Genomic DNA, 114,933 nt, shown 5'->3' on the forward strand with positions numbered 1-114,933 from the left:
TTGAGCCGTGAGATCACAGGATGCGAGTTAAGTGAGATCTGTCAATAAAAATAGCCGAGCAGATGAAAATCCTCAGAGTACCCTGCCGGGAGATGAGAGCTCTGAAAATGACAGCCAGATTAGAGATGGGAAAACTCCTACTGCTGTATCAGATTAGGAAAACATGGCTGCTTTCTTCCAGAAACAGCGCCACTTCTGCCTACAGGCTGGGTGTGGTAGTGCAGCTTGGTTTTTGTTGCAGATTTCACCCACGCCCGAGCAATTCACTCAAGTTTTCTAAAATCTCTTACACGACGCTGTAAGAGGCGGTGGAATCTCTGGATGGAAAATACTGATGGAAAATTAGCTCCTCGTAGGAACCTCAGTACATACCCCTGAGGCGAGAGTCTGTACCGAAAAGCTCGCTCTGCAGCCTTCAGAGACCGAGCGTGTGCGACTGTGCGCCGGCTCCGATCTCCGGGGATTAGACGTGTGTTATGGGGTCACCCCGGCCATTATAGACAGTGGGGGCACTCAGGTTATCGTTACGGGGGCGCTCAGATTCCTGTTATGGGGGCTCTCCTATCACTGTGGGCACACAGGTTCCTGTTATGGGGGCTCATCACTGTGGGGGCAGTTGGGTCCTGTTATTGGGGCTCTCCTTCCACTGAGGTGGGCACACAGGTTCCTGTTATGGAGGCTCTCCTATTACTGTGGGGGCACACAGGTTCCTGTTATGGGGGCTGTCTTATCACTGTGGAGGCAGTAGGGTTCCTGTTATTGGGGCTCTCCTTCCACTGTGGGGGCACACAGGTTCCTGTTATGGGGGGTCTCCTACCACAGTGGGGGCACACAGGTTCCTGTTATGGGGGGTCTCCTACCACAGTGGGGGCACACAGGCTCCTGGTATGGGGGCTCTCCTATCATTGTAGGGGCACACAGGTTCCTGTTATGGGGGCTCTTATCACTGAGGTGGGCACACAGGTTCCTGTTATGGGGGCTCTCTTATCACTGTGGGGGCACACAGGTTCCTGTTATGGGGGGTCTCCTACCACAGTGGGGGGCACACAGGCTCCTGTTATGGGGGCTCTCCTATCATTGTGGGGGCACACAGGTTCCTGTTACGGGGGCTCTCCTTCCACTGTGGGGGGCACACAGGTTCCTATTCTGAGGGCGCTCATTCCACTGTGGGGGGCACACAGGTTCCTGTTATGGGGGCTCTCCTATCACTTTGGAGGGGCACACAGGTTCCTGTTATGGGGGCCCTCTTATCACTGTGGGGCACACAGGTTCCTGTTATGGGGGCTGTCTTATCACTGTGGAGGCAGTAGGGTTCCTGTTATTGGGGCTCTCCTTCCACTGTGGGGGCACACAGGTTCCTGTTATGGGGGGTCTCCTACCACAGTGGGGGCACACAGGTTCCTGTTATGGGGGGTCTCCTACCACAGTGGGGGCACACAGGCTCCTGTTATGGGGGCTCTCCTATCATTGTAGGGGCACACAGGTTCCTGTTATGGGGGCTCTCTTATCACTGAGGTGGGCACACAGGTTCCTGTTATGGGGGCTCTCATCACTGTGGGGGCACACAGGTTCCTGTTATGGGGGCTCTCTTATCACTGTGGGGGCACACAGGTTCCTGTTATGGGGGCTCTCCTATCATTGTGGGGGCACACAGGTTCCTGTTACGGGGGCTCTCCTTCCACTGTGGGGGGCACACAGGTTCCTATTCTGAGGGCGCTCATTCCACTGTGGGGGGCACACAGGTTCCTGTTATGGGGGCTCTCCTATCACTTTGGGGGGGCACACAGGTTCCTGTTATGGGGGCCCTCTTATCACTGTGGGGCACACAGGTTCCTGTTATGGGGGCTCTCCTATCACTGGGGGGGCACACAGGTTCCTATTCTGGGGGCGCTCATTCCACTGTGGGGGGCACACAGGTTCCTGTTATGGGGGCTCTCCTTCCACTGTGGGGGGCACACAGGTTCCTATTCTGGGGGCTCTCCTTCCACTGGTTCCTATTCTGGGGGCGCTCATTCCACTGTGGGGGGCACACAGGTTCCTGTTATGGGGGCTCTCCTTCCACTGAGGTGGGCACACAGGTTCCTTTTCTGGGGGCGCTCATTCCACTGTGGGGGGCACACAGGTTCCTGTTATGGGGGCTCTCCTATCACTGTGGGGGGCACACAGGTTCCTGTTATGGGGGCTCTCCTATCACTGTGGGGGCACACAGGTTCCTGTTATGGGGCTCTCCTATCACTGTGGGGGGCACACAGGTTCCTGTTATGGGGGTTCTATCACTGTGGGGGCACACAGGTTCCTGTTATGGGGGCTCTCCTTCCACTGAGGTGGGCACACAGGTTCCTATTCTGGGGGCGCTCATTCCACTGTGGGGGGCACACAGGTTCCTGTTATGGGGGTTTTCCTATCACTGTGGGGGCACACAGGTTCCTGTTATGGGGGTTCTCCTATCACTGTGGGGGCACACAGGTTCCTGTTATGGGGGCTCTCCTATCACTGTGGGGGCACACAGGTTCCTGTTGTGGGGGCACACAGGTTCCTGTTATGGGGGCTCTCCTATCACTGTGGGGGGTACACAGGTTCCTGTTATGGGGGTTCTATCACTGTGGGGGCACACAGGTTCCTGTTATGGGGGCTCTCCTACCACTGTGGGGGCTCACAGGTTCCTGTTGTGGGGGCACAAAGGTTCCTGTTATGGGGGCTCTCCTACCACTGTGGGGGGCACACAGGTTCCTGTTATGGGGGCTCTCCTATCACTATGGGGGGCACACAGGTTCCTGTTATGGGGGGCTCTCCTATCACTGTGGGGGGCACACGTTCCTGTTATGGGGGCTCTCCTACCACTGTGGGGGCACACAGGTTCCTGTTCTGGGGGCGCTCATTGCCCCCAGGTTCCTGTTATGGGGGCACACAGGTTCCTGTTATGGGGGCTCTCCTATCACTGTGGGGGGCACAGGTTCCTGTTATGGGGGTTCTATCAGTGTGGGGGCACACAGGTTCCTGTTATGGGGGCTCTCCTACCACTGTGGGGGCTCACAGGTTCCTGTTGTGGGGGCACACAGGTTCCTGTTATGGGGGCTCTCCTACCACTGTGGGGGCACTCAGGTCCCTGTTATGAGGGCTCTCCTTCCACATCATGGCGGCCCCTGTCACTGCTCTCTATTCGTCCCTGTAGAGGAGCAGCACTGGCTCACGGCTCAGGATCTTCCATCCTCCTCCCCTAAGTCAGCGGCCCATCGTCACGTGACCGCGTTCCACACCTCACATCAAAACGAGGCTTGGATTCATTTCCTATCTCCGCTAAGGGGCGGGCTGCAGCGTGAGCCAATCGCCTGTCGGCAGTCGTGGTATCTGGGTGTGGCTGGGAAGGCTGCAGATTGCAGAAGCTCCCGCCTGACAGGGAACCGAGAGGGGAGCGGCGGAGCCGGAGGCCGGAGGCAGCGGGAGGTAATGCGGCACTGTTCGCGCGGGGCTTCCGTTACACTGTGTCAGTGCTGCCCCCTGTACGTGTCCCCACGTGTGCGCGCCCCTGTTATTCTCCCTCGCTGGGGGGTTATTCCGCATATAGCTGTCAGGGCATGCTGGGAGTTGTAGTTTTGTTGCAGATGGAAATCAACAGGTTGGATATTGATGGCTTAAAGGGAATGTTTGTGTTGTGGCCGGAACATCCCTGTAATCGGGCACATTCCTTTAATGCAGCATCTACCGGGACTGATTCATTGACCTCTGGAGCTTGTGATCATTATTGATCAGGCTGAGCTGTGTGTGTGCAGGGGGGCGGTGTAGCTGAGCTGTGTGTGTGCAGGGGGGCGGTGTAGCTGAGCTGTGTGTGTGTGTGTGCGCGTGCGTGTGCAGGGGGTGTGTGTAGCTGAGCTGTGTGTGTGCAGGGAGGCGGTGTAGCTGAGCTGTGTGTGTGTGTGTGTGTGTGTGTGCGCGTGTGCAGGGGGTGTGTGTAGCTGAGCTGTGTGTGCAGGGGGAGCGGTGTAGCTGAGCTGTGTGTGTGTGTGCGCGGGGGGGACGGTGTAGCTGAGCTGTGTGTGTGTGCGCGGGGGGGACGGTGTAGCTGAGCTGTGTGTGTGTGCGCGCGGGGGGGACGGTGTAGCTGAGCTGTGTGTGTGTGCGCGGGGGGGACGGTGTAGCTGAGCTGTGTGTGTGTGCGCGGGGGGGACGGTGTAGCTGAGCTGTGTGTGCGCGGGGGGGACGGTGTAGCTGAGCTGTGTGTGTGTGCGCGGGGGGGACGGTGTAGCTGAGCTGTGTGTGTGCGCGGGGGGAACGGTGTAGCTGAGCTGTGTGTGTGCGGGGGGGACGGTGTAGCTGAGCTGTGTGTGTGCGGGGGGGACGGTGTAGCTGAGCTGTGTGTGTGCGGGGGGGACGGTGTAGCTGAGCTGTGTGTGTGCGGGGGGACAGTGTAGCTGAGCTGTGTGTGTGCGGGGGGGACGGTGTAGCTGTGCTGTGTGTGTGCGGGGGGGGGGCGGTGTAGCTGAGCTGTGTGTGTGTGTGTGTGTGTGTGTGTGCAGGGGGCGTGTGTAGCTGAGCTGTGTGTGTGCTGGGGGGCGGTGTAGCTGAGCTGTGTGTGTGCTGGGGGGCGGTGTAGCTGAGCTGTGTGTGTGTGTGTGTGTGCAGGGGGTGTGTGTAGCTGAGCTGTGTGTGTGCTGGGGGGCGGTGTAGCTGAGCTGTGTGTGTGCTGGGGGGCGGTGTAGCTGAGCTGTGTGTGTGTGTGTGTGTGCAGGGGGCGTGTGTAGCTGAGCTGTGTGTGTGCTGGGGGGCGGTGTAGCTGAGCTGTGTGTGTGCTGGGGGGCGGTGTAGCTGAGCTGTGTGTGTGTGTGTGTGTGTGTGCAGGGGGCGTGTGTAGCTGAGCTGTGTGTGTGCTGGGGGGCGGTGTAGCTGAGCTGTGTGTGCGGGGGGGACGGTGTAGCTGAGCTGTGTGTGTGCGGGGGGGACGGTGTAGCTGAGCTGTGTGTGTGCGGGGGGACGGTGTAGCTGAGCTGTGTGTGTGCGGGGGGGACGGTGTAGCTGTGCTGTGTGTGTGCGGGGGGGGGCGGTGTAGCTGAGCTGTGTGTGCGCTGGGGGGCGGTGTAGCTGAGCTGTGTGTGCGCGGGGGGGCGGTGTAGCTGAGCTGTGTGTGCGCGGGGGGGCGGTGTAGCTGAGCTGTGTGTGTGTGTGTGTGTGTGTGTGTGTGTGCAGGGGGCGTGTGTAGCTGAGCTGTGTGTGTGCTGGGGGGCGGTGTAGCTGAGCTGTGTGTGTGCTGGGGGGCGGTGTAGCTGAGCTGTGTGTGTGTGTGTGCAGGGGGTGTGTGTGTGTGTGTGTGCAGGGGGTGTGTGTAGCTGAGCTGTGTGTGTGCGGGGGGGACGGTGTAGCTGAGCTGTGTGTGTGTGCGGGGGGGACGGTGTAGCTGAGCTGTGTGTGTGCGGGGGGACGGTGTAGCTGAGCTGTGTGTGTGTGCGGGGGGGACGGTGTAGCTGTGCTGTGTGTGTGCGGGGGGGGGGGGGCGGTGTAGCTGAGCTGTGTGTGCGCTGGGGGGCGGTGTAGCTGAGCTGTGTGTGCGCGGGGGGGCGGTGTAGCTGAGCTGTGTGTGCGCGGGGGGGCGGTGTAGCTGAGCTGTGTGTGCGCTGGGGGGCGGTGTAGCTGAGCTGTGTGTGCGCGGGGGGGCGGTGTAGCTGAGCTGTGTGTGCGCGGGGGGGCGGTGTAGCTGAGCTGTGTGTGCGCGGGGGGGCGGTGTAGCTGAGCTGTGTGTGTGTGTGTGTGTGCAGGGGGCGTGTGTAGCTGAGCTGTGTGTGTGCTGGGGGGCGGTGTAGCTGAGCTGTGTGTGTGCTGGGGGGCGGTGTAGCTGAGCTGTGTGTGTGTGTGTGTGCAGGGGGTGTGTGTGTGTGTGTGTGTGTGTGCAGGGGGTGTGTGTAGCTGAGCTGTGTGTGTGCGGGGGGGACGGTGTAGCTGAGCTGTGTGTGTGTGCGGGGGGGACGGTGTAGCTGAGCTGTGTGTGTGCGGGGGGACGGTGTAGCTGAGCTGTGTGTGTGTGCGGGGGGGACGGTGTAGCTGTGCTGTGTGTGTGCGGGGGGGGGCGGTGTAGCTGAGCTGTGTGTGCGCTGGGGGGCGGTGTAGCTGAGCTGTGTGCGCGGGGGGGCGGTGTAGCTGAGCTGTGTGTGCGCGGGGGGGCGGTGTAGCTGAGCTGTGTGTGCGCGGGGGGGCGGTGTAGCTGAGCTGTGTGTGTGGGGGGGCGGTGTAGCTGAGCTGTGTGTGTGTGTGTGTGGGGGGGCGGTGTAGCTGAGCTGTGTGTGCGCGGGGGGGCGGTGTAGCTGAGCTGTGTGTGCGCTGGGGGGGCGGTGTAGCTGAGCTGTGTGTGCGCTGGGGGGGCGGTGTAGCTGAGCTGTGTGTGCGCTGGGGGGGCGGTGTAGCTGAGCTGTGTGTGCAGTCTGCACCGTTGTCTGCGGGTTCCTGTCGGTATGAGGACTGCCTGCGGCCCATTCACCGCCTGCTGGGAGGATTCTCCGCACCTTCTGCTTATGATGTGACGGCCAGTGTGACCTTCTGTCAGCGGAGGGCGGCACGTGTGCGAAGCAGCATAGGTGCTGTTACCGGTGTTTTTTCCTCGCTACCTGTAAATGATCATTGCAACCATATAACACAATTTGTATCTTGTATATATATACTCTGTATGTATTAGTGTTTAGAGTAGCATTAACAATTCTTCAGGCTTCAGAGCTGTAATCTCCTAGCACATGTTGTAGGAGCTCATGTCAGTTGTTGGCAAAGCGCTTATCATGTTTGTTCATTGTCCATCGACAGAATAGTGAGTGCAGCTCTGGAGTATAATACAGGATGTAACTCAGGATCAGTAATGTAATGTATGTACACAGTGACTGCACCAGCAGAATAGTGAGTGCAGCTCTGGGGTATAATACAGGATGTAACTCAGGATCAGTAATGTAATGTATGTACACAGTGACTGCACCAGCAGAATAGTGAGTGCAGCTCTGGGGTATAATACAGGATGTAACTCAGGATCAGTAATGTAATGTATGTACACAGTGACTGCACCAGCAGAATAGTGAGTGCAGCTCTGGAGTATACTACAGGTTGTAACTCAGGATCAGTAATGTATGTACACAGTAACTGCACCAGCAGAATAGTGAGTGCAGCTCTGGAGTATAATACAGGAGGTAACTCAGGATCAGTAATGTATGTACACAGTGACTGCACCAGCAGAATAGTGAGTGCAGCTCTGGGGTATAATACAGGAGGTAACTCGGGATCAGTAATGTAATGTATGTACACAGTGACTGCACCAGCAGAATAGTGAGTGCAGCTCTGGAGTATAATGCAGGATGTAACTCGGGATCAGTAATGTAATGTATGTACACAGTGACTGCACCAGCAGAATAGTGAGTGCAGCTCTGGAGTATAATACAGGATGTAACTCAGGATCGGTAATCTATGTGCACAGTGAGTGCAGCTCTGGAGTGTACGTTTTTACCATTTGGGAAGTGACCCTTGTCGTTATAAATGTCGGCACTTGAGTGCAGTGGGAGGTTCCAGCACATGGCTCGGGCTGAGTGACTCCAGTGATTCTTGGCTCGGGCTGTGGTGACGATGTAGACTAGTAACCATCGTCTCCACTCCCAGTAACTCAGTAAATTGTGATTCATGCTGGTTAGTGACTGGTTGTGGGCAGGAGCTGCACGCCCTCCATGTTTCCTTGCTGGGAGTGATGTCATCACCTTGGTATGGGATAGCGGAGTCTTCCTGCTCGGTGGCACATGCTGGCGGCGCTCTCCTGTGCTTATAGTCATCAGGTCCCATAAAGGAGAGTCCTATGGATACAAATCCTCAAAATGGACATTTTTTTTTTTTTTTTTTTCTGGAGCTTGGATATGGTTGTACAATGCGATTGAGCCCTTAAAGGGGTACATCCCCTTTCACGTGGGTATCAGCGAGTAGGATTCCCTAGAGACAATCCCTTTAAAGGGTTTAATCTAACATTAAAAAAAAATCATAGTTGATTAACTTGCGGATTGGCAGGGGTCCGACTTTTGGGGGTCTCCGAAATGCTCTGTACTTGACGTCCTCCGGATTGCTCGCCCCCTGGTTCATAAGGAGTTACCACTGTATGTTTGCGGAGCATAAACCCCGCAGAGATCACCGTGTGATGTCAGACCGTCGGCGGTGTAAATCCAGAGATCAGCCGCGCTTTGCCCTCCGGCCTTTTTTTTTTCTTATTTCTTCCACCCAGGATGGTTATTTGGTTTACTAAGGAAAATGCAATTAACTCGCGGCTACAACACACCGCCTGTGATGAAGCGTGTGATTGTGCGGTCGTCTGGTGTTTGCAGAGCTAATCCCATCCCCCCCATCATCACTACTGTAGATTCTAAATTAATACAAAATTGCCCAAAAATGTTCCTGAGCCTCTCACTTACATCCCAAAATCTTCCTCGCCTTGGTAAGATAATCCGGAGCAGTTGTTGCTGGCCTGCTCTGGCATGGGCTGCAGTTTGTACACTGCCTGTGACATGCACGGTGCTGCGCTGGCACAGCCTGTTGCCTCTCCTGGGTGTACCACCTGTGACATGCACTCTGCTGCGCTGGCACGGCCTGTTGCCTCTCCTGGGTGTACCGCCTGTGACATGCACGCTGCTGCGCTGGCACGGCCTGTTGCCTCTCCTGGGTGTACCGTCTGTGACATGCACGCTGCTGCACTGGGACAGCCTGTTGCCTCTCCTGGGTGTACCGCCTGTGACCTGCACGCTGCTGCGCTGGCATGGCCTGTTGCCTCTCCTGGGTGGACCGCCTGTGACATGCACGCTGCTGCGCTGGCACGGCCTGTTGCCTCTCCTGGGTGGACCGCCTGTGACATGCACGCTGCTGCTCTGGCACGGCCTGTTGCCTCTCGTGGGTGGACCGCCTGTGACATGCACGCTGCTGCGCTGGCACAGCCTGTTGCCTCTCCTGGGTGGACCGCCTGTGACATGCACGCTGCTGCGCTGGCACTGCCTGTTGCCTCTCCTGGGTGGACCGCCTGTGACATGCACGCTGATGCTCTGGCACGGCCTGTTGCCTGTCCTGCGTGTACTGCCTGTGACATGCACGCTGCTGCGCTGGCACGGCCTGTTGCCTCTCCTGGGTGGACCGCCTGTGACATGCACGCTGCTGCACTGGCACGGCCTGTTGTCTCTCCTGGGTGGACCTCCTGTGACATGCACGTTGCTGCGCTGGCACGGCTTGTTGCCTCTCCTGGGCCTTACTCCTTTTGTGTGACTCTTTAGCATATTTCTCAGAATTTAGATGTAGTTTTACACATTTTAGCTTTAGTTATTGCATCTTTTTTTTTTTTTCCTCTAATCTCATTTTCTTTAACGCCGTTTTCTCAGTAGCCTTGAGACCCCCGCTCCTCGTCTCGCACCGCGCACCTGTTTTTTCTTGTTTCTTCCATTCCTATGTCTTTTTTTTTTTTCTTTTCACTTGTTGGTGTCAGGCATCAGAAGCGCCCACATTGTGTGTGTAAAGAGCTCATCTGATAATAGAGGACAATGACTGCGCCGCGGCTGCCATTGTATTCCCTACTTGTGCTATGTAAGCTGAATGTGCTGGTGTGTGCGCCTGGCATTTAAAGCCATTAATCCGCATTGTATTCCTCGTGAAGGGCCATTAAACGTCAAAGGGAAGGAAAAAAAAAAAAAAAAAAAAGGATACAGTTTACAGCAGTGATGCTGTTGTCCTCTGTTATCATCCAGGGCACAGTGCGATTACTAGCCAGTGCTGACCTTGTCCTGTGCAGCTGCCTGCACCAATCTTACCCTCCAGCACAGTGTGTACTGGAACGCAGCCGCAGAATGTCATCCAGAGCAACAGGTTGTGCATTGTCTGGCAGTATTATTTATTATTATTAATTATTTGAGGTGATGTTAGGGGCTGGTGTTCTGCACTGTATACTCATATTATTTTAATGTTGCCCAGCACAAGGTTCAGCTTTGGATTCTTGGCAGTAGTCGCTCCTTCCTTCCACCATCCCTTGAGGCTTTCTGTAATCCTATACAGGTGCAGATGATGATCCATCGTAGGATGCGGCCATGTAAGGGTCACATGTTTATTTCATGAAGATGGTCAGAAGGCTAGTGTTATCTAGATGGATTACTGATCCTGAGTTACATCCTGTATTATACTCCAGAGCTGCACTCACTATTCTGCTGTTGAAGTTGTGTTCACCAGCAGAATAGTGAGTGCAGCTCTGAAGTATAATACAGGATGTAACTCAGGATCAGTAATGTATGTACACAGTGACTGCACCAGCAGAATAGTGAGTGCAGCTCTGGAGTATAATACAGGATGTAACTCAGTATCAGTAATGTATGTACACAGTGACTGCACCAGCAGAATAGTGAGTGCAGCTCTGGGGTATAATACAGGATGTAACTCAGGATCAGTAATGTAATGTATGTACACAGTGACTGCACCAGCAGAATAGTGAGTGCAGCTCTGGGGTATAATACAGGATGTAACTCAGTATCAGTAATGTAATGTATGTACACAGTGACTGCACCAGCAGAATAGTGAGTGCAGCTCTGGGGTATAATACAGGATGTAACTCAGGATCAGTAATGTATGTACACAGTGACTGCACCAGCAGAATAGTGAGTGCAGCTCTGGGGTATAATACAGGATGTAACTCAGGATCAGTAATGTAATGTATGTACACAGTGACTGCACCAGCAGAGTAGTGAGTGCAGCTCTGGAGTATAATACAGGAGATAACTCAGGATCAGTAATGTATGTACACAGTGACACAGTTCTGATTTTGAACAAATTTGGGCATATTGACATCGCAGGGGGGGGGTGTATTCTGCTCAAGTTTTTCTTCTGTGTTTAAAGCTTATCACTATGAAGCGCCTTCTACCTTATGTCAGTGGGTAAATGAAGTACGGTAATCTATAAAGACCCCCATTAGATAAAAGTTGGTCAATGGAACACTTAGCTTTTGGATGGCTGCGGTATAAGTTGGTGTATATAGGCCCAGGGTGTCAGATTTGTCATGATCAGGAGACAAGTATAGTTGTGTTTTTGTTTTGTTTTTTTTCTACGGTGTGTGAACAAGCCTTTATAATAAGGGAAACCTTCTTTGTAGAGGTTGTGAACTACTAAAAGGCATCCATGGTGGTTATAAATACAAAAAAGTTGAATGCTCTTATTTTATCCTTTTATTTTTCACCACCATTCCTGGGCGCTACTGCCGTGTAGCCTGTGACCACTGCAGCCAGTCGGTGCTCCCTGATTGGCTGCAGTGGTCACCTGAATGGAATGTGTGATGGTACTGATGATGGACGTCGTGTTTCCTTCTTCTCTTGGCCTGCGGATGGATCGATGTGTCTCTATAGGGAGGGACGGGGTGAGACTGTCGCTCATTTGCTCCACAATGGGAAATAATAAGGGAAAAAATGAATCTTTTCACAGCTTCCTCCATTATTTCCTCTGCCGGATTTTTATAGTTCTCCCCCCTGCAGTCCTGCTATTATGATTGCTCGGCATTGTACAATCCGGTCTGTTTCTGCAGAAAGATGAAATGCTTTTATCTTCCCCCAACTCCATTCCCCTCTGCTGCACCCTGGGCTAAACCCTGGTCTGCATGGGTAACAACCGAAACAAGCCAGCGCAGCAGAGGCAGGCAGTCTGTTGTATGACCCCATGCTGTCCAGCTTAATGAAAAGTCATTGTTTTTGGCTGCCAAAGTAACCCTAGGCTGGATAGTTTATGGGTGGGAAGGGATGGTGCTATTTTCTTCTTAAAACAGCACCACCCTTGTGTATAGGCTGAGCATGGTATTGCAGCTCCACTGACTAAAATGCAACCTGCAGTCTGTTTTTGGAATCTGTACCATCCCTTTAAGGGAGGGGTGGAAGGAAAATCAGTCTAGTTCCATTAGGACATATTCCTGGCCACAGGTCTTGGAACGCTGTTATAGTATTAACTTTTCACGATATCTTTATTACTTAGCATCGGCAGAGAGTAATGGAGCCCGTGAGGTCATTTAAGGGGACTGTACATTTAATTGGATTAATTAAATGCCAAATCTCCCTTGTCCCAAAGATTTCTATCCTGCATTGTACTCGGACACTCATCTTTATTGCTGGGAGGGCGTCTATTTCATTTTAAAGGCACAGTATAAATATATTTAATATCTTCACCCCCCAACACTGAAGTTTGCAGCACCAAGAAGGAAGTCGTGGAATGATAGAAGTCACAGGAGAAGTGTTAATGTGCGAATGACAATAAAAAAAATGTAAGCAAAATTTTCGAAACCTCTCGATTTATTCAGCTTGGAGTATGAGATAAATCCCGACAATTACATCATTGGCTGCTATCACTGCGGTTATTAATGGTACCTGAGGAAGGATCTGGGCAAATCCTCAAGATCCTCTGCTGGCAGCTTCTGTTTAATCTCCGACCCATGATGTGCTCGATGGGAGACAAGTCTGGAGACGCTGCAAGCTATGGTGGCACATTCAGAAGCACCAGCGACATGTGGCCACATCATTCTAACGCTAAGTTTAGTGTCCCTCAAACGAAGACTAAAGGGGTCCTACTGCTGTGTATAGTATTGGAATAAGACAGGTGTGATGTTCCAACATGAAGACCTCATCATGGCGTGGTCTCCAGACCAATCTTGGGTCTCCTCGCTGAATAGGGTAGATGTCTGTTGCCATCTTGCTCTGTTCTGTGATAGTCTGTGAGAGCGGTGGGGTGAGGTTAGTGAAGAGGTCTTCACGAGGGAATGTCACATCTGTCCTACAATGAGGGTGTGGGGGTGACATAATATATGGTAGCCGGACCCCTCTGCTCTTCATTCTATGTTCCTTAACAGCTCGGTGTTACATTGAACCATTTGTGCCGCCATTTCTTCTAAGGGTCCCAGCAGCCATTTCTTAAAACAAAACTCCAGGCTGTATGGTGCTCGTGCTTCTGTAATGAGACTGTATGGCCTTAACGTGCTTCCATGGCCTGCATAGTCTCCAGACTTGTCCCCATCAATCCCATCTGGTCGGTGATTATATAGGAGCTGCCAGCAGCGGATTTTGGTGATTTACACAAGTGCAATCAGAAGCAGAACCTCCCTCAGACGACCATTAATAACCGCAGTGAAAGCAGCAAAACCCCTCACTGATCCCTGCCGCTCCCGTTCTGCTGGAGAAATCCCTTTAAGGCCACTACCCCACTATTGTTTTTACAGTATTCTTTATTCAGTCAGTACAGCCGCCATTTTAATAGCGCCGCATAAGCCGCACCATTTTGTCCAAATCACAACAATGGAGGGAATTCATGAAAGCGTAGTTGTCCATGGCAACCAATCACAGCCCAGCTTTCATTTCATATTCTGCTCTTGACAAATGAAAGATGTGATCTGATTGGTTGTTATGGGCCACAAAGACAGATTCTTTCTATTTTACCCCTATGGCTGCCATATTACATTTGGGGGTCAGTGAGTGGCGATAAAACGTCCTCATTGTCCCCCTCTTCTAGTTCCCAGATGGGAAACACCTGGTGAAGAGGTCAATACTAGTATTAGGCCGATTAATGATGTGTCCTAAAAGTCAGAGCTGACTGGCCATAGCAACCAATCACAGCCCAGCTTTCATTTCATATTCTGCTCTTGACAAATGAAAGATGTGATCTGATTGGTTGCTATGGGCCACAAAGACAGATTCTTTCTAGTTTACCCCTATGGCTGCCATATTACATTTAGGGGTCAGTGAGTGGCAAGAAGACGTCCTCATTGTCCCCTTCTTCTAGTTCCCAGATGGGAAACACCTGGTGAAGAGGTCAATACTGGTATCAAGGCCCCGTCTCACATAGCGAGATCGCTAGCGAGATCGCTGCTGAGTCACAAGTTTTGTGACGCAACAGCGACCTCCATAGTGATCTCGCTATGTGTGACACGTACCAGCGATCAGGCCCCTGCTGTGAGATCGCTGGTCGTGTCGGAATGGCCTGGACCTTTTTTCGGTCGTTGAGGTCCCGCTAACATCGCTGAATCGGTGTGTGTGACACCGATCCAGCGATGTCTTCACTGGTAACCAGGGTAAACATCGGGTTACTAAGCGCAGGGCCGCGCTTAGTAACCCGATGTTTACCCTGGTTACCAGCGTAAATGTAAAAAAAAACAAACAATACATACTCGCCTTCTGATGTCCGTCAGGTCCCTTGCCGTCTGCTTCCTGCTCTCACTGACTGCCGGCCGTACAGTGAGAAGTGAGAGCAGATCACAGCAGTGACGTCACCGCTGCGCTCTGCTCTCAGTGTACGGCGGCTCAGTCAGAGCAGGAAGCAGACGGCAAGGGACCTGGACACCGAAAGGCGAGTATGTACTGTTTGTTTTTTTTGGTAACCAGGGTAAACATCGGGTTACTAAGCGCGGCCCTGCGCTTAGTAACCCGATGTTTACCCTGGTTACCCGGGTGCTGCAGGGGGACTTCGGCATCGTTGAAGACAGTTTCAACGATGCCGAAGTCGTTCCCCTGATCGTTGGTCGCTGGGGAGAGCGGTCTGTGTGACAGCTCCCCAGCGACCACACAGCGACTTACCAACGATCACGGCCAGGTCATATCGCTGGTCGTGATCGTTGGTAAATCGTTTAGTGAGACGGGGCCTTCAGGCCGATTAATGATGTGTCCTTAAAGACAGAGCTGACTGGCCATTGCAACCAATCACAGCACAGCTTTCATTTTTCAAGAGCAGAATATGGAATGAAATCTGCGCCCTGATTGGTTGCTACAGGCAACAGACCATTTGTGTTTATATTGGTTCCCTAAATCCGGCCTGTGTGCTTTCTGTGGCCCTATGGCTACTAGGGGCCCATGTAGGACTTCTGGTGCCGTAAATTTAGATTTTAATGATGTATAAATAATAAAATATCCTTTTAAATATTGCCTTCCCATATATACATGTTCTATGGCAGCATTCGGCCTCCTCTACAGCCCGGGGTGCCCTCATTGTTCTGCTAAGATTATGTCGGCACTATTTTCAGAAGCTGTAATCTCGTTTGCAGTACTTAGCCCTCTGAACGTCAGCTGTTTGCGGGCGTTTTTATTTATTTCCCCCCTCGTAGCATTGCAGGCCCTTCCTTGCAGCAGTATGGATCCGCCACCGACGCGGGCATCACCTTACATTCCCCGCGGGCACCGTTCCTCACTACAGGAGTACGAAACCGTTCTTTCTAATGTGACATTGTGCCCGGAGGACCTCCAAGGAGCTTTTTTTTGCCCATTCTTGTCTAGCAGAGCAGGGGTTAATGATGGCGCATCGGTCGTCTGCAGCGTGACGCAGTCGCCTACTTTTTTTTTCCCCGTAGGCTTTCAATTTATTTTACGCACCGAGGAATAATCTGTTTTTTACTCTCGCTCGTTTAATAATGTAATTCTATGCAGCGGGTAATAGGAATAATAGGAAGCCGATCAATTATATAAAACCACAGAAGATGCGTGAATTTAATGGAGAGGAATCGGAAGTAGAAGATGCCGTAATGGTACAGTCGCTGGTTGGAAAGGGAACCCTGCTTCTGGACCCTTATTTTACTGGAAGAGGGCATGTTCTCAACTAAAAAGCCTAACTACACCCTCGGGCTATTAAAAAAAAAAATAAGGGGGCAAAAATTATCCAAAACGAGAAGTTATTAACGAATTGCCACTTGCCCACCTATCTAGAAGGTTAATGGATCTATAAATAAGAAGTGATCGCCCAACCAACCATTCCAAACCCTCTAAACCAAAACTCATGAATCGATGGGGAGAAGTGCTCACAAACCACCCGTCCCCAACCCTGCCGAACCAGAAGGGTTAGTGTCCAACTGATTGTCCTTCAAACCGGAAGGGTTAGGGATCAAAGGGGGAGACATGCCCTCAATGCTCCAAACTAAGACGGGTCAGGGATCCAAGAGGATGAAGTGCCCATACAGACAGGTCAGGGATCGTTTGGAAGAAATCCACCTAACTAACCATCCCACCCCTCTCCAAACTAGAAGGGTCATGGATCGAAGGAAGAGACAAGCCACCAACCACCCAAACTAGAAGGGTCAGGGTTCCATGGGGTTGAAATACCTACCATCCAACCGTTCGAATACAGACAGGTCAGGGATCGTTTGGAAGAAATCCTAAGTAACCATCCCAGCGCCTCTCCAAACTAGAAGGGTTTGATATCACGGGAAAAAGCCCTCCCAACCTTACAAACCAGAAGGGTCAGGGATCGAAGGACAAGACATGCCACCAACCACCCAAACTAGAAGGGTCAGGGTTCCATGGGGACGAAGTGCCTACCATCCAACCGTTCCAATACGAACAGGTCGGGGATCGATTTTTGAAGAAATTCTCCCAGCCCCACCCCGGACTAGAAGAGTTTATCACTGGGGAGAGAAGTGTCCCCAACCCTCCAAACTAAAAGGGTAGGGATCCATGGGGATGAAGTGTCCACCATCCAACTGTTCCAATGCAGATGTGAGAATGATCAGGGGTCAATTTGGAAGAAGCCAAACCACCTAACCCCTTCCCGAACCAGAAAGGTTAAACATCAGTGGGGGAGAAGTGCCCCCAACCATCCAAACCACAAACTATGGTGATGAATGTAGTAGAAGTGCCTCCAACCAGCCTTGCCTAACCCTCCATATCGGAAGTGTTGGGGCTTGAGGGGGGTTCTTATCACCAAAACTTATGGAAAACCCCATCTCATGACTGGCTGTCACCTGGGCTGACACCTCACTGTCCATCAGGATCCTCTTTTGAGGTTTGTTTCTTCTGAAGTGTCAACTGGGGTGAGAAATCTAATGGCCACCTATACCTAAAAGAGGGACATCTCATAAGGTAACCTCACCATTCATTGTAAACCAAGCACTGCTTGAATATTATAGAGGATGCTGGGTGCCAATGAGCAGAAGATTGCATCCTCCAAACGACCGTTGAGATATGGGTTGTCTGGTTTTGCAGCTGAAATTAATAGGACTGAGCTGCAAAATCCCACCCAACCTGTGGGCTGCTGCTGTTTTTGGAAGACGGCAGCCATGTTTTCCTAGTCTCTTGGAGTCTGGAGGGCGATCTTTCCTGTGCTACCAAGTGTGTAGGCCAAGATTTGTTCAGAACTTTTTGACTAGGCCGAGATGAGCTGGTTGTTTTCAGAAGACACTAGTTCTATGGACCCTCCAGTTGGGAAATCACATTTTACATTCTGCCTGCGTAGTGAACTGGTAATGTGGCTGGAGAGAAATTTTTGCTTTTTTTTTTTTTTTTTTTTTTGCAAAATGTGCAGCTATGTGTTTTCTAAACAGGATGATCTTGATGTATCAACAGAACTGGTGAACACTAGATGTGCAAATAGTGGCTGAATCACGGCTTGGCTGATGGTAAAGAACCCACTAATGATGATAAGGATTGGCATCGTCAAGTGCGTTATCGTTAAAAATGACCAGACAGATCTGATCGGATTCCAAAATAGATGTTTCCCTATATTACAAACACTTGGCTGCTTTCTTCCATATACAGCACCACTCCTGTCTGCAGGCTCGGTGTGGTATTGCAACTTGGCCCTATTAATTTCAATGGGACTGAGCTACAAAACCAGTAACCAGGTTCCATTTTTGGAAGAAAGCCGCTATGGTGTTTTTTTTTTGTTGTTGTTTTTTTTTAAAGCTCGAATACCACTGTCCTTTGGCTGCAATTTTGATAAACAAACAGCGCTTTACTCACCTTTCCCAGGTCCAGTACTGAGACTCCAGCACTGCAGACGATATTGGACACCGTGAGCAAACTGCACCTTAAGACTGGGGATTTTCGAAACTGGAAAACCCCTTTTGAAAGCTGGTATCATCTTACACTATACAGATGTTTTCTTGATACTTTCTTTTGCATGCCATGGGGTTTAAGGATGATCATTCGCCAGGTCGTTAAATTGTCCAGTTTTCACTCCATTTATACCCGCTGCTCCCCTGAGTATTCCACTTTAAAAAAAAAAAAAAAAAATCCGCCATACGGTTCTAGAGATAAGGGCCTTTTTATTTAGTGCTAAGTTTTATGGGTGGGGCTCACGGGATTCTAAGAGGGCGTGTCTTTAGACTACTCGTAACCTGTGAGCCACGCCCCCCTTGTAAAGACCATAAATCTTGGAACTAAATAAAAAGGCTCGTATCTCTGGGACCGTATGGTGAAGTTGGGGGGTGGGGGGGGAAAGTGGAACACTCGGGAGCAGCAGGAATAAAACTAGAGCAAATACTGGCTACTTTTGACTTGGTGACAGGTTCCCCTTTAAGGCTGGCCATACACATTAAATAGCTGTATCTCCTGACCCCTTTGATCCTACATATGCATGTATTGTTAAAGGAGCGAGGGAAGTGGGCTGGTGGTGACATCTTTAGCAGCTTCTTATTTCCTGTGGAGCAAAAGTGTCATACATGTTGAAGGCTAGCTACCCCATCATATTCGTCCCCCATCTGTGATTGGGGCGTTCATGCAGGTTAGATGGTTGTCTCTTCCTGCCGATATTCGTTGGTTTGGCTGACATTAAATCTTCTCTTTATAGCCAGTTTTAGGCATCCATCAAAGATACAGCGAGGGTGGTTGGGCTTTGCGCAACCTCAAGAGCTGTAATCTCCTACTTCAGTAGAAGGCTTGCCTTTGGTTATGCGTGGAGACTTACGGGCCAGAAGCCTCTGGATGACAGCTGAAAAATGTTGAATGTTCCTCCATGAAGATGTTAGAAGTCAAGAGGGTCCACCCCGGTAATTTGGCTGTATTCGGCCTTGACTGAAGATGTCCCATTATAATGGTGTCCATCCTGGAGAGGAGACGCTAATCTCTGTTGATAGACATGATGTAAAACGTGCTTCTTGCCGGTTTGTACTCCAGATTTGATCGGAGCGTCCTTTCTTTCTTCTCCTCGGTTGGTTTGATGTATGTCTGCGTCTTTTGAAAACTGGAGCAGAGTTTGCCAGAGGCGGCATGTGGATTTATCTTGGATCTTTTTCAAGGCTCGATATGAGAGGAGACCCTTTCATGAAAGTGTTTGGAGACGCAGAAATGTAAATGCAGTTTTTACGCTCCACTATATGATAACGCTGTGCACATTGCCGGCCAGTGTAGAGGAAATGCTCTCCTAAAGTTCCAGTATGTGTATTGGAAAGCCCTCGCGTCATTCACAGGCTGTTCTGCCTGCCCCGCTTTTTTTGCAGCTACCTCTCCTGCCTGTCCTGCATTCTTTTGCAGATGCCTCTCCTGCCTGTCCTGCTTTATTGCAGCTACCTCTCCTGTCTGCCCTGCTTTTTTTTGCAGGTAACTCTCCTGCCTGCCCTGCTTTTTTTTGCAGGTAACTCTCCTGCCTGCCCTGCTTTTTTTGCAGCTAACTCTCCTGCCTGCCGTGCTTTTTTTTTGCAGCTAACTCTCCTGCCTGCCCTGCTTTTTTTTGCAGCTAACTCTCCTGCCTGCCCTGCTTTTTTTTTGCAGCTAACTCTCCTTCCTGCCCTGCTTTTTTTTGCAGCTAACTCTCCTGCCTGCCCTGCTTTTTTTTTTTTTTTTGCAGCTAACTCGCCTGCCTGCCCTGCTTTTTTTTTTTGCAGCTAACTCTCCTGCCTGCCCTGCTTTTTTTTGCAGCTAACTTTCCTGCCTGCCCTGCTTTTTTATTTTTGCAGCTGCCTCTACTGCCTGCCCTTTTTTTTGCAGCTGCCTCTTATTCCTGCCCCGCTTTGTAAGCAGCTGCCTCTTTTGTTGGATGCCCACTTGTTGGTCCAGAATTGGAGTATAGGGAGGCCTAATGGTTTCGGCTCCAAATCTGTTTTTTGCTGATTGCCGTCAGATGACATATTTCCCATGGATCCCATCTACGATGGTAACATCAACCTGTAGAACAGAAAACTAATGGAGACTGTTCAGAAAAAATTTTATATTTAAAATAATACAAATTCCAGCCATAGTAGTTGCATTATTTAAAGTCTAACATTTCCCAAACGTGGCCTAGGACCGTCCCGATGACTTGTTGCGATGCAGATGAAATGGGACTTCTCTCTTTTCTGACCCTTTTTTTTTTTTTTTTTTTTTCAGCTCCTTTACTTCTGAGGAGGGCTCAAGTGCACGCTGGAGAGTTATCCTGCCGCCTTCCTACATTATTCACGCCGTTGGTAAAATATTAAGTGCATGCCTCGGCTTCTTATCCTGGATTCCCTGCTATTGTGAAATCGGCATCAAGGGTCACCAAAGTGTTTCCCTCTCCTGCTGCCTCCGAGTGGTAAGGTTAAATTCTTACCCTGTTCTCCAGGGCAGCTCCGCTCCTCCCATATTTTTTTTTTGGTGTAACTGAGCTTTTGTGGATTCTGGACTTTAAAGGGGTTTTGTAAACCCCCCTCCACCAGCCACCGACTGCAGTTTGTTAGCACTGATGTCAATTCAGCAGCGCTGCAGTCAATCGGTGATCAGTGGTTCTGAGCGGCTTTTGCCATCAACTCGACTATATACAGGGGCAAAGTAGGATGAGCCCACTGATATTGGTCACTTCTATCTTGTGTGTATGTTGGGGTGGTCTCCTGAGTCTCCTCCGAAAGGGAAGGTAATAAGGATTGAGCATATTGAATTTCAACATGCCTAATCCTTTTATAACAGGGAGATATTCCACTGCCTGAAGTGCCTGATGGCTGCGTACTCCAATCTCCCCATTGAGAACAGTTGTTCACTTGCCTGAGCGTCTGTGTATGCTGGGATCGAGAGCAAAAATGCCAGGTGACCACTATTGACCTCCTAAGGTCTTTCTGTAGTTGGTGGCGACTAGCATTTTAGCCACCATTATTAAAGTGGTAGACATCTTGCTTCCCCATGCTCTTGAATGACAGTTCTGCCTGTATATGGTCCAACACCATTGAAAAGCTGAACATCAAACCTGCTATGATGGTGGACGTATTGACGATCGCACTACAACATGGCTGAAACTTGAGAAAATTGGACGACTCAAGGACTTCTCTTTTTAGTCTTTTTTTAGGCTCAGGAACGTATAATGTGAGTGTTTGGTTTGGTCAGGATGTGGCGAGTGTCACGTCTATGTCTTTGTGGTTCGTGCAGAAGTAGACTACACATCTACAGCTTTATGGGAATCCTTCCTGCCAATTGTGCCGAGAACGGCAGCCGATCCTATACATTTGAAAGTGCAGGGGATTGCGGCCAGCCCCAATCTGGTGCTGGGAAAAATGGACGAGGATCCATCATTTTTAAACAAACGTCTCATTCCCTTCACTCTTGGGATTAATCAAAGAAGATCCCACCATGATATGAGTGGAATGAGCTTCCCTAATACTGCCCTAATTTTTTTTAATAGGAACAAGGTATTGGGTATGTCGAAATTCCACTGCCCTATCTTTCTGTTCAGTGAAATTCTCCATTGGGAAACCCATATTCCACCTAAACATGGCCAAGTATCTAATGTGCATAGGGGAAAGGTGGTCTCCAATGGAAAATACTAGGAAAAAAGAGGAGACCTATTGGATTACAACATGCCCAAGCCTTTTATTCCCAAGAGAACTAAGCCACTTCCAGATTACTTGGATTTAATGAGAAATGGTTGACTACTAATGGTCATCCAAGTCTCTTAGCTCAAGAGGGTCCTAGTCAAAGACAAAACCCGTCTAGACTTAGGTCAAAACTGTAGATATGTCTAGACACGCCATGTCTGAGAACTAGTCCCAAAGATAGGACTCTTGGGTGGGCACTTAAATCCAACATGCCCAATCTATTCTTTCCACCATTATTGGCAGGAATGTTATGGAGTCACCAAAGTACTGACCGACACTATTCGGTCTAGTTTACGTGTAGTGCCAAACTTGGTTGTTTTTCTAATGACCTTGACATGACAAGACAGAAGTCTTCAGACGAAATCTTTTTAAGCTCGATGTGGTCACAACATCTTCCACCTCCACATGTCTCGGCAGGTCGTAATACGGGCAGTCACGTTTTCTCGTGTCCCTCCATGAGTTCTATCATCAGGTTCATCTTCTCGTCTTTCCTGGGAGTGCCGGGCCAGAGGGTGTGTATGGGATTTAATTTTGGAATTGCTAATTATCATTTTGAACTCTCCTACAATATTATTAGGAATGTCCATGCTTACAGTAGGGCTGGGACACGGTAAACATATACTTGTAATAATAGTACCTGACAAGCAAAAGACAGGTTTTCCATCGGAGCTCCAGATTCTCCTACTTGTCAAGTTTTGGTGATTGAGTCATAGGTGGAATTTACGACGTTTGACGAGATGTTCTTATTTTGACCTCTTCATTTCCACCGTGATGTAAGACACCTTTTTTATTTGAAATCAGAAGTTTGGAAAGACTCCTGCACCACTTCCAAAATGGGTGTTTCGAGAACCACATTTTAAAAGAAGACATTTAAAAACTGGATGAGCTACCAGGATGGTGAGCGGACTGCAAACTATGTCCTACGATGGAACGATGAAAAAGATCTGGGAATGTTTAGCTTTGCAAAAAAGAAGGCTAAGAGGAGACTTAATAGCTGTCTACAAATATCTGAAGGGCTGTCACAGTGTAGAGGGATTATCATGCTCATTTGCACATGGAAATACGAGAAGCAATGGAATGAAACTGAAAGGGAGAAGATACAGATTAGATATTAGAAAACTTTGTGACAATGAGGGTGATCAATGAGTGGAACAGGCGGCCACGAGAGGTGGCGAGTTCTCCTTCAATGGAGGTCTTGCGCAGGTCACGTGCCAGCTAGACATATAACTACTGAAGTCAATCACTTGCCTTAGATTTCTTGTGCGGCCAATGATCGGCTGCTGCAATCACGCATGTAGGTGGCACGGCGAGCAAACAAGAGATTGCCGGGAAGTAAGTGTTAAAGGGAAGCCCAAGTTAAGGAAAAAAACAAAAACATGGCCACTTTAGTGCAGAAACATTTCCACCCCTGTACTAAGGTCCTGGATGTTATCGCAGCTGAGAAACACTGACAAATTTGACTGAACTGTAGTACTGCACACATCCTGAAGACAGGTGAGGCGCCATTTTTTAAAGAAAGCAGCCATTTTTGTTTTTTTTCATTTTCTTTTACGCCTTTGACACCAATGTTTATGGCAACAGGGCACAGAGCTTGCAATCTATTGTCCCCCCCTCGCAGGCGCCAGTATTCCAAGAAGGGAGGAGGGGGCGATTAACCTTCAGGATAAGGTGCTCACATTGTGCCTTGATAGCAGAAGAGGTAAAATAGCCGCAGCTATAAATATGTCACCACAAAAGGGACCTTTGTCCCGGACGGTGAAGACAAGGAAGCACTGAGCACAAGTCTACGAAGCTGCTGACGATTTAATAAAAAGGGGCTGTTTTTAGAAAAACACGGCGAGATCTCAAATCAAAAACATGACGACCTCGGAGTAAGGATGTCAGCCAAAAAACAGATGGCGAAAATAAACACACCACCCGCCGGTGTCTTTCACCTCTACAGTTTGTCCTGGATCTGGTCTGGATTTTCATTTTTTTTCCCCCACTTTTTTCTTTTTGCAATATAAATATCGGCGTCTCATAGGGGAGGTAATTAAAGCAGTGTTTGGAGATGCTATTGCGGACCCCCACCACGCTTCACCCCTCTGTAGCTGTGGGAGATGATGACTCATTGGAGTTGTAGTCCCCATCTGCGGCATGTAGGTAGTGTTAATGAATATATTGAGCAAATGTGTTATGTGTTTGTGACAGTGGAGGAATATTCTGTGCGGGGGCCGGGGACTGCTGCTGGAAATCTTGTGGGGGAATTGGAATTTGGTTCCTGAGATGTTCTGCTGTATAGGGACGTGCTTCTGTCATTAACTCCTATGCTGGATGTTCACCCATCAGCCATAACATTAAGACCTAATATGGTGCAGCTCCTGTGATGCCACCAACACAACTCTAGCCCAGGTTCTTCCCATAGGCATCCTGCTGCCATCTCTTTCCAGGTAAGCGACAACCAAACACCCGGCTGCCCACATGATGGTAAACGTCATTCATCAGACCAGGCACGTCCTTTAGTTGCTACATGGTCCAGTGTGTGCATTTCTGGTGGTAGAGGGGTCACCATGACACTATAACTAGTCTGTGACTACACCGTAAGCTGCGATGCTCTGCGTGTCCTGATTCCTTTCTATCATAGCTGCGATGCTCTGCGTGTCCTGACTCCTTTCTATCAAAGCTGTGATGCTCTGCGTGTCCTGACTCCTTTCTATCATAGCTGTGATGCTCTGCGTGTCCTGACTCCTTTCTATCGTATCAGTGATGCTCTGGATATCCTGACACCTTTCTAGCGTACCTTGTGAGCATCCGTAATGTAGCCATGGCTGTGTATGTGCTAAGCTGATTTCCATAACTCCACACTAACTTTTCCATTTATGACAGCATTCGGGTATAATTCCTCTTCATCTCTTTAGCAGAGGCCCGATGGTTTTGTTTCATAATTGACTATTATTTGGAACTGTTCATAACTCCCTCCACCTTGACTAAAGCTCTAGTTCCAGCTGCCGAAACAGTCCCAAAGCATAATCCTGCCTCCACCATGCTTCACTGTGTGTATGTGTTTCCTTTTTTGATATGCAGTGTTGACTTTTCGACAAACATACCTTTTGAAATTATGGCCACAAATTTCAGTCTTGGTTTTATCAGACCAAAACACTTTTTTTTTTTTCCCCTCATGCTTTTGGCAAATTTGATTATAGGTTTTGGCTTGGATGTTTGTCTTTGAAAGAAAAGGCTTCCGTCTTGCCAACCTACCCCACGGGCCAGAATAAGAGATTATCGCATGCAATACGCAGCCAGTGCTTCTTGCAGCTCCCTTTTTTTATTGTGTAGGCCTCTTGACAACCCCCCAGGCCAATTTTCATGTCTTTTCATGAATTTTTAAGGAGCGTCCAGTTCTAGGTAATGTTGTGCCAAATTTAAGTTTCTTCTTGATGACTGTCTTTACTGTGTTTCAATGGTATATCTAATGCCCTGGAAATGTTTTTGCACCCTTCTCTTCACCTGATAATTTTCAACAGTGAGATCCCTTTGCTATGTTGTCAGCTGTTTATGTTGTAAAGAGGCAAATGCCATGATCCATAAATAGGGGGTTCTCCACACACGAATCCTCTGTGAACAAGAATGGAGGTCCAATGTGTACAAGGGCTTCCTGTTTGGTGGGCTAGAGACATTTGTCCAGCAGTGGCTGCTGCTTCTCCCAGTAACAAATAAAAGCTGCTGCTCACTGGGGGTGGCGGGACTGGGCGTCTGGTGAGACCACTACTTTAAAGCTATAGAGCAATGAGCGTAAATGTCTGTGGAGCATTTTAGGCTTGTGTGTGTGGTCCTGCTCATGTATTGTGTACACAGCCTTCAGTATTTTAATTAGTAGACAGTGATGTAAATCTTCTGTGAAATCCATAATTGCGCAGTTTAGATATTTCCCTAGTACATTAAGCTCTGACAGTAAAGTTATTGTGCACTAGGTCTGCGGCGTAGAAGCCTGGATATGGCGGTCGTGTAGTAAATTAATGACTGACTGTCATTGTGAATATGATTCTTCATTCATATGGATTAACCAGTTCCACCCTTTATTATACTCCAGAGCTGCATTCAGAATTCTGGTGTTTTGTCATTGGAAATATTCAGTGAAAAGCAAGGTATTAAGTGTAGTTCCGGAGTATAATACAGGATGTAACTCAGGATCAGTAATGTAATGTATGTACACAGTGACTGCACCAGCAGAATAGTGAGTGCAGCTCTGGAGTATAATACAGGATGTAACTCAGGATCAGTAATGTAATGTATGTACACAGTGTCTGCACCAGCAGAATAGTGAGTGCAGCTCTGGGGTATAATACAGGATGTAACTCAGGATCAGTAATGTAATGTATGTACACAGTGACTGCACCAGCAGAATAGTGAGTGCAGCTCAGGAGTATAATACAGGATGTAACTCAGGATCAGTAATGTAATGTATGTACACAGTGACTGCACCAGCAGAATAGTGAGTGCAGCTCTGGAGCATAATACAGGATGTAACCCAGGATCAGTAATGTAATGTATGTACACAGTGACTGCACCAGCAGAATAGTGAGTGCAGCTCTGGAGTATAATACAGGATGTAACTCAGGATCAGTAATGTAATGTATGTACACAGTGACTGCACCAGCAGAATAGTGAGTGCAGCTCTGGAGTATACTACAGGATGTAACTCAGGATCAGTAATGTAATGTATGTACACAGTGACTGCACCAGCAGAATAGTGAGTGCAGCTCTGGAGTATAATACAGGATGTAACTCCGGATCAGTAATGTAATGTATGTACACAGTGACTGCACCAGCAGAATAGTGAGTGCAGCTCAGGAGTATAATACAGGATGTAACTCAGGATCAGTAATGTAATGTATGTACACAGTGACTGCACCAGCAGAATAGTGAGTGCAGCTCTGGAGTATACTACAGGATGTAACTCAGGATCAGTAATGTAATGTATGTACACAGTGACTGCACCAGCAGAATAGTGAGTGCAGCTCTGGAGTATAATACAGGATGTAACCCAGGATCAGTAATATAATGTATGTACACAGTGACTGCACCAGCAGAATAGTGAGTGCAGCTCAGGAGTAATACAGGATAAGGAATATACGGTATGTACACAGTGACTCAATTTTTTTTACTTAGTTTCGATGTAGTAAGTGGGAGAAGCGTTCTCTCCATATCGGACTTTTCCTTTGGCTATGCCAGTCTCCTTTCTCTGGTGCCAAGTTGCTTCTATGATATTTTTAGATACTTCTCTGAGAAATGATGTGAATTCCTTCTTTCTGGTAATATCCTTTTGGTACATGCTTTCATCCTTTCTATAAATTTTAATGACTTCTGACATTTTGTCTTTAACCCCATCTCCCGATGACTTGTAGACAATGTATCCGACATCCCTATTTAAGGCGCTTGGCTGTCAAGCTTCCTTTTTCACTTTTCATTCGTTTTTTTTTTTACTTTATCATCCTTAATACTACATGATTTCTTAAGCAGTGCTTCGTTAGAGGGAAGAACATGAACAAGTCTGTGCAGTGTGGAGAGGCAGTATATTGTGTAGCAAATGTAAATCATGTTGCACTTTGAACTACTAATTGTAGTTTGATTCTGACCTGCTTCCACTTCATTTGTTTTATGTTTTTTACCTGCAGAGCAGCGCTCTTCGCATCTCGGCTGTGATCTGACCTCATACACTAAATTGTTGCCTGCTCTGCTGCAGTTCCCCTGCACAGTTTGTGGCCAGAAAGCAGAGAGACTGCGAAGGCGCTGCAGTGCTGAATTATTGTAGCGGCCCCTTCAGCCACAAGGTTGGTGAGGGTCTTAGTAGTTAGACTCCATAAAGTGGTGGTATATATTAATGACTCCGCCTAGCGGTGCTCAAGCCACCTCCTGTGCAGGGCAGGGAAACGGCAGCACACCAACATTCAAGTGAATGGGCCTGGCTGCAGATAATTGCTTCCATGGTGACTTAGGGTACTGGGATGGTTAATGCCCGATGGTCTAGTGTAGTACAGAGGTTCATTCTTGCTTTCCTGGGGGTCTAAAGAAATGGACAGGTTGATGCTTGTTTGATTTCCTGCTGGTCTGGAGTAGTAGACTGGTTGATGCGTTCTTCCCTGGTGGTCTGGAGTAGTGGTGAGGTTGATGTTCGCTTTCCTGATTTTTCTGTAGTTGTGAGGGGCCTCTTGTTTTGCTTCCCTTGTGGTTGAGAGTAGTGGAGAGGTTGATTCTGGCTTTCCTCAAGGTCTGTAGTAGTGAGGAGGTTGTTTTGCTTCCGTGGTGCTTTGGAGTGTAGGGAACAGGTAGATGCTCACTTTCCTGGTGGTCTGGAGTAGGCAACAGGTAGATGTTCGCTTTCCTGGTGGTCTCGAGTAGGGAACAGTTTGTTCCTTGCTTTCCTGGTGTTCTGGAGTAGGGGACAGGTTGGTTCCCGCTTTCCTGGTGTTCTGGAGTAGGGGACAGGTTGATGCTCGCTTTCCTGGTGTTCTGGAGTAGGGGACAGGTTGATGCTCGCTTTCCTGGTGGTCTACAGATGGGGACAGGTTGGTGCTCGCTTTCCTGGTGTTCTGGAGTTGGAGACTGGTGCTTTCTTTCCTGGTATTCTGGAGTAGGGGACAGGTTGGTGCTCGCTTTCCTGGTGGTCTACAGATGGGGACAGGTTGATGCTCGCTTTCCTGGTGTTCTGGAGTAGGGGACAGGTTGGTTCCCGCTTTCCTGGTGTTCTGGAGTAGGGGACAGGTTGATGCTCGCTTTCCTGGTGTTCTGGAGTAGGGGACAGGTTGATGCTCGCTTTCCTGGTGGTCTACAGATGGGGACAGGTTGGTGCTCGCTTTCCTGGTGTTCTGGAGTTGGAGACTGGTTGGTGCTTTCTTTCCTGGTATTCTGGAGTAGGGGACAGGTTGGTGCTCGCTTTCCTGGTGGTCTACAGTAGAGGACAGGTTGGTGCTCACTTTCCTGGTGGTCTACAGTAGGGGACAGGTTGGTGCTCGCTTTCCTGGTGGTCTACAGTTGGGGACAGGTTGGTGCTCGCTTTCCTGGTGGTCTACAGTTGGGGACAGGTTGGTTTTCGCTTTCCTGGTGGTCTACAGTAGGGGACAGGCTGATGCTCGCTTTCCTGGTGGTCTACAGTTGGGGACAGGTTGGCGCTTGCTTTCCTGGTGGTCTACAGTTGGGGACAGGTTGGTGCTCGCTTTCCTGGTGGTCTACAGTTGGGGACAGGTTGGCGCTCGCTTTCCTGGTGGTCTACAGTTGGGGACAGGTTGACACCTGCTGACGTTTGAGTAGAAATGAAGCCGTATCTTGCAGAGCCTTTCAGCCTTCTTTACTGAGGTGTAGGCTATATTTCCTTACCTGGTACATGGTTTTCTTTCTCGTGTGACTTGTGTGATGTAGGTTCCTTGTGAGATTTCTCATCAGATTAGTGCTGGTTTTTCCGTATCGCTGATTTCCGTGATCTCCCTGCGCGTACAGATTATAATTAGATGATCTGCTTGTTCTTGGCAGACCTTTCCTGACTCTCGTTCCTTCCATAAAAGGAAGATCTGCAGAATTTTCTTTTTCTCCTTCTCTCTGATCACATTCACTTCATGGAAAGTGCAGGATAACTCATGGAGGACAGCTTCCTTTATAGGGTTCCTGTAATTCCCATTCACTCAAGTGGAGTATGACTCGTCCTCGTGTGGTCACTTCTCCATAAGGAGGTAAAAAACACCTTCACACTTGACCTCACAGTTGGTAGGCCCTTACTTGTAAGTCTCTTCTTGGTCACCCTCTTGGGTGAGGTCTCGTCTGCACTCAATGGACTTGATACGTACTCTACACTAAGGGTTTATACACCGAAGTCTGTGACTTAGAGGGTTCTCTGCTTTGGACAATCACCATTTCTTAAGCCCACCTTACTGATTTGATGGCCTTTTGCCGAATGACCGTTTGGCCGGCAGTCATCATGGACGTTTTCTCCCATACATAGGAGCACTCGTTCGACTGAGCCCTCCTATGTCTTCTATTAGAAAGCCGCCATTCTCCTGGAGAATAAAAAGATCGGCAGCCCGAAAACGGACTTTCTGGAACCTTAACTACCCCAACAATCAATTGCTTGGGCTCCCATACACATTAGATTAATGCTGGCTGATACTGACGTAATTTTAAATGTCTCTTGACAATAAGTCTATGATAAAGTGTCCCACTGCTGTGAATCCTTAGTGATCGACAGCGATCGATGAGGGATCCTGGCAGTAAGTATTCAGTTTCTCTGCAGCACAACCGCAGGCGAGATTGGGTATTACACCAGGTCCTTTTAAATCGATGAGTCGTCCATGTAATGCAGGACAGGTCGGGTCCTCCAAAGCGAGAGACTGTCTTTGGAGCCTCCGAGCGATAGTCGAGAGGGTTATTTGGGGCCCTACTATTGAGTTTAGCAGAATTTGTTGTTGTTCCGACCTGGAATGAAACAAAGCCAATGGACGTCGACCCAACAGAAGTTGGATAAGTGGTGCACAACTTTCATTGTTGTGATGAATGGGGTCCCAGCGGTCACTCCACTTTAAACCAATAAAGGTATCCTCGTTTAGTGGGGTCTTCATGGCATCCATGCCCTTCTTCAGCTTTATTTATTGGGCTTGTTAATAGTGTTCCGGCGTGATGGGTGAGTCAGTGCCTCTCGCTGTTGGAATTTTATTCTGTCGGCTATTTATAACCCTCGCTGTACAACAAGACCCCCGTCTCTTCTCTCCGTTGTTGCTATGGCTGCTCGCCGGTGGCCTGGGGCGTTCTGCACATGTGTTTTGGAAAAGTAAGTAAAGGCACCGAGGAGACTGGGGTGTTACCTGACTGTGTCGCTGTGGCTGGGAGGACGACCTTGAGACTCGTTCCTTCATTGCAAGCCACAGACTGAGTGGTCACTCCCCGAGTTGGCAGCCTAATATCTTTTAAGATGTATTGTTTTTTCCTAAAGTGATGGCATATCCCTCCTTCTCAACCTGTCCTCTGCCTTCGACACAGTCGACCACTGCCTACTGCTACAGATTCTTTCTTCCTTTGGCATCAAAGACCTTGCCCTGTCCTGGATTTCCTCATACCTTTCCGACTGCAGATTTAGCGTTTCCCACTCCCATGCTACCTCCTCATTCCGCCCTCTCTGTTGGAGTCCCTCAAGGCTCTGTCCTAGTGCCCCTACTTTGTTCCATCTATACCCTTGGCCTAGGACAACTCATAAAGTCCCATGGCTTCCAGTACCACCTGGAGGTAGACACTCAGATCTACCTCTCTGGCCCAGTTGTCACCTCTCTGCTGTCCAGAATCCCAGAGTGTCTATCAGCCATATCCTCCTCCTTCACCTCTCGCTTCCTAAAACTCAATGTAGACAAAACCGAGCTCATCATCTTTCCCCCATCTTGCGTATCCCCCCTACCTCATCTGTCTATTATGGTAAACGGCATTACGCTTTCTCCTGCACCTGAAAACTGCTGCCTCGGGGTAACTCTTGACTCTGCCCTGTCCTTCAAACCGCACGTCCAAACTCTTGCCACCTCCTGTCGCCTCCAACTCAAAAATATTGCCAGAATCCGTCCCTTCCTGAGCCCACAATCTACTAAAACTCTTGTGCTTTCCCTTATCATCTCCCTCCTCGATTACTGTAACACCCTGCTCTGTGGCCTCCCCGCTAACTCTCTTGCACCACTCCAGTCTGTCCTCAACTCTGCTGCCCAGCTAATCCACCTCTCTCCTCACTTCTCCCCTCTGCAAATCCCTCCACTGGCTCCCAATTCCCCAACGAATCCAGTTCAAGCTACTAACACTGGTCTACAAAGCCATCCACAACCTGTCCCTTCCCTATATTTCTGAACTAATCTCCCAATATCTTCCCTCAAGTAATCTTCGATCCTCCCAAGACCTCCTACTATCCTCCACACTTATTGGTTCCTCACACAACCGCCTCCAAGTTTCTCCCGAATATCCCCCATCCGCTGGAATTCCACGCCTCAACACCTCCGATTATCCACCACCCTCAGATTCTTCAGACGGAACCTGAAAACCCATCTCTTCAGGAAAGCCTACAGCCTGCAATAACCATTCTGCCGCCTCACCACCACCCGAGCTGCCGCCTCACCACCACCCAAGCGGCCGCACCCCTGACCTTCTGTCTCTTCCCCCTTTATCCCGTAGAATGTAAGTCCGCAAGGACAGTCCTCTCCCCACTGTACCAGTCTGTCATTGTAAATTTGTTTACTGTAAACGATATCTATAACTCTGAACGTAACCCCTTTCTCATGTACAGCACCATGGAGTTAATGGTGCTATATAAATAAATAAATAATAATAATATCCCTAAGGGTCTGACTTCTGGGACCCCCCAACATCTTGTTAATTTATGGGGCCAGGCTACCATTGTGCATGAAACGCAATGAAACTGCTCTGGAGCTTCAGGTTCTGAAATCCCCACAATCAGCTCTGCTTCCACCCACTATGCGGTGGAACCGTAGTGCACCTCAATTCAAGTGAATGGGGCCGGCTGTAGTTTCTCCGCACAGCTGGATGGATGGGAACGACGGCACTGACTTGGCACTGCGATCCCTCGGTTATGACTGTAGTAATTCACTGGGCGTTATGTTCTTCTTTCCTTGAGTTCTGGATAGGAACATACCACGTAACTACTCAGAGGAAGTTTACTAAAAAGGTGGAGTTCTTATAGTTTCCAAGTTGGGTGGGTCATTACAATAACGTCTGTGTACCCAGAAAGTGTTTGCTTCTGCTGCCTCCTCTGGTGTAAACTCTTACAAAGGGTGTACTTCTACCATAGCAGGAGAGGAGACAATCTGTGCAGATGTGTCCTCCATAGCCAAGACCGAAAACCCCAGTGGGGCACTTGGCCTCTTGTCTCTTCTTCATAGGGGATGTTAAGCCTTCTCGATAAACACTGTCTGATTATAGGGTGGACTTGATGGTCTTATCCTTTTTTTTTTTTTTTTTTTTTAAGCTTCTCTACCTTTTTATAAAACATTTATCATCTCCTTTTTGGGTTTGGAGTACTCTGTCCTGGATGCCCATTTCTTGGCCAGCGTATAGCAGGTCTCTCTTGTTCTGGAGGACCTGTCCTCTCCTTCAGTACACAAACAACCCATTGATTTGGATGGAAACCCAAGGTGTAATGCCTCTCATCCCCCTGAGGAGGCACTGCAGGAAAATTACCAGGTTTCCATACTGATCACTGATCACAAGAGGTCCACTTTGTCAGAAGGTCCACTTTACAATAAGCCAATCACAAAGTGCGATCGTAATGGAAAACCGCTTTATCTGGGAATGTAAATCCTCGTAAAGACCATTACAAATTTGCAATCAGTTGTTGTTTTATGAGTAACCCTTGCAGGGAGTGTTCAGTTTCCCTGCAGCACCACCACAGGTGAAATGAAGTATTACATCGGGTCCTCCAGAGCTGGACTCCCTTTGAGGAACGAGGATCCTGAACAGGTTTATTAATTTTATTAAGGTTTTCTATTCGGAACTTCCCAGTGATCTCTCCTCTAGGAGCATCCATCTGTAGGGCTGAAGGGCTTAAATGTGCTAAAACCCAGATCAGGTGACTTAAGTCCTCTCAGCACTTGATCTAGAGTCAATGGGATATAATTAGTGGGGAGGCTACATGAATGGTGGGGGTTGGTGTATATGGAGCCTTTCCGGTATAACATGAGCGTGCAGATGTGCCAGGCTTCACACTTCTCTCTTTTTCCTCATTAATGTTATTTTAGTCATTGGCGGTAATTAGTGGTCTTGGTTTCTTGCTGCCATCAGGATCCAGTTCTGTAGAATCGCACACTGTTCACATCATGTTTAGCGCCTACGATGGAGGAAGTGATCTACTGACTAACTTCTTGTGTATAGACCAATGGTGAGATGTCACCCATAGGCTCCATTGTAAGAAAACAAATTTTTTTTTTTGCCTTAACTCTTCCAGTTTTTTTTGCCTTTTTCATTTTTTTTTTTTTAAATCCCCTTATTACTTTGTTTTACAACATCATTATATATATATATATATATATATATATATATATATATATTTATTTATTTATTTATATATATATATATATATATATATATATATATATATATATATATATATATATATATATTTATTTATTTTTTTAAATTTTCCTTTTTTTTGTATTTCTTATGTGGGTGAAACTTGGGGGTGGGAGAGTGGGGTTGACTGTCTCGGAGGAGGGAGAATGGGATGGACTGTCTTGGGGAGCTGGGGGGGGAGATGGGGTGGTGGTGAATGGGATGGACGAATGTGAATATTTTGGAGAGCTGTGGGATTTTTATGACAAGGGTGACTGGCTTGGGGAGTCTGTGGGGAGGATGACTGTCTCGGGGACAAGGAGACCGTCATGGTTAGCTGCCGGGGGTCAAACCTAACCAATCACAGCTTTAGTTTTTCCTAGCAATTGAAAGCTGACAGTCTCACCGTTGGCCTGTATTGATAAATGAAACCTTTTTATGTAGGATTTGATGGAAGAAATTTTGAGAAATTCCTGTACAGTATAAGGAGGCAGAAAATTGTTACATTAAAAGGTATTGCAAGTGGCGTTGGCCTTTTAAGGTGCCTTAAAGATGATCTGTCATCAGGTCAGAAGTGACTATTTTTATTTAATTTTATTTCTGCTGTTCCCAGAGTATTCTGATTTTTATTTTTATTTTAATCCACCTCACAGTTCCAGAGTTATGCCTTTTTTATTTAGTGGTAATTTTTATGGTCTTTATGGAGGGGAATGAGGCTCATGGGATCCTCTGGGGCGTGTCTCTAGGCTGTTCTGCATTAATACCCTGTGAGCCACACCCCCAAGGTAAAGACCATGAAAAATGGCCAATATATCTGGAACCATATGATGGATTATTTAAAAACAAAAAACAGGAATAAACAGGGGATCTGTGGGGAAAAGGTAAAAGCAAACACCAGCAACTTGTGACTGGTCGCCTTTTGAATGGGGTTTACCTACTTAACACAAGATCAGTGAGGTTCCCTGAGGTCCAATCCCACACCCTGTGGAATATTTCCCAGAGTTTTTGTTATAAAAACTTATAGTTAATATTTTGGTATCAAAAATTTCTTCGTTACAACAAGCTCTTTTATAAAAAAAATAAATAATAATAAAAAAAAAAATTCTCAATAATCCTTGCCGGTTTTTGCTATTTTTTTTAATTTTATTTATTTTTTAGTTCCGTGATCATATTGAGGATTTTCTTCTGACCCAAGAAGATTTTTAATGTAAAGCTCAGGGATTAAAAATCTCTCAACTGGTTCTCGTATTAAAAGGCCATTAACGAAAAAAAAAAAAAAGCTTTGCGTAAGGATTTTATTAATTCTCAGATAAGCCGAGTACATGATACATGTTCAGTCCTAGGAGTAAGAAAATGTCAGTCTGTAAATTCTCACGTAATGTAGAAATGAGCGAATGTCTATGATGGCCGCCACTCGTTGTGAGCGCTGACTTTAGTTGCCCTTTAATTCTGGCAGGCGCAGCTTTTGCCCCAATGTCAGGCAGCTGTCTAGACAGCAACAGCTTTTTTTCGCTCCAAAGTGATCTCCATGTCAAAGACCCTCTCAACTTGGCAGATCACAATTTGACTACTTGCTTTCTTTTTTACCGACTTGATCTGGTCATGGTGAACACTTATGAGGTCTGGCGACGTCGCCTCCTTATAGTTTTCTGTGGGTAAACCTTGTACTGACCAAAAGGGGGGATCTCAGAAGACTCGTTGGTCTGTCTGCGAGATCCTGGCTTAAAACTTAATGTAGAATCGAGGGGCTGCGCTACTGATTCAGTGGTACCCTGCACTGATCCTGAGAAAAGAGGGACTGCGGGACTGATTTCAGTGGTGCCCTGCACTGATCCTGAGAAAAGAGGGGATGCGGGACTGATTTCAGTGGTGCCCTGCACTGATCCTGAGAAAAGAGGGGCTGCGGGACTGATTTCAGTGGTGCCCTGCACTGATTCTGAGAAAAGAGGGGCTACGGGACTGATTTCAGTGGTGCCCTGCACTGATCCTGAGAAAAGAGGGGCTGCGGGACTGATTTCAGTGGTGCCCTGCACTGATTCTGAGAAAAGAGGGGCTACGGGACTGATTTCAGTGGTGCCCTGCACTGATCCTGAGAATAGAGGGGCTGCGGTACTGATTTAGTGGTACCCTGCACTGATCCTGAGAAAAGAGGGGCTGCGGGACTGATTTAGTGGTACCCTGCACTGATCCTGAGAAAAGAGGGGATGCGGGACTGATTTCAGTGGTGCCCTGCACTGATCCTGAGAAAAGAGGGGCTGCGGGACTGATTTCAGTGGTGCCCTGCACTGATCCTGAGAAAAGAGGGGCTACGGGACTGATTTAGTGGTACCCTGCACTGATCCTGAGAAAAGAGGGGCTGCGGTACTGATTCAGTGGTACCCTGCACTGATTGTGAGAAAAGAGGGGCTGCGGGACTGATTTAGTGGTACCCTGCAGCCTTACGGAGCTAGAGGGCATGCGGAGATCGCACCTCCTCTGTTTATAGTGATGGCATGTCCTAGCAATGCAATGCAAGTGAACCATTGTTGCTGCAGAAACCATTACACTATCATCTAGGCCTGTAGGGTATACATGCTGCCATATGGGGCTTTGTGTTAGTGTAGATCAATGCACGTGGGAGTATCGCCATGTTCGGCCTCTGGCCCTGCAGTACGGAGGGTGCACTTTGAGAGTTGTACTTCGGTTTTCCCCACGTTTACAGTGTAAACAGCCATTATAAGGTTGGCTGCCATTGTGAGGCTCGGCCTATTCTTTACCCGGGAAAAACAATTGTTCCGTACAGTGAAGCCGCCGTGTTCTGCGCTGTCACTTTCCATCAGTGCAGGTTGCAGGTGAGCGGGGTGACCTGGATTCTGTGTCCTTGGCACATTGTTCGGGAGCTGTAGATAAACATCCGTGAGATTGCAGCGCACGCGGCGTGGTCGACGCTTCCTAACTCACGGCGAGTGTGAACTTGGACATGTAGGATGAGTCGCTAGAGATCTGTGCGCAATCTGGTGCCTATTAGTGATCCTACAAGTACCGGTCACCAGGTTGTAAGTACCCTTTACTGTTTTTTCTTAAAGGACTTGTCCATCCAGATGGAATTTTAGAAATTTGTTCAAGGCCATTAAATTACAAACTTTTTGGGGGTGTGAAAAGAAGCAATGGCCACCGTGTTGTTCTTCATTAAACAGACCATTGTTAAATGTTTGGGATGAAAAGTTTAAATTCTTGGCTATTTGTATTATAACCCCCATCACCTTCTCTCCGCAGGTACTGACTGTCTTTTGAAGAGGAGAACACGGAGCACTCACCTTTTGGATATAACTCTGCTTTGCTTCTTCAGTAATCATGTCTGGAAACTACGACGACGCAGTTGGGGTTGAAGTGTCCAGCGACAGCTTCTGGGAGGTAAAGATGTGTTGTTTTTTTTTATTAATGACTTAAGTCACTGTTTTATTCGAGCTTCACTCCTCCAGAGGAGGAGATGATTGCATTGTCAGAGATGTGGTCAAGGACTTCCTTTGAGATCTGTGTACTAGATGGTATACTCACTTATCTCTACTGTATACTCGCTTATCTCTAGGTATATCTGTAAGTTCTCAGGCCTCCAGATATAGTGGACTAAAGTCAGCCGAACCTGCCCGGACTCAACGACTATCTATTGTGTATGTGGGGCTCCCCGAAATAAAGTCTAAACTTTAATCAGGCGTTTGAGATCGACCAGGCAGTACGCTCGATCGGCAGTGATGGAGAAGCAGGCCCTGTCTTCTTCCGACGGGGCGGCGGGCCCTGTGCCTGCAATGTGCTCGTAGTTTAATCCGCTTCGTGCTGTGATGTCGGAATCAAACATTTACTTTGCAGACCCTTTTCCAGTACATCAGGGTTGCGTGACGCCCATCGTGATGAATGTAGGGCACCTTTTACCGTTCACCGCTGGTATGAGATCACATCTACCATCCAGGAAGTCATCGTCCACCGCTGGTCTAATCTTGCGTCGCCGATCACCAGGTCTGTGAGCTTGCGGGAAGATTTGTATGGAAGTTTTTAATGAATGAATGTTGCATGACGCAACCAAGGAGAACCACGAAAATACTGAGCAAAAGGATCTGTACCCTTCATCGTGATTCAAAGGCTTTGATTTAGGACCTTCTCTAAGATGTCACATGGGAAAATGGAGGTCCTTTTGAAATAGCTACAGTGTCAAGACTGATCATCCATAGGATTATGTAGAAGCGATCTGATGATTATCGTGACGGACCAAACTAGCTGATCGGAGACTAGAATCTGGTGGCCACCATTCCTAGTCTCTCTTGCCGCCTCGTCTAGCCGAAGGTTAAGCAGATCCACGTTGTCCTCAGTTTTGATTGTAACCTTCTAGATGGTGGTTTCCTCGCGGTATCGTCTTTCTCGCCTTCTCGATGCATCTGCTTGTCGTTAGTTAGAATTTGCTGAGCTGTGTTCCCTTGTCTCTTCTCATTGTTCTAGCAGGAAAACCGTGATGTGAAGTCATCTGGAAGTTCTGTAGGAAACTTGTAACAATTACTGTGAGTCATGGAAGGGCCAGGATTTCGCCCCGAAAGGAACTTATTAGCGAATGAACGGAAACTAGCTTTCCTCAGTACTGGAATTTAGCTGTACTGTTACGATGCACGACAGGGGTCCGCAACCTGCCACCCTCCACCTGTTGCTCAACTACAGCTTCTCGGGCATTTTCACTGGTTTATCCCCTCCGCCGTCTCCATCGCTAGTTAGCAGTTGTCTCTGAGCTAGTGAGGGTAGGCTACCTCCTCTACCATGATGTCTCCCATACACCGCACACACAAGGAGGGATTCCTGCTCTCCTCTCTATGTAGCAAATGTTTAGAAGCCACAGCATGGAGGACGTTATTGAGCAGTGTAGCTGTGAATCCAGAGCTTACTGTGTCAATGTCTTCTACGCTCTGCTTCACTCCTCGTCTCTTCAATAGGCAGCTGCAGCTTGATCCCTCAGTGATCGAACAGTCCATTATGTTTTGCCTAAGACAGATCTTAGCAGTTTGATCGGACATGTTGGATTTTTACTTGTACCTTCATAGGAAATGAGCAGTATCTAGCAGCAGCTTATTCCACTCTCCCTATTGAAAACGCATGCCCACTCTGCTCCACAGAGCGTGCATGTGGATGGGCGCTTCCTTTAGAGGAGCAGTTTGACTTATTTCCCATGAGTCCATTTGACAGACTCGGATAGAGACAATGGATTATAGTCTGTGTATAAAATTTGGAGCCTGCGAAAATGTTTATGGTGTAGGAACTCAAGCTCTGGAGCACAAACTTCAGCTCTAGCCATTCCAGCCAGTACACTTTATAGGTGTGGTCTTTAAAATTCAGCTGTTTGGGTTTGCTGGGAGTTGCAGTTGGCCGAGAGCTGGCGAATTTTTAGTTACGGAAGAGCTGCAGTTTGTGCTCCAGAGCTTCAGTTCCAAACTATTTTTGCTATTAATCCGGTAACCTCACAGCAGTGGTCTCTGGTTATTGTGAAATTACTCTCAGGGCATGCCGAAAACGTCAGTTTTTGGACAGCTGGTTGTGTTTTATGTTGGGAACCGAAGCTCTGGAGCACAAACTTCAGCTCTAACCGTTCCATCTAATTGTCAGATCAGCGGTGTCGTCCGTCCTGTGGCTCTCCATTAGGAAACTGTTGTCAGGGCATGAAGATGGAAGAGAAGACTGGATCACAATCAGACGAGTGTTTCCTTCCCTTCCACGGCTCAAGGTCACACAGAATTTATTCACTTTGCTGCTATCAGATTCCACCCAACAGAGGCCTGGCTGTTCGCCGCTGCTGCCGCTCGCTGGGTGACTATGACTCGCTCCACTGTCCGCTCTGCATGCCAATGAGGCCGGCGCGTTTCGCAGTGGAAGCGGTTTGTACACATCAGTCCCCTCAATGTGCCCTCACATGCGGTGCCGACAAGGGGCCTCTAAGATCTGAGCCTCCCTTTGAATGGCCCTTTAACACGTCGCGGAAAATATGTACAAGGGGAACATTAACTGCTGCTTGGAGGGGTGGGAAAAAATAGCAAAATAGTGAACCTCCCACTCCCCGCTAATAGTAATCCCATGGCAAAGTATTAAAACTACAACCCATGTAGCAATTGAAAGGATTAAGACAAAAAATATTGATTCCCTGCTGATGGCTTCTCTTTTTAGCTCAAATCTGTGACTACAGCTTGGCTACGATGCCTACAGGGGATCTCTGGTAGTCTGAGACACGCCCCCGTCTACTGATTGGTTCAAGCTGCCTTCCCGCTACAACGCGTCATCTTCCGATTGGCTGCTGTGAATAAGTAGAAAACAAGCGGATGACCATCTACTTTTTACGGGAGTCTCCTGACTTATCCTATGTAGAAGGAGCCATGTTGAATTTGTCTTGATTATTTTGTTCCCCCCCCCAAGGGAATAATCTGCCGCCAGATATGTCTGGCAGCCACTTTTTCTATTAAAAACGCACGCATGCTCGGCTGAATCGAGCGTGCATTCGTTATGAAAGAGCCACAGACGAACAAGCCGGATAAGTTTTGCTTCTCTACTCTATGACCCAAAGTCACACCAAATATACGTTTCAGAAATGTTATGTTGTCATGGTGATAATTGACAGTGAGATTATAATACGCTGGATAAGCTTTTTCTTATTTGATACCGTACTCCTCTTGGTGCGGTGCACAGAACGTGGTGGGGTGGTGGTTGGCCGCCCCTCAGTACAACGCGTCTGCTTGGTAAAGTGACACGATCCAGATGTGCTCCGCAAGTAATTCCGCAAATTCCGTGAAGAACGCTATTTAAGGAGCGAGGAGTCTCGGCAGCCGGGGGGTTAATGCCGCCTTGTTTTGCTTTAGGATTACGTTGCAGGAATCTGGACTATTCGCAACCTGTGTACATTGGTAACTCAGTCCTCATTCACGGACACTTCCGTCTTGTGCAACCAGGAGCTGAGAGATAACAAGTGGCGCTTTCTGCTCGCCCCGCGGAGCATCTCGCTGCAGAGTGATTATACAGGGATGAGACGTTATATAACCAGAGAGCGGGAGGGAGAGACTTGTCCAACCTGATTTCTGCTCTCCTGATGTATGAAGCCATTTACAGGGTTCGGGTCCCCGGGAGACAGCGCCATTTATGATTGGGCTTTCTCTCCCCTACTCGGCAAAACAGATATGTGAAGAATGTGCCACCGTGTGCTGGAGAGATGGTTATCGAGTAGGGAGCAGTCACTTAAAGGGAAAGCAAGGAATGAATGGAATAGGGGAAAGGGCAAGAAGGGATAAGGGAGAAGGGGAAATAAGAATGGGAAAGAAGAGGAGAAAAGTGCGGATTGGGAACAAAAGGAGAGTAAAAAGACGGGAGACGAGGGGTGAAAGGAATGAAAAAAGTGGGGAAAGGAAATAAAGTGGAGGGGAATGAATGAAATAAAGGAAAGGGCAAAACGGGATAAAGAAGGTGAAATAGGAATGGAAAAGAGGAGAAGAAAAGTGTGGGGGAATAAGAACAAAAGGAGGGAAAAAAAGAAAACGGGAGACGAGGGGTGGAAGGAATGAAACAAGTGGGGAAAGGAAATAAAAGTGGAGGGGAATGAATGAATGGAATAGAGGAAAGAGCAAGACGGATAAAGAAGGGGAAATAGGATTGGAAAAGAGGACAAGAAAAGTGGAAATTAAGTGGGGAATGGAAACAAAAAGAGTAAAAAAGGAAAACTGGAGATGAGGGGTGAAAGGAATGAAAAAAGTGGGGAAAGGAACACTGGAAATAGGGAGAATGAATGGAAAAGACATGAAGAAAAGTGCGGAAAGGACAGAAAAGGGAGAAGCCGGGGAAAGGACACAAAAGGGGGGTAAAGGGATGGAATAGTGGAAGTAGGACAAAAGAATGGAAAAGACATGAAGGGGAAGGAGAGAAGGTGGGGAAAGGAAACAAGGGGGCTAAATGGAAGTATACCGGGGATAAGGAGTGAAAGGAATGGAAAAGGCAACATGAATAAAAGTGAGGAAAGGAAACAAAAGGAGGGTAAATGGAAAGGAAAAGGAGACTAGACGAAAGAAGAGGAAGGAAAGAAAGTGGGGAATGGAAACAGAAGGGGGTAGGGGTAAAGGGAAGGAAAAGGGATGAAGCTAATGGAAAAGGGAAATAAAACCAGTATAAGAAATGGGAAAGAAAAGATGTGACCATAAGTATGGAAAGAAAGAGGAGAGGGGGAAAAAAGACCAGAGAAAGTGAAGAAAGTGGGAAGAGGAAACAAAAGGAGACTAAGTAAAACTGGAGAAAAGGGGGCAAAGGGAAAGTATGGAAAGAAATTGAGGAAAGGAAACAAAACATAAGTGGAGGGTTTAGGAAAGGAAAACTGAAGGGAAGCGGAAAAAACAGGGTATTGTTTTTTTTCTATTATAGGGGGTTTTAGAATAGATACAGAGCAGAGACTCTCCAAATCCTCCTCAAATGCTCAAAAATCCTCAAACATGTGGATTCTGCTCAGTTTCTTCTCTGAAAACTGCAAAAAGACTCCATGTGCATATTGTCCAAGGGTGGCGGGGGAGTGGAGAGGAAACCGAAAATGCTGGCATGGAAAGTGAAAACAAGGTAAGGGGGGGGGGGGGGAGCAAGGATAATGAAAAGGTGGGTTTAAGGGAGAGAGGTGGGAGGGGAAAGACAATTGAAAGAAAAATCTGGGAAGAGGAAAAAAAAGAGAAAAGAGGGGAAGGAAGAGAGAATGTAAAACAAATGAAGGGAAAGACCAAACTGGGTAAGGAAGTGAAAGAAGAATGAAAAAGCAGTGAATGGAAATAGTGGCGGGGGGGAGAGGGGAAGGGAGAGAAAATGAGGAAGTAATACCTGTAAAGGAAAAGTGAGGAAGGGTGAGGATGAAAACTTTAGAGGGAAAGGGGGGAAAAAAAAGGATGGGTGTTTATCTGTCATCAAATCTTCTGTTACCTGTCACTTGTGTATAGTTTCCTCTGTAACTTGTGTATAGTTTCCTCTGTAACTTGTGTATTGTTTCCCCTGTAACTTGTGTAGTGTTTCCCCTGTAACTTGTGTATTGTTTCCCCTGTAACTTGTGATCATTGGGGAAGTTCTTGTGTGGGGACGGCTGTTGACTTATTTTCTAGCCTTGGAGCAATTCTTTTTCTAGGTTCTTTGCAGTACACAGACCAATGTGTTGCTAATGGCAACATATAAAATGTATTCGCGGAACGATTTTGTTTTGACCCATGAGACTCTAATGAAAAGAAACGTGTGCGGTTATTACCTAGGCGCGTTAGTGGATTACATAGGATTGTGGCTGCAGAGTCACTTTATTCTTTTTTTATTACATAGGATGTAGGTTTGACAAAGATGTCTTTGGAGTAAATGGCTCCCGGTGCTGTAATATACAGGAGTAGTCATCGTATTTTATTATTATTGATGCTTTTATGATGACGGTAAACTGAGCAGAGCTGTAAACTCCCTTTTCGTGAAGCCTGACCACCAACCCACAAGTGCTACTTTACTCGACTACTACTGTGGCTGACCATGGTATGACATGGCAGCTTCCCGAAAACACTCTTCCTCATGCCCCTGAGCATTTAAGGCCTTGATATGGTAACAAGTTATCAAAAATACATGTATTGCTGGAGCCTAGAGAGGCAGGAACACACACGTACTCTGATGTGCGTTACTGTGCACCTTCCCCCTGTAATTCACTTTTCCTCTGTGAGTCCTGGAATGAGGGAAGAAATATGGATTTGGTAGAATTATTTCTTATTTCTCATGGGTCTGTATAAGGGTATGTACTGCTGGAGCCTAGATAGGCAGGAATACACGGTCTGCTCTGTATTACTACACCTCTTCCCCTATAACTTTTATTTCCTAGCGGAGTCCTGGAATGGGGTGAAAGAAGAATATGGATTTTTTTTTTTTTTTCACGTCTGTATGGGTCTTTGTAAGGGTAGGTACTGCTGGAGCCTAGATAGGCAGGAATATACTCATACTCTACTGACTGTGCTTTACTGACTGTGCTTTACTGTGCACCTTCCCGTGCAATTCACTTTTTGTAGCTGAGCCCTGGAATGAGGAAAGGAATATGGATTAGGTAGAATTAGTTCTTAGTTCTCATGGGTCTGTGTAAGGGTATGTACTGCTGGAGCCTAGATAGGCAGGAATACAGTCTGCTCTGTATTACTACACCACTTCCCCTGTAACTTCTGTTTCCTAGCAGAGTCCTGGAAAGGGGTGAAAGAATATGGATTTTGTAGAATTTTTTTTTTTTTTCCAATAACTATGGGTCTTTGTAAGGGTATGTACTGCTGGAGCCTAGATAGGCAGGAACATACTCATGCTCTACCGACATTGCTTTACTGTGCACCTTTCCCTGCAATTCACTTTTTATAGCCAACCTCTGGAATGAGGGAAGGAATATGGATTTTGCAGAACGATTTCTCATGATTCCAAAGGACTGTGTAAGGTCATACAGTTGTGTGAAAGTGTTTGCCCCTCCTTCAATGTTTCAGATCACCAAACAAATGTAAATATTAGGCAAAGATAACACAAGTAATCACACTATGCAATTTTTTTTTATGAAAGGAAAGAGAAATCCAAACCTGGTAATAACTAACCCAACCGGGCCAACCTTAGCAGTAACCACTCCAATCAAGTGTTTGCGATAACTGGCAATGACTATTTTACAGTGCTCTGGAGGAATTTTGGCCACTCATCTTTGCAGAATTGTTGTAATTCAGCCACATTGGAGGGTTACCGAGCATGAACCGCCGTTTTTAGATGCCACAGCATCTAAATCGGATTAAGGTTAGGACCTTGACTAGGCCACTCCAAAGACTTAATTTTTTTTACGTTTTTTTAAGCCATTCAGAGGTGGACTTGCTGGTGTGTTTTGTATCATTGTCCTGCTGCATAACCCAAGTGCGCTTCAGCCTGAGGTCACGAACAGATGGCCAATTTCTTTCAGCATTTTTTGGTTGATAACAGTCTAGACGTCCAGTTCCTGAAGCAGCAAAACTGCCCCAGACCATCACACTGCCACCACCATGTCTTACTGTTGGTATGGTGTTCCTTTTCTGAAATGCTGTGTTACTTCTACGCCAGATGTAATGGGGCAAACACCTTCCAAAAAGTTCATCATCTGTCCTGTCAGAGTATTCTCCCAAAAGTCTTGGATCATCAAGATGTTTTCTGGCAAAACTGAGACGAGTCGTTCTTAATGCTCAGCAGTGGTTTTCGTCTTTGAATTCTGCCATGCAGGCCATTTTTTGCCCAGTCTTTCTTATGGTGGAGTCATGAACACTGACCTTAACTGACGTGAGGTCTGCAGTTCTTTGGATGTTGTTGTGGGGTGTCTTGTGACCTCTTGGATGAGTCGTTGCTGCGCTCTTGGCGTAATTTTGGTCAGGCCAACACTCCTGGGAAGTTTGACCACTGTTCCATGTTTTCTCCATTTGTGAATAATGGCTCTCATTGTGGTTCACTGAAGTCCCAAAGCTTTAGAAATGGCTTTATAACCTTTTCCAGACTGATAAAATCTCAATTACTTTTTCTCATTTGGTTCAGAATTTCTTTGGGTCGCGGCATGATGTCTAGCTTTTCAGGACCTTTTGGTCTACTTCACATTGTCAGGCAGGTCCTATTTAAGTGACTTCCTGATTGAGAACCGGTGTGGCAGTAATCAGGCCTGGAGTGGCTAGGGAATTCGAGCTCTGCTTCCCAAAGATGTGATAAACCACAGTTAATTTATGTTTTAACCCCTTCCCGACCCATGACGCCTATGCGGCGTCATGGAATGATCGCGTCCCTGCAGATCGGGTGAAGGGGTTAACTCCTATTTTACCCGATCTGCAGGGAGAGGGGGGAGTGGTACTTCAGCCCAGGGGGGGTGGCTTCACCCCCCCCGTGGCTACGATCGCTCTGATTGGCTGTTGAAAGTGAAACTGCCAATCAGAGCGATTTGTAATATTTCACCTAAAAAACTGGTGAAATATTACAATCCAGCCATAGCCGATGCTGCAATACCATCGGCCATGGCTGGAAAACCTGAAGTGACCCCCCCCCACCCCACCGATCGCCCCCCCAGTGCTCCGTTATGGGGTCCGGTCCCCTCCGTCCTGTGCTCCGCTCCCCCGTCCTCCTGCCCGCTCCCCCCCTGCTCCTATGTCACCCCCCGGTGCTCCGACGCCCCCCCCGTGCCCCGATCTCCCCCCCCTTATACTTACCTAGGCTCCCGGTGTCGGTCCGTCTCCTCGCTGGGCGCCGCCATCTTCCAAAATGGCGGGCGCATGCTCAGTGCGCCCGCCGAATCAGCCGGCTGGCTGATTCATTACAGGTACATTTTGATCGCTGTGGTAGGTTCTAACACAGCGATCAAAATAAAAAAATAATAAATAACCCCCCCCCCCTTTATCACCCCCATAGGTAGGGACAATAATAAAATAAAGAAAATATTTTTTTTTCTTTTTCCACTAGGGTTAGGGTTAGAACTAGGGTTAGAACTAGGGGTAGGGTTAGGGGTAGGGTTAGGGTTAGGGGTAGGGTTATGGCATGTGCACACAGAGCGGATCGGCCGCGGATCCGCAGCGGATCGGCCGCGGATCGGCCACGGATCGGCCGCGGATCGGCAGCGGATCCGCAACGGATTGGCCGCGGATCCGCAGCGGATTGGCCGCTGCGAATTCGAAGCAGTTTTCCATCAGGTTTACAGTACCATGTACACCTAAGGAAAACCAAATCCGCTGTGCCCATGGTGCGGAAAATTCCATGCAGAAACGCTGCATTGTATTTTCCGCAGCATGTCAATTCTTTGTGCGGATTCCGCAGCGTTTTACACCTGTTCCTCAATAGGAATCCGCAGGTGAAATCCGCACAAAAAAACACTGGAAATCTGCTGTAAATCCGCAGGTAAAACGCAGTGCCTTTTACCTGCAGATTTTTCAAAAATCGTGCGGAAAGATCTCACACGAATCCGCAACGTGGGCACATAGCCTTAGGGTTAGGGTTGGAATTAGAGTTAGGGTTGGAATTAGGGCTAGGGTTTGAAATAGGGTTAAGATTAGGCTTGTGGTTAGGGTTACGGATAGGGTTAGGGGTGTGTTGGGGTTACAGTTGTGGTTAGGGTTGGGATTAGGGTTACGGTTGGGATTAGGGTTAGGATTAGGGTTGGAATTAGGGTTACGGGTGTGTTGCGGTTAGGGTTGTGGTTAGGGGTGTGTTGGGGTTAGGGTTGTGATTAGGGTTATGGCTACAGTTGGGATTAGGATTAGGGGTGTGTTGGGGTTAGTGTTGAAGTTAGAATTGAGGGGTTTCCACTGTTTAGGCACATCAGGGGTCTCCAAACGCAACATGGCGCCACCATTGATTCCAGCCAATCTTGCGTTGAAAAAGTCAAATGGTGCTCCCGCCCTTCCAAGCCCCGACGTGCGCCCAAACAGTGGTTTACCCCCACATTTGGGGTACCAGTGTACTCAGGACAAACTGGGCAACAACTGTTGGGGTCCAATTTCTCCTGTTACCCTTGCAAAAATAAAAAATTACTTGCTAAAACATAATTTTTGAGGAAAGAACAATTATTTTTTATTTTCACGGCTCTGCGTTATAAACTTCTGTGAAGCACTTGGGGGTTGAAAGTGCTCACCACACATCTAGATAAGTTCCTTCGGGGGTCTAGTTTCCAAAATGGGGTCACTTGTGGGGTGTTTCTACTGTTTAGGCACATCAGGGGCTCTGCAAATGCAATGTGACTCCCGCAGACCATTCCATCAAAGTCTGCATTTCAAATGTCACTACTTCCCTTCCGAGCCCTGACGTGTGCCCAAACAGTGGTTTACCCCCACATATGGGGTATCAGCGTACTCAGGAGAAACTGGACAACAACTTTTGGGGTCCAATTTCTCCTGTTACTCTTGCAAAAATAAAAAATTCTGGGCTAAAAAAATATTTTTGAGGAAAGGAAACACATTTTTTATTTTCACGGCTCTGCGTTATAAACTTCTGTGAAGCACTTGGGGGTGCAAAGTGCTCACCACACATCTAGATAAGTTCCCTTGGGGGTCTAGTTTCCAAAATGGAGTCACTTGTGGGGAGTTCCTACTGTTTAGGCACACCAGGGACTCTGCAAACGCAACCTGATGCCCGCAGACCATTCCATCAAAGTCTGCATTTCAAATGTCACTACTTCCCTTCCGAGCCCTGACGTGTGCCCAAACAGTGGTTTACCCCCACATATGGGGTATCAGCGTACTCAGGAGAAACTGGACAACAACTTTTGGGGTCCAATTTCTCCTGTTACCCTTGGGAAAATAAAAAATTGTGGGCTAAAAAATCATTTTTGAGAAAAGAAAAATTATTTTTTATTTTCATGGCTCTGCGTTATAAACTTCTGTGAAGCACTTGGGGGTTCAAAGTGCTCACCGCACATCTAGATTAGTTCCTTGGGAGGTCTAGTTTCCAAAATGGGTTCACTTGTGCGGGAGCTCCAATGTTTAGGCACACAGGGGCTCTCCAAACGCGACATGGTGTCCGCTAATGATTGGAGCTAATTTTCCATTCAAAAAGCCAAATGGCGTGCCTTCCCTTCCGAGCCCTGCGGTGCGCCCAAACAGTGGTTTACCCCCACATATGGGGTATCATCGTACTCAGGACAAACTGGACAACAACATTTGGGGTCCAATTTCTCCTATTACCCTTGGGAAAATAAAAAATTCTGGGCTAAAAATCATTTTTGAGGAAAGAAAAATTATTTTTTTATTTTCACGGCTCTGCGTTATAAACTTCTGTGAAGCACCTGGGGGTTATAAGTGCTCACTATGCATCTAGATAAGTTCCTTGGGGGGTCTAGTTTCCAAAATGGGGTCACTTGTAGGGGAGCTCCAATGTTTAGGCACACAGGGGCTCTCCAAACGCGACATGGTGTCCGCTAACGATTGGAGCTAATTTTCCATTCAAAAAGTCAAATGGCACGCCTCCTCTTCCGAGCCTTGCCGTGCACCCAAACAGTGGTTTACCCCCACATATGAGGTATCGGCATACTCAGGAGAAATTGCCCAACTAATTTTAGGATCCATTTTATCCTGTTGCCCATGTGAAAATGAAAAAATTGAGGCTAAAATAATTTTTTTGTGAAAAAAAAGTACTTTTTCATTTTTTACGGATCAATTTGTGAAGCACCTGGGGGTTTAAAGTGCTCACTATGCTTCTAGATAAGTTCCTTGGGGGGTCTAATTTCCAAAATGGGGTCACTTGTGGGGGAGCTCCAATGTTTAGGCACACGGGGGCTCTCCAAACGCGACATGGTGTCCGCTAAAGATTGGAGCCAATTTTTCATTCAAAAAGTCAAATGGCGCTCCTTCCCTTCCGAGCCCTGCCGTGCGCCCAAACAGTGGTTTACCCCCACATATGAGGTATCAGCGTACTCAGGACAAATTGGACAACAACGTCCGTGGTCCAGTTTCTCCTTTTACCCTTGGGAAAATAAAAAAATTGTTGCTAAAAGATCATTTTTGTGACTAAAAAGTTAAATGTTCATTTTTTCCTTCCATGTTGCTTCTGCTGCTGTGAAACACCTGAAGGGTTAATAAACTTCTTGAATGTGGTTTTGAGCACCTTGAGGGGTGCAGTTTTTAGAATGGTGTCACTTTTGGGTATTTTCAGCCATATAGAACCCTCAAACTGACTTCAAATGTGAGGTGGTCCCTAAAAAAAAATGGTTTTGTAAATTTTGTTGTAAAAATGAGAAATCACTGGTCAAATTTTAACCCTTATAACTTCCTAGCAAAAAAAAAATTTGTTTCCAAAATTGTGCTGATGTAAAGTAGACATGTGGGAAATGTTATTTATTAACTATTTTGTGTCACATAACTCTCTGGTTTAACAGAATAAAAATTCAAAATGTGAAAATTGCGAAATTTTCAAAATTTTTGCCAAATTTCCGCTTTTTTCACAAATAAACTCAGAAATTATCGACCTAAATTTACCACTAACATGAAGCCCAATATGTCACGAAAAAACAATCTCAGAATCGCTAGGATCCGTTGAAGCGTTCCTGAGTTATTACCTCATAAAGGGACACTGGTCAGAATTGCAAAAAACGGCAAGGTCATGAAGGGGTTAAAGGGGGGTGGGGAGGAAAGGGAGGGGCAATCACTTTTTCACACAGGACCCTGTAGGTTTGGATTTTTTTTTCCCTTAATAATAAAGACCTGTATTTTATTTTTACTTGTTATTTGTCTAACATTTTAAGTGTTTGGTGATCTGAAACATATAAGTGTGGCAAACATGCAAAATAGGAAATCAGGAAGGGGGCAAACACTTTTTCACACAACTGTACACGGCCGTAGCCTAGATAGGCAGTAATACTCACTCTCACTCTCTCACTCTCTCTCGATCTCTCGATATCTCTCTCAAATAAGGGAATGACTGGATGTGGGGGTGTTTGTTACTAAGGGACTGTGTAAGGTTACGGTATATGCTCTCGAGCCTTTGTAGATGCTTGTGCCTGCATTGGAGCTGTATACGCAAAGCGGCAATTTTTAATCCAGACTATTAAGCGAACTTCATTCTTATGTGTCTGCAATTTTATTTTTCATTGCAATTTTGTTTATTTTTTTAAAATAATTTTTGACAGATCGGCAATTACAAGCGTGCAGTCAAGAGGATAGACGACGGGCACAGACTCTGCAACGATTTAATGAACTGTCTGCACGAGCGGGCGAAAATCGAGAAGGCGTACGCGCAGCAGCTGACAGAATGGGCAAAGAGGTGGAAGCAGCTTGTGGAGAAAGGTAAAGAGGATGGAATCTGGGTGGGTCACATCTGTATTACCTTGGATCGGGCACAGAACGGTTGTCACTCCCCTTTCTCGCTCCGTGATAGCCAGCAGAATTGTGAGTTCAGCTCTGGAGTGTAACACAGACTGTAGGCAGTGCGGTGTCCTTTACGTAGCTTCTGTCCAGTGGTCTGTGTTTATATAGTGACATTTGTCTTTTAAAGCCTGTATTTGAGTCCAGAGCTGCATTAACAATCAGTCAGAGCAGAAATCTCCCAGCATTCCTCAGTGTAATACCACTTTACCTCTTGTAGGGCCTCAGTACGGCACCGGGGAGAAGGCCTGGAACGCCGTGATGACCGAAGCCGAGAGAGTCAGCGAGCTCCACCTCGAGGTGAAGAACGCGCTGATGAATGACGACTTCGAGAAAGTGAAGAACTGGCAGAAGGAGGCGTACCACAAGCAGATGATGGGGGGCTTCAAGGAGACCAAGGAAGCTGAAGATGGCTTCAGGAAAGCACAGAAGCCGTGGGCAAAGAAACTCAAGGAGGTGAGAGGGAAGACGGCCGCAATTCGTCACATTCCGCTCAGACGGCACGTGACCACTGCAGCCAATCGGTGGCTGCTGATTGGTTGAGGCGGTCACTACAAGTGCAAAGGTTCCACTTTTTTTTTTTTTTCTTTTTTTTTTATTTCGCCTTTCTCCAGGTGGAAGCAGCTAAGAAGGCTTACCACGCTGCCTGCAAGGAGGAGAAACTCGCCATATCCAGGGAGACAAACAGCAAAGCCGACCCTGCGCTCAATCCTGAGCAGCTGAAGAAACTCCAGGACAAAGTGGAGAAGAGCAAGCAGGACTCCCAGAAGGTGCGGATGTGGCGGGTCACCTCGCCTTTGTTTGTAGACCTGCCCTGGTGTAACGCCCCGACGAGCAAATATACGTGATCTGCAGCCGCCGCATTGCGAGAGCCCCAGTTCACAATCCGTAACACGGCTGCCGACTTACCACGTGCCCTATATAACCTGGGGGTCCTCTTATACACCTGGACCAGAAACCTCTGCATTCTTTATAGGAAAACCCCTGCTTAAAGGGATGGCATCAGATTAGAAGGTATTGGCTGTATTCTTCCAGGAACTGCGCCACTCTTATCTATAGACCGTGTCTGGTACTGCAGCTTTAACTTGTTCCTGCCCCAAGATGTACTGTTAAGCCATGGAGGGAGAGCGAAGGTCGCGCCATACAGGGTAGATGGCGGCTGTCTCTTACAACTCTGATAGCTGCTGTTTAACCACTTAAATGCTGCTCTCGGAGACTGTAATTGGCACAATCCCAGTATGGTGTCTGTTCAGGAACCAATCAACTACACCCCCAATACCCGCCTGTGACGACATTGTGGGGTGTCTAAAGGCCACCAACTGTATGCTCCCCATTGCGCAGGTTCCCCCACCCCTTTTCACGGTTTCAGCAGTTGTCGTCGTCCCCCATCCCCCCCGGTTGCAGAGGTTGTTCGCCCCCTCTCCCCGGTTGCGGAGGTTGTTCGACCCCCCCCCCCTCCCCCCTCCCCAGTTGCGTAGGTTGTTTGACACCCCTCCCCCCCCTGCTCCCCCGGGTGCGGAGGTTGTTCGACCCCACCATCACCAACACCCCTCCTTCCCGGTCGCGTAGGTTGTTGGTGTTATTTATTTCTATAGCACCATTGATACCATGGTGCTGTACATGAGAAGAGGTTACATACAAATTACAGATATTGCTTACTGTAAGCAAACTAACAATTACAGAGGGGCGAGGACCCTGCCCTTGCGGGTTTACATTCTATAGGATTGTGGGGAAGGAGACAGTAGGTTAGGGGGTTGCGGCAGCTTCGGTGTTGGTGAGGCAGTATCTCCGATAGTGATGAGGAGGCAGCGGGGTCAGTGCAGGCTGTAGGCTTTCCTGAAGAGGTGGGTTTTCAGGTTCCGTCTGAAGGATCCCACTGTGGTTGATAGTCGGACGTGTTGGGGCAGAGAGTTCCAGAGGATGGGGGATATTCGGAAGAAGTCTTCAAGGCGGTTGGGTGAGGAGCGAATAAGTGTGGAGGAGAGAAGGAGGTCTTGGGAGGACCGGAGATTACGTGAGGGAAGATATCGGGAGATTAGTTCAGAGATACAGTGGGGCAAAAAAGTATTTAGTCAGTCAGCAATAGTGCAAGTTCCACCACTTAAAAAGATGAGAGGCGTCTGTAATTTACATCATAGGTAGACCTCAACTATGGGAGACAAACTGAGAAAAAAAAATCCAGAAAATCACATTGTCTGTTTTTTTATCATTTTATTTGCATATTATGGTGGAAAATAAGTATTTGGTCAGAAACAAAGTTTCATCTCAATACTTTGTAATCTATCCTTTGTTAGCAATGACAGAGGTCTAACGTTTTCTGTAAGTCTTCACAAGGTTGCCACACACTGTTGTTGGTATGTTGGCCCATTCCTCCATGCAGATCTCCTCTAGAGCAGTGATGTTTTTGGCTTTTCGCTTGGCAACACGGACTTTCAACTCCCTCCAAAGGTTTTCTATAGGGTTGAGATCTGGAGACTGGCTAGGCCACTCCAGGACCTTGAAATGCTTCTTACGAAGCCACTCCTTCGTTGCCCTGGCGGTGTGCTTTGGATCATTGTCATGTTGAAAGACCCAGCCACGTTTCATCTTCAATGCCCTTGCTGATGGAAGGAGGTTTGCACTCAAAATCTCACGATACATGGCCCCATTCATTCTTTCATGTACCCGGATCAGTCGTCCTGGCCCCTTTGCAGAGAAACAGCCCCAAAGCATGGTGTTTCCACCACCATGCTTTACAGTAGGTATGGTGTTTGATGGATGCAACTCAGTATTCTTTTTCCTCCAAACACGACAAGTTGTGTTTCTACCAAACAGTTCCAGTTTGGTTTCATCAGACCATAGGACATTCTCCCAAAACTCCTCTGGATCATCCAAATGCTCTCTAGCAAACTTCAGACGGGCTCGGACATGTACTGGCTTAAGCAGTGGGACACGTCTGGCACTGCAGGATCTGAGTCCATGGTGGCGTAGTGTGTTACTTATGGTAGGCCTTGTTACATTGGTCCCAGCTCTCTGCAGTTCATTCACTAGGTCCCCCCGCGTGGTTCTGGGATTTTTGCTCACCGTTCTTGTGATCATTCTGACACCACGGGGTGGGATTTTGCGTGGAGCCCCAGATCGAGGGAGATTATCAGTGGTCTTGAATGTCTTCCATTTTCTAATTATTGCTCCCACTGTTGATTTCTTCACTCCAAGCTGGTTGGCTATTGCAGATTCAGTCTTCCCAGCCTGGTGCAGGGCTACAATTTTGTTTCTGGTGTCCTTTGACAGCTCTTTGGTCTTCACCATAGTGGAGTTTGGAGTCAGACTGTTTGAGGGTGTGCACAGGTGTCTTTTTATACTGATAACAAGTTTAAACAGGTGCCATTACTACAGGTAATGAGTGGAGGAAAGAGGAGACTCTTAAAGAAGAAGTTACAGGTCTGTGAGAGCCAGAAATCTTGATTATTTGTTTCTGACCAAATACTTATTTTCCACCATAAAATGCAAATAAAATGATAAAAAAACAGACAATGTGATTTTCTGGATTTTTTTTTCTCAGTTTGTCTCCCATAGTTGAGGTCTACCTATGATGTAAATTACAGACGCCTCTCATCTTTTTAAGTGGTGGAACTTGCACTATTGCTGACTGACTAAATACTTTTTTGCCCCACTGTATATGGAGGAGACAGGTTATGGATGGCTTTGTACAGTTGTGGCCAAAAGTATTGACACCCCTGCAATTCTGTCAGATAATACTCAGTTTCTTCCTGAAAATGATTGCAAACACAAATTATTTGGTATTATCTTCATTTAATTTGTCTTAAATGAAAAAACACAAAAAGAATATAAAAAAGGGGGTGGACAAAAGTATTGGCACTGTTCGAAAAATCATGTGATGCTTCTCTAATTAGTGTAATTAACAGCACCGGTAACTTACCTGTGGCACCTAACAGGTGTTGGCAATAACTAAATCACACTTGCAGCCAGTTGACATGGATTAAAGTTGACTCAACCTCTGTCCTGTGTCCTTGTGTGTACCACATTGAGCATGGAGAAAAGAAAGACCAAAGAACTGTCTGAGGACTTGAGAAACCAAATTGTGAGGAAGCATGAGCAATCTCAAGGCTACAAGTCCATCTCCAAAGACCTGAATGTTCCTGTGTCTACCGTGCGCAGTGTCATCAAGAAGTGTAAAGCCCATGGCACTGTGGCTAACCTCCCTAGATGTGGACGGAAAAGAAAAATTGACAAGAGATTTCAACGCAAGATTGTGCGGATGTTGGATAAAGAACCTCGACTAACATCCAAACAAGTTCAAGCTGCCCTGCAGTCTGAGGGTACAACAGTGTCAACCCGTACTATCCGTCGGCGTCTGAATGAAAAGGACTGTATGGTAGGAGACCCAGGAAGACCCCACTTCTTACCCCGAGACATAAAAAAGCCAGGCTGGAGTTTGCCAAAACTTACGTGAAAAAGCCTAAAACGTTTGGAAGAATGTTCTCTGGTCAGATGAGACAAAAGTAGAGCTTTTTGGGCAAAGACATCAACATAGAGTTTACATGAGAAAAAAAGAGGCATTCAAAGAAAAGGACACGGTTCCTACAGTCATACATGGCGGAGGTTCCCTGATGTTTTGGGGTTGCTTTGCTGCCTCTGGCACTGGACTGCTTGACCGTGTGCATGGCATTATGAAGTCTGAAGACTACCAACAAATTTTGCAGCATAATGTAGGGCCCAGTGTGAGAAAGCTGGGTCTCCCTCAGAGGTCATGGGTCTTCCAGCAGGACAATGACCCGAAACACACTTTAAAAAGCACTAGAAAATGGTTTGAGAGAAAGCGCTGGAGACTTCTAAGGTGGCCAGCAATGATTCCAGACCTGAATCCCATAGAACACCTGTGGAGAGATCTAAAAATGGCCATTTGGAGAAGGCACCCTTCAAATATCAGGGACCTGGAGCAGTTTGCCAAAGAAGAATGGTCTAAAATTCCAGCAGAGCATTGTAAGAAACTCTATGATGGTTACCGGAAGCGGTTGGTCGCAGTTATTTTGGCTAAAGGTCGTGCAACCAAGTATTAGGCTGAGGGTGCCAATACTTTTGTCTGGCCCATTTTTGGAGTTTTGTGTGAAATGATCAATGTTTTGCTTTTTGCTTCATTCTCTTTTGTGTTTTTTTTTTTCATTTAAGACAAATTAAATGAAGATGATAATACCAAAGAATTTGTGATTGCCATCATTTTCAGGAAGAAACTGAGTATTATCTGACAGAATTGCAGGGGTGTCAATACTTTTGGCCACAACCATAGGTCAGTATTAGTAATTTGAACTGGATACGCTGAGGGAATGGGAGCCAGTGAAGAGATTTGCAGAGCGGGGAAGCGGAGGAGTAGCGAGGAGAGAGATGGATTAGTCGGGCAGCAGAGTTAAGGATGGGCTGGAGAGGTGCAAGGGTGTTTGCAGGCAGGCCACAGAAAAGGATGTTGCAGTATTCGAGGCGGGAGATGAGGGCATGCACAAGCATTTTAGTAGATTGACGGTTGAGGAAAGGACAGATTCTGGAGATATTTTTGAGCTGGAGGCGACAGGAGGTGGAGAGAGCTTAGATGTGCAGTTTGAAGGACCGGGCAGAGTCAAGTGTTACTCCGAGGCAGCGGACTTCCGGTATGAGGGAAAGCGTGATGTCGTTAATTGCGATAGATAGGTCAGGTAAGGAAGATCTATGAGATGGAGGAAATATGATAAGTTCAGATTTGTCCACATTGAGTTTGAGGAAGTGAGAGGAGAAGGAGGATATGGCTGATAGGCACTCCGGGATTCTGGACAGCAGAGAGGTGACGTCTGGGCCAGAGAGGTAGATCTGAGTGTCATCAGCATAGAGGTGGTACTGGAATCCATTGGACTTCATAAGTTGTCCCAGGCCGAGTGTATAGATTGAGAAGAGTAGGGGTCATAGAACAGAGCCTTGGGGGACTCCAATAGAGAGAGGGTGGGATGAGGAGGTAGTGTGGGAGTGGGAGACGCTGAATGTGCGGTTGGAAAGGTATGAGGAGATCCAGGATAGGGCGAGGTCTTTGATGCCAAAGGAGGAGAGGATCTGTAGTAGGAGGCAGTGGTCAACTGTGTCGAAGGCAGAGGACAGGTCTAGAAGTAGGAGTACAGAGTATTGTCTGTTAGCTTTGGCTGTAAGTAGGTCGTTAGTAATTTTGGTCAGGGCTATCTCAGTTTAGTGATGGGGACGGAAACCAGATTGTAGATTGTCAAACAGCAAGTTAGATGAGAGGTGGGAGGAAGCGAATGGGAGCAGCGATATTGGGCGATAGCTGGACATAGCAGTTGGATCGAGGGTTGGCTTTCTAAGGATAGGTGGATCCGCAGCTGCGGAGGTTGTTTGCGAATTCCCCCCCCCTTCCAGTTGCGGAGGTTGTTCGCGGCCCCCCCCCCCCCCCCGTCCCCGGTTGCAGAGGTTGTTCGCCCTCTCCCCGGTTGCGGAGGTTGTTTGCCCCCCTCTCCCCTGGATTGGGGCATGTGGTGTAGGATACGAGCGCAGCCCTGTCACTTGTCACGACCTCTTGTTTTCATGCCTGGAAATCCTGATCTACTTCTCCACAAACTACGAGAAGCCGTTGAATAATTCATGGTGCCCCTGGTGAATAATGAATAGGACATCGGAGTAGGGGGACTTCCCTTCTCACCATGACGTGTGGGCGCTTATATAGGGGGCTGTAAGGTTTACATATGTTACCTTTTTACCCTCGTCTGTTTTTTTTTTTTTTTAAACATTTTTTAATATCCCCCCCCCCCCCTCAAAATGGAATCAAAACAAAATTAACAACAGCACAGAGTATTTGAGGAGGGCTATAGGCTGGTCTTATGGGAGTCAATACAGTGTCAAATCGTGGTATTAGGTGGGGGGTGTATGTGAAAGGTAATATAGGAGCCGGTAGTGGAAGAAGCAGCACAGAGTATTTCAGGAGATGAAAATGAGCGGAGTTCAAAAATGTGGAGATCACAGACGTGACAATAGAAGGAGCAGCACAGAGTATTTCAGGAGCTCAGGTGGGGGAAGGGTGGGGATCGGGAGACCCTCACATCATCAATCAATAGCAGAGGGGACATTTCTATACTGATCTCCCAGCCCCCAATAACACTTCTTGCCGTTTTGCTGGCTCATACCTGCTGATTGTCTCCTTTTTTTAAAACCGTGTGAAGGAAATGACCCAGCGCAGCAATGTCGGTGAATAATCCGCCGTCCTGTGCTCTTCACAGACCAAAGAGAAATACGAGAAGACCCTGAAGGACCTGGACGGCGCCACCCCGCAGTACATGGAGAACATGGAGCAGGTGTTCGAGCAGTGCCAGCAGTTCGAGGACAAGAGACTCCGCTTCTTCCGAGATCTTCTGCTCGACGTGGAGAAACATCTGGACCTGTCCAATCTGGATGGGTAAGATCTCATCATTAGGGTCAGTGTTGTCCTTGGCGCGGAGCTTCCAGACCTGAGGAGGGTGGAAGGATCCTTGTAGATATGGCCGGACGGATCAGATCAACTCGATAGATGGGAAGACATTGAATGTTTATGGATAGGAGGAGACGTGGAGTGATGGCTAGAACCAGGCAGGGAAGTGTTGTCTTCTATCCTTGGGATCCATAGGATAGGAGATACTTTACCAATCACTGAGCGTTTCTCCACTTGGACGCCCAACGATCCCAAGATCGGAGCTCTGGAACCTGAAGAAAACCTCAGCCCCCATCCTGAATGGAGCGGAGCTGTGCAGGTTCGGCCTCCGCTTCACTCATTGTCTATGATACTGTCTGAAAGAGCCGAGTACCAGAGACCTAAAACCATTGGGGCTGCAGAGCCTCAATCTTGGCATTGTTGTGGGTCTCAGAGGTCAAACTCTGTCATCAGCAAGTTATCCTCTATCCATGGATATGGACGCGGATCACTGAGAGTTTGAGCATTGAGATCACGCAACGATCCCAAGATCAGGACTCTGGAACTGCAAGAAAAGAGGCTGTGCGTCCCGGTCCTGATCGGAGCCGAGTGGCGGATGCTTGGCCTCTGCTCCATTTATTGTCCTTGGGACTGTCAGGAATGCCTGACACACCTCATTGACTATCCCATAGACAAAGAATGGAGGAAGTGCAGCTGCGGTCCATCCAGGACAGGTCTGCAGAGCCCATTTTCATGGCATTCAAGAACCCTATTCTTGGGATCACTGAGGGTCCCAGTGATTAGCTCTCCCCTCGTGTTGACCCCCATCCCTCTCTCCCTCCTGTGTTGACCCCATCCCTCTCCCCTTCTCTTGGGTTGACCCCATCCCTCTCATTTTGACCCCCATCCCTCTTTCCCTCCTGTGTTAACCCCATCCCTCTTCCCTTCTGTTGGGTTGACCCCCATCCCTCTCCCCTTCTCTTGGGTTGACCCCTGTCCCTCTCATGTTGACCCCCATCCCTCCCTCCTGTTTTTTGACCCCCGTCCCTCCTTCTCTTGGGTTGACCCCCATCCCTCCTTCTCTTGGGTTGACCCCCGTCCCTCTCTCCCGGGTTGACCCCCGTCCCTCTCTCCCTTCTCTTGGGTTGACCCCCGTCCCTCTCTCCTTTCTCTTGGGTTGACCCCCGTCCCTCTTTCTCTTGGCTTGACCCCCGTCCCTCTTTCTCTTGGCTTGACCCCCGTCCCTCTTTCTCTTGGCTTGACCCCCGTCCCTCTTTCTCTTGGGTTGACCTCCGTCCCTCTCTTCTTTCTCTTGGGTTGACCCCCGTCCCTCTCTTCTTTCTCTTGGCTTGACCCCCGTCCCTCTCTTCTTTCTCTTGGCTTGACCCCCGTCCCTCTCTTCTTTCTCTTGGCTTGACCCCCGTCCCTCTCTTCTTTCTCTTGGCTTGACCCCCGTCCCTCTCTTCTTTCTCTTGGCTTGACCCCCGTCCCTCTCTTCTTTCTCTTGGCTTGACCCCCGTCCCTCTCTTCTTTCTCTTGGCTTGACCCCCGTCCCTCTCCCCCTCCTGTGCTTGCTCCGTGGCCGGTCACACTGTCCGTGCAGTGATGGCAGCCTTGTTGCTGACAGTGTTCTCCCGCCTTTGCTTTCCTGTAACTGTATTGATTGCTTTCCTTATTGATGTCTCCCAGGGGGGATATAAAGACCCCGACGCCTCCTACGCATTAATGTGCTCTTGATATTTCCCTGGAGACATATGGCGGCACTAATCACTCTGGTGAAATACTGCCCGTGTCACTGACTGTTTCCTCCTCCTCCCCAGTTATTCCAGTATATACCGAGACCTGGATTACACCATCAAGTCGGCCGACGTCCTGGAGGACCTGAAGTGGTTCAAGAACAATCACGGCCCCGGCATGTCCATGAACTGGCCCCAGTTTGAGGTGGGGAGATACGATTGTGGGTGGGCATCCATCGCCTGTGTATGGCCGGGTGGGGGGCACAGGTCTCTCCTATAAAGGCGGAATATCAGAGCAGTGGCGCCCTCCCCCTGAGGATGGCCGCTGCCGGTATGACGTGGCGTTTACATTTTCCTATGCAATGTTAATATTTCTCCTCCTGTCTCTCTCCTGCCTTCCATGATGCAAGGACGAGGTAAGTTACGTTCCCCCCGGTGCTCCGTCCGCTCCTCGCCCCATTATAAAAAAAAATTTTTTTCCCCCAGTGTAATTTCTACAGTATATTGTCCACACTGATTATTTGCGCTGGTATTTGTAGTTCCCCAGCGGCCACATAACTGGATGTGTTAAATCCTAAGGAAAACTTGTTTTTTGTTACATTCCCATTGCACGCCAATAGGAGTGTAATATTATCCGGGCGCAGCGCCCCCTTCTGGTAGATCATCACGCTGCAGTGCATCTACGTGATCGCTTTCATTACATCAATGTTTTGGTTTGTTTTGTTTTTTTTCAAGGGCATGTGCGCCCCCCAGGGTTCTGCCAACCTCACTGCTGCCACCCTGTGGTGAGCAGCTGTAATAGCAGATGGCCTCTCATCTACAGTGTTTCGCTTTTGTACTGAAGTTAATGGTGCGTGAAACGCGACCGGGAGGCTTCGGGGCTAGTTCTCGCCTGATTTTTTTTTTTTTTTTTTTTTTTTTAATTTTTAAAATTTTATTTTTTTTATTTTGTCATGGCAACCTGATGGCGGCTCATCCTCGCGCTCCAGTTACATCTCGCGGCGCTCGTCACGATCCAGAGCAGCGCTCCCCTCACACGCTGCATGATCCGTTCCGTTTCATTTGCTTCTCATGAGATGAAAAAAAAAAAAATGGCCAATTGTCGCTTCATTATGTCCTTTGTGCACAGTGCCCCCTGCTGGAGAGAGTGGAGTACTGCACCTTCATCTTCCCTTTTTTTTGTTTTGTTAACCCTTTCTTGTAGGAATGGTCTGCGGACTTAAACCGTACTCTGAGCCGGAGAGAGAAGAAGAAGCCCGGAGAGGGGGTCACCCTGACGGGAATCAGTCAGGCGGGCGAGGGGTCTCTGCAGAACAAACACAGCAGGTGGGTCCGCACGTTCAGCTCGCACCGCGGCTTATATCTTTACATTGGACTTAGTTAATGGGTGTTATGTAATGCCTCAGTTATCCTAAGGTGGCGCTGCAGGGAATAGAAGTACTCCCAGTAATTACAGCTGATTAGTGGGAGTCTCGGCTCATTATAAAAGGTCACTTTTAGGTGGAGGACCCCTTCAAAATTATTATTTATTTTTTTTTTTATCATGATTCTTAGTTAATCCCATCTCCACGATCCTATCCCAATATGAAGTTGGTGCAATAATATTAGCACATATCTCCAATTAGAATTGTAGTATAGTTCTTCTGATTAGCTAGGTCGCTTAGCCTATTTGCAGGGCATTGCATAGCTTAGGTGTCCATGGTTACGACAACTAACTGTCACTATGTGAGTGGATGTAACCATGGATACCTAAGCTACTGCAGTGCCCTGCACATGGGCTAATCGGAAGAACTGTACTACATTTCTAATTGGAAGCATTTGCTAATATTATTATTACTACACCTACTACATATCAGTATAGGGTCTTGGAGATGGGAATATCCCTTTAAATGTATTTGATACTTTTCCATTATCCAGATGCAACTGGTGTCCCTAAAGTAATGGGAGCAGAGTCACAATGAATAAAATATATGGGAAGTGAGTTACTCATGTAATTGGGGTGGCGGGAGACCATCTATTGGGGGGCATGTTCCAGGAGAAAGAACCACCCGTTAGTAGCGTCAAGTCACTTAAAGCTGTATTCCCATCTCCATAATCCTATCCCAATATGTAATACGTGTAATAATATTAAGAAATGCCTCCAATTTAGAAACATAGTATAGTTCTTCTGATTAGCTATGTCACTTACCCCATGTACAGGGCATTGCTTAGGTATCCACGGTTATGTCTACTCGTAAAGTGACAGCTGGTTGTAACCATGGATACCTAAGCTACAGCAATGCCCTTCGTATCAGGTAAGCGACATGGCTAATCAGGAGAACTAGACTACATTTCTAATTGGAGGTGTTTCCCTAAAATTATTATCATGACTCATTGGATCTTGGAGATGGGAATACCCCCTTACCTGAGGGGTTATGGCTAGGCCTAGCGATTGCTAGGATGAACCCACGGTGCTGGTGAAGGACTTTCGCACCCCACCCCACCCCCGGTCCGGCTGCCACGTTCTTCATGAAGTGGACGTCTGAGCGGGGTCCTGAGGCTGCAGAGTCTTCCCATAAAGTATGTGCCCCCCTGTCTGTGAGATCCGTGCCGGTTTGATGCGCCTGCTCTCTTCTTCCCACGTAGCCATCTTAGCGTCCAGTCAGTGCAGTCCACGCAGTCGAGTCCCAACCCGTTCGAGGACGAGGAGGAGACGAACAATATCATTGACAAGGAGGACAGTAAAACGAAAAAGTTGGTGACTCGCTGCTCCCTGTTGTCTCTTCTTCTCGTCTGCACTTGTTTGTCCGTAGGGGGCGAGGAGCCGCGGGGCTCGGGGCGAGGAGCCGCGGGGCATGAAACTTTACTCCGTCCACTCGCTCTCTCTCTCTCTAACACCGGTTTCCCCCCTTTTTTTTTTCCTTCCAGCACCGGACACTAACCCACCATTATCTATTAACGCTTATTAACTCGGGCTCTCCGGGGTCTCTGTCTCCACTTTGGGGCAGTTATAGGTATTCTACCCCTTCTGTGGGCACCAGGAGTGCTCGTACTTTTCAGCAGTACAGGTTGCAGGTGGTATTGCAGCTCGTGCCCTATTCATTTTAGAAAAAGCCCATAGTTCTTCTTTAAGACCAAATTTGGGATGTTTAAGCCCTGCGAGCATCAACCCTCCCCCCCCCCCCTTTTTTTTTTTTTTGGGGTGGTTTCACTAAGCCTCCTCCTTTTTATGGTCGGGTTTATTGGACTGACCCCACAGTGTCGGACTGACCCCATAGTGTCAGCCTGACCTGCTGGTATATGCAGTATAGACTGAACATCCATGTGTCCTTATATATCGGGGGTAGAATACCTGTAGCCCCTCACTGGGGATCATTGGGGTCTGAGCACTATCTTTCCTCATTGGAAGCGCTGCTTTTCTGACTCGGACTGGCCCACTGGAGAAGCGGAGAATCCACCGGTGGGCCCCTATGAAGGATTGCTAACGAGTAGCGATATTATACTTGATTCCTAATTTGCAGAAATAGGTCTAATCGAATCATTTATTAATATTACATAGAAGAAAAAGTAAATTTGTGTACTAGGGGTAGGCTATGTTTGCATGTAGCTGAACACTGGGCCCCAAGAATCAATGTTACTGGTGGGCCTTGGCCAATCCAGTCCAGCACTGGTTATCGTATACACTTTCGCTGTCACTTTAAAGGTCTCTTTTCAGTCAGCCAGGCAGGATGACAGGAGCTCAGTACATGTTTTACTTAATAAGGGCAGACATTGTAGACTCGTGAAAATGTAACATCGACTTTCAGGTGCTCAGATCCTCCAATCAAGTTCTTCCATGAAATAACACGGCCAATCACTGCTCTCCTATAAAAGCAGACCCCAAAACTTTCTATTGACATGAAATGTGTAGAAAATAGTTTATACCCCTTTAGGTGACATAGTCAATGGCGACTGTGGAATCTAAACAGTAAGATGGAAGAAGGCGGGGCCGGCCAATCCGCTTCTCTGCATCCGTACGGTGGGGTGTTAATGGGTTGTCGGGGGCTTAATAACTGGCCTGCGGGGGAGAAAAAAAATTGAGTTGAGGATTTCCCCCCCTTTAAACCCTTTTTCAATCTATTATATGGTAAATGATGCAGCGTTGTTAAAAACAGAACCGGTCCCAGAATTTAAAATAAATAAATAATACTTATGGCTACGTTTGTATTACATTAAGTCTGCGGCGGGTGATTAAGTATTTTATGAAGTTAGCGCTAAACGATAAAATTCTATCTACCTGCGGCCGCCACTAGGGGGAGCTCACTGCAGGCGGGATTATTATTGTGCTCAATGACTGCTGTATGTAGATGTTGAGCTCCCCCTAGTGGTGGCAGGTGGAATTGTATCATTGTTCCTTTATGTCTGTTCAGAATATTTGGAACTCTGGTCAATAAAAAGATATATTTCGACCTTATTTTGCACAGAATTCCACCTGTAGGAGGAGGTCGGTCATTACAGCTGCTGGGCCTAACCACTACTATTCCTGCACGAGCCGCATTCACTTAACAAACCTCTTTGTTTTGACCTGTAAAGCTGGAGCTCGCAAGATGGCCTTGGCCTGCCTTCTCGTAGCCGGGCCATATTCCTTTTCCAGTCCAGGTATATGGGATCTTACCCGTCATCGTCTTGTATTCCAGTGTCAGCAGCTACGAAAAGAGTTACCCCACCGAGTGGTCCGATGACGAGTCCAACAACCCCTTCACCAGCAACGACGCCAATGGGGACAGCAACCCTTTTGATGAAGAGGCGGCTGCCGGATCGGAGGTCCGGGTCAGAGCACTGTATGACTACGAGGGGCAGGAGACTGACGAGCTCAGCTTCAAAGCCGGTAAGGAAACGGGGGGATGACGCAAGCCAGTAAGGAGGACAAATTATTAATAATAAAATTAAAAAAATTTAAAAAAGGGGAGACTAATGGAGACTAATGGAGTGTAAAGTATGGCGAGTTTAGTGCTTAAAGGGCCCATCATTATTATTTTTTATTTTTTTATTTTATTTTTTTTTTAGGAGAAGAGCTGACAAAAATAGAAGACGAAGATGAACAAGGCTGGTGCAAAGGGCGTCTAGACGGCGGACAAGTGGGCCTGTACCCTGCAAACTACGTGGAGCCCGTGCAGTGACATCGGAGCGCCGTCCTCCCCCCGCCTCTAGCGCGCGCCTAGTTCTCGTAATAACTTGTAATCTCGTCACTGGGATAAGTTGAATGCGACATAACCTGTAAATAATACAATGTAAGGAAGATGCGGTTGACACTAGGAATGACTTTGCAAACATTCGGTAGAGCTGGGAATCTTGATGTTTTTTTATTTTAATTTTTTGGTTTTTCTCCTTCTTTTTCAAAGTTTAGACACAGAGTCCCCGTAGAGCGGCAGCTGTCCTTACTTTGAAAGGGACCCAATTTAGTGCAAAATCAGCACATTTAAGAAAACGGTCCGGCTTGTTTTCTTACTGTAATATTTTTGGGTTTTTTCGATTTAATATAATTTTATTATTGGTCGCTGTTGTGGACGGTGCCTTGCATTGATCCTGCGCATTCATGTATCTATATGACTTGTTGGAAGTGACCTTTTCTGTAATGTGGAATATATATTTTTTTAAGCGTTGCAATTCTGTATTTTTTTTTTTTTTAATGAGGTTCTTGTCTTATTTAATGCCAGGGTAGATGATGATTTTTTTTTTTCCCCCTTGCCCCCACTTTCTCCCTTTTCCATCCCCTTTACTTTTCCCTCCCCTTTACTATCTCCTTTATCCTCCCCTTTTTTCCTTTATCCTCCCCTTTTTTCCTTTATCCTCCCCTTTTTTCCTTTATCCTCCCCTTTTTTCCTTTTATCCTCCCCTTTTTTTCCTTTATCCTCCCCTTTTTTTCCTTTATCCTCCCCCTTTTTTCCTTTATCCTCACCCTTTTTTCCTTTATCCTCACCCTTTTTTCCTTTATCCTCACCCTTTTTTTTTCCTTTATCCTCACCCTTTTTTTTTCCTTTATCCTCACCCTTTTTTTTTCCTTTATCCTCACCTTTTTTTTTCCCTTTTATCCTCGCTGCTCCTATTCAGTTATAGAAAAAATTCTAAATTATAAGCTTGGGTTTTATCACGACCGAATGACACCATATATTTAAAAAATTAAAGATGTAAAAAAAATAAAATTAAATTAAATAGCCTGGCCTTAGCAGATAGTAATATAGTATTGTATTTAAAAAGGCTGTTAAAATAAATTGTGGCAGAGCTCAAACACCTAAGCCTGGGTCAAAAATAATTTAAAAAAAAAAAAAAAAAAATTCTTATCATTATTTTATTTTTCCTTTGTCACTCGATATTCAGAAATGATCTATTTTGACTTCAACAGATCAAAACCTGGACTAATCGGGGGACTATTTTCTGGTATTTATAACACCTTCCTCTCACTTCACATTCCCTCACATTGTACAAATGATCTGCTGATAGTGTCTGTTTTTGTTATTGTAATTTTTTATTTTTTTTTGTAATCTGACCTGTCCTGTCCAGTAAAGCAAATCTGATAATTTTTTTTTCTATTCTGTCCTGTCCTGTCAAGCAAATCTGATTTTTATTTTTTTTTCTATTCTGTCCTGTCCTGTCCAGTAAAGCAAATCTGATATTTTTTTTTCTATTCTGTCCTGTCCTGTCCAGTAAAGCAAATCTGATATTTTTTTTTTCTATTCTGTCCTGTCCTGTCCAGTAAAGCAAATCTGATATTTTTTTTTCTATTCTGTCCTGTCCTGTCCAGTAAAGCAAATCTGATAATTTTTTTTTCTATTCTGTCCTGTCCTGTACGGCAAAGCAAATATCTGATATTAGCTGCAGGCCACTTCCCCTGTTGGTCAGAAACAAAGTATTACATGAAAACCTATTCCTAGGACCAACCGAGAGCTGTGCACCTATTTTACTTCGAGCTTGTCATGGTGGGTAAGGGTTTTTTTTTTTCGGGTCAGTCTTAAGACCTCCACCTTTTCCGTAGACTTGATGCAGAACCAGAGCTGATCTAGTTTAACCAGTTACATCCCAATGGCTACATATGTGTCAAGACTTTCTTCATGTCGTCATCTACTGTACAAGTAGCCAAACGCTGTGTTAGAGTAATGTGCGTTTGTGTCTATATGGGTAAAAAAAAAACGAAAAAAAAAAAAACCTAATAAAAACTCTACCTATTTATGCCTCTATATATAGATATATAAACCATTGACTATACCGGAGAGAATCCTTTATACGCATGTCGTCTCGTGGATTTCATGACAGACTATGCTTGAAGACTGTTATCGATTCTAGATCCTTCCATCCTTCCTAGTTTTGGCTGTATCATAGTCTTTAAAAGTATTCTGTGATTCTGGAGAAAAAAAAACTAAAACTTTAAAAATTAAAAAAAAAAATAATACAAGAAAAAAAGAACTAAAATTTTAGTAATAAACTAAGGAAAAAAAAGTGTCGTGAATACGTAACTTTGGAAATTTGGTGACTTCGTAAGCTTCTTCTCAGTCCTGTGTGGATTTCTCGTAGCGAAACACTGTAAAACCGTCTTCCACAACGTCTCGGAGATGGAGAATCTCGGGCGGTGGCACCTATGGAGTTGGTCTTCTCGGAAGAAGACGGTGGCTTCTTACCTCTGTGCCACAAGTCTTTATGACCAGGGGGCTAACTGATCTGGTGGATCTCTGTGGTGTGCAGAGTAGATCCCTTGTTTTTTGTCCTCCGTCCTATACCCCCCCCTCACTTACCGCCTCTGTATGGCGCAGGGACAAGAGTCCTCCTGGTTTATAATGATGTGTTGTCGATTGTTTCTAATACGGTTTGTTGAGGAAAGTCTTTACTGCATACTATAGCACAAATAACTGTTCACAAAGCTGATTTGTGGGATTTCGGGTAAGTTGTGCCACACCAGGAATCTTGGCTGTAATCCTATGAAAAGAATACAAATATATTTTATTGGAATTCTCCCAGTGTTCTTGTGTTTATTTTCTATTCATTATTAAAATATATATATTTTTTTTTATTTTACCAGTGGCTTTCTTTAATTTTTAAATACAAACTTCCAAATCTAATACATAACCATAGAACTAAACAATGAAATCTCGCCTGCCTGCAGTCACCACTAGAGGGAGCTCACTGCAGACAATCTTATCAAATTCAGTGTAAACCGTGTGCAGAGGGTTCCCTCTAGTGGTGACTGAAGGCGGACAATGTTGGAATGTACCCGTCTGTCTATGCACAAAATTATGACGGTTAGGACCTCTGTTCACAGACGATGGACTCACTCTCCCCGCCATAAAAAAGGAAATCGTCACAAAGGCCAAAAGAAGTGATTTAAAGCACTGTACCATTAGCCCAACTGCTGGGGAATGTGGAGTAGTTTCAAGGTTGAAGGTTGCCTTAGGCTAGAGGTTGGACTCAATGGCCTTAACATGTTAATCAAGAAGGCGGCAAAAACCCCATGGGGCGGACACTAATAGCTCCGTATTCAACAAGTACAGAGACGTTCGGACTGGCTGGCGGCTCGCCCGACCTGAGCGTAACCGCTACATAGAAATGGATGTCCCCTCTGAAATTCTAGTGCCCATAAACTGTAGTATATTTTTCAAGAAAGGCATCCAGGCCCTGCATGAATTTTATGCAGTGAATCAACCATTACAGCATCATGTTGCAAAGAGTTCAATTGCCTCACTGCTCGTATAGTAAGGAATACAGTAAAGAATCCATAGTCTCACTGCTCGTACAGTAAAGAATCCATAGTCTCACTGCTCGTATAGTATAAAATCCATATCTCACCGCTTGTACAGTAAAGAATCCATAGTCTCGCTGCTCGTATAGTATAGAATCCATATCTCACCGCTTGTACAGTAAAGAATCCATAGTCTCGCTGCTCGTATAGTATAGAATCCATATCTCACCGCTCGTACAGTAAAGAATCCATAGTCTCACTGCACGTTCAGTAAAGAATCCATAGTCTCACTGCACGTTCAGTAAAGAATCCATAGTCTCAGTGCTTGTACAGTAAACAATCCATAGCCTCTCTGCTTGTACAGTAAAGAATCCATAGTCTCACCGCTCGTACGGTAAAGAATCCATAGTCTCCCTGCTCGTATAGTAAAGAATCCATAGTCTCACCGCTCGTACGGTAAAGAATCCATAGTCTCCCTGCTCGTATAGTAAAGAATCCATAGTCTCACTGCTCGTATAGTAAAGAATCCATAGTCTCACTGCTTGTACAGTAAAGAATCCACAGCCTCACTGCTCGTGCAGTAAATCTCCATCAGTGATTATGATTAAACCGTACTTACTCTAAATCAGGGATGTCAGATTCGTTCGTGCACACACAGAGGGCCAAAATGAAAAACTGTCAAAGTTGCTGGTCATCTTTTGATATTTATAAAAAAAAAAAAATACGGTAAATAAAAATCTACAATTGAGGAAATGATCATATAACTATGAACCGTGGATTGTCCCCACAAACAAAGTACATTTTAATTCATAGATCGAGTCAAATCACATGACCGGAGCATTGGGTATTTTTTCGTGAGCAGGGGCGTACATAGAAGTAATGGGGCTCTATAGCAGAAGTTCTAATTGCCCGCCCCCAAAAAGCCTCAATATTTGGAAGGATCACAGAAGAGCATATCTCACAACGCTGCTACCCTTACAAAGTAATTTTCCTCCTATGGAAACCCTAGATTGCCCCTTTTTTTGTCCCCATAAAGTATGATGCCAACAAGTGCCCTTTGTGCACAGTAGGATACCTCTACAATTAATTCCTCCATAGTATCTGCCACATGCACAGTATGATGACCCTACTGTACCCCCCTTCAAAGTATGGTGACCCCAACACAGTATGATGCCACAACTGTGATCTGTTCACAGCCCTCTACACAGTATAATGGGCCCCATATAGTGCTCCATACCGTATAATGGACCCATATAGTGCTCTATACAGAATCATGTCCCCATATAGTCTTCCATACAGTTTAATGGGCCCCATATAGTGCGCCATTCAGTATTATGGACCCCACGTAGTCCTCTATACAGAATCATGTCCCCATATAGTCTTCCATACAGTTTAATGGGCCCCATATAGTGCTCCATTCAGTGTTATGGACCCCACGTAGTCATCTATACAGAATCATGTCCCCATATAGTCTTCCATACACTTTAATGGGCCCCATATAGTGCTCCATTCAGTATTATGGACCCCACGTATTCCTCTATACAGAATCATGTCCCCATATAGTCTTCCATACAGTTTAATGGGCCCCATATAGTGCTCCATTCAGTATTATGGACCCCACGTAGTCCTCTATACAGAATCATGTCCCCATATAGTCTTCCATACAATATAATGGGCCTCACATAGTCCCCCATACAGTATAATGGGCCCCACATAGTCTTTCATACAGTATAGTGGACCTCCAGCAGGCCACAAATGTGCCTGTGTCTGCACAAATGGTTAGAAACCGACTCCATGAGGATGGTCTGAGTGCCCGACGTCCACAGATGGGGGTTGTGCTCACAGCCCAACACCGTGCAGGACGCTTGGCATTTGCCACAGAAAACCAGGATTGGCAAATTCCCCACTGGCGCCCTGTGCTCTTCACAGATGAGAGCAGGTTCACACTGAGCACAAGTGACAGACGTGACAGAGTCTGGAGACACCGTGGAGAGCGATCTGCTGCCTGAAACATCCTTCAGCATGACCGGTTTGGCAGTGGGTCAGTAATGGTGTGGGGTGGCATTACTTTGGAGGGCCACACAGCCTTCCATGTTCTCGCCAGAGGTAGCCTGACTGCCCTTAGGTACCGAGATGAGATCCTCAGACCCCTTGTGAGACCATATGCTGGTGCGGTTGACCATGGGTTCCTCCTAATGCAGGACAATGCCAGACCTCATGTGGCTGGAGTGTGTCAGCAGTTCCTGCAAGATGAAGGCATTGAAGCTATGGACTGGCCGCCCGTTCACCAGACCTGAATCTGGTTGAGCACATCTGGGACAACATGTCTCGCACCATCCACCGTCACGTTGCACCACAGACTGTCCAGGAGTTGGCGGATGCTTTAGTCCAGGTCTGGGAGGAGATCCCTCAGGAGACCATCCGCCGCCTCATTAGGAGCATGCCCAGCCATTATAGGGAGGTCATACAGGCACGTGGAGGCCACACACACTACTGAGCATCATTTCCTTGTCTAGAGGCATTTCCACTGAAGTTGGATCAGCCTGTAACTTCATTTTCCACTTTGATTTTGAGCATCATTCCAGCTCCAGACCTCGTGGGATATTAGTTGTGATTTACATTGATTATTTTTAGGTTTTATTGTTCTCAACACATTCTACTATGTAATGAATAAGAACCTAGACATGTTTGGTATCTATGAACTCGTAATGACCTGGAGAATCATAATGGCCGGTCAGTTTTAGCATTTAGTGAACATGGTAAAAAGAAATCCAAAAAACAATTGGAATAGCACTTTTTTTTTTGTGCAATTTCACCGCACTCAGAATTTTTTTTTTCCCATTTTCCAGTACACTATATGGTAAAATGAATGGTGTCGTTCAAAAGTACAACTGGTCCTGCAGAAGACAAGACCTCATACGGGCATAATTTCAATTAAAAAAAAAAAAAAAAGTTGTGTCATAAAATGAAATTTCCGAAAAAAACAGAAAATGACCGAGGCGGGAAGGGGTTAAGAATATTTTGCAGAAAAAAAAAATCTACTTTCTCCTTTCACCATTTCTAAGAAGTAAACAAATATGTCTGACTACAGAAAGGAGCAGGAAAAAGACCTGTTGTCATAGAAACTGAGAGGGGGAAAGATAAAGAATCTACGGGTAGCAACAAGGGGCAACATTCCTCACACTCGTTCTGAAGGGAAGGTCAGCGCGTCACGTGTCGCCCTTTTAACCAATCATTCGCAGAGGAGGGCGGAGTTTCCACTAAGTGTCATGGCGGCCTCCAGGAGTGGTCGATAGTCCGGGGGGTCAACGAGGCAGCTGCTACCGGAGACGAATAAAGACCCGGAGAGATGGGGACGGTGCACGCTCGGGTGAGGCCCGGGGTGGCGGATATGTGTATGATATATGGCCGAGCAGTGTAGTGAGGGCTGTGGGGTGTATAGAGATGCGGAGGGTATTAGTATGGGGCAGTTCCTGGGTTGGGTGGAGCAATATGGCCGCCATTGGGGGTTTGAGGGTCTAATGTCTTATTTTCCTTATTATTTGGAATGAAAAGTGTAAATAATCTTTTTTTTTCCTTGTGGGGACGGTGTTTCCATAGTAACAGTGTTATGTGACTGGTGATCACTGGGATTTCTCACCTAAAGGTCGGATCGGCGGGGGTTAATGTCAGTCCGCAAACCCCTTTAAGGATGCACCACAAATAATGCACTTTGCAAAACAAGAACTCATTGTTCTGCATGGGAGCTGCGTACCCAAAACGGCAGGTTTTTTTCCCCCGTTTTTTGAGAAGTATAGGCGATGTATGACACTTTGTAGGCTCATCGGGACTTGTCAGAAGTTTGTGATCCCCACTGAGAACGCTGCTCTCCTCCCAGACTCTTTGTAGACTCTCTATGAGCCCCCTTTTTGGGGGCCCAGATCCCACCCATAAATCCACACTTGGGGGAACATTCTTAAAAATAAAATTTTCCAAATTCCTTTTTTTTTTTGTTTGTAAATTTGAATTTTTTTTTATTTTTTTTTTAGTAAAAAGTCTACCACCGTTTTGTGTGTGCAGCTCCCATTCAGATCTATGTGTCTCCACGGTAACCAACCACAAACAAATCCCGTGTAGTCTCATCTGTCAATCTCCTTATTAAACGGGGTATTGTTATCTTACAAAGTGACGGCATGTGGCGGCTTCAGAGGTAGAAGGGAGTCTGACTACGGGATTTGCTTGCGTGTAGTCTGTTACCGTGGAAACCTGTAGGTCAGCAGATGAGCTGTATGCATAGAACAATTGAAAGTTGTTATTTTTGGGGGGGGGGCAATAAAAAGACAGATGTAATGGCAGAAGTCTACACACCCTTTTGGGAAATTTCTCGGATGTGTCCACTCAATGTTCTTTCCTCCGTAGTTGCAGAAGTCTACACACCCTTATGAGAGATTTCTTGTATGTGCAGGATCAGGGCGCGTCACTAATGTTTATTCCTCCATAGTTGCAGAAGTCTACACACCCTTATGAGAGATTTCTTGTATGTGCAGGATCAGGGCGCGTCACTAATGTTTATTCCTCCATAGTTGCAGAAGTCTACACACCCTTATGGGAGATTTCTTGGACATGTCAGATCAGGACACGTCGCTAATGTTCATTCCTCCGCAGAGTTTGGACCCTCTTCCTATGGACGGACCGGATTTTGGACCCGGAAGTGACGACGGCGACCTTGTGGAAGTGGAGCCACAGAAGAAGCAGGAAATCTTAGAAAATAAAGATGTGAGTATGTGAAAGATCGTCCCCCCCCTAAAGCCCGAGGGGCCCCAGGAGGAGACCAGCGCTGTAAGAAATGTGCTAATTGGGGGCAGAGTTCTCTCCTATCCCACGCCGTAGTGCTGGAAAGTGACCGCCAATAACATCCATCCTCGATTGATCGAGCGCTCTGCCTGATCACTGTCCATCGAAATGTGCCAAAAGGGCCGTCCTTACACTTTACAATAGTAATAGGCCGGGATCAGAGATTTCCCATCCTGTGCGGTAGTTCTGGAGAGTGTCCGTCAATGACAGGCACCTTCCTGTGACTGATCGCTCTGCCTGATCACCATTACATATATGAACATCCAGATTCGTCAAAGGGTTAATCATACATCTAACAACATTTAATTAAAAGGCCGGGTTAGGAGTTTTCTCCAGTCCCATACATTAGTGCTGGAGGGTGGCCATTAAAGATCAGACTGGTGTTCGCTCTGCCTGATCACCATCACATACATGACCATCAGAGTGGGAAGGGGTTAAACATTAAAGGGCTGCCCCCTAATAATTCTTATTTTTTTTCAGGTTGTGGTTCAGCGCGTTCACTTCGAAGGTCTGGGAAGGACAAAGGACGACCTGGTCATGGCCGAGATCGCCGATGTCTTCAAGGCGAAGAATCTGATTGATGTAAGTGGAGGATAATATTGGGGGGACATTTCTGCCGTGTGGTGGTCTCTTCACCAATTTTGACCCCTTACAGGTGATGAGGAAATCCCACGAGGCCCGAGAGAAGCTTCTCCGCATGGGAATATTCCGAGAGGTGGAAGTCTTGGTGGACACCTGCCCAGGTGAGAACATGGGAGGAGACGGCGCCCTCTGCTGGCCAGTATTAGTATATGTGCACTGTAACCAGCAGGGGGCGCTGAATACTATATAGATCTGTGATGAGACCTAACAGTCGTAATTTAACCCCTTACTGATTGTTCCAGACGACGACGCTCTTCCCAACGGCCTGGACGTCACCTTCGAAGTCACCGAGTTACGAAGGTTAACCGGGAGTTATAACACGATGGTCGGCAACAATGAAGGCAGCATGGTATGATGGGTCCTGTGCCGATCCTCCTGGAAAATTAGGAATAAAGTGGCACCTGCGGGGGGCTACGAGTTCCTACAAAGAGCCTGTATCCAACTCTTTTTTTTTTTTTTTTTTTTTAATAAAGGTTCTTGGACTCAAATTGCCAAACTTGTTTGGTCGGGCCGAAAAGATGACTTTCCAGTTCTCCTACGGAACCAAGGAGACGTCGTACGGATTGTCCTTCTTCAAACCGCAAGTCGGGAACTTTGACAGGAAGTAAGAAGTGACAATGATCAGACTTCAGGGGGGTTTTATTAAAGGGGTCAACCTATGATTGAGGGGGCAAAAAATCAATATCTGCTCCCCCATCAACTAACTTTTACAAGCACCTGTACACCATCTAGTGGCTGTTCTCGGTACTGCAGTTCAGTTCTTATTTACCCCTTTACCACCTTGCGATTGATTTTTTTTTTTTTTTTTTTTTCTTTTTTCGCTTACGTTGTTTTGCTTCCCAGAGCCATAACTTTTTTATTTTTCCATCAATATGGCCACATGAGGGCTTGTTTTTTGAGATACGAGTTGTACTTTTGAACGACATCATTCATTTTACCATATATTGTAGTGGAGAATGGAGAAAAACCTCCCAACTGTGGTGAAATTGCATAAAAAAAGTGCAATCCCCCAATTGTTTTTTGGGTTTTTTATTTACCATGTTCGCTATATGGTAAAACTGACCAGCCGTTATGATTCTCCAGGTCATTACGAGTTCATAGACACCAAACATGTGTAGGTTCTTTTTTTTTTTATTTAAGTGGTGAAAAAACAAATTCCGAAAATTGTAAGAAAAAAAGAAAATTGCTTATGTCACCATTTTCCAAGTCCCGTATTGTCTCCATTTTTCAGGATTTGGGGCTGGGTGACGGCTTATTTTTTGTGCCCCGAGTTGGTGGTTTTTTTATACCATTTTTGGGGTATACACGATGTTTTGTTCGCCTTTTATTGCAATGTTGCCTATGCCAAAACCCAATAATTCTGATGTTTTGATTTTTTTTTTTCTCGTTACGCCATTTACCGATCCAATTTATTTAGTTTATATTTTGATAGATCAGGCAACTCTGAACGCGAAAATACCAAATATGTGTATTATTATTATTATTATTTGTCAATAGGGTAGAAGGGGGGGATATGAACTTTTGTGTTATTTTTTTAATTTTTTTTATAATTTTTTTTTTTTTTTTACTGACTTCAATAGTCCATATAGGAGACTCGAAGCTTTGATCATTTGATCGTTTGTGCTACATGGGATGGCGTTTATAGGAGATTGACAATGCCGGGCACACGGGGATGGTCTTCTGCAGATCCCTGGCTGTCATGACAATGACAAACCCCTAGGCGGCTCGTGATCACGTGACAGGGGCGCTGATGAGCCATCGCACTTGCTAATCAGTGACTGACAGCGGCATTTAACTGGTTATTATACAGGCCATTAATATGACAAACCCTTTAAAACTGGCCAGTAAATTTGCGCTTTCCCACACTGCCCTCTTGTGGCTATTTTCTTTGGCTTTTGCAAAATGTTTTTTTTTTTTTTTTACAATTTAAAAGGGTTTGAAATCTGTTAATAAATCCCCCCTTCCCGTCTATTCTTTTTCTTCTTCTCTTCAGTTTCTGCTTCAATCTGTACAAAGTGACCGGACAGTTCCCGTGGAGCTCGCTGCGAGAGACCGACCGCGGCCTGTCCGCTGAAATCAATGTATGAAAAATTAATATGACCTGGGTTCATTATCATTATTATTATTATTAGGATGATTCGTAAAAAAAATAAAAAAAAAATAGCGCTACCGTTGACCACAGGTTGGTTGTGGTATTGCGTCTCAGACTCAACGATCCTTTATGTCTCCATTGGTTATAGTTTCCAATATGGAAGACCAGCCACACCTTGAAGTGGGAGGGAGTCTGGCGAGAACTCGGCTGTTTAGCAAGAACGGCATCGTTCGCCATCCGGGAGGAAAGTGGTCACTCCCTGAAGTCTTCTCTCACGGTAAGTAAGAAGTCACGTCTTCCGTTCACATGAGACGGAGGCTTTGATGCTGCGGTAATGGCGACACACAAGACCCCTGTAGCCACAGATGGCCGCTCCCCCCGATATCTGACTATAGTAAGAAATGAGGCAACATGTCACCAGGTCGCGGCTTCTCTAGATTGACTGACTCTGGTTTTTTTTCGTTCACAGCATTCAATGATGATTGACTCCCGCAATTCTACAATCCTGCCAAAGAGGGGCGCCTTACTGAAAATCAACCAGGTGACGCCATCTCCTGCCAATACTGGGGGGCATCAGAGGGGTCTGCGTGCTGTGCAGGCCCTATGGGTGTAGAATCCCAGACCAATGTCTCACTAAAAGGCTATCTGTGCTCTGCAGGAGCTGGCCGGCTACACCGGAGGAGACGTCAGCTTCTTAAAGGAAGATTTTGAACTGCAGATAAACAAGCGTCTCGCGTGGGACTCGGTAAGATGATCTAGATGATAAATGCGGCCATTGTTCTTCTTCATGTTCCCGTAAGTCATAGTATAAGTGGATGTATACAGCAGGCTCAGGAGCTGAGCCTGTATCATACAGCTGTGTCATACAGCCAGCACCTGCCTCTGACAGCGACCAGAGCTCTCTAATGTTTAGCTATATAGATGGGTCACCGTTTGGATTCCGGTGCCTTTCAGGATCCCATCGCTGCCATCTTTGTACTAGGAAGCTCAGCTCGTGGCTGTACTTTATCGATCGCCATCTTCAATATATGTATTAAAAAAAAAAAAATTACGAAAATGTATATACTGTGTATATATGTGTGTGTGTGTGTATATATATATATATATATATATATATATATATATATATATATATATATATATATATATATATATATATACACACACACACACACCACTAAATTAAAAAAAGTAAAATACATATTTTATTAATGGTAAAAAATGCTTTTATAATATATATACATACACATTTTTCATCTGTGTATTATATATATATATATATATATATATTATAATATATGTTCACATAGTAAAAAATATTAAAATATTTATATATTTTACGAAGTGTATATTTTTACTATATACTATAATACTGAAGTATTGCAGTATATAGTAAGTGATGAAACAAAGTAAAAAAAAAAAAAAAAATTTAAGTGAAAATTATTTAGTAAATGTAGTTAATTCAAACATTTATACTTAAATATTTTTAACTCTCCTCCCCCTTATTAAAAAATAAAAAAATAAACATGTTATATATATTTAACCCCTTAACGACCGCCGATACGCCTTTTAACGGCGGCCGCTAAGGGTACTTAATCCACAGCGCCGTTAATTAACGGCGCTGTGGAAAAAGTGAATAGCGCCCCCCAGAGTTGGATTTTCTCTGGGGTCTCAGTTGCCGAGGGTAGCCGAGACCCCAGAGAACATGATTCGGGGGGTTTTTACCGACCCCCGAGTTGCGATCGCCGGTAATTAACCGTTTACCGGCGGTCGCAACAAAAAAAAACGCGATTTGCCGTTTAATTTCTCTGTCCTCCGATGTGATCGCACATCGGAGGACAGAGAAATGTGGTCCCCGATGGCCCCCAATAGCCCCCCAATACTCACCTACCTCCCCCGGTGCTCCTCGTGTCTCCCCATGGGCGCCGCCATCTTTTTTCCGGGAAAAAATGGCGGGCGCACGCGCAGTGCCGCCCGGCACCCGGAAGATCTTTGGGGTCTCGGCTGCCGGGGGTAGCCGAGACCCCAAAGAACATGATCGGGGTCGGTTTGCACCGACCCCTGCTTTGCGATCGCCGGTAATTAACAGTTTACAGGCGACCGCAAAAAAAAAAAAAAAAAAAAGCGATCAGTTATTTCTCTGTCCTCTGATGTGATCGCACATCAGAGGACAGAGAAATAGGGGGATTCGGGGACCCTATCATACTCACCCGGGGTCCCTGGGTCCTCTTCTGTCTTCTCCTGCCAGCCGGCTTTTTCATCATGGCGGGCGCATGCGCAGTGCGCCCGCCATCTGCTGCCATCTGCCGGCCGGCAGGAGAAGACAAGTTGGGGCTAAAATTAGGGTTAGGGTTAGAGTTAGGGTTAGGGTTAGAGTTAGGGTTAGGGTTGGGGCTAAATTTAGGGTTAGGGCTAGGGTTAGGGTTAGGCTACTTTCACACTAGCGTTTTTTGGCTTCCGTCGCAATGCGCCGTTGGAGAAAAAACGCATCCTGCAAAAGTGCTTGCAGGATGCGTTTTTTCTCCATTGGCTTGTATTAGCGACGCATTGCGACGGATTGCCACGTGTCGCATCCGTCGTGCGACGGATGCGTCGTGCTTTGGCGGACCGTCGACACAAAAAAAACTACATGTAACTTTTTTGTGCGACGTGTCCGCCATTTCCGACCGCGCATGCGTGGCCGGAACTCCGCCCCCGCCTCCCCGCACCTCACAATGGGGCAGCGGATGCGTTGAAAAAACAGCATCCACTGCACCCGTTGTGCGGCGCTTACAACGCTAGCGTCGGTACGTCGGCCCGACACACTGCGATGGGCCGAGTACGACGCTAGTGTGAAAGTAGCCTTAGGCTTCTTTCACACTTGCGTCGGTACGGGGCGGTCGCAATGCGTCGGCCCGACGTACCGACGCACGTTATGAAAATTGTGCACAACGTGGGCAGCGAATGCAGTTTTTCAACGCATCCGCTGCCCAGTCTATGTCCTGGGGAGGAGGGGGCAGAGTTACGGCCACGCATGCGCGGAAATGGCGGACGCGACGTACAAAAAAAAGGTTACATTGAACTTTTTTTGTGACGACGGGGGCTAAAGTTATGGTTAGGGTTGGGGCTAAAGTTAGGGTTGGGGCTAAAGTTAGGGTTGGGGCTAAAGTTAGGGTTAGAGTTGGGATTAGGGTTAGGGTTTGGATTAGGGTTGGGATTAGTGTTACGTTTGGGATTAGGGTTGGGATTAGGGTTAGGGTTGGGATTAGGGTTAGGGGTGTGTTGGATTTAGGGTTTTGATTAGGGTTATGGTTAGGGTTGAGATTAGGGCTGTTTTGGGGTTAGGGTTGTGATTATCGTTAGGGTTGTGATTAGGATTATGGATCGGGTTGAGATTAGGGTTAGGGGTGTGTTGGAGTTAGGGTTGGAGTTAGAATTGGGGGGTTTCCACTGTTTAGGTACATCAGGGGGTCTCCAAACACGACAGCCAATTTTGCGCTAAAAAAGTCAAATGGTACTCCCTCCCTTCTGAGCTCTGCCGTGCGCCCAAACAGTGGTTTACCCCCACATATGGGGCATCAGCGTACTCGGGATAAATTGGACAACAACTTTTGGGGTCCAATTTCTCCTGTTACCCTTGTGAAAATAAAAACTTGGGGGCTAAAAATCTTTTTTGTTGGAAAAAAAAATATTTTTTTATTTTCACTACTCTGCATTATAAACTTCTGTGAAGCACTTGAGCTTTCAAAGTTCTCACCACATATCTAGATAAGTTCCTTAGGGGGTCTAGTTTCCAAAATTTGGTCACTTGTGGGGGTTTCTACTGTTTAGGTACATCAGGGGCTCTGCAAACGCAACATAACACCCACAGACAATTCTATCAAAGTCTGCATTCCAAAATGGCGCTCCTTCCCTTCCGAGCTCTGCCGTGCGCCCAAACAGTGGTTTACCCCCACATATGGGGTACCAGCATACTCAGGACAAATTGGACAACAACTTTTGGGGTCCAATTTCTCTTGTTACCCTTGTGAAAATAAAAACTTGGGGGCTAAAAAATCTTTATTGTTAAAAAATATATATTTTTTATTTTCACGACTCTGCATTATAAACTTCTGTGATGCACTTGGGCATTCAAAGTTCTCACTACACATCTAGATAAGTTCCATTGGGGGTCTAGTTTCCAAAATGGGGTCACTTTTGGGGGGTTTCTACTGTTTAGGCACATCAGGGGCTCTCCAAACGCGACATGGCGTCCGATCTCAATTTCAGTCAATTTTGCATTGAAAAGTCAAATGGCGCTCCTTTGCTTCCGAGCTCAGCCATGCGCCCAAACAGTGGTTTACCCCCACATATGGGGTGTCGGCGTACTCAAGACAAATTGTACAACAGCTTCTGGGGTCCATTTTCTCCTGTTACCCTTGGTAAAATAAAAATTTGGGGGCAAAAAGATCATTTTTGTAGAAAAAATGCGATTTTTTTTTTATTTTCACGGCTCTACGTTATAAACTTCTGTGAAGCACCTGGGGGTTTAAAGTGCTCACCACACATCTAGATAAGTTCCTTAAGGGGTCTAGTTTCCAAAATGGTATCACTTGTGGGGGGTTTCCACTGTTTAGGCACATCAGGGGCTCTCCAAACGCGACATGGCGTCCGATCTCAATTCCAGCCAATTCTGCATTGAAAAAGTAAAACGACACTCCTTCTCTTCCAAGCTCTGCGGTGCGCCCAAACAGTGGTTTACCTCCACATATGGGGTATCGACGTACTCAGGAGAAATTGCACAACAACTTTTGTGGTCTAATTTCTCCTGTTACCCTTGTGAAAATAAGAATTTGTGGGCGAAAAAATCATTTTTGTGAAAACAAATGCGATTTTTTATTTTCACGGCTCTACGTTATAAACTTCTGTGAAGCACTTGGGGGTTCAAAGTGCTCACCACACATCTAGATAAGTTCCTTGAGGGGTCTAGTTTCCAAAATGGTGTCACTTGTGGGGGGTTTCCACTGTTTAGGCACATCAGGGGCTCTCCAAACGCGACATGGCGTCCGATCTCAATTCCAGCCAATTCTGCATTGAAACAGTCAAACGGTGCTCCTTCACTTCCAAGCTCTGCGGTGCGCCCAAACAGTGGTTTACCTCCACATATGGGGTATCGGCGTACTCAGGAAAAATTGCACAACAAAATTTGTGGTTAAATTTCTGTTTTTACACTTGTGAAAATTAAAAAAAATGGTTCTGAAGTAAAATGTTTGCAAAAAAAAAGTTAAATGTTCATTTTTTTCTTCCACATTGTTTTAGTTCCTGTGAAGTACGTAAAGGGTTAATAAACTTCTTGAATGTGGTTTTGAGCAGCTTGAGGGGTGCAGTTTTTAGAATGGTGTCACACTTGGTTATTTTCTATCATATAGACCCCTCAAAATCACTTCAAAGGTGATGTGGTCCCTAAAAAAAACATGGTGTTGTAAAAATGAGAAATTGCTGGTCAACTTTTAACCCTTATAACTCCCTAACAAAAAAAAAATTGTTTCCAAAATTGTGCTGATGTAAAGTAGACATGTGAGAAATGTTATTTATTAACTATTTTTTGTGACATATCTCTCTGATTTAAGGGCATAAAAATACAAAGTTTGAAAATTGCAAAATTTTAAAAATTTTCGCCATATTTCCATTTTTTTCATAAATAATCGCAAGTAATATCGAAGAAATGTTACCACTAACTTGAAGTACAACATGTCACGAAAAAACTATCTCAGAATCAGCGGGATCCGATAAAGCGTTCCAGAGTTATAACCTCTTAAAGTGACAGTGGTCAGAATTGTAAAAATTGGCTCGGTCATTAAGTACCAAATTGGCTCTGTCACTAAGGGGTTAAGAAAGGAAGTAAGGGTCCGTAATGTGCGCTGGAAACCCAGAGCTGCGGTCACAGAAGGCGGTGACTGGTTAGTATATATCGCACACACATTACTGATCACTAACGGAGGGGGAGATTAAAAAAAAATGGATTGGTTTTTTGAAAAATTAAATTCTAAATTCCTGCAGCCACCACTAGGGGGAGCTGATTGAAGGGAGATATAGTGGCGAGTTGTATCTCTGCTCCACCTAGTGGCAGTTCAGGAATTTTATAATTTAATACTTAGTGTGCTGGAAGAAAAAAAAAAAGTGTCCATTTTCTTGTATTTTTTAGTTGCCCGGTTAATGAACGGTGTCTAATACTCGTTTCTTGCCGTAGGTGCTGTCCACTTCTCTCTGGGGCGGCATGCTGGTTCCTCTTGGCGATAGGCCGTCCAGTATTGCAGATCGGTGAGCAGAAGTGGAAACCAGCTGTTTCTTGGTCGGCGTCTTATTATTATAGTGTTTAATCCCCTTTTATATTGTCTGTAAAGGTTTTATTTGGGAGGTCCGACAAGTGTGCGGGGATTCAGTATGTACAGCATTGGACCCCAGAGCGAAGGTCGGTACTGTCCATCAGATGACAGGAGGCTGCAAATGTCAGTGATGCAAGGAGATAATGGGATTTGGTTTCTCTACTGTCCGGGCAGGTGACTATCTGGGCGGTGAGGCTTACTGGGCCGGGGGTCTACATCTCTACACACCACTACCCTTCCGTCCTGGCCGGGGCGGTTTTGGCGACCTCTTCAGGACACATTTCTTCCTTAATGCTGGAAACCTCTGCAACCTGAACTACGGTAAGGAGAACATCGAGGAGAGAAGAGAACGTCCAGAGGGGGAGGGGGGGGGGGGGGGGGGAAGAGAGAATGTCCAGAGGAGAAAGGGGGGAGAGAACGTCCAGAGGGGAAGAGGGAACGTCCAGAGGAGAAGGGAAGGGAAGAGAGAACGTCCAGAGGAGGAGAACGTCCAGAGGAGGGGAGGGAAGGAGAGAACGTCCAGAGGAGGGGAGGGGGGGGGGGAAGAGAGAAAAGTCCCCCTCCCCTCCTCTGGACTGAGAACGTCCAGAGGAGGGGAGGGGGAAGAGAGAACGTCCAGAGGAGGGGAGGGGGAAGAGAGAACGTCCAGAGGAGGGGAGGGGGAAGAGAGAACGTCCAGAGGAGGGGAGGGGGAAGAGAGAACGTCCAGAGGAGGGGAGGGGGAAGAGAGAACGTCCAGAGGAGGGGAGGGGGAAGAGAGAACGTCCAGAGGAGGGGAGGGGGAAGAGAGAACGTCCAGAGGAGGGGAGGGGGAAGAGAGAACGTCCAGAGGAGGGGAGGGGGGAAGAGAGAACGTGCAGGGAGGAGAGAACGTCCAGGGGAGGGGGAAGAGAGAACGTCCAGGGGAAGGGAGGGGGAAGAGAGAACGTCCAGAGGAGGGAAGGAGAGAACGTCGAGGGGAGGGGAGAACGTCCAGAGGATGGGAGGGGGAAGAGCGAACGTCCAGAGGAGGGGAGGAGAGAACATAATAATATTATTATTTCTTCGTTCCCAGGTGAGGGCCCCAGAGCTCATCTCCGCAGGCTGGCTGAGTGCATCCGCTGGTCTTATGGTGCGGGCATCGTGCTACGACTCGGAAACATCGCTAGACTGGAACTAAATTACTGCATCCCCATGGGCGTCCAGAGCGGAGACAGGTACGTATGATTAGAAGATGGAGGCACTGCAGAAAACTCCATTAATCACATTGCTCGCAGGCCACTACTTTAGCCCTTCCAGCATTATGATGCGCACCATGCGTAGCATTGGCCGGGATCAGAGGTAACTCTGTTCCTGGACCTCAGCTCTGAGCGGTTTTATGTTTTTCCTCCCTTCTTCCAAGAGTCATAGCTTCTTTATCTTTCCGTCCCCATAGTCGAATCAGGTCTTGTTTTTTGCGGGAAGAGTTGTGCTTTTGAATGCCAGCATTCATTTTACCATATAGAGTGCACCATTTTCTGGATCTGGGGTTGGGTGATGGCTTATTTTTTGTGCCCTGTTTTTACTGACATGATCTTGTGGTAGATATAATGATTTGATTGCATTTTATTGCGACCTAAAAACATAATTCTGGCATTTAGATTTATCATTACGCAGTTTACCGATTGGATAAATTTTTCATATTTTGATCGGACCTTTCTGAACGCGGCGATACCAAATGTGTAATTTTTTTTAATGGTTAATGGGGCAAAAATAGGGGCGATTATATTTGTATAATTTTTTTACTGTATTTAATAGTCCCCTTGGGGACTTGAAGCTGCGAATCGTCCGTAACAATGAAACAAACTTTGATTTAAAAAAAAAATATTAACTAATTTGGACATAATGAGGCGGATGAGAAAAACCCCAAAAACCAGAAATTGCCTAGATGTGGCGGATACCTGCAGCTTTCACCATGTCTTCTCTCCCAGGATCTGTGACGGGGTGCAGTTCGGCGCTGGGATTCGGTTCCTGTAATTCTCGGACAAGCTTCACCGCTGAAAATAAATCTCTTCACTATTTAAATCCGACATTTTGGTTTTGTTCTCGTTCCCCAAAAAAAGTTCCTAAAGTTTCATGTATGTACTAAATTTTCTGCACAGATTTTTCCCAATGGCCGCACGATTAAAAATAATAAAGAAAAGGAAAAAGACCAACTTGGATGAACTTAAAGGAGCTGTCTACTCTGCCTTTATAATAAGGGTCCTGGTCTGGTAACAACATATATCCACTGCAGATCTGAGCAGTGATGGCTACTAAGGGGTCAGTGAAGAAGGGTAAAGTAAGGGGGACGAGCACGACAAGTATATAGAGAAGAGCTCTGGGACGGATATCTCATCCATGACTACATTATTCATTTTTTTAGTTATACCCAACAGTAAAAAGAATGGTGAAAGTAATAGAAACAAAGAAGAGGAGGACAGGGAAGCCTTGTGGGCGCTGCTTGAAGGATTTGGGGTGGGGGGTGACTGCTTTATTCCACCAGCTCCCCCACCTGGCCATGGGTTGCGTCTAGTATTTCATAGCACAGTTCCATTGAAGTCAGTGGTGAGCTGCAATACCACATTCAAACAGTTGTGGCGCTGTTAGCTATGGTTTTTCTGCTTCTGGATAATTGCCTTTAAGGGGATATTCCCATCTCCAAGATCCTATCCCAATATATAGTAGGTGTGATCATAATAATAATAGCAAATACCTTCAATTAGAAATGTAGTATAGTTCTTCTGATTAGCTATGTTGCTTAACCAAAGTGCAGGGTGTTGCAGTAGCCTAGTATCCACGGTTACGACCAGTGACAGTGGATATCTAAGCTATGGGGTAAGCGACATAGCTAATCAGAGAAACTATACTACATTTCTAATAGAAGGTATTGGCTATTATTGTCACACCTATATTGAGATGGGAATACCCTTTTAATTAAAAACGGTCAAAAAAAAGGATATTCTTTAGCTGCAAAAATACGTTTTTACAATTTTATTGTACAGAAAATTAGTATAAAAGCGAGAATTTGAAATTTACATCGAGGTTCATAAAACTATGAAGGAAGAAAAAAAATTGCACCTCTAGATGGCGCTGGATGGTATATACGGTATATATATATTTTTTTCCAGGTAGCCTTTCATTTAACTTTCCTTTATTTTAGTCAATTTATTTTGGGACGAGGGGAGCCGGTGTACTTACTAACAATGATAAGGCATATTGATTTACTGGGGTTTGATCCCCAGAGACAGAACGGGTCTGCAATCCCTAAAGTGACAGATTGTGTTGATGGATGGATCGCGTCCTACACGAGGGTGTGAACGGCGGAAGCCTTCCTCATAAGCCTTTCAGTCAGGGGCGAGTTTGGTCTCAAGACGTCTCGTTCAATTAAAAGACTCCTGAAAAATTAAATAGAGAAACAAAATGGATTTAGAGAGAATTAGACGGGTGCCCTTTAAATTTAAAGGGATTGTCCCGGGGGACAAATACAAATTGTGCTATATTTCTAGGGTCCATCAGCGAAACACTGCTGCTCCCGGGGTCTGTCATTGGCACGGCGCCAATCCATTGTAGATGGAACGTCCCGCTGGGCTCACTGCTGCAGCCAATCAGTGAGCGCAGCAGATCGGAGCAGGGTGCTCCATCTACATTGGCTGTCAGCACCACAGACAATGCCAGACACCGGGAGCAGCAGCAGCAGAGAGTCACCTACATGAAGGGACAGGCGATGTTCGTACCTGGCTAAATTGTGATGGGATTTTTTATTACTGTTGATTGCAGCGTGAATAAGAACCTGGTTGAAGAGATCTCTCTGGAAAACAGAACATATAAATTATGGGTAAAATATCACATAAACCTGTGTTGGCAATAAAAAAAAAAAAATTATTTACTGTAGACAGATTTATCATTGAGTTTAATTAATAACTTGTATGCAGTGAGCTCCCTCTAGTGGCAGTTTTAGGAAGTTGCAATCTTGTTAATCTAGGTCTATGCATTGCTGCTATAAAGACATATTAAGGAATGTATTGACAGAAGATACACACATATTATATATATATATATATACATATATACACATACACACACACTAGATGGTGGCCCGAGTCTAACGCATCGGGTATTCTAGAATATGTATGTAATTTATTTATGAAGTTTTCAGAATAATGCAATTTATACACAAGATTCGGCCGGCCGGGCGCAATCAATTAGCGAAGCGTGGTTCAAATTCCGCGCCAATTCGCGGCCGGACTGCACCTGTCGCTGATTGGTCACGGCCGGGCGTGACCAATCAATGAAGCCAGGGTCGGCTCCAGGTTTTTGAGGGCCCCGGGCGAAAGAGTTTCAGTGGGCCCTCCTCTTTAACACATACCACGATTCATGATGCACAGATACAGCAGAGAAATATAGCACAGCCATGTAGTATATAGCACAGAGACATAGTATATAACCGCCCATGCAGTATATAACACAGGCCACATAGTATAGAGCACAGCGATGTAGTATATTGCCCAGCCACGTAATATATACCACAGCTACGTAGTATATAGCACAGAGACGTAGTATAGAGCACAGAGATGTAGTATATTGCCCAGCCACGTAATATATACCACAGCTACGTAGTATATAGCACAGAGACGTAGTATATAACAGCCCACACAGTATATAACACAGGCCACGTAGTATATAGCACACAGCCCACGCAGTATATAACACAGGCCACGTAGTATATAGCACACAGCCCACGCAGTATGTAACACAGCCCACGTAGTATATAACACAGCCCACGCAGTATCTAACACAGCCCATGTAGTATATAGCAATGTGGGCACCATATCCCTGTTAAAGAATTAAAATAAAAAAGTTATATACTCACCTTCCGTCGGCCCCCGAATCCAGCCCAGGTGTTTACCGATGCTCCTCGCAACTCTCTGGTCCCAAGAATGCATTGCAGTCTTGCGAGATGACGATGTAGCGGTCTCGTGAGACCACTACATCATCATCTCGCGAGACCGCAATTGATGGACCGGAGCGTCACGAGGAGCGGGAAAGGCGACGGAAGGTGAGAATATAATGATTTTGTATTTTGTTTATTATTTTTAACATTAGATCTTTTTACTATTGATGCTGCATAGGCAGCATCAGTAGTAAAAAGTTGGTCACATAGGGTTAATAGCAGCGTTAACGGACTTCGTTACACCGCGGTGTAACGCAGTCATTAACCCTGTGTGAGCGCTGACTGGAGGGGGCACTGACAGAGTAGGAAGGGGCGAATTCGCGGCCGGACTGTGCCCGTCGCTGATTGGTCACGGCCTCTGGGCCGCGACCAATCAGCGACGCGGGATTTCTGTGACAGACACACAGACGGAAGGGACCCTTAGACGATTATATAGTAAATAGATATATAGATAAATATATAGAGATATTCAAAAAAATAAAAGGAACATTAAAATACCACATCCTAAATATCACTGAATGAAATATTCCAGTTGCAGATCTATATTTATTACGTAGTGGAATGCGTGGAGAACAATAAAACATAAAAATGACCAATGTAAGTCAAAATTAATATCCCATGAAGGTCTGGATTTGGAATGATACTCAAAATCAAATTACAAGCTGATCCAAGTTCAGTGGAAATGCCTCAAGTCAAGGAAATGGTGCTCAGTAGTGTGTGTGGTCTCCACGTGCCTGCATGACCTCGCCAATGTCATATCTGACAAATTCCAATCGCCCAGCACAGTGATGGTTGTAAACACAACTCCCACTTGTGGACGTCGTACCCTCATGGAGTCTGTTTCTGACAGTTTGAGCAGACACATGGATGTTAGTGGCCTGCTGGAGGTAATTTTGCAGGGATCTGGAACAAAGGAGGAGGTAAAGGTCCTGCTGCTGGGTTGTTGCCCTCCTATGGCCCCCACCCTATCTCCTGGTATCTGCTGCAGCCTCTGGACACTACGCTGCAAGACACAGCTACCCTTTTTGCCACAGCTCGTATTGATGTGCCGTCCTGGATGAGCTGCGCTACCTGAGCATCTTCTGTGGGTTGTAGACACCGCCTCGGGTGAGAGCAATGACAAAATGCAAAAGGGACCAAAACAACATCCAAAAAGGATGAGAACAGAGAAATGGTCTGTGGTCACCCCCTGCATAACCGCTCCTTTATAGGAGTTGTCTTGCTAATGGCCGATCATTTCTACCTGTTCTCTGTTACATTTGCACAGCAGCAGGAGAAACTGATTCACAGTCAATGCTGCTTCATAACTGGACAGTTTGATTTCACAGATGTGTGACTGATCTGGAGTTACACTGTGGTGTTTAATTGTTCCTTTTATTTTTTTTGAGCAGTGTGGGTGTTTGTCATCACTTTCCTAATGCCATTACCTGGGCATCGCTTCCTCCGATATGCAGAATTTGGTACCGGATAGGTTGCATCAGCTCCACCACCTTGTCATAATTACCACTGTCAAACTCTACAAGAGCCTGGCTGAGCGGGAGGCCGAGCTCTCGGATCAGGGAGTGCTGGTAGTTCTCACCTGGACATCTAAAGATGGAAAACATTCAAAATCAAATCCACATAGGAGAACACCACGGTCTAAGGCACAGCATGTACATCCTGAAGGCCAAAGGAGGCCCAAAGCGCTACCAGATGGGGGTCTCTAAAAGATAAAGCGGCCACTCAGTGCTGATACATAATGTTAGCTATAATGGTTCACATGAACCTGGACCTGAGGCCACGTCACCTGTCCAGAGTCCAGCAAACCTCCTACCCTCCGGCATGTCACACATGCAGCACACCTCAAAATAGGAGCAAGGGACGTCACCATAAAGAGCAGATTCTCAAGACCCGGAATAGTGACGTGGCACGCAGGTCCAGGTTCGTGCAGATCTTTTTTTGCTCGCCTCTACTTACTTAGAAAGTTCCTTCAGAGCCTGGAGCAGCTGCGTCGTCATCTCCCGATCTTTGGATCCCAGGGAAGACATTAAGAAGTGAAGGTCGTTGAACATCAGGATGTGATCGTCGCCGTGTTTCTTGGTAACTTGCACCAGTTTGTCCCATCGTTTTTCAACATCTACTCCTGAAAGGGCGGGATCATTAATCTAGGGGATGGTGGGAGATGTAGTTTTATATCGCTGAAGAGCCTCAGGTGGCTGAGCCCAGCAATACCTTTACATGGCCAGTCAGTTCCTCCGTTACTGAGAAATCAGCAGTTTAATATGCAAATGAGGCTGAAGAGCTGGGGTAGATCGGAAGCTTCTGTCGCTTCTCGCTCAGCGCCGTCTCCGCCTGCTCATTTGCCTGAAGTTACACAGCAGCTACCTGCTGGCTGAGCCCAGCAATACCTTTACATGGCCAGTCAGTTCCTCTGTTACTGAGAAATCAGCAGTTTAATTAATATGCAAATGAGGCTGAATAGCTAGGGTAGATCTGAAGCTTCTGTCACTTCTCGCTCAGCGCCGTCTCCGCCTGCTCCTTTGCCTGAAGTTACACAGCATAGAAACTCAGTGAAGCAGGAGGAGGAGGCACTAGGCAAAGTGACAAGCTTCAGATCTACCCTAGCTCTTCAGCCTCATTTCCAGATTAATTAAAACGCTGAAGAGCAAGGGTAGATCTGAAGCTTCTGTCACTTCCCGCTCAGCGCAGTCTCCGGCTGCTCCTTTGCCTGAAGTCACACTGCATGGAAACTCAGTGAAGCAGGAGGAGGCGACGCTAACCGGGGAATAGAGCTGGAGTGACAAGAGGCTTCAGATCTACAGTAGCCCTTAAGCCTCATTTGCATATCAATTTTTACGCCAATTTCTCAGTAACAGAGGAACGGACTGGCCATATAAAAGGTATCGCTGGACTTGTCTTTGAAAGAGCAACATATATATTGCATCTCCCTAAAATATTGCTGGATACAGAACGAGTTAACCAAGAAACCAACAGTGAGCTTTATCCCCTCCGATGGGAGAGTTTGTAATGATTATTTATCTTTTTTTGACCTCATGAAAGCTTAGCTGAACTTTGATGTGGTCATAAATCAGCACTCAGAAAAAGTGAAATTTCTATTGAAACCCAATTACAAAAATAATCTTTGGAATGAACGGTGACAACTTATTTTCGAAAGCTAGGAAAACGTTCCGAGCAGTTGTCGGTTCCCTCCCCCCACTCTGCAGAGGAGATAGGCAGGATTCTCCAGCAGGGGGTGACGATGAGCACAGAGAACGCTCTTGTGTCTACCGTCGGTTTGTCGGTACCTTCCATCTGGAGCCGGAGGAGCAGAGATGAATTGTCTACGACGTCCAGCATGCTCCCGCTCGTAAAGCACATGGGCGCAATCTGCGGCCGAGGAGACGAATTATCAGATTTACGAATTAAAGGAAGGCAAAAATTCAGTTTACTGCCTGTATCTCTATGGAAAACCCCTTAAAGTAATCCGCCAGGTACTCACACATTCATCGTACAGGGTCATGGCGGCTTCATATTCCCCCTAGAAATAAGAATAAGGGATCAGTACACCGTTCTGTATCTTTTGTTCTCTGTTGTCAGCCCATTCAGTGGCTCATAACTCGACGGCTGAAGAGCAAATAACGTCGCCATATGTAACATATAAAATTATAATAGTCTAACCTTCTCGATGAAATATAAGGCCCAGTGCCAGTAGACGTGGCAGGCGAGCATGTCTCCTCCCTGCGAGAAAAAAAAAAGAAAAGAAAAATGCTGAATATTGGCCGTTAGGCAACTGATTACAGCAGAAGCCCCTCCCATACAATTAGGCCCTGCCCACGAGGAGCGATTAGGCACTAAACCCAATGTCTTCAAGATTTCTACCTCCTGACAGTCCGACAGTAAGAACAGTAAGGAGCAGACGGTAATACCAGGGCTTTACCTTCCAGTTGTTCTCGGTTTGTTTCATGAAGGACAAGCCTTCCTCTACGTCGGCCTTCATCTCGTACACGTGAGCGATGGTGTGCACCGACCAACAGTCCTTCTGGTCCGTAGCCAGAGCCTAGACATCATAGGAGAGGAAAGAAGAATATGGCGTTGTGTCATTTAATACTGGCTAAGATTCAGATTTTGGGGAAGTGGGGGGGGGATGCGGCTGCAATTAAGATTTTTTTTAGTTTATTCATATTAAAACTTCTTTACCTCCTTGGCCACTTTCAGTGCTTGATCGTAAAAGTTGGTTTCAAGCAGCCCAAATGAGTACATGCCTTTCACATAACTAAAAGAGAGAAGAAAAAACAATTCCTTTAAAACAGCATCTCATTAATACAGAAATGGCAGAATTATCCACCACTAGGGGGAGCATGCGGCACATGATTTAACATTGCGCTAATTATGTCTGCAGTGAGCTCCCCCTAGTGGTGGCTGAAGGAAGATAGCATTTTATAACATGCTATATAACAGTCATAGAGAAATTGTGGTGGCTTTCGACATAGTATATAGCGTTTCCGAAAAGGATTCTTAGAGGAAGGTAAATACATGAAATGCTGACGTACCTACTTAAAGGAGTATTCTGGGTCCAATATGGAAGAATTCGGGAGATTGAATCTCTCATCTGAGTTTTCTGTCCAAGGTAGAAGTAGGAATCATGGGCAAGTTTTATAGCCAGCAAGTCCAAGGGGTGATCCTGTAAGATCAGGTCCCACGTGTCCGCCGCCTTTGGAATATTTCTAGATATAAAACAATATATTAATAATAATAATGAAACCTGCACGCACATCTCCTCGGTCCTCACCTTCCTCCCTAACTCTCCAAACCTTTAGTCAAGACTTGTGTCTTTTGAAAAGTTTCTGCTCCAAAAACTCAACAAAAAAACCCCAAAAACTCATTGTGACTACACCCCAAAGATATGTGCGCACCACGTTGTTTTCAAGTGGGCAAATTCGCTATTTCAAGAGGAAGACTCTTCAAGAAACACCACCTTTTTTCTCCCGAAACATCTTTTTCAGTTTTTAGGATTTTTTTTTAGTACATTTTCATTGTTATTTTTCATATTGGGTCCAGTGTTAGTTTTTTTACTAGATTTTTTTTCTTTTCACTCCATTGAACAATAAAGAAGATTCTAGCATCTTCCAGACATCTTTTCAGCCTTCCCATTGACTTCTATGATGAAGTACAGTATATAGCATCTTTCGGGCGGAAGCCGCCTGAAGAATGAGCCGCTCATTTGGGGTCTTTGAGGGATTAAAATCCTAAATATTTGCACAGCAAGTTGTTTTTACATAGAAATGCTCATGTTTTTTTTCTTTTGACACACGTTTGAAAGCATTTTCAGGCAGTTTTTGGCATGAAATCCACCTGAAAAAGTCAAGGTGTGCACATGCATTTAGAAGCGTTTTGTTTATTTTTTTTTACTCTAAAACAAGCAGCCCCTTGGGTATTTTTTTTTACTCGGGCTGCTGGTAAATACAGTGGGGCAAAAAAGTAGTCAGTCAGCAATAGTGCAAGTTCCACCACTTAAAAAGATGAGAGGCGTCTGTAATTTACATCATAGGTAGACCTCAACTATGGGAGACAAACTGAGAAAAAAAAATCCTGAAAATCACATTGTCTGTTTTTTTTATCATTTTATTTGCATATTATGGTGGAAAATAAGTATTTGGTCAGAAACAAACAATCAAGATTTCTGGCTCTCACAGACCTGTAACTTCTTCTTTAAGAGTCTCCTCTTTCCTCCACTCATTACCTGTAGTAATGGCACCTGTTTAAACTTGTTATCAGTATAAAAAGACACCTGTGCACACCCTCAAACAGTCTGACTCCAAACTCCACTATGGTGAAGACCAAAGAGCTGTCAAAGGACACCAGAAACAAAATTGTAGCCCTGCACCAGGCTGGGAAGACTGAATCTGCAATAGCCAACCAGCTTGGAGTGAAGAAATCAACAGTGGGAGCAATAATTAGAAAATGGAAGACATTCAAGACCACTGATAATCTCCCTCGATCTGGGGCTCCACGCAAAATCCCACCCCGTGGGGTCAGAATGATCACAAGAACGGTGAGCAAAAATCCCAGAACCACGCGGGGGGACCTAGTGAAAGAACTGCAGAGAGCTGGGACCAATGTAACAAGGCCTACCATAAGTAACACACTACGCCACCATGGACTCAGATCCTGCAGTGCCAGACGTGTCCCACTGCTTAAGCCAGTACATGTCCGGGCCCGTCTGAAGTTTGCTAGAGAACATTTGGATGATCCAGAGGAGTTTTGGGAGAATGTCCTATGTTCTGATGAAACCAAACTGGAACTGTTTGGTAGAAACACAACTTGTCGTGTTTGGAGGAAAAAGAATATTGAGTTGCATCCATCAAACACCATACCTACTGTAAAGCATGGTGGTGGAAACATCATGCTTTGGGGCTGTTTCTCTGCAAAGGGGCCAGGACGACTGACCTGGGTACATGAAAGAATGAATGGGGCCATGTATCGTGAGATTTTGAGTGCAAACCTCCTTCCATCAGCAAGGGCATTGAAGATGAAACGTGGCTGGGTCTTTCAACATGACAATGATCCAAAGCACACCGCCAGGGCAACGAAGGAGTGGCTTCGTAAGAAGCATTTCAAGGTCCTGGAGTGGCCTAGCCAGTCTCCAGATCTCAACCCTATAGAAAACCTTTGGAGGGAGTTGAAAGTCCGTGTTGCCAAGCGAAAAGCCAAAAACATCACTGCTCTAGAGGAGATCTGCATGGAGGAATGGGCCAACATACCAACAACAGTGTGTGGCAACCTTGTGAAGACTTACAGAAAACGTTTGACCTCTGTCATTGCCAACAAAGGATATATTACAAAGTATTGAGATGAAATTTTGTTTCTGACCAAATACTTATTTTCCACCATAAAATGCAAATAAAATGATAAAAAAACAGACAATGTGATTTTCTGGATTTTTTTTTCTCAGTTTGTCTCCCATAGTTGAGGTCTACCTATGATGTAAATTACAGACGCCTCTCATCTTTTTAAGTGGTGGAACTTGCACTATTGCTGACTGACTAAATACTTTTTTGCCCCACTGTATATGATCAGTCCAAATAGAATTTGGACTGCAGCTTTGGATGTAAATGGAGTATAAAAATATGGAAACATTAAAAAAAAAAAAAGGAAAATGAATAAAGTCGTCATACCCTTTAGCAAAAGTCTCCAATGCGGCTACATGTAATTTTTCCCTTTCGGTCAGGGGCTGAGTCTTGGCCAAATCTGACATTACTTTCAGGTCCCTCTCAAATTCCTTATCAAGCAGTGGTGATCGACCGGTGCCGATCAGATCCAAACCGTTAGAAATCACGTGTCCCATAACTAAAAGAGAAGAAGAAAAAAAATGTATACAGTATATAATAAAGAAGAAGGCGGAGACAGAGAAGGAGAAAGGAAGGAAGAGGCAGAAGGAGAAAGATGAGAAGGAGAAAGGAAGACGGAGGAGAAGGAGAAAGGAAGACGGAGAAGGAGAAAGGAAGACGGAGGAGAAGGAGAAAGGAAAACGGAGGAGAAGGAGAAAGGAAAACGGAGGAGAAGGAGAAAGGAAAACGGAGGAGGAGAAGAAAGGAAGACGGAGGAGAAGAAGAAGAAAGGAAGACGGAGGAGAAGAAGAAAGGAAGACCGAGGAGAAGAAGAAAGGAAAACGGAGGAGAAGGAGAAAGGAAGACGTAGGATAAGGAGAAAGGAAAAAACGGAGAAGGAGAAAGGAAAAACGGAGGAGAAGGAGAAAGGAAAAACGGAGGAGAAGGAGAAAGGAAAAACGGAGGAGAAGGAGAAAGGAAAAAACGGAGAAGGTGAAAGGAAAAATGGAGGAGAAGGAGAAAGGAAAACGGAGAAGGAGAAAGGAAGACGGAGGAAAAGGAGAATGGAAGACGGAGAAGGAGAAAGGAAAACGGAAGAGAAGGAGAAAAGAAGGAGAAGAATCACTACAGCTGAAATACAAGCAGAAATTACTGCGGCCATCCAACTTTCCCAGATCCCTGAACTCCACAAGACTGATTTGCGGTGCTCAGGTTGCGGAAAGTTGATTGACAACTGTGTGAGAGCAAAACAATTGGTTGTCAGACAGATTTCCCAAAAAGTGATGTATGACAAGTATCAGGATCTCTGGGTCACACGTTATCTGCACTGATAAATTGCAGCAAACTTTCATGACTGGATAGAGACTTGCATTAATGGGTTTTGCCTTGACTTGATGCAATTGAAGCAAACCCTCAGCTGTGAAATGTATTAGGTCTGTACAAGTTTATGGCGTCTGGATGTGAATACGAATGGTGATATCATTTATATTCTCTGAAAAAAGGCCAAGAAAGCAAAAATTCTGCCGGGGTATGTAAACTTTAGAGCACAACTGTGTCTTTACTATGCAAGGGCAGCATACTGGATGTTGTATAATCGGGCACGTACCAAAATTTGGATCCGCTGCTTTCATTTTCTGCAGGCAGCCTTCAATTCCTCCCATTGTTTTGTCATTCGTCCATGTAACATACTATGTATAAAAAAATATATATACAAATATGGCCATTATCAACAGCGACCAATCACAAAATAGACCCTGATGAATTTAGCTCTATGCAGCTATTATTCTCTCTTATCAGCCATTTGCAAGGAGCACTTGCCTGCTGTCCTTCATATATATTAAGTTCATGACGGAAACTTTAGCCGATTGCTGCCGGATTAGCTGACTGTGGGAGGACACCATAATTTCCTCAGACGTGGGAGGAAAGAAGGATCGGACATGTTGGAATTCAACATGCCTGATCCTTTGGGAGATCAAATCAGCTGCCATCATTATGCTGCACTGCATTTGTAGCTTGTAAAAAAAAAAAAAAGAAAAAGTGTATTGCTTCTTTAATTGTCAAAATAAATGGCTACTGGGTATATTGTTTGCAGAGAGGAATTTTGGCAGCGGCCGCCATCAGCTGACAGGATTGTGTAAACTCTGGGCATCTGAGTACAGGACTAGGAAATATAATCTACAGGGGGGAACCCGGCATAACAGGGAGGTCTCAGACAGCATTCCCAGGCTTTAGGGAAGGAGCGGACACCATTATGGGGTCCTCTACCCCCAAATATAAAAGTGGGTTATTATGGCCGTGAGCACAGGTGTGGCATCCGGGCCCGGGTGCTGGAGGTGTCCCAAGGGCCACCAGTTGTATAAAAGGCAGAGTGAAGATAAGGACTGAGTCAACGGTTTAGGACCTACAAGTTAGGCCCCGAAATCTGAGACAGACTGGTTGCTAGGGACCTGCTGCCTGACAACGCCAAATAAATGCTGTGGCTGATATCATCCATTGCGTTGTCAGGCAGAAGGTCCATAGCAACCGGTCTGTGTATCCCAAAAACTGGGCTAAGCTTGATTCAGTTGACGTACAGATGGTCCTTTGTCACTAATGGAGAAGTGTCTCAGCTGCAATGTGAGGCCTCACTGAGACGCCCGTTTTTCAGGGATAGTGCATGTTCCCATAATAGTCTATGGGGCTGTCCACATTTCAAAGTTCCTTTGTTAAACGAGTGTCCGTGAACGAAAAACTCTGAAAACCTAAACCTTGTCAACATGTCCGTTTTTGATCCGAGGCATGGATCCCTAACTCATTCAAATCAATGGGTCTGTGGAAAAAAAAAATGGACGCCATCATTGTGTCATCTGGGATAGAGCTGTGTTTTATTATTATTTTACTGTTAAATCAGATTATTTAATCCCAGTTTTGTCTTTGTGACAAGCGGAATTGCACTTTAAGCAATAACAATTGACTATACAACCAGTGCAATATATTTTTATGAGGTCGCTTCTTCATGCGGACGATTTGCAGAGTCAGCACAGCTGTTATACAACTATGAGGTAAAATGACGTTGGGCCAGAAGACAGAGGTCACCTGTTTGGGCCGAGGTTCTTCGAGTCAGAGGTGGCAATAATATACTATACGCAGAGCCGGAGGTTCGATTCAGCGGGATCATGAGTTACCTGGTATAAGGTGGCGTCAAACAGTTTACAAGCTTCATTGCTAGTAGTGGAAAGGGCCATCCCCACTTCCTGCCAGGCCTGCAAGTCATAAGCAAATAATGCTATCAGAAAGTCATAGGGTAGTATAGACAGGGGGTGTAGTATAAAGAAGGGGCACAGGGTAAATAGGGGGTATAGCCTAGAGAGGAGGGCACACTGAAGATGGTGACAGAATGGAATGAGGACTGTGGAGGGAGGAAATAGTGGAAAGTTGACAGTGTGGAGGTTATAGTTGATAAGGGCAGACAGTGTGGAGGTTATAGTTGATAAGGGCGGACAGTGTGGAGGTTATAGTTGATAAGGACGGACAGTGTGGAGGTTATAGTTGATAAGGGTGGACACAGTGGATGTTATAGTTCATAAGGGCGGACAGTGCAGAGGTTATAGTTCATAAGGGCGGACAGTACGGAGGTTATAATTCATAAGGGCGGACAGTACGGAGGTTATAATTCATAAGGATGGACAGTGTGGAGGTTAAGTTGATAAGGGCGGACAGTGTGGAGGTTATAGTTGATAAGGACGGACAGTGTGGAGGTTATAGTTGATAAGGGTGGACACAGTGGATGTTATAGTTCATAAGGGCGGACAGTGCAGAGGTTATAGTTCATAAGGGCGGACAGTACGGAGGTTATAATTCATAAGGACGGACAGTGTGGAGGCTATAGTTGATAAGGGTGGACACAGTGGATGTTATAGTTCATAAGGGCGGACAGTGCAGAGGTTATAGTTCATAAGGGCGGACAGAGTGGATGTTATAGTTCATAAGGGCGGACAGTGCGGAGGTTATAACTCATAAGGACGGACAGTGTGGAGGCTATAGTTGATAAGGGCGAACAGAGTGGATGTTATAGTTCATAAGGGCGGACAGTTCAGAGGTTATAGTTCATAAGGGCGGACAGTGCAGAGGTTATAATTCATAAGGACGGAAGGTGTGGAGGCTATAGTTGATAAGGGCGGACAGTGCAGAGGTTATAATTCATAAGGATGGACAGTGTGGAGGTTACAATTCATAAGGGGTAATGTCGTGTTATCCTGACAGTGGACAGTACATACTTGCGCATGTGCAGTATCAGAACAAGCATACGTAAACGCAAAATTGTGCACCTTCTACTATACTGCCAGGAAGGACATATAGCAGTGTTCCATCTCTAAGGCTGGGTTCACATTGCGTTGGCAATCCGCTGACGGCATCTGTTACATAGCGGCACTAACGCTATGTAACGGATGCGCACCCATTGACTGCCATTATGTAGCGAATCGCTAACGCATGTCATAATCGGCATGCGTTAGTGATGTGCCGTCATTCTGTGACGGACCCTCAGACGCGGTCTGCAGCGTTTTCTTGTCTGTCACCGCTAGCACAGATGAAGCATCTGCACTAGTGCGATTGCATAACGCGATCTTTTTCGGCACTTGCGTTAACGCAGTCCGTTTAACGCATGCGTTGAACGGACTGCACTAACGCAATGTGAACCTAGCCTTAGTCAGTTATGGTGTCACGGGGAAGAGAAGGGAGCACTTTGGCTACTACATTATAGGAATACTTCCCAACTCTCCTAGAATCATGCAGGAAGGCGACAGGAAAACAGAAAAAAGAGATCACTCCCAAAAATGGGTCCCTGCGAACAACTCCCCTCAACTTTCTGCAGCTGTAAAAGGGGGTGAACAGTGGGGTTAGTCAAAATAATTAGAGGATTGTGTAACACATCGCAGCTCGTGACTGCAGCCTTGAGACATCTGGCATAAGAAACTGGAATCTGGGGGCAGAGGGTAATTCCTATAGAGTCAGGGGGCACGGTGGTGCCAGGCGGGCGAGGACTCACCTTACAGTCCCTCAGACAGACGGCTGCCATGCTGATCTCCTGTCACTGGGACTGTGCCCAGCACTCAGAGCTGCAGATCATCTGTGCTGCACTAAAGCCTTCCCCACAGGAGGAGGAGACCTGCTGCACAGGAAGATCAGGAGGGGAAGAGGAAGCAGCACAGCTGCCCCATGGGCTGTACATTGGGTGGATGGGATGTAGCAGAGCTCAATCGGTTGCATTGTTTGTGTCAGGGGTTACTCGCTCTGCAGCGGGTATTTAGCTGCAGTCCTACGTAAAAGCCCTGACACCAGCGATGTACTGGCAAAGCCCTGCTACGTCTGTGTGTCCTGGGTTTTAACCCCTGCCTCTATGATTCACTTTTCCCCCCAAGGAGCTTTTGGGGAGGTTTTGATGCTGCAGGATTTCTACACCTATTATTTAAAGTAGGTTACTTGGATTTTTTTTATAGCGTTTTTGTGTACGTTTTTTATAGCTTTTTTTATAGCATTTTTGCAAGCGTTTTATTGTGTTTTTTTATTGCATTTTTGTGTACTCCAATGCTTTTTCGTGTGCGTTTTTATTTGTATTTTGTGTACTATTTTATTGCATTTTTGCACTTTTTTAGTGTACGTTTTTATTGTGTGTCCTTTTTTCATTTGTGTGCTTTTTTTTATTGCATTTTTGCATACTTTTTATACACGTTTTTATTGCGTTTTTGTCCTTTTTGCATTTTTGTGTGCTTTTTTATTGCATTTTTGCATACCTTTTTATGCATGTTTTTATTTCTTTTTTTGTGCGCTTTTTATTGCATTTTTGCACTTATATGCACGTTTTTGTGTGCTTTTCTATTGCATTTTTGCATACTTTTTTTATGCACATTTTCATTGCGTTTTTGTGTCCTTTTTTATTGCATTTTTGCTTACTTTTTTATGCACGTTTTTATATCCTTTTTGCATTTTTGTGTGCTTTTTTTATTGCATTTTTGCATACTTTTTTACACTTTTTTGTGTACTTTTATATTACGTTTTTGTCTTTTTTGCATTTTCGTGTGCTTTTTTTTAATTGCCTTTTTGTGTACTTTTTAAACATGCCTTTTAATTATTTTTATATTTTTTTTATTGGTTTTAAAAAAAATCCTGAACTTTTGTAAAAAAAAAAAAGTTTGATACAATTCTCTAAACCCTGTTTTTTTTCTGACATTGACGAAGATGTGAGTCTTTTTTGTTTTATTTTGCGTGGTACTTAATACCAATGTTGTTTGCTTCTTATGGCATTTTTGTTGTTGTGGAATATGCAGCAACTAAAAAGATGCCTTTTTTTTTCCCTTACGGCATTGTACTTTATATGTTAATTAATTTTAGATTTTTATCCAACTTGATGATACCAAATATATTAATTTTTTTTCAATATTTTTTTATTTTCAGGTTGGGAAAATTGGGTGATTCCAACTTTTTTTAAATTAAAATTAAATATTTTTTTTTTAGATCTTTAAAAAAAAAAAAAATGTTACAGTGGTATTCCCATCTCCAATATCCTATCCCAGTATGTACTAGGTGTAATAATAATAGTGAATACCTCCAGTTATAAATGTAGTATAGTTCTTCTGATTCGCTGTCGCTTACCCCATGTGCAGGGCATTGCAGTAGCTTAGGTATCCATGGTTACGACCACTAACAACTGTCACTGAGTGGTCGTGACCATGGATACCTAAGCTACTGCAATGCCCTGCCCTGTATCTATTATCAGGACAGCTGTTATTAGTAGTAACCATGGATATCTAAGCTACTCCCATGCCCTGCACAAGGGGTAAGCAACATAGCTAATCAGAAGAACTACACTACATTTCTAATTTTAGGTATTTTCTAATATTCTTATTATTACACCTACTACATATTGGGATAGGATCTTGGAGATGAGAATATTAGTGTATATATTATTTCCGACTAGCGCCGAGTGACATGACCAGCGACACTATACCACATACACACCATTAAACATAGTATTACACGCTTCGTCATAAACTTTGTGTTGATTGATGTGTTTCTATTTCCAGATGGACCTTGACGAATCCCAAAATCCACAAGGAATATTTGAATGTCAGCTCTGCAGGTTATCTGTCCCATATTCTTACTTTGGCCAGAAACCACCAAGTACACAATCCATCATGTAAGTAAATGCGATCAACATTTCGCCTCCAAATTAATTTACACAGCAAAGCAGGAATTATGGAAATAGTTTTAAAAAAAAAAATGGAAAAACCGGTTAAAAATACTTTTGCTTTTTTTTTTTTTTTCTCTATAACTTTCATTTTATGGTAAAAAAATAAATAAATAAATGACCAGATATCATGATTCTTCCATAGATACCAAACTTATGTTTTTTTTATTATTTTAATGGCTTAAAAAAAAATTCTTACATTTATAAAATAAAAAATAAGTTGGCGTTTTCCAACATCCGTATTTTTTTTTTTCATTTTTCCTTAAAGGTAGATGTGTGAGGTGGAGCTTGTTCTTGCGTAGCGAGCTGTAGCTTTGAGTGCCGCTATTTATGGACACATGATAATTTAATCACCTTTTAGGCATTTTTGGCGGCAGATGCAGTGACTTTAGGGGCTGTCAGGTACTGACCTAGTGATGGAACCTCATCAATATTTAGCCGGTGTGGCCATGAGCGTTATCTCTTGCTACGGAAGACCTGACATTGATTGAAATGGTGTAATTCCGCTCTTCGCCTGTGGGAGTGCTGTAGGCAAACCACACAGATGATTGTTGGGGAGAAGAATACCCTATAATCAGTATATTCTTATGGAAATCTAACAAAAAGTGTTCCCAACCCCTCTAAGTGAACCGTAGGCCAAGACATTCCTATGTTAACTTTATTTATCTAATGTGTGCACCGATTTCCCATTTTGTTACAGCCTCCTGGAGGAATGCTATGTTACCAGGGATCCCTTCATGCCGGACAAAGAGAAGTTCCTGATTCTGGGCTCCCCCTGCAGTCTGTGTCAGCGGGTGGTCTGTGTCGGCACGGTAATACATTGTGCTATTTCCAGCTTTACAGAAGAACGATAACACCATAGAAATTATAAGAACAGTAGGCCTCAGTTATCACCACTGTTTAGAAGGAGACCGGTTGCTCGTAGCAACCAATCACAGCTCAGCTTTCATCTTTTAAACAGCTCTGGTGAAATGAAAGCTGCTTCGTGATTGGTTGCTATGGGCAACACAGGCAGAGTAACCTGTTGTGGTGGAGAAATACAATTATATATATAATATTTTTTATATATATATATATATATATATATATATATATATATATATATAAAAAATGTTTATTAAAAAAAAAAAAATATGTAATCCTTGCCACGTATAAATATCTTGAAATTGCCAAAAACTTGAGTGCATCGAAACAGATATGTAATGCTCCTTTCTTGAAGGTTTTTAGGGCACATGCCTAAGCCAAAATACCTGCCGAGGTTCCCAAGGGCAAGACGATTCAGGAAAATGCTGGCTTTTTTTTTTTTTTTTTTAAGCATTTTTTTGGCATCTTACCCCTTTTGTGTCAGAATCCACCCAAAAAAGATAAAAGATGTCACGCAGAGCCTTATTTAGCTTTTAGTTTGATGAAGGCTTTTTTTTTTTTTGCAACCTGTTGATCTTAGAAAACAAATACCTTAAGGGTACGAGCACACGTTGCGGATTCTGCTGCGGATTTTCTCGCGGTTTCTTCTGCGGGTTTTCAACTGCACTTTCCCATTGGTGCAGGTTGAAAACCGCTGCGGAATCCGCAGAAAGAAGTGACATGCTACAGAAAATAATCCGCTGCATTTCCGCGTGGAATTTTCCACAGCGGGTTTTTTTTTTCCCCTTAGGTTAACATGGTACTGTAAATCCGCAGCGTGTGCACATACCCTAAAAAACCTGTCTGTACAAAAGGAATCACTATCTTTTCTAGTGGTAAAAAAGGTCAGGGTTTTTTTTCTTAGCAGAAGATGAATCGGGAAACTGTTCTTTTATCTATAATTTTGGCAAATAAAAAAGGACAAAAAAGGAGTAAGGATAAAAAAGATGGACAGGATAAAAAAGAGTAAAGACAAAAAAAGGAGTAAGCACAAAAAAGGGGGACAAGATAAAGAGAAGTAAGGACAAAAAAAAGGGGGACAGGCTAAAAAAGGGTGTAGAAGACAAAACAAAAGAGGAGAAAAAAAATAAAGTGAAAACCATAAAAAAGCAGCAGCGGCCAAAGCCATCAGAAAACATGCTAGAGGAGTGACCAAAATAAAGACACAAGATGCTTTAGAAAAGAACAAAAAAGTTTCCTAAAGCATCGTTTGCTAGGGAAAGTCCGCAGGTTCACCGACATACTCTAAGGATAGCAGATCCAACAACAGCCACTTGCTGATGGTTTCCAGCAGTATGTTTTTACATTGTTAAGGGAATAGTTTCCCCACAAGATTCACTATCGTGATTGCCAAGGAAAAATGCCGGGAAGTCGCAGATCTAAACCCAAATCTAGAACCATTTTGTGCTGCAGATTTCTTATGTAAATTCTACTGTAAAAAAAATTTTTTCCCAAAAATCCCTAAACCAGTTGCCGCTCTGCCCCCCCATACTAGACTTGATTCATCCCGACACTGTCTCCTCTGCCCGACTTTAGGACTGCAGCCTCTTCTACTCCAAGAGATTCTGCCTCCCCTGCGTCACCAAGAACAAGGCGGCTTTTCCTCCCGAGATTCAGCAGGACCTGGATAAGAGGAAGACCCAGACTAAATGAGCTCTGGAACTTCGGTGCCACTGACTGTACAGGAGGACGAGCAGCCGCCATTTATACAAGACGTCTTACCCCTATCTGTCATACAAGGGACTTCATGCCTGACACAGAGCATGGGAGAACATACAACGCTCACTCCTTGCATCATCAGAAACCATAAAGGGGAATTCTAGATACAAAAATAAAAATCTTGCAATGTAAAAAATTCTAAACTTTTCTTTTATAGGTTGGAGATCCTTAAAGGAACCTGCCAGGAAGATTCCATCATTGAAACTGGTGGTCCCGATGGATAGGACCTAGTGAAACAATACCTGTCTTGTAGTAATCTGATGTGCCAACGCCGAGAAATTGAGCTTTGAAATAACATGTAAATAAACCTGGAAGTGTGTTAGGGGCATGGTGTCTATTGACACGCCCCCAATGCACTTTCAAGATAATTTGCATAAGGGTCAAAGCTAAGTTTCTCAGTGCTGGTACATCGGATTCCTACAAGACCGGTATCATTTTTCTTGTTTTAACAGGTCCTGTATATCCCTACCAATAGTATCAGTGGTAAAAAAAAAAAAGTCCTAATGGGTCCCATAATGTCCCTATACCCCTACCAATCGCTCAAACAACTCAGAAGTTCATGGGACTGTACATCACTGTGTACTTTTGCACAGTGGTTTAAGTGACCAGTAGGGGTCCCAGGACCCGGATGGACCCCCACACAAACATGTAGAAGCATTTTACCACACTCGCCACAGCTAAACAAACCTACTTCTCATCTCTCATATCCTCCCTGTCTCACAACCCTAAACAGTTATTCAACACCTTCAATTCTCTCCTCCGTCCCCCAGCACCTCCTCCCTCCTCACTTATCTCTGCTGAAGACTTTGCCTCATTCTTCAAGCAGAAGATTGATAACATCAGAGACAGTTTTGGTCAACAAGCCCCAGAGCCCTTCCTCCCAACTTCCCGACCCTCCACCTCCAAAACCAACTTCTCCACCATTACAGAAGATCAACTCGCCACTCTACTCTCAAGATCGCATCTCACCACCTGTGCACTTGACCCGCTCCCATCCCACTTCATCCCAAACCTCACCACAATCTTCATCCCAACCCTAACCCATCTCTTCAACCTATCACTAACAACTGGTGTTTTCCCCTCAAGCTTTAAACATGCCTCCATCACACCTATCCTCAAAAAGCCCTCTCTTGACCCATCCTCTGTATCTAGCTATCGCCCTATATCACTTCTCCCTTATGCCTCAAAACTACTGGAACAACACGTCTACCTGGAACAACACGTCTACCTTGAACTGTCCTCCCATCTCTCTTCTTGCTCCCTCTTTGACCGCTTACAATCTGGCTTCCGGTCACACCATTCCACTGAAACTGCGCTAACTAAGGTCACCAACGACCTCTTAACCGCCAAGAGCAAGCGACACTACTCTGTTCTCCTCCTCCTCGACCTGTCGGCTGCCTTTGACACAGTGGACCATTCCCTATTATTACAGACCCTCTCATCCCTTGGCATCACAGACTTGGCCCTATCCTGGATCTCATCATGCCTAACAGACCGGACATTCAGCGTCTCCCACTCACACACCACCTCCTCACCTCGCCCCCTATCTGTTGGAGTCCCTCAAGGTTCAGTCCTAGGGCCCCTGCTCTTCTCCATTTACACATTTGGCCTGGGACAGCTCATAGAATCTCATGGTTTTCAGTATCATCTCTATGCTGATGACACACAGATCTACATCTCTGGACCAGATATCACCTCCCTACTAACCAGAATCCCTCAATGTCTGTCCACTATTTCATCCTTCTTCTCCACTAGATTTCTGAAACTTAACATGGACAAAACAGAATTCATCATCTTTCCCCCATCTCACGTGACCCCCCCAACGAACCTATCCATTACAGTAAATGGCTGCCCACTCTCCCCAGTCCCACAAGCTCGCTGCCTCGGGATTATCCTTGACGCTGATCTCTCCTTCAAACGACATATCCAAGCCCTTTCCACTTCCTGCCGACTTCAACTCAAAAATATTGCACGAATCCGTTCATTCCTCAACCAAGAATCTGCAAAAACCCTAGTCCATGCCCTCATCATCTCTCGCCTTGACTACTGCAACCTCCTGCTCTGTGGCCTCCCCTCAAACACTCTCGCACCCCTCCAATCTATTCTAAACTCTGCTGCCCGACTAATCCACCTGTCCCCCCGCTATTCCCCGGCCTCTCCCCTCTGTCAATCCCTTCCCTGGCTCCCCATTGCCCAGAGACTCCAGTACAAAAGCCTAACGATGACGTACAAAGCCATCCACAACCTGTCTCCTCCATACATCCGTGACCTCATCTCCCGGTACTTACCTACACGCAACCTCTGATCCTCACAAGATCTCCTTCTCTACTCCCCTCTTATCTCCTCTTCCCACAATCGTATACAAGATTTCTCTCGCGTATCACCCCTACTCTGGAACTCTCTACCGCAACATATCAGACTCTCACCTACCATCGAAACCTTCAAAAGAATCTGAAGACCCACCTCTTCCGACAAGCCTACAACCTGCAGTAACCACCGATCCACCAAACCGCTGCATGACCAGCTCTATCCTCACCTACTGTATTCTCACCCATCCCTTGTAGATTGTGAGCCCTCGCGGGCAGGGTCCTCTCTCCTACTGTACCAGTTATGACTTGTATTGTTCAAGATTATTGTACTTGTTTTTATTATGTATACCCCTCCTCACTTGTAAAGCGCCATGGAATAAATGGCGCTATAACAATAAATAATAATAATAATAATTTTAACTATCTGTGGCTGGTTTCATGTAAAGGAGACCTCTGTATATATATATGGTTGTAAGGGGAGGAAAGAACAGACACGAGAAGTAATGTAATACCCAACTGATACAGTTATTTATTACAAGTCCTTGTCCCATATCACAGAGCCCTTCTCACTTAGTGAGAGTATCGTCCGCCTCAGCGCCAGGCGGCTGCCGTCACAGGCTCAGCCACTTCACCACGTAGATGTTCTTCTTGCCGACCTTGATGAGGGACAGCCCGTTGCTGAGGATGTGCTGGCCGACCACCAGGACCTCGTCTGGGTTCGTCACTCTCATGTGGTTGAAGCTTACTCCCCCGCCGCTCAGCATGTCAAAGCTGAAGGGTAAAGGACATTCAGTTAGAGGGTCTCTCCCCCATATTTTCCACATGATAAGACCTACTCCATGCCCATCACCCCAACAGTCAAATTCCTCCTTTTTTGCCTCAAAAACCACATCAACCGGTCTACTTTTTGACTTGTAAACAATAGAGTACCCACCCACGGACCCCTTCTGGGATAGCAGACACTTTCAGACAAGCGTCCAGCACCCTAGTGCCAGGTTCCAGCAAAAATTCAGCAAAAGGGGCTCCCTGGAAGAGTTCCTGCAGTTCTTGATCAGACATGGCTGCCAAAGCGTCAATGCTGCTGTGATACAGAGCCTGGGTGCACCTAGTGGAGAAAGGTGGATATTACAGCCATGCAATAAAATAAACACATTTTCTAAATAGGAGGCTTTTTTTGGCATCTTTCTATCCCCCATAACAGCAATGGACGCATGAGACCTGCAGCGATGGACGGAGGCACCTGCTTTGATGATAATGGGCCGACACCTCACCTCTTGGCTGACTCCAGTCCTTCTTTGCCATGGATGAGCTTTGTCACCTCTGCGGCCAGTCTCTTCTGGGGTATCCTTTTCTGTGGCTCTTTGGCGTGTTGTTCCATAATGTGTGCAATCTCCGGGAGGGGGAGGAAAGTGAAAAGTTTAAGGAACCTAAGAAAAAAAAAACCCACTATAAATACACAGGGGATCCATCGCCAACAAGAACGGTGACCGACCATCCAGGTCTATTTTGTATATCCATACACTAAGGCTCCGTTCACACCTGTGTGTGCATCTGAGGTTTCAGCGGGAGACCCGTGGCTGGTCTGGACATGGTGGTCGGTACGTGGCCCTTAAATGTTGGATGTGTGAAACTTACTCCGGCATCGGTAGGCGAGCGGCGCTGATGACGACATGTCTGCACATTCCGGAGCGGCAGGTATCATGGAGGGATGTGCAGACATGTCATTAGCGCCCCTCGCCTCCTGAAGGGAGCAACATTCCCTCTACGTGGTCTCCTTTACGACCCCCAATTATAAATCTTACGCACACCCCCGGTCCTAATATTGCACATCACCTCTCCACGTTGCCATCTTGCTGCCGTACAAAGTACTGGTAGAACTCAAACGGTGACGTCCGCTCTCGGTTCAGCCATACGGCGTTTCCGGCAGACTTGCCCAGCTTATCTCCGGTGGTGCTTGTGATAAGCGGCAACAGGATCCCGAACACGTCTTCTCCTGTGGTCCTGTGTCAAGACAGAGGGTCAATATATAATCCCGACCACATAGATCGCACCCCCGAGAACGGCCCATATCTATATATATGCAGGAGCAGGTTGCTAATTCCTGCAGGAATATGGAGACTATCCTTATGGGTATGTTCACATGGTGGATCCCCTACGGGAGAACAAACATAACTACATTTGTGAGGAATCATGTTCCTGTGCTTAGTACATAGTGAATATACAGGACGTATCACTATTTTCTGAGACCCAGAACTTTATTTTTCCATGGATGGAGCCGTGTGAGGTTTTGTGTGAGGAGATGTAGTTTCTATAGACCATTTTAGGGTACGTATGGAGTCTTGATTGCTTTGCAGCATTTGCTTTACGGTACCTATACATGGGAACCTGTCAGTCACCACTTTTCAGGGCTGATATACAGCATTTCTATAATACTGGGGCTCTTTGACCTTACACGGAGCCTGCGCAGGAGCACAATGCCGGAGACTGTGAGGATGATGCAAGGACTGGTCATCCACGTGATTGTTATGCAAAACCTATAGCTTGCAGGCTAAAATGATCGCCTCCCTTGAAGTCCAGCCAGTGGCTCGGCTTCATAGGACTACTGACGTGACATCCATGGAGACCCATCAGTAAACGACCGGAGGCCACGATAACCATCTCTAGTGCCCCATTCCTAGAGGGAGTAGAGATCAGATGCCCCTTTCTAGTGCCCCATTCCTGTAGGGGGTAAAGATCAGATGCCCCATTCCTGTAGGGGGTAGACAGGTGCCCCGTTTCTGGTGCCCCATTCCTAGAGGGGGTAGACATCAGATGCCACTTTCTGGTGCCCGCACCTCTGGATGAAGTCGTGCCCGGACATGAGGTTGCCCAGTTGGTCGGTGCCGCCCAGCTGGATCTTGCAGCCATGTTTCTGGTGCAGGTAGTAGAAGTCATAGGCCTGGAACACCTGGTAGGTGAACTCTGCCAGGCTCATGCCCTCCGCGGAGCTCAGGCGGCTCTGCACGCTGTGTCTGCTCAGCAGGGTGCCCATCCGGAAGTGTCGGCCCACCGATGCCAGGAAGTCCACGGCCGAGCGCTGCCGGTACCAGGCGGCGTTATCCAGCACCGTCACCCGCCCGCCGGCCCGCACCGGCCCCTCGTGGCTGGAGAAGATGCGGTGCAGCGAGTCCCGGATCCCCCGCACGTTCTCCGCCAGCTGCTCCGGGCTCAGGGGCGCCCTCTCCTGGTGACGCCCGCTGGGGTCCCCGATCTGAGCAGTGGCCCCTCCGACCACAGCGATGACATGGTGCCCGGCCCGGTGAAAGTGGAGGAGGCCCAGCACGGCCAGGAGATTCCCCACGTGGAGCGAGTCCGCCGTGGGGTCAAAGCCGCAATACACGGTCTGAGGGCCGGAGGACAGGAGCTCCTGGAGATGCAGCTTGGCGCTCTCAGCCGGGAACACATCCTTAAAAAGACCCCGGCGTGTCCCGGACACTAAAGGGTCAGATAGACTGGACAGACAGCGCACACGGGGCCGGGAGAGTGACCGGAGAGCGTGTCTAATGGGCGCCGCCATCTTGTTTGAGCGAGATGGCTGATGGGAAAGGAGTCAGCTGACTAATGGGGCAGTCTTATGACGATTTTCTTTGTTGCCTGTAGCAACCAATCATAGCTCAGGTTTTACTTTTCACGCTGCGCTATGATTGGTTGCTCAGCTTTCCTCAGTCAAGCACACTATAAAAGCTGCGCTGTGATTGGTTGTTCAGATTTCATCTTTCGAGCACAATGTAAAAGCTTCACTGTGATTGGTTGCTTAGCTTTACCACATCGAGCTCACTACAAAAGCAGCACTGTGATTGGTTGCTCAGTGAAACAAGGCCAAAAGTTGATAAATCTACTAAGTGCTGCAGATTAATGAAAGGAACAGTAACACAAAAGGCAACAAACATAAACCTTGTCTTCCTCATCCTCAAGTTATCGTACTGTGATATTACCCCAAAGTGTCCACATAAACAATGCGAACAGTGCACCAAACAATACCACAGCACTCTGCAGCCACTGTGGGGCGCTCACCACATATACAGCTCCCATTCAGAGCAATAACAGCAATATACTGTAAAACTGCTCCCCCTAGTGGCGGCTGACGAAAGCCCTGACACTAGAGGTGATAAAGAATTGGCACCCATCAGGGGTGTACATGGAAATCACAGGGTCCCATAGTGAAGATCTAACGTGCCCCCCTCCCATGGGATCACAGCTGCTATTAAAACCCATCCTGTCCCTGAAGTCACCGACAACCTAAGATAAAAACAAGATGAACAAATACCCTGTAGTAAGTAATCTACTATAATTGTCTAAGGCCTCTTTCACACTTCAGTCTTTTGGCGTCAGTTTGAAACCGCCGTTTTCTTTAAATAGCGGATCCGCTATTTTCCCATTGACATGCATTAGCGACGGATTGTGGCGTTCCATGTGACGGATCCGTCGAGATTTGGCGGACGTCATCTAGACATAGACGGACATTGTAACGTTTTTTGTCAACGTCGAAATGGTGGTTCGTGGCGGGTCCGTCGCGTCCGCCATTCCATAGAATAACCGCCTATGGGCGACGGATCCGTCATGACCGTCATTTCGGCGGATCCATCGCCCCAATCCGCTTTTTCAATTGCGCATGCTCCAAAAAGTAGATACTTTTCCCAGACAACCCCCAAGTAACGGATCCGTGAAAAAAACGGATCCGTTAGAACCGTTTTCTCAACAATTGTGACGGATCCGTCGATCTGTCACTATATCGGAGCTGACTGACGCCAAACAACTGAAGTGTGAAAGAAGCCTAAGGGTTACTGCCGTCTTTCTGTCCTTCTGTCTGTCTGTCACAGATATTTATTGGTCGCGGCCTCTGTCATGTAATCCAAGTCGCTGATTGGTCGTGGAAAAACAGCCACGACCAATCAGCGACGGGCACAGTCCGGCGGAAAAATGGCCGCTCCTTCCTCCCCGCAGTCAGTGCCCGCTCCGTACTCCCCTCCAGTCTGCCCTCACACAGGGTTAATGGCAGCGGAAACAGACCGTGTTATGCCGCGGTGTAACGCACTCCGTTACCACTGCTGTTAACCCTGTGTGACCAACTTTTTACTATTCATGCTGCCTATGCAACATCAATAGTAAAACGATCTAATGTTAAAAATTAAAAAATCGTTATATTCTCACCGTCCGTCGGCCCCCAGATCGACAACAGGCCTTTCCCGCTCGCAACGCTCCGGTAACCCATCCATGCTGCGATCTCGCGAGATGATGACGTAACGGTCTCACGAGACCGCTACGTCATCATCTCGCGAGACCGCAATGCACTCTTGAGACCGGAGCACGAGGAGCTTCAGTAACCGCTTCGCTTGGACCCGGGGGCCGACGGAGGGTGAGTATATAACTATTTGCCCACATTGCTATATACTACGTGGGCTGGGCAATATACTACGTGGCTGTGTTATATACTACTTGGCTGGGCAATATACTACGTGGGCTGCGCAATATACAACGTGGGCTGCGCAATATACAACGTAGGCTGGGCAATATACAATGTGGGCTGCGCAAGATACAACGTGGGCTGCGCAAGATACAACGTGGGCTGCGCAATGTACTACGTGGGCTGCGCAATGCACTACGTGGGCTGCGCAATGTACTGCGTGGGCTGCGCAATGTACTGCGTGGGCTGCGCAATGTACTACGTGGGCTGCGCAATGTACTGCGTGGGCTGCGCAATGTACTGCGTGGCTGTGCAATATACTACGTGAACTGTGCTATACACTACCCATACATATTCTAGAATACCCGATGCGTTAGAATCGGGCCACCATCTAGTAAATAATAAGAGTGAATGTAAATTACACAGGGTGATTAGTTACCGCTAGTCTGATCAAAAAGTACAATGACAGATATCACCTCTATATACAGTAGATAACACAGGATCCACCATTCACAATAGGTGATGTCACAGCTCACCTTCTCCTCCTGTACAATGACTGATAACTCCTCTATATACCGTAGATAACACAGGATCCACCATTCACAATAGGTGATGTCACAGCTCACCTCCTCCTCCTGTACAATGACTGATAACACCTCTATATACAGTAGATAACACAGGATCCTGTTGTGAATTTGCTTTTTGCTCCCTCTAGTGGTTACTAGTTTTTTGACTCTGGTTTTTCTGTCATCCCTTTTATCCGCACCTGGGTCGTTAGTTAGGGGTGTTGCTATATAAGCTCCCTAGACCTTCAGTTCTATGCCTGGCAACGTAGTTATCAGAGCTAGTCTGCTGTGCTCTTGTCTACTGATCCTGGTTCCAGTTATATCAGCTAAGTCTGCCTTTTGCTTTTTGCTATTTGTTTTGGTTTTGTATTTTTGTCCAGCTTGTTCCAAATATATATCCTGACCTTTGCTGGAAGCTCTAGGGGGCTGGTGTTCTCCCCCCGGACCGTTAGACGGTTCGGGGGTTCTTGAATTTCCAGTGTGGATTTTGATAGGGTTTTTGTTGACCATATAAGTTACCTTTCTTTATTCTGCTATCAGTTAGCGGGCCTCTCTGTGCTAAACCTGGTTCATTTCTGTGTTTGTCATTTCCTCTTACCTCACCGTTATTATTTGTGGGGGGCTTCTATCCAGCTTTGGGGTCCCCTTCTCTGGAGGCAAGAAAGGTCTTTTGTTTTCCTCTACTAGGGGTAGCTAGATTCTCCGGCTGGAGCGTGTCATCTAGAATCAACGTAGGAATGATCCCCGGCTACTTCTAGTGTTGGCGTTAGGAGTAGATATATGGTCAACCCAGTTACCACTGCCCTATGAGCTGGATTTTTGTATTCTGCAGACTTCCACGTACCTCTGAGACCCTCGCCATTGGGGTCATAACAGTTTGCCAGGCCAGTATTAAATGTTTAATGCGTTGCAGAAGAGGGATTATAAGAAAGAAGATTCTGAGTTTTTTTTTTCTTTCTTCTTCCCCTTTACCTCAGAGTGGCTATGCTTGCTGCAGACATGAATGTCCAGACCTTGATTACAAGTGTGGACCAGCTGGCTACTCGTGTGCAGGGCATACAAGACTATGTTATCAGAAATCCTAGGTCAGAACCTAAAATACCGATTCCTGAACTGTTTTCCGGAGACAGGTTTAAGTTTAGGAATTTTGTGAATAATTGTAAATTGTTTTTGTCCCTGAGACCCTGTTCATCTGGAGACTCTGCTCAGCAAGTAAAAATAGTTATTTCGTTCTTACGGGGCGACCCTCAGGATTGGGCTTTTTCGCTGGCGCCAGGAGATCCGGCATTGGCTGATATTGATGCGTTTTTTCTGGCGCTCGGTTTACTTTATGAGGAAACCGTTGACGGATATGACCAAGAAGGGCTCCGATGTAGCTAACTGGGCTCCTGCTGCCGTGGAGGCTTTCCAGGAGTTGAAGCGCCGGTTTACTTCGGCGCCTGTTTTGTGCCAGCCCGATGTCTCACTTCCCTTTCAGGTTGAGGTGGATGCTTCAGAGATTGGAGCAGGGGCCGTTTTGTCGCAGAGAGGCCCTGGTTGCTCTGTTATGAAACCTTGTGCCTTTTTCTCCAGGAAGTTTTCGCCTGCCGAGCGAAATTATGATGTGGGCAATCGGGAGTTGTTGGCCATGAAATGGGCATTTGAGGAGTGGCGTCATTGGCTCGAGGGTGCTAAGCATCGTGTGGTGGTCTTGACTGATCACAAAAATCTGATGTATCTCGAGTCTGCTAAACGCCTTAATCCGAGACAGGCCCGCTGGTCATTGTTTTTCTCCCGCTTTGATTTTGTTGTCTCGTATTTACCAGGTTCAAAGAATGTGAAGGCCGATGCTCTTTCTAGGAGCTTTGTGCCTGATGCTCCTGGAGTCGCTGATCCTGTTGGTATTCTTAAAGATGGAGTTATCTTGTCAGCTATTTCTCCGGATCTGCGACGTGTGTTGCAGAGATTTCAGGCTGATAGGCCTGAGTCTTGTCCACCTGACAGACTGTTTGTCCCGGATAAATGGACCAGCAGAGTCATTTCCGAGGTTCATTCCTCGGTGTTGGCAGGTCACCCGGGAATTTTTGGCACCAGAGATCTGGTGGCCAGGTCCTTTTGGTGGCCTTCCTTGTCAAGGGATGTGCGGTCATTTGTGCAGTCCTGTGGGACTTGTGCTCGAGCTAAGCCTTGCTGTTCTCGTGCCAGCGGTTTGCTCTTGCCCTTGCCTGTCCCGAAGAGACCTTGGACACATATCTCCATGGATTTCATTTCTGATCTTCCGCTATCTCAGGGCATGTCCGTTATCTGGGTGATATGTGATCGCTTCTCCAAGATGGTCCATTTGGTTCCTTTGCCTAAGCTGCCTTCCTCTTCCGATCTGGTTCCTGTGTTTTTCCAGAACGTGGTTCGTTTGCACGGCATCCCTGAGAATATTGTGTCAGACAGAGGATCCCAGTTCGTTTCTAGGTTCTGGCGATCCTTTTGTAGTAGGATGGGCATTGATTTGTCGTTTTCGTCTGCTTTCCATCCTCAGACTAATGGTCAGACGGAGCGAACCAATCAGACTTTGGAGGCTTATTTGAGGTGTTTTGTCTCTGCTGATCAGGACGATTGGGTGACATTCTTGCCGTTGGCTGAGTTTGCCCTTAATAATCGGGCTAGTTCCGCCACCTTGGTTTCGCCTTTTTTCTGCAACTCTGGTTTCCATCCTCGCTTTTCTTCGGGTCATGTGGAGCCTTCTGACTGTCCTGGGGTGGATTCTGTGGTAGATAGGTTGCAGCGGATCTGGAATCATGTGGTGGACAACTTGAAGTTGTCACAGGAGAGGGCTCAGCGCTTTGCCAACCGCCGCCGCGGTGTGGGTCCCCGAC

General features: G+C 46.3%; 5 protein-coding genes across 11 annotated transcripts; 3 read left to right on the forward strand and 2 right to left on the reverse strand.

Moving 5' to 3' along the window:
* Window positions 1–3,301: 3,301 nt before the first annotated feature.
* Window positions 3,302–65,860, forward strand: PACSIN2 (protein kinase C and casein kinase substrate in neurons 2). Of its 6 annotated transcripts, XM_077266593.1 has the most exons (12): window positions 3,302–3,444; window positions 20,055–20,238; window positions 36,821–36,958; window positions 50,181–50,337; window positions 50,636–50,871; window positions 51,030–51,185; window positions 57,663–57,838; window positions 59,650–59,770; window positions 60,770–60,891; window positions 62,191–62,298; window positions 64,221–64,411; window positions 64,591–65,860. In XM_077266593.1, exons 3-12 carry the CDS (start codon window positions 36,899–36,901, stop codon window positions 64,701–64,703), a joined length of 1,440 nt encoding a protein of 479 aa, XP_077122708.1. In that variant the 5' UTR covers window positions 3,302–3,444; window positions 20,055–20,238; window positions 36,821–36,898; the 3' UTR covers window positions 64,704–65,860. The 6 variants fall into 6 exon arrangements, with proteins under 6 accessions (XP_077122708.1, XP_077122710.1, XP_077122707.1 ...); XM_077266595.1 differs by lacking the exon at window positions 62,191–62,298 and having other exon boundaries at window positions 3,310–3,444; XM_077266592.1 differs by lacking the exon at window positions 20,055–20,238 and having other exon boundaries at window positions 3,312–3,444.
* A 5,614-nt stretch (window positions 65,861–71,474) lies between these two features.
* SAMM50 (SAMM50 sorting and assembly machinery component) lies at window positions 71,475–84,352 on the forward strand. The gene is made up of 15 exons (XM_077266598.1): window positions 71,475–71,621; window positions 72,896–73,006; window positions 73,565–73,666; window positions 73,740–73,827; window positions 73,969–74,075; window positions 74,200–74,330; window positions 75,720–75,807; window positions 75,967–76,095; window positions 76,288–76,359; window positions 76,477–76,563; window positions 82,027–82,097; window positions 82,181–82,248; window positions 82,337–82,483; window positions 83,217–83,358; window positions 84,112–84,352. Exons 1-15 carry the CDS (start codon window positions 71,601–71,603, stop codon window positions 84,155–84,157), a joined length of 1,410 nt encoding a protein of 469 aa, XP_077122713.1. The 5' UTR covers window positions 71,475–71,600; the 3' UTR covers window positions 84,158–84,352.
* Window positions 84,353–85,138: 786 nt separating this feature from the next.
* Window positions 85,139–99,176, reverse strand: TTC38 (tetratricopeptide repeat domain 38). 2 transcript variants are annotated; one of them, XM_077266599.1, is made up of 14 exons: window positions 98,946–99,176; window positions 97,084–97,161; window positions 95,526–95,607; window positions 94,268–94,439; window positions 91,643–91,816; window positions 91,290–91,365; window positions 91,030–91,149; window positions 90,771–90,830; window positions 90,592–90,630; window positions 90,398–90,479; window positions 89,070–89,235; window positions 88,541–88,700; window positions 85,897–85,970; window positions 85,139–85,557 (listed from the first exon to the last, which is right to left on the reverse strand). In XM_077266599.1, exons 1-14 carry the CDS (start codon window positions 98,973–98,975, stop codon window positions 85,464–85,466), a joined length of 1,407 nt encoding a protein of 468 aa, XP_077122714.1. In that variant the 5' UTR covers window positions 98,976–99,176; the 3' UTR covers window positions 85,139–85,463. The 2 variants fall into 2 exon arrangements, with proteins under 2 accessions (XP_077122714.1, XP_077122715.1); XM_077266600.1 differs by lacking the exon at window positions 95,526–95,607 and having other exon boundaries at window positions 98,946–99,050.
* CDPF1 (cysteine rich DPF motif domain containing 1) lies at window positions 99,071–103,902 on the forward strand. Its single transcript, XM_077266601.1, has 4 exons — window positions 99,071–99,370; window positions 100,981–101,093; window positions 101,845–101,956; window positions 103,584–103,902. Exons 2-4 carry the CDS (start codon window positions 100,981–100,983, stop codon window positions 103,698–103,700), a joined length of 342 nt encoding a protein of 113 aa, XP_077122716.1. The 5' UTR covers window positions 99,071–99,370; the 3' UTR covers window positions 103,701–103,902.
* A 2,653-nt stretch (window positions 103,903–106,555) lies between these two features.
* Window positions 106,556–109,679, reverse strand: YARS2 (tyrosyl-tRNA synthetase 2). Its single transcript, XM_077266588.1, has 5 exons — window positions 108,910–109,679; window positions 107,909–108,076; window positions 107,347–107,502; window positions 107,010–107,180; window positions 106,556–106,846 (listed from the first exon to the last, which is right to left on the reverse strand). The coding sequence occupies exons 1-5, from the start codon at window positions 109,629–109,631 to the stop codon at window positions 106,687–106,689; spliced, it is 1,377 nt and encodes a 458-aa protein (XP_077122703.1). The 5' UTR covers window positions 109,632–109,679; the 3' UTR covers window positions 106,556–106,686.
* Window positions 109,680–114,933: the final 5,254 nt, after the last annotated feature.

The sequence above is a fragment of the Ranitomeya variabilis genome, chromosome 5 (genome assembly GCF_051348905.1).
Source record: "Ranitomeya variabilis isolate aRanVar5 chromosome 5, aRanVar5.hap1, whole genome shotgun sequence".
Lineage (NCBI taxonomy): Eukaryota > Metazoa > Chordata > Amphibia > Anura > Dendrobatidae > Ranitomeya > Ranitomeya variabilis.

Coding starts and splice junctions, on each gene's coding strand:
- PACSIN2 (XM_077266593.1), top strand. CDS start 36,899: ATGTCTGGAAACTACGACGACGCAGTTGGGGTTGAAGTGTCCAGCGAC. Junction 51,186..57,662: donor GCAAGCAGGACTCCCAGAAG/GTGCGGATGTGG, acceptor TGCTCTTCACAG/ACCAAAGAGAAATACGAGAA. Junction 64,412..64,590: donor CGAGCTCAGCTTCAAAGCCG/GTAAGGAAACGG, acceptor TTTTTTTTTTAG/GAGAAGAGCTGACAAAAATA.
- SAMM50 (XM_077266598.1), top strand. CDS start 71,601: ATGGGGACGGTGCACGCTCGG. Junction 71,622..72,895: donor TGGGGACGGTGCACGCTCGG/GTGAGGCCCGGG, acceptor ATTCCTCCGCAG/AGTTTGGACCCTCTTCCTAT. Junction 82,484..83,216: donor CCTCTGCAACCTGAACTACG/GTAAGGAGAACA, acceptor CTTCGTTCCCAG/GTGAGGGCCCCAGAGCTCAT.
- TTC38 (XM_077266599.1), bottom strand. CDS start 98,975: ATGGCAGCCGTCTGTCTGAGGGACTGTAAG. Junction 97,162..98,945: donor TCTGTCTGAGGGACTGTAAG/GTGAGTCCTCGC, acceptor TATGACTTGCAG/GCCTGGCAGGAAGTGGGGAT. Junction 95,608..97,083: donor TTGACGCCACCTTATACCAG/GTAACTCATGAT, acceptor TTTTATACATAG/TATGTTACATGGACGAATGA.
- CDPF1 (XM_077266601.1), top strand. CDS start 100,981: ATGGACCTTGACGAATCCCAAAATCCACAAGGAATATTTGAATGTCAG. Junction 101,094..101,844: donor CCAAGTACACAATCCATCAT/GTAAGTAAATGC, acceptor ATTTTGTTACAG/CCTCCTGGAGGAATGCTATG. Junction 101,957..103,583: donor GGGTGGTCTGTGTCGGCACG/GTAATACATTGT, acceptor GCCCGACTTTAG/GACTGCAGCCTCTTCTACTC.
- YARS2 (XM_077266588.1), bottom strand. CDS start 109,631: ATGGCGGCGCCCATTAGACACGCTCTCCGGTCACTCTCCCGGCCCCGT. Junction 108,077..108,909: donor GGGCACGACTTCATCCAGAG/GTGCGGGCACCA, acceptor GTCTTGACACAG/GACCACAGGAGAAGACGTGT. Junction 107,503..107,908: donor CAAGATGGCAACGTGGAGAG/GTGATGTGCAAT, acceptor TTTTTTTCTTAG/GTTCCTTAAACTTTTCACTT.